The 135,786-nt window shown below is 54.4% G+C and overlaps 2 protein-coding genes across 2 annotated transcripts; one reads left to right on the plus strand and one right to left on the minus strand.

Moving 5' to 3' along the window:
* Window positions 1-39,049: 39,049 nt before the first annotated feature.
* Window positions 39,050-53,140, plus strand: METTL14 (methyltransferase 14, N6-adenosine-methyltransferase subunit). Its single transcript, XM_036450399.2, has 11 exons — window positions 39,050-39,289; window positions 42,494-42,582; window positions 43,416-43,503; window positions 44,616-44,696; window positions 44,927-45,014; window positions 45,493-45,583; window positions 46,680-46,821; window positions 48,682-48,774; window positions 49,471-49,587; window positions 50,769-50,979; window positions 52,141-53,140. The coding sequence occupies exons 1-11, from the start codon at window positions 39,224-39,226 to the stop codon at window positions 52,443-52,445; spliced, it is 1,371 nt and encodes a 456-aa protein (XP_036306292.1). The 5' UTR covers window positions 39,050-39,223; the 3' UTR covers window positions 52,446-53,140.
* Window positions 53,141-55,870: 2,730 nt separating this feature from the next.
* Window positions 55,871-120,236, minus strand: SEC24D (SEC24 homolog D, COPII coat complex component). The gene is made up of 23 exons (XM_036450177.2): window positions 120,099-120,236; window positions 118,255-118,410; window positions 108,332-108,458; window positions 105,800-105,945; window positions 104,489-104,722; window positions 104,097-104,224; window positions 100,449-100,560; window positions 97,466-97,593; window positions 85,480-85,618; window positions 83,903-84,018; window positions 77,115-77,239; window positions 71,707-71,898; window positions 71,216-71,309; window positions 68,102-68,218; window positions 67,057-67,227; window positions 65,910-66,006; window positions 65,667-65,812; window positions 64,475-64,613; window positions 63,412-63,530; window positions 62,937-63,116; window positions 62,341-62,538; window positions 59,831-59,920; window positions 55,871-57,455 (listed from the first exon to the last, which is right to left on the minus strand). The coding sequence occupies exons 2-23, from the start codon at window positions 118,370-118,372 to the stop codon at window positions 57,315-57,317; spliced, it is 3,057 nt and encodes a 1,018-aa protein (XP_036306070.1). The 5' UTR covers window positions 118,373-118,410; window positions 120,099-120,236; the 3' UTR covers window positions 55,871-57,314.
* Window positions 120,237-135,786: the final 15,550 nt, after the last annotated feature.

Consider the following 135,786-nt stretch of genomic DNA (forward strand, 5'->3'; position numbering starts at 1 on the left):
TGAAGGCTCCAAGACTGTGAGAGGGGGCAGGTTAGTTTGAGGGACACCCCCTCAGTGCAGGGATTTTTGTAGACCGGGCCTCTAGTGTATATAAAAGCCTAAGCAGCCCATTGACGGTAGCTCTGATGTGTGACACCAGGGGGCAGACGCTTAATGCAGGAGCTGCTCCCTGGTGGTCAGTGCGCTCCCACAGAGGGAGCACTGGTCAGCTGACCTACAGGCGCCGGGCTCATGGCTTCTGGCCCCGGCACTGGGAATGATCGCCGCGCGATGACGAGCAGTGGCTGTGCTCTCATGAGCATGCTGGCATTGCCCCAGGACGGGCGTGGAGACCACGGGGAGCAACAGCGAGCCTGCCACACAGCAGCAGCGACAGGTGCAACAGGCGGGATGAGCAGAGCAGCACGGCGCCCAGCCCAGGCTCGGCTCCTCCCTTCGCCCGCTGCTTCGTCATTACTTCGTGCTGTGCGGGATCAACACGGACAGCGGGCTGGAGCCCAACGAGCTGGTGGGTAAGGCTGGGCGGCAGTGGCACGGAGGTCACTGATCCCCGCAGGCCAGGCAGAGGGGCCCCCGGTGCGTGAATCCATGCACCAGACCCTCTAGTATCCTACAGCCCACACGGGGCTGCTGACCTTGTATATGGTGTCCAAGAGCAGAAGACGGCTTCTGTGGACTCATCGTCCCATGTGCTCCCGAGAAACACGTGATCTCTACTTTCCTCATTGTTTCAAGTTGAGTTTGATAAAAATCTTTTTTAATGTATATTTTTATTATTTCAGAGAAGAAGGGAGAGGGAGGGAGAGAGAAACATCAATGATGAGAGAATCGTGCATCAGCTGCCTCCTGCATGACCCCCGCTAGGGATAGAGCCCACTACCCGGTCATACGCCCTTGACTGGGAACTGAACCCTGGACCCTTCAGTCTGCAGGCCAATGATCTATCCACTGAGCCAAACCAGCCAGGGCAATAAAACTCTTTTAGTGTTGGTAATATTTTTAAAAATCCCTCTAACCTTGATAGAATCCCTATACGGGAATTAATTCTACAGATTCATCTCCAGGGCCATGCAAGGTGCACATGCTAACAGACGAGGAAGAGAGATATAGACGTGGGTTTAGAAGTACACATCACATACAGAAAGCTGCCTCAGCCTCGGAATACACCGGAGCTAAGCCTGGCTCAGCTCTTCTCCCTGGGGGTGTCTGGCAGTCCCCTCCTCCAGGACCAAGGCGTCTGAGCCGCCTTTGCCTGAGCGGTCTGAGAGCAAACTGACGTGATGCATATAAACTATGGACACGGCACTGGTAAACGCCAGTGTGGTGCAGTGGCCTCTGTGCCTGCCTGGATTTTAGCCCCTCACACCCAGTTGCCCTGTGAAAGCTGCCTGGAGGAAGCAGGAAATCTATCCCGATTCTGCTCCCCTTCACCCCACCCCCCCATCATATCCTGTCTCCTACTGCACCTCAGTAATTTCCTCTGGGACCCCAGACAGTGGGAGGCTGCCCGGCTCCGATCATGTGGGTGCTTGACCTCTCTCTCCCTCAGCAACTCTGTCCATGAACGTTAATGGAACACTAACGAGTATTTGGATTAAAACACTTTTCCTAGGAACCTGCCTGAGTGTGAGGCTGCGAGTGGGTGTGGCCACAGACAAAGGACCGACCATGGAAGAAAGGTGGGGGACTCAGTCTCACTGTTGAGGACCCATCCTGTCCACTGAGGAATCCTTCCCAGGACTTCCTGACGGGGACTTCTGCTCTTTCTTGGAAACTGCTGGTGGGGCTGCTCCTGCGTGGGCGCCAGCACCCCTCTCTACAAACCCAAATGGCTGGGCAATCTTCCCCTCCCCAGCCAGAGGGCCTCCAGGTAGAAACCCACCTCGTCCAGCTGTGGCTCTGGTTCTACCCTTGGTTGACTTCGTATCGAGTTTGAATCCAGCAGACCTGGGTTCAAATCCCTATTAAATTATTGGTTGGCCCTAAGCCTAAAACTGCTCTTAAAAAAGCCTTAATTTAAACAAAAATGGCAGCCAATTCGTAGTCATTGGAAAATGAGATCTTCAAATAAAATGCAAACCAGCTTTTTAAAATGTTTTCTAATATAATGTCTATAAGAGAATTCACAAGCTACCAGCCAGCAAGATGGTCATGCCACCCAGGTATATTTTATTTGGTACAGAATCATTTTAAAAACTGAAACTCATTATTTAAAAACAGTAGCTCATTCATGAAGTTTCCATGTAACACGAGGTCAGATGTGAGCAATGGTGTCTGAATTTTCTCACAATTGCATCTCCTACTCTACATCATGAGCTGGCTCAGTCTTGTTCTTTGTTTGGGTGCAAGAAAGCAATAGATTCTATCAATGAATTCAGGTATCCCGACTGATAAAACCTAATGTTGCCTGATAAAACCTAATGTGTCAACCATCTGGAGTTAACATTTCAACAGCGACAAAGAATGCATGGAATGGCCAAGGGATTATGGGATTCCAGGCAGCCCTGTACTGGTTTCAGGGGAGCAGGAATTTGGACAAGGAGATGCCTCCTGAAACTGTATCACTTGCAAGGCTGTCCGAGACATGCAGAACAGAGACATAAAACAAGACAAACACGCCACTCTGGTGAGATTACAAACCTTTTCAGCTACATTGTATTCATCGTCTGTAACGTGAACAACTCCCAGCTTTTTGCAATGCAACAGTTTCTTGTCCAAGAAATTATGCTACACACATTACTGTTATTTTCCTAGATACACGAACCCAAACAAAAACCCCAGAGCTTCAAAAGGCTTCTTTTCTAGTATAACATTGCTACAGCGACTAGAAACCACAGCTTCTGGTGGGGCTGAAATCAGAAAGAGTTTCTTTTTCTCCTGACACTTTCAGAAGACAGTGACACGGGAAGGACAGACGGCTTCATTGCAGGAGTGAAGATAGATGCAGTTTGAGACAGAGACACTGGCAGCATGTACAGCTGAGCTGTGTGATAAAGCAGCCCAGGGCATTGAAGATATGGCGCTGCTCTGACTCTCTGTTTTCAGGCTAGAAACCTCCACCCCCTGTGAAAAAGGCTCCACCAGCGACTGAAGCCCTCCGCATCCGGTTGCCCTCGGGGAGATGAAGTGAGGTCAGCCAGTCAACAAGAAAACAATACTCCCACACAGGATCAGTCTTGTTGAAGCTCCAGCTAGGTTTAGGCATAGGCAGCTTACGGAGCCTAAAATAAAACATATTAACCAGCAAGCTTTTGTTCCGGGAAAGGATGCCCATTGATGCAGAGCACATGTCTGTGCCATGCTTGTCTCTAACAATATTACATGTAAATTATTTCAAAGAATCAACAATGACTCTGAATGACATTAGCTTTGTTAATTAGCTCAACAGTTCATATAATGACTAAAGAGAAGGAATAAACCCGATAAAAAAAAAATCAACAGGTCTCTTGAAGAGTTTAAAATGTTTAAACACTGAAAAGCAACACAAAAATCTAAACAAAACACCAGTTTTAAGAAGATAACTGTTTGAGACCATGGTTTCATTTTTGATTGTGATACATAACAGTCTTTGAAAGCTATAGCCTCATTCCTTCAGGTCTGCCTGTTGAACCACAGCCACATTCAAAGCCACTTTAACAGCATCAGATTTATAGACGGATGGGAAGAAAGGCAGTTGGAAGAGTCCAAGTAAGGGGCTTGACAATTTATATTAAATAACAGGAGTGAACGTTAATTGAACACTTATGTTCAAGTCCCCGCACTAATCACATTTTCAACCGTCCATTTGATACATATTTACCAGTCCTTCCCCAGTTCTATAATGTAGGCATTATTACCCCACTGAAGGAAAGAAAACTGAGGCTTGGAAAGTTCAGTCGGCGTGCCTAAATCTGCACGAGCAGTGTGTGTGCCAGGTGAGATCCAGGCAGGCCCTCGCCCCCTACTCCACAGAACAACCCGTCCTCATTATCTTCAACACTCAATGTCAGCGCAGACGCTCAGGTGACCATTTCGCTAAGAAAAGACTAAGACAGAGACCGGGGAGCTCACCTGATTACCCCACACAGCCCCACAGCGCTGAAGACCAGAGCCCGGCTCTGGGAGCGGCGGCCACACAGCACGAGCTCAGAAAGCAGACTTGGGGGCCCTGGCCCTGGGGTCTAGGGCTTGAGTTTATCGGGCTGTTTCACAATCGGGCACCCGCTGACACCCAGACCTGCTGCTGAAGCCTGGGAAACCGACCGCTTCCAAACCTGGGAACCAATCTAGTTAGCGAAGCAGATAACGGAGGCACCGCCTGCCGGACTGCACGCCTCACCCGGCTCAGATGTCCTCACACGGCCGAGGTCCATGGCACAATCCGGCCGTCACCACACAGGCCCGGGGCAAGGCGGCCTGGGTTCAAACCCATCTCAGCAGCTTAGTCCTAATGTTATACAACCCCTCTGAGCCTCTAAGCCTGCTGAGAGTCATGGGATGGCTGTCTTCTGAGAAAGGAAGGAAGAGGCGGAAGGGAGGGTGAGCTGAGTTCTGGACACAGTTTGATGCAGCCACAGGGTCAGCGCCAGGTAGGCTCCGCCCAGGCTCCGGTGGACGGCAGGCTCTGCTCCCAGGTCGGTGCTGGAGAGCCAGCGTAGCGCCCTCCGCCAAGGGAAGTGCCAGTCCGGGCTCCCAGGGGTCAGAGGGAGTGCCGGCATTTCGTGCCTATTTTGTTGTTCAAAAAGGAAGAGCAGAGGCTGTTTGTCTCTGAATTTCTTAAGTGCTCACCTAGACGCCCACGTGAACCCCCAAATACTAAGAGGCCAGAGGCTGGAGGAGAACCCCTTCCTCCCCTCCAGGGCCATGTGCCCAGGAAGCCCAGGGCTGTGCTGGCTGCACACTTCCTCCCCTGTCCCGGCCTCCCGGCCATCGCTGAGCTGTATGTAGCCTGGTCCTGTGGGGCCCCAGTGGCTGACGCCCCTGCCGGAAGAGAGGCTGCCACCATCAGGTGACTCCGACAAGCTGCGCTCCGAGTTCCCCTCCGAGTTAGGAAGTAACGTGCTCTCTGCACCGACTGTGGCACCGAGAAGGGACACGCACCGCCTGGTGGGCAGCACACAGCCTGGCAGCCGAGGGCAGCAAAGCCAATCCCACTCAGCCGTTTCCAGCTCAGGCCTCGGCCGCTCCTCTAGGCGGCTGCAGGGGTGAGGCCACTCACAGCGAGCGAGCGAGCGAGGGCGGAGGGGGGCGATGCTGTGCAGGCTGCAGCACGGAGTGCACGGAGGGCGTGGGTGTGGCTCCCTGTCCCCTGGCGGAAGCTCAGTGTCTGTGCAGCATTCTGGAGGCTGACAGACCTGCTCCCTGCAGGTGTCGCGAAGCAGTTCCGCAGCCGGGCAGTGGCACTGCCAGGAGAGAAGGTACGAACCCGGGGGAACAGGGCCCCTTAGAAAACACCCGCCCAGGTGCACGTGGGCCTGGAGCCCAGTGAGTGACCTGAGGTCACTGAAATCCCCGCTTCTCTGTGGCAGTGAGCTCTGCCGTTTCCATCCACAGGCAGAGGAACCTGGAGCGCACGAGTGGTCCCAATTCGAAACACAGGTGGAATGTCACCTCTAGGGAGAGGCACGGGCGCTCTGGTCCCCGCGCAGCCGTGGTAACCATGTTTCACTTTATTAAAAACTAGAGACCCAGCGCATGAAATCGCATGGTCTCGCCCACCACTACTCGCCCGCCCTGACACCCTAACCTCTCTACCCAGAGCTCCTGGCCCTGCCCCTGACCCCTCCAGCCTTCTCCGGCCGCTTCGAGCCACACACACACACACAAACACACACACACACACACACACACACACACACACACACCTGTCCCACCTCATCCAGGTGCCTCGCCGCTGCCACCCCATCTCCATGGCAACGCGGCAGCTCTGCCCATCATGGCGCCCGAGGAGAGCGTGAAGCCTCGCCTGCTGCGGTGTTGAGCACCACTTCCTGGCGGTGCACGCACTGCACTCCTTCCCCTGCAGGTGGGCAGCGGGCTCTTCGGTGAGAGCGGTGGGCGGTGGAGGACTGGTGAAGTGGGCGCTATGGGCTCTCACCCCGCCCTCCCCCCCACGGGATGGTCCCATCTCCTATGGGTGCCTCCTGCTTCCACCCTGTCTCCGCAGCCTCCTGCTGCATGGGGGTTATAGCTGAGGGCGGCACGGCTATTAGCACATCAGCTCTTTAGGATTGTATGGGATTGTATAGGATACAAAGCACTGGGCCCAGTGAGCTGTATCTGTTGTGATGCTTTTTAATGACGAGATTGTGGCATCGCCTCCATTTTCCTCTGGACTCAAATACCAGCTGTGACAGGGCAGCCCGGGGTCTGGCTGACCTCCCGCCCCCAGTGAGCAGTGCGGCGTGCCCTTCCCTTTGCAAAGCGGGGCCTGAGGCCACTGGTGTCCCCGGGGTTCGGCTCTGGTCACTGGCTTCCGCCCGAGCTGCCCTCTTCTCTCCACACCCACACAGAAGGAGGCTGGGTGAGGGGACTCTGGCTTCTCCTGGACCTCCCCCAGGTCACAGCGCCCTTTACACTCTGCTGGCGATGAAGAGCCCTGTGTGAGCGCGCCTGCTCGTGGCCTGCCCGCGGCCTGCCTCAGACTTTGTCCTTTGTTCACTCTGGCCACACTGTCTTATTGTCCTTGCCGACTTCGTGCCTCCAGTGTATCCAGTTCACTGCTGGTTCAGGCCTCTGGCCGTGCTGTCCCTCTGCTCAGTGTCCCCCCACGGCTGTATCTTCAGGGCCACTCCTCTCTCTCGGACCTCAAGCAAACTTCACCTCCCAGGCACGTCTCTCCACACCCCTCTCTCTCCCACAGACGCGTCCCCGTCCTCCCACACCTGCCACTGCTGGAACGGCCAAGCGCCAGGAGACAGAATCTCAGCGTGCTGTCCCAGTGCCCACGGTCTTCCCTGCTCAGAACAAAGGAAAGCATCCAGTCCTCACCCTCCGCCCCTCTCTGAACCTTGCCAAGTGCCCGAGGCCCTTTCCCTGCTGTAAGTGCCTGCCAGAGGGCCCTGCCCACAGCACTGAGGACAAACGGCCCTCATTTCTGAAAATGCTGCACTGCCCGCAGCGTGCCCCGCTCTGCCCCGCGTTTGTTACCCGTCAACTGTGACGCAAATCAGTGCCCTTGAAGCGGGCCTGAGCCATCACCCCTGCTCCTAGGCAGCTCCCACGGGCTGGGCAGCGAGGACAGCACCCTAAGGCCTCAGCCCAGACTCCGCTCGGGCCCTCGAGGGCCTCCGCCTAGTCCAGGGGAGAGTCTTAGCCGGGGCTCCCGTAGCGGCTGCCGAGGACAGGGGGACCCCGGCCAGGCCCAGGCCGGTCTCAGCTGCTGACAAGCCAGCCTCCTGTGAGCGGCTGGGCTGCAACAGGCCCCGAGCGGCGGGATTTCCCACATCATTCCCGCTCGCGGTCTGGTGTCCTCTGTCTTCTCTGGAACCCCAGAGCCCGGTGCCCGGCTGTTCATACCAGAAGGTGGCTCTGTGGGGCCCAGTGCTCCTCCCTCAGGCCCTCGGGGCCAACACTTCCTGTGGACAAGACAGGCCTCAGAGTTCCCCGTGGCTCATTCATACACTCCTTGGTGCCGGAACCACAGCCCACTCCTCCCCTTCACAGGAACATCCACCTTGGGGTGCTCCCGGGGGAAGGAGCAGAGGGGACTCGAGAACAGCAAGAGGTGGAGGCGGCAGCAGGTGGAGACACTGGACAGCAGCCGGCAGCGCTCACGGCCTCTCCTGGGAATGGCCGCAGCTCAGGGCCCCAGAGCCTGGCACAACCCTCGCGAGCATGTCTTCTGGGGAAGGAAGTGTCCGCTCCAGGCCTTTGCCTCCTGGTCGTTTCTAACTGTGTGGTCTCCGGGGGTCCTCCCCCCACCCCCCTGCACGGCGTCCAGGCCTGGAACTGTCCGAGCTGTCCTCCCCTCCCCACTCTCCTTTCCTCTCTCATGTGCATCTCTATCAGCTTTTAAATCCCTCTTCTGAAGTCTGTTGCTTGCTAACGGACGTGCCAGCTCGGAACTTCCCCTCGGGAGCAGGCTGCTGGGAAGGCAGGGAGATGAAAGGCCTGTCTGTTTCTCACCGTCCTCCGTGGGGGAGGGAGGGGCCAGGAAGCAGGCCCAGGAGCTCCCCACCACCAGGTCCCTGCCTGCCCGAGGGGCTGGGTCTGTAACTAACTGTCTAAAGCCATTTGCTGCTAAAGACCGTTTGCCTTTTATTTCTGTTCTGCTCCAGGATCATCATTACTAATATTGATCATAATAAAGAAAGACAATGAATTTGCCTCCATTCTTTAACCTTCTTTCATGTTTAATCCAGCTATAACTTTTAGCTTTCATTGAAGTGCAGGGGTATAAAATATCAACACTAAGAAAATGACTGCATCTTTTAGTTCGGCATTTTCTAAGAAGATGGTTTATTACAATACTAGAGGCCCAGTGAACAAAATTCGTGTGTGTGTGTGTGTGTGTGTGTGTGTGGTTCCCTCAGCCCAGCCTGCCCCTCTCCAATTCAGGACTCCTCAGGATCAGACCTAAACTGGCAGTTGGACATCTCTCTCACAATCTGGGACTGCTGGCTCCTAACTGCTCACCTGCTTGCCTGCCTGATTGCCCCTAACTGCCCCCCCCACCAACCTGATCACCCCTAACTGCCTCTGCCTGCTGACCTGATCACTCCTAACTCCACCCCCAGCCACCCCCTGCAGACCTGGTCACTTCCAACTACCCCCCCTGCCGGCCTGGTCACCCCTAAATGCCCCCCCTTTGCTGGCCTGGTCACCCCTCCCTACCCTCCCTGCTGATTTAGTAGCCCCTCACTGCCCCACCTGGCAGCCTGGTCATCCCACGCAGCCTGCTGTTCAGTCATTACTATGAGGGTGTCCTGACCAATTTGCATTATTACCCTTTTATTAGTATAACTTTTCACACAAACTTGAAATGTAAAATTTCAGCTTCTTGAGTGGAACAAACCCCTTTGCGGTGTGCATGGCCTGGGAGACAGCGGCCTGGTGACCTCGCCCAGCACCGCCTCTGGGGGCGCAGCCTGGGAGCCGGCTCCCTTCGGAGAGCGGGCTCCTTCCTGCCTGGCAAGGCCCAGTCCGTGTGGTAACGGGGCAGCGGGAGGTTCTGGGAAGCCACAGGGGGAAGCAGAGAGCGCTGAGCTAAGATGGCCGGAGCTGTGCTCTGCACGCAGCGGGAGAGGCAGAGCCTCGGACAGTGAGCGCCAACGTGAGCTCATGCCACTCGCGTGAGCGCCAGCACAGGCCGCCCCGTGAGCAGAGGGAGCTGCTGCTTTTCCACAGAAATGCTGACTGCAGACACAGGGAGCCCAGGGCAGAGGGCACCGGAGCGGTCTGACCAGCGCTGACAGTCATTGGGACATCACAGTCCACACACGGGACTTCCTGCCACGGAGAAGAACTTACAGGCGTTCCTCCACTTAGCCCTGCAGCTCTCCCAGGGGACATGTCACGCGCAGAGCCTGAGGTTTGGGTGCCGTGTGCAGGCAGCGACGGGCAGGGCGGAGGGCCCGGGATTTTTCTCGCTTTCAGACAGACGTGCACAGGGCTCTCCAACGCCCAGCACAAACTAGACCAGAGCGAACGTGAGTGCCCTGACGGTTAGAGAACTAGCAAAGCCCAGGCTTTCCGAGCTGAGCTTCGTCTGGCTCCTCTGGTGATGAGATAGCATTGAACTTGTGAGCATCTCAGGAAGACACGTGCCTTGGAGAAAACATGCAGAACAGTCCTTCAGGTGTCCTTCTAGTAAAAGGCACCGTCTCTTTCAGACAGCAGCAGCATTGCTCACGATGTACACATTCCTGTTAAAATACATCAGAGTCCATTTAAGGTTCCAAAATGTGCTACTCGGCACGGAAATAGAGCAACAGTTGTTGGCACCACACTCAGGGCCCTCGTGGGTGTCTGGGGCAGAATGTGGGCAGGAGCCCGGCGCCTCAGACAGAGGGCTGCATTCCCAGGCCGCGGGCTCGGTGGGGAACAGCTCCTGTGATGGATGTCTCAGTCCACCTCCTCAGTTCAAACTGCAGCTCCGGCCTCAGGCTCTGTCTGAGCGGCTCCAGCTCTCGCCCGGGGCCTTGTCTGAGCTCTGCAGGAGTGGATCGCATTCCCGCGGCTGCCTGCTCCCCTCCCTCACTCACTAGACGGCAGCGAGCCAACAGGAGCAGGGCTGTCTGACCTCTCTGTGTGTCCAGGGCCTTGACAATGCCCAGTAACAAGTAGACACTGACATGTTTACTCCGTAAACACACACCCAGAATGGAGTTTCTCAGTCTCAGCACTAATGACATTTTGGGCCAGATAATTCTTCACTGAGGGCAGGGACTGGGTTGTACACTGCAGCCCGTCTAACAGCCTCCTTGACATCTACTCACTAGATGCCAGCAGTCGCAATCCACCCGCCCAAAATATCTCCAGAGATTGTTAAATGTCCCCCAGGGGCAGAAGCACCTCCAGCTGAAAACCAACGGCAGAACCATGCATGCCTTAGCATAGCTAAAAGCATGACGCGCCCCGCCCGTGTGTCTTATGGTTGAGCATAGGCCTATGAACCTGGAGGTCACGGTTCCATTACTAGACAGGGCACATGCCCTGGTTGCAGGCTTGATCCCCAGTGTGGAGCGTGCGGGAGGCAGCCCATCGATGATTCTCTCTCATCATTGATGTTTCTCTCTCCTCCCTCCCTTCCTCCCTCTCCCCTCCCTGAAATCAAAATATGTATTTAAAAAACATGATGCTTTTAATGTATTCACTTAGAGTCATAAACGGCTTGGCATTCTGGAAAATGTGTCACTAGTTGACTTCATCGCTTTGGGAACATGATAGCGTGCATCATGGTCTAGCCTACGGCACGCCTAGGCTGCCTGGCACGCCGCCACCGCAGGTGTGGTCCGTCACGGACCAGAACATCTGGGGGCACATGACTGTATGTTTACAAATGTCTTGACATAGGTACCAAGCAGTCAGAGTACAGAAGCGAAAGGTAACAGATGTCCAGCACGGGGAGCCCCCCTCCCGCTCCAGCAGTGTCCGGGAGGAAGGCACTCTGCGCATCCGCCGCCTTGGGGAGTGCCACCGGGAGGACTTTCGCGTGGACAGTGTAGCAGTAGCCGCTGAAGGGCAATGTGCACACCCCGGTGCCATGTCTGAGCGGCTCTGTGGTCCAAAGCCCTCTGCTGACACCCTGCCCCACACCAATGGCATCGGCCTCGGGAGGTGCTGAGGGTGGAGCCTCAGCAATGGGACCAGTGCTCTTGTGAGAGACCCGTCCCACGCCTCGCCCCTCCCACCAGGTGAGGACCCTGGGAGCACCTGACCCCGGACTTCCAGCCTCCTGACTGCCTGTGCTGTGGTGGCCACCCAGGCCACGGGTTTGCTCAGCAGCCCCGAAGGACTGACACGTGCTCTCATTCTTAGGGATTTCCAAACATGCACTGGTACAGAGAACTTCTCAAGGTCTTTGGGAGACAGAGAGCATGGGCAATGAAAACACTGCACTCCACTGATTTACACACCAGCATCAATTCCCTAATTCATTAAAGATTTCATTGTCTTCTAAGGTACACCAAAATGACAGACACAATCCTCTCCTCTTTCCCAAGCCGCTCTTGACAGATGGACGGCTAAACAGCCAGCAACAGTGAGACACAGCAGAAACAAAATGCTCTGTGTTCACCCAAAAGGATAGTCAGCCACTAAGTAATGAAGGTCTGTCTATGCAGTAGATGTCAATTATGCCCAGCCAGTCCCTGCTGCTCAGCCCTCATTATATCGTGCAAAATGGGCTGACAGAGGAAGTCTCTCCACAAATGGCTCACAGCAGGGGTGAGATGGAGCGTCAATGGGGACTCACAATGAATTAAATGGCCCAAATGCAGAGAGAAGGAAGACAATCAGAGAGATGTGAAATGGTTGGCCAGCACTGACGTCTCTGACACCTCTTCAGAGGCTCCCTTTATGTTATTTTTATCCCCATAACAAATCAAACTGATCAACGACATCCACAGATGGCTCTTTACAATCATACAAGTGTCCCTACATAGCAGTCCAGTGAAATGAATCAAAGCTTTTCCCTCGGTCACCACCCACGCTTTCCTTGCTGAGCAGAGCTGCCCAGGGGTCCCAGAACTAGTCGTCCTCCCACCCTCTGAAGACATGACACGAGTACGGTCAGCCCAGCGACACCGTCCACGACACTGTCGGTGTTTTTACCTTAAATAACACAAAACAAGAGCCTCGGCCCGGCCCGCACCCTCTCGCAATCCGGGACTCCGGGACTCCGGGGGGATGTGGATAGCCGGTTTCAGCCAGATCCCCGCGGCCCAATCCAGACAGGAGAGAGCCCGATCCTGTGCATTGAGCATCTGTCCCCTGGTGGACAGTGCACCTCATAGCCACCAGTTGTTCAATAAACTGGTCACTTAGGCTTTTTTTTACAGAGCGGAAGTGAGATAGAGATTTAGAAACATCGATGAGAGGGAAACATCAGTCAGCGGCCTCCTGTACACCCCTTACTGGGGATGTGCCCACAACCAAGGTATATTGTTTGAAAGTGAAGTAAATTAGAACACATTTCCTTGGAGGGATATTTTATGACCCTGAAGCTGTTCCTGTGAAGTTAGCCCAGCTTCATGCCGATGAGGAAGCAGAATCACTGGGTCACATGGCGGTTTTATTTGTGATTTGGGGGGTGGAGAGGAAACCAGACTGTGCTCCATAGCAGCTGCACCACTTAACCACCAGCTGTGTACAATGGTCCCAACTTCCCCACATTCTCATCAGCATTTCTGTTTGTTTTTCTGATAATGACCATCCTAATGGCTGTGGAGTGATATCTCACTATGGTTTTGATTTGTATTTCCTGATAACTAACGCTGTTGAGTATCTTTTCATGTACCAGTCAGCCATCTGTATGGCTTCTTTGGAAAAATGTCAACACCTCTGTCCAGTGTTTAACTAGATTGTTTGCTGTTTGCTATTGCATTAAATGAATTCTTTACATATTTTGGATGTCAGTCCCTTATCAAATATATGATATGTAAATATCTTCTCCTATTCAGTAGATAGCCTTTCATTTTGTGGATGATTTCCTTTTTTGTTTTTGTGCAGAGCTTTTTAGTTTCATAGTCCTACTTAGTTTTTTAAATTAACTTCCTCATTTAATATATTTTTATTGATGTCAGAGAGGAAGGGACAGGGAGAGATAGATACATCAATGATGACAGAGAATCATTGTTTGGCTGCCTCCTGCATGCCCCACACTGGGGATTGAGCCCACAACCCGAGCATGTGCCCTGACCGGGAATCAAACTGTGGCCTCCTGGTCCATAGGTTGACTCTCATCCACTGAGCCACGCCCACCGGGCCATAGTCTTACTTAGTTATTCTCACTTTGTTGCTTTTGTTTTTTGTGTCACTCATAAAAAAAAAAAAAAAAAAAAAAAAAAAAAATTATTGCCAAGACCTATGTCAAGAAGTTTACTACCTATGTTTTTCTTCTAGGAGTTTTATGATTTCAGTCTTATGTTCAAGTCTTTAATCCATTCTGAATTAATTTGTGTATATGGTGTAAGATAATGGTCCAGTTTCATTCTTTTGCATGAGGCTGTCAAATTTTCCTATCACCATATATTGAAGATAATATCCTTCCCTCATTGTATATTTTTGGCTCCTTTATCTTAAGTGAACTGATCATATATGCATGGACTTATTTCTGGGCTCTCTATTCTGTTTCATTGATAGATGTGTCTGCTTTTATGTCAATACCATAATGTTTAATTACTATAGCTTTGTAACAAAGTTTGAAATCATGGAATGTGATACCTCCAGGTTGGTTCTTTTTTCTCAAAATTGCTTTAGCTAATTGGGTTTTGTGTGGCACTATACAAATTTTAGGACTTGTCATCTATTTATTTGAAAAAATTCCATTGAAATTTTGACAGGGATTGCTTTAGAATCTATAGATTTTTGGGGAATGTCATGGACATTTTAACTGATTCCTCCAATCCATGGACATGGAATAATTTTTCATTTATTTGTGTCTTACACAATGTCTTTCATTAATGTCTTATAGGTGGCAACATATATGTCTTCCACTCCCTTGGTTAGATTTATTCTTAGGTATTTTATTATTTTTCATGCAATTGTTTTCTTTATTTCTCTTCTTGACAATTTGATTTTAGTGTATAGAAACACATCAGATCACTGAATATTGACTCTGTATCCTTCAATTTTATTAAATTCATTTGTTAATTTTAACAGTTTTGATGGCATCCTTAGGGTTTTCTATATCTATATCTATATCTATATCTATATCTATATCTATATCTATATCTATATGTGTGTGTGTAATATGCAAATCAACAAGTCAGCTATGACAGGCACTGATCACCTGGGGGCAGATGCTCAAAGCAGAAGCTGCCACAGCCTGCAGGCCCTGGTCACCCTGCATGTCGCCCCCACACATACACCCAGAGGGCGACCAGCGGCAGCAGGGGGTGGGGCCCGTGAGTGAGCGGAATGGCCAACCTCTAGGTTCCTTCCCCCTGCCAGCAGGGTCCGATCGCCCGATGGGGAACAAGGAACCGACGATGGATGGTGCCAGGACCTTGACTGCCCTACCAGTCACCCCATACACAGAGGGCTACTAGCCACAGGGGGCAGAGCAGCTGCTGGCAGCCAGGGAAAATCCCTGATCCCAGGTCAGGCCTAGGGATCCTACCCATGCACGAATTTTGTACACCAGGCCTCTAGAATAACATAAGGCCATCTGCAAAAAGTAAGTTTTACCTCTTTTTATTTCAGATGCTTTATTTCTTTGCCTTACCTAACTGCTCTGGCTATGTTGCGTGCTATGCTGAATTAAAATGGTGAGAGTAGGCATCCTTTTCTTGTTTCAAATCTTAGAGGAAAAGCTTTCACCTTTAGACCTTTGAGTATGATGTTAGATGTGGGCTTGTCATATATGACCTTCATTATGCTGAGGTACATTCCTTCTGTACCCACATTGTTGAAGGTTGTTGTTGTTTTTATCATAAATGGATATTGAATTTTATCAAATGCTTTTTCTCTATTAGGATGAAGATATGACTGTTATCCTTCATTTTATCTATGTGGTGTATCACATTGACTGATTTGTGGATGTTGAAACATCCTTGCATTCCTTGATGACAGGCATAAATTGTCACTTGATCATGAAATATGATCCTTTTAATATATATTTAATTTATTTTGCTAAACTTTTGTTGGAAGATTTTTGCATCTATGTTCACTAGGGATATTGGCCTATAATTTTCTTTTTTTGTGTGTTGTCCTTGTCTGGTTTGATATGAGGATCCTGGCCTCATAAAATGAATTTGGAGGAGTTCCCTCCTATTCTATTATTTGGAAGGGTTTGAAAGGATTTATATTAATTCCTCTTCATATGATGGTAAAATTCACCAGTGAGGCTGTAGGGTTCTAGAATTCTGTTTATTTGGAGGTTATTTTTCTTTTATTACTAATTCAATCTCCTTACTAATAATCATCTTGTTCAGATTTTCTATTTCATCATGATTCACTCTTGGTAGGTTGTTAAGTTTCTAGTTTATCTATTTCTTCTAGGTTATTGAATTTGTTGGTGGGTAATTCTCACGGTAGTTTCATAATCCTTTCTATTTTTGTAGTATGTTTGTGGTATCAGCTCACTTTCATTTCTCATTTTCCTTTAGTTCTCTCTCTTTCTTTTTGGATATTAAGCAGACTGGAACCAAGACAGAAAAGCAGGGGGAGCTGATTAATGCCAGTGGCAGCACACCGACAAGGAGTCTAAGAATTCTAGAGTGTGGTCACCCACCACACAGCTGTTTTAGCTCCTGTCCACCCTGAATCTATTTTACAAATGCGCCATCAATTTTGCAACCTATTCATTACTTTTCCAATAAACTCCCCTATTTGCTTAATTTTGTCAGAGTTTATTTTGTTACTTTCACCTATACTTGCACCCATACTTTTCCATATTTAGTAATATTATATTAAACTAGAGGCCTGGTGCACAAAATTCTCTCAGCCTGGCCTGCACCTCTCCAATCCAGGACTTCTCGGGGGATGTCCGAATGCCTCTCGCAATCCAGGACTGCTAGCTCCTAAACACTCATCTGTCTGCCTGCCTGATCGCCCCTAACCCCTCTGCCTGCCTGCCTGATCACCCCTAACTATCTCTGCTTGCCTGCATGATTGCCCCTAACTGCTCCCCTGCTGGCCTAATCGTCCCTAACCACCTCTGCCTCACTTCGCACCCAGGACCCAGGATTCCCTCCTCTGGCTGATCGCAGGCACCCAGGACCCAGGCCAGCTTCACCCGGGCTGGCCACAGCCACAGGGGACCGTGGGCAGGTTGCTTCACCCAGGCTGCAGCCACAGGTGCCTAGAACCACAGGGTGGGTGGCTTGTCTCTCCCGGGCCACAGGCACCCAGGACCACAGGGCGGGCAGCTTGTCCCTTTCCCGGGCTACAGCCCCAGCCACTGGCGCCTGGGACTGCAGGGCAGGCGGCTTGTCCCTCACCTGGGCTGCGGCCTGGCTGGTCCCCATTCTGCTCCTACAAGCTCATTTGTGTCTGGCTGGTCCCCATTCCTCTCACCCCAGTGTTGAATGTCTGAGCCATTAAGGCATGATGGCATGAGGGCATGATGGCCATTTGCATATTAGCTCTTTATTATATAGGAGGAGGATATTTTATTATATTAAACAAGGGCTTGACAGCATTTAGATTTTTGAGTAAAATGTATTGATTTTTCTGGCCTTTGATATACAAGCTTTTCCATGTCATTTCGGAGGGCTGAGTAAACAAAAAATCTTCCTACTCCTTCAGTCATATAAACATCCTGCGTCCGGCAGGAAATAACAGAAGTAATTGCTTTTTTTTTTTTTTTTTTTTTTTTTTTTTTTTAGAAGGTAGGCCTGTAGAACAAGAAAAAGAAATTACTTTCATATTCATATGCCCTTCTGTGGTAATGAGCAGCTATTGTAAGTGCTGTAACGAATAACTGTGACGAGGTCCTTTAGTAAAGAGATCTTGCCAACCATCAACGTAAGACAAGAGCTTTATACCAGTGACAGCCCTGTGCGTGTGCATGAGTGTGCAGTGTGACTGTGTGGGAGAGATGGGAGGCGGTCTGCAAAGGAGCGGCGAGAGCAGAAGAGAGACAGAGAGAACAAGACATAATGGAAAAGGCAGGCTTTGGTTATTAACTGGTTCACCACTTAAGAATAACTCATTCTCTGCTTGGAGGTCCAGCTACCAACAATAAATACAGCTGTAAATTTTAATAACATTTGTTTAAAATCTATTCTAATCCAGTTCCTCATTTAGTCTGTCTGGGAACTTCTGTTAACTGTGACAAACGCATTCCTGTGCCTAAGAGCTGTTGGAAAACAAAGCCGGGCTGGGTCTGACCCTGGCCATCTTACTATTTCTCTGTAGCTTTGCCCTTCCAAAAATAAGACTAAACAGTTTATCTTTGCACTGCGGAGGCTTCTTACTTTCGGGCGATTTGAATTACATATTATTCATTGTCCAGGGGTAATTTTTATGGTGGGGGAATTTTAACACACTTATCGAGAACACAGCAAATGGAATGAAAAACATATTTGTGACTTTCCATGAGGTTCAGGGCAACCACATTCTAAAATCATGAGAACGCTACTTGGTTTGGAGTTGTATCTCTTTCATATTTTTAAGGCAAAACTCATTAATTTACTTGGAAAGAAAAACACATGTCATTTTCTCTGTAGGCTTTGAGATTCATATTTCTTTCCTGTATAGATTTAGCTAAAGATTTGATACATTCACATTCAATTTTTTAAGGAATAATAAAAATATGGCACTTGCAAGTTTTTAAACTTGGACCTACAAAATTTTTCGGTATTTTGTAATATATTATTTCTATTGTATCAAATCTGGAAAACAATCTTCACTGTTCATTAACTCACTATTCATTCATTCAAATAAAACATTTATTGAACTAGGCAGTGAATAAAAAAGAGAATGTGAGAAACATGCTCTTATGGTGATTATAGCCTCGTAAAGATCAGCATACAATAACTATATGAATACAAAACTTATTACAAGCAGATGGTGGTAGATGTTAGAAATAAAGCAGGACGGCGGACAGGACAATAGAGGTGACTATGGCTTTACACAGCTCCCGGGGCCTGAACCGCCCGGCTCATCATTTCCTTTTGGAGTCACGCCAGTAATCCAGAGGCAGGTCCCTCAGAGAATCCCCGCCCAGCACCCAGTGTGCGCCCGCCCCTCAGAAGACAGCTCTGGTGTCTGACCTGACAGTGAACCGCCCGCCTGCGCCCAGTGCTGTTGGGTCTGCACACCATGCAGCTGAGGGCACCTACAACGGGGACTCCGGAGGCCCCGCTGCCGGGCGGGTTGGGCTGGGAGAAGCTGGCGTGCACACGTGTCCTTGGATCTCTGGCACATTGCCACAGGACAATACTGAGCACAAGGGTAAGTTCATTCAAGTTTATACGGTAGCTGAGATGCAACGGGTCAAAATAGTAGACAACAATATTGTCTCCAGTTGTCTATACATATAAAGAGGTCATATGCTAATTGCCATTACGGTGTCCCAGAAACGGCCAATTTGCATGCTGACAGACCGGCAGGAGGCTGCACGTGCAGCGGGGGTGGCAGCTGGAGCCAAGTTCCCTGAGGCCAGGAGAGCGCCTGATAGGAGCCCGACTGCAAAGAAGGAAAAGGAAGCGGCCACAGGGGGCTCTTCCAATGGCCCTGCACTGACTCCCTACCCCAGCCCCCACACCACCGGGGGACGGACAGACACCCTACCCCGGCCCCATACCACCAGGGGACAGATGGACACTCTACCCCAGCCCCCGGAGGGTGGACAGACACCCTACCCCAGCCCCCGGAGGGTGGACAGACACCCCACCCCAGCCCCCTGGAGGGTGGACAGACACCCTACCCCAGCCCCCTGGAGGATGGACAGACACCCTACCCCAGCCCCCTGGAGGGTGGACAGACACCCTACCCCAGCCCCCTGGAGGGTGGACAGACACCCTACCCCAGCCCCCGGAGGGTGGGCAAACACCCTACCCCAGCCCCCTGGAGGATGGACAGACACCCTACCCCAGCCCCCGGAGGATGGACAGACACCCTACCCCAGCCCCCTGGAGGATGGACAGACACCCTACCCCAGCCCCGCACTCTGGGGGACAGACAGACACCCTACCCCAGCCCCCTGGAGGATGGACAGACACCCTACCCCAGCCCCCTGGAGGATGGACAGACACCCTACCCCAGCCCCCTGGAGGATGGACAGACACCCTACCCCAGCCCCGCACTCTGGGGGACAGACAGACACCCTACCCCAGCCCCGCCCCCTGGGGGACAGACAGACACCCTACCCCAGCCCCGCCCCCTGGGGGACAGACAGACACCCTACCCCAGCCCCTCGCCCCCTGGGGGACAGACAGACACCCTATCCCAGCCCCGCCCCCTGGGGGACAGACAGACACCCTACCCCAGCCCCGCCCCCTGGGGGACAGACAGACACCCTACCCCAGCCCCTCGCCCCCTGGGGGACAGACAGACACCCTACCCCAGCCCCGCCCCCTGGGGGACAGACAGACACCCTACCCCAGCCCCGCCCCCTGGGGGACAGACAGACACCCTACCCCAGCTCCGCCCCCTGGGGGACAGACGGACACCCTTCCCCAGCCCCGCACCCTGGGGGGACAGACGGACACCCTTCCCCAGCCCCGCACCCTGGGGGGACAGACGGACACCCTTCCCCAGCCCCGCACCCTGGGGGGACAGACGGACACCTTTCCCCAGCCCCGCACCGTGGGGGATAGACGGACACCCTTCCCCAGCCCCGCCCCCTGGGGGACAGACGGACACCCTTCCCCAGCCCCGCACCCTGGGGGGACAGACGGACACCCTACCCCAGTCCCGCCCCCTGGGGGGACAGACGGACACCCTACCCCAGTCCCGCCCCCTGGGGGACCGGGAGGCTGACCAGAGAGAAGACCCAGCCCAGGGCGTAGCTGCAGCTGCACCTCCCGCTCTCTCTCTTCCCTGCCACTCGTGGCCGGGGCGCCCACAACAGCACACCAGCGAGCGCCTGCCAGCGCCCCTGGCACCCGGGCCGGCCCTCCGCTGCTGGGCCCCTCGGGGTGGAGGCAGCCTCCGGGGCCGGACCCTCCCCCCATTGCAGCAGCGCTGTCTCCGCAGAGGAAGGTGCTGAGCCTCGCTGGGGGCACCTAAACCCCCTCCTAGCCTGCCTGGCCCCGCCCTGGCCCCGCCCCCACCAGCCAAGGGGATTGGAGCCCTGCCCTGAGCAGGTACAGCTGCCCAACAGCCACTACAGTGTAAAGTAGGGGTGTCGAACTCAATCAGAGAAGGGGCCAAAATCTAAAATCCAGCCTAAATCGCGGGCCGAATGGTTTACTGAACAGTCATAAACTGTCATTGTGATGGAAACGCAGCAGAGTGCAGTGATGACAGCGGGGTGCGGGCCACATTGCAAGGCCTGGCGGGACGGATTTGGCCCGCGGGCCTTGTGTTTGACACATGTGGTGTAAAGAATGGCGCCAAGCGGGAAGGTTTGACAGTTACTCCCCCTTCGGCCTCACCGCCCCCCTAGCACCCCCTAAGTCCCTGTCCCCCACCAGCACCTCCAGGGACGACCTACAGGCTGAGCCTGCCTCCGAGGCCTGGAACCCTCTGCAAAGCTTCCGTGGCTGCAGTCCCGGGAGACAATCACGCCCTCCTCCCCCAGTCAGCACCTGCCACTGCGAGGGCACCCGTGGGCTGAAAATAACAACCCCTTCCTTTTAGACATCACTTACCGGACGGAACATTTCCAGGTTTGTCAGCTCAGAACCTCCCCGTGACAACCCAGTGAGGGAGGGAGGTGGAGGAGAGATCACAGTTCCCGTGGCGTATGTGTGTGTGTTCAGAACTGAAGCTCAGAGAGGAAAGTGTCAAGCCCAGTGGTTCCCGAGGTCAGCACACACGCACCACAGGGGGGCAGTTTGATTTTAAGTGGGGGCAATTAGAGAATGAGCTAACAGTGAATTTTTTTGCATTTTTTATGGTTCTAAGGGGCTTCATCTACAGCATATCCTACATAATAAAAGGCTAATATGCAAATGAGCAAATGGTGGAATGACCGGTCACTATGATGTGCACTGACCACCAGGGGGCAGACACTCAACGCAGGAGCTGCCCCCTGATGGTCAGTGCGCTCCCACAGGGGGAGCACTGCTCAGCCAGAAGCCAGGGTCATGGCTGGCGAGCACAGCGGCAGTGGTGGGAGCCTCCCCCACCTCCGTGGCAATGCTAAGGATGTCTGACTGACGGCTTAGGCCCCCTAAGCCCTCAGTCGGACATCCCCCCAAGGCTCCCAGACTGCGGGGGTGCAGGCTGAGGGAGCCCCCTCGCAAATGCACGTATTTCATGCACCAGGTCTCTAGTAGGACAGCATTAAGCGAGAAAGCTACACTGAGGAATGGGGATTATTTTACTTGAAGGACGACTCCAGGAGACTGAATTCACTGAGAGAAAAACAAAGAGGGGAAGAGGGTGCTGGTGACTGAGGGCCTGCAGGGGCTGCTGGCAGTGATTATAAAGATGTAATTTCCCTTTGTGACTGGTCATATTTAAGTCATAATTAGAGCTGATTCTGCCCTCTCACAAGTCTAATTAAAAAGAACCAAGAGGGTAAGACTTTCCTTAGATTTGGAAGTAATCAAAGTAGGAGGGGGAAACGTTTATGTATAAGAATATTACATTATAGCTTCATTTGAAATAACATAGCTGGAAACAAACTCGCTGTCCAGTAATCGGAAAATGGTAAAGAAAGGCAGACCTGTAAGTACCTATGTCACCAAAGGAAAAGTTTCTGAAGAGCATTCATAGAGTGGAAAGCAGACAAAATACGTTCATGGGAGGGAAGCGCTAGTAATGGGACTGTATGAGCCAATACAGGTTTGTCTACAAGCTTTCCAACCAAAAGGTGAAAGCAGTATCTCTAGGTGGTAGAATAACTGGTATTTAAAGTTTTTCTCTATATATTTTTTATTATTATAATTTAAAGCTATTTCTCAGAGTATGAGTCACATAATAGGTAAAGTGAATGAGTAAACAAACGCTTTTAGGGTAACTGTGCTAAACAAATTTCACAGAACGCACCTGGGGAGCCCTGGGGAGAGCTCTGTTGGTTAGGGCGTTCCCCAAGACGCCAATGTGTAGGTCCGATCTCCGGTCAGGACACAAGAACCAACCAATGAATACATCCATAAGTGAAACAATGAACGATTCTCATTCTCTCTCTTTCTCTCCCCCCGCCTTTCCTTCCTCTCTTTCTCTAAAATCAATGAATAAATTAAAAAGAATGCATGTGGAAAGTAATATGCCTAAGAAAGAAACAACTGAGAAAGGTCCGTGTCTACTTTATTCTTCCCTCAATGAAGGACACAGCCCGATGGCCAAGCCCTGGTGGCCCAGACCCAGGGCCTCCGTCACAGCTCCTGTGCGGCATCCCCTCTGTCCAGCAGCCTGGGCAGGTCCTCTTTTCCTATCGGTACTTTCCTTCTAAGCCTGGATAACGAAAACTAGCCGCGCACACCTCCACAACTGCAGCTCCCGTGTGTTTCTGTCTCTCCCGACGGTGCCCAGACCGCGCCTGCACCGCCTCTGCACAGGCGACAGGCCCCTTTGGGATCTGCCACCATCTTCAGCTGCAGGCAGGGCCCTGGCCAAGGGTGAAGTCTGGACCTGGGTCAAAAAAGGGTCTGAATCTATCTCAGCAAGGAGGCAGTGGAGGAAGAAGCCCCTGAAAAGTTGTCCAGAATTTCAAAGCAGAACAGTGTCTTCCAGAATGCTGCCCGCCCCTCCCGATATCCAGTGTTCCCGGAATCGGGACCCCTCATCCCCGCTGGCTCCTGCCACGCAGCAAGCATGTCCACCGTCAATGAGCGCCACTGCTAGTAAATTGCAGGAATCATAAGATAATTGTCATTTCCTTGTATTTTGAAGTTTCCTTAAATGAGCCGTAAGGAGCAGCAAACTTTTTTTAATCATGTTGGTGGTTTCTAAAAAATGTCAGACTCAATAGATTGCTTTGGTCAAAACACTGAACAGAAACACCGCTTCCCCTGTAATTTTCTCTTATTATCTCTGAATTGGAAAGAAAGGCAATACAATGGTGAGCACCAGGCGCAGTGAGGACGTGCGTCCTAGCGCGCTGTCCTTCCCGGTGCCCTGCGTCTCAGCGCACAGAGCGTGTGTGTCCCTGTGGGGCCGGGCAGACAGGGACCCAGAGCGGCTCCCACAGCTGCACCACTGCTGCCTCCGGCTGTTCCCTTTCTGCTCCTGGGGGTAGGATTCTTCTATCAACTGCACCGTCTGCGACACTGTGGAGCCAGAAAAGGCAATCTGCAGAACCCACAGCAGAAGACAGCCTTGCAACCTTGCAAATCAAAGGCACAGGAGCCCGCCTAGTCTCCAAGGACACGGCCCCGGGCGCCACCATCAGAGGCTGCACACCGTGAAAGGCAGATTGGAAAGAGGCAGGTGGCGGCTCCCTCTCACCAGGGCCGCTGTGGCTGTGTGGGAATTCTAGCTCTCCACTTCCCTCAGGCTGCCCGTGCTTTCCTTCACCGGAGATGGGACTGCTCATGTCAGTAGCAAACAATGTTCTATAAGTGTATTATCACAGACTTGGAGTCTCAGAAACTTTAGCTTTGTGCAGGCAGTCTCGTCTTTGGTGCAGCCATCCAACAGGCAGTGTTTTCCTATGTCAAGCCCGTGCGGCAGAATGCGGTTCCAGCTCACACAGGTGCTCCGGGCTGGGTCAGCGGCTGGACCAGACGCTCAGCAGGACCAGAGTCTCAGCCTCCAGGCTTTGCTGCCTCACTTTGCACGCTTCCTGTTCCTCCCCACTGCGCACCAGGGGCCTTCACCTCTTACCACACGGAACAGATCCGTGTCGGGTGGAAAGCAGCTGCCCAGCCAGCTCCTGCCCTCTGGCTGGAAGTCCCCAGTGAGCGATCCATCGCCCAGCCCCCATCTCAGGACAGAGTCAGTAACCAGCTCAGGACTACGGAGAGGAGCGTGAGTGGCCACTTGAGGCCCGGCCCATGGTGGTTGTTGGCACATCACCAAGTGGCCCTTGAGACAGGGTGTGTGAGTGTGTACTCCTTAGACGCAAGGGTTGTTATCATGTTAAGCCACTACAATTTTGAGTTTGAACTTACTTCTCTGCCTCATATGACCTCCTGAGCACAAACCCGATTCCTGACCTGCTTCTGGTTCTCAGGTTCCCAGGGAGCTGTCGAAGCCCTTCCTTCAAGGCCCACAGAGAAAGCGCCCACCTGCGGCTCCCTCGCAGCTGGAGATGACCTGCGCCGAGGGCACAGCCTGTCTGTGGCTCCATCAGTCCCCGCGCCCAGAGCCAAAAGCCGCCCATGGTCGCTGCAGTATGAGCCTGACCACAGTCACCGCTTTCCCCGGAGCAGCACTGGCAGCCTCCGAATGCTGCCCATGAAGCCAACTTCCTCGGCATTTACTGACTCAGTTACTGCACGTTTACTGAGCACCTGCTGTGTGCAGACTGTGCTGGCTGCTGGGATAGGACCGAGGCAGGCAGTCCCAGCCACCACTGTCTCAGTACATGAGCCAATTCTAGGGGAGGCAGCAGCCTCTGGAACACACAGACAGCAAATGCACTAGGATAGGGGTTCCTCCACAAGCCTGCACTATAACCCCGCTCCTCAGGCCACTCCGTCTGGAGGCAGAGTGGCAGGTTCACAGTCACAGCCCCTCCTGACTCTGGGCCTGCTGAGCCCGCCGCGAGTCCAGCGTTTCCACACGACCTGCAGGCAGCCTGTGTGTGCAGAGCGCAGACTCACGCACCAGGCCAGGCCTCTCCTGCCCCTCCTCCTGCCGTGGTGTCCCAGGAAGCCACGAGCCCTGCCTGCGGAACTCCCACGATGCGCACAGCTGAGCTTGTGGAGTCGCTCTTCGCTTACTTCAGTGAGAAACGCTAATGTGACTGGCTTTTCATTTGCTAGTCGGTTGGCTGGTTAGTGACAGGGTTTGGTTTTTACTTGCTGCCGTCTCTCCTTGACCCACCTGTGTCCTTCCTCCCGATTCTCTCTGCTGGCGGGTCTCAGCAGGACCGACAAGTGTGCCCTGTTGTCAGCCTGGGACCTTCACTCCATATGCTTATAAAACAACCACACATACCAAACTATAGGAACAATTGTACCAACTTCTTAAGTAGTCTGTGGTGGAGTACTGCTATCTATAATAAAAGCCTACGTGGCCCTTGTGCCCTCACATCATCACACAACGGCCGCCCCCATGACATCACAAGATGGCCACCCCCACATTGTCACAAGATGGCCACCACAAGATGGCTGCCAGGGGAGGGCAGTTGGGGGCAATCAGGCCAGCTGGGGAGGGCAGTTGGAAGCAACTGGGCTGGCAGGGAGGACAGTTGGAGGTGACCGGGCTGGCAGGGGAAAGCAGTTGGGGGTGACCAGGCCTGCAGGAGAGGGCAGTTGGGGGCTATTGGGACAGCAGGAAAGGGCAGTTGGAGGGTGATTAGGCCAGTAGGAGAGCAGTTAGGTGTCAATCATGCTGGCAGGGGAGTGGTTAGGGGGCAATCAGGCAGACAGGCAGGCGAGTGGTTATGAGCTAGCAGTCCCGGATTGTGAGAGGGATGTCCGACTACCCACAGGGATTGGGTCTAACACGGCAGTCAGACACCCCCTGAGAGGTCCCAGATTGGAGAGGGTGCAGGCTGGACTGAGGAACACTCCCCCCGATGCATGAATTTCGTGCACCGGCCCTCTAGTCACATATAAAATCTGTCCTTATTTTCTAAAGTTCTGTCATGTAATTATGTGGCTTTTATAAACAATCTTATTTATATATATAAAAGGCTAATATGCTAAGTGTCTGTCCAACTGGTAGCTATGATGTGCACTGACCACCAGGGGGCAGACGCTCAGCGCGGGAGCTGCTGGGCTGCAGTGATGGCAGCAGCGGTTCTGGGCGATGCACCGGAACCAGAGAGGAGCCCAATTCCTCGCGGGGCCGCGCGGGTCCACCTTCGGCCGTGGGTTATGCTGTTGCTGGGGTACTGTTGGCCCCGAATCTGGTTACTGTATGCTTGTGTTTGCGTTCCACACCCTGTACCACAGTGCCCTCTCGCACTCCGTGATCCTCAGGGGATTTCAGAGAACCAGTCTTGGCCCGATCCCCGCAGGCCAGGTTGAGGGACCCCACCTGCCGAAAAGACCCTGCTCACTCACAGACGTCCTTTGAGCCATGGTGCCCCCCCAGGTGTGGCCGGCCGGAAAGGGGCCTTGGGAGGTTGGCTCCAGGGCATGTCTGGCCCATCTCGCCCAGTCCCACCCTGCTGGCCTTCTAATGAATTTCCTTTTGATGTGCACCGGGTCACTGGTAGTCCCATCTGGGAAAGGTCTAGATCTGGAGAGTCACACCTCTGTGGATGAAGGCAGCTGCAGACAAACCTGAATCACACCCTGGGGCTGGGGCTGGCTTGGTGGTGCTGACCCGGCCCAGGGGACAGGACAAGACTTTTTTTTTTTGTAATATATTTTCATTGATTTCAGAGAGGCGGGTAGAGAGAGAGAGATCAATGATCACAGAGATAAAAATATCAATGATGAGAATCACTGATCAGCTGCCTTCTGCATGCTCCTATTGGGGATTGAGCCAGCAACCCAGTCATGTGCCCTTGGCCAGAATCGAACCCAGGACCTTTTAGTCTGCAGGCAGACTCCATCCACTGAGCCAATTCTTTCTAAATCCAGGGGATGGGAGATGTTGGAAAGGAGAACATGAATATGCTCAGAATTCCTGTGTAATGACTCATTTTTCCATAATGTGGAATAGCACATGAAATACTGATTAAAGACATCTCCAAGTTCAGAAACATTAAGTCACACACACAAACATATATAACATTATTAGGAACATTTTTGACAAGTTATAAGACATTTTAGTAGAACTATTTAACTATAAATTGGAGGATTTAGCGGATTGTATATTGCTAAATATTAATAATAAAAATACTATTATTCTTTAAATGTGAGTCATTAGAACAGGCGATTATATTGAACACTTTCTTTTTAAACCAGGAGAAACATCCATAAAAGCTTTTAAATGAGGTTGAGCTATTGAAAAGTAGTGCCCTCCAGCCGGAACCAGTTTGGCTCTGTCTGTGGACTGAAGAGTCCCAGGTTTGATTGCGGTCAAGGGCATGTACCTTGGTTGTGGGCACATTCCTAGTAGGAGGAGTGCAAGAGGCAGCTGATGTTTCTAACTCTCTATCCCTCTCCCTTCCTCTCTGTAAAAAAGAAAAGAAAAAATTTAAAGAAAAGAAAAGTAGTGCCCTCTGAATATTAGAATCATCTGGTTACACAGTCCCCATAGCTGTGGTTCATGAAGTACAGAGTGCACGGAAATGACATAATACCTAGAAGATGTTATTAAAGAGCCTCAGACTGACAGCAAGAGCACCAAAGCACTGACTCATTCAATAGACAGGCACGGAGAGCAGCACTTACCAGGAGAACTAATGACAGAGGAGATCATACTGAAGTTTATTAGGCATATTTCACTGATGTTATCCTAAAAATTCAAGGAAATTATCTAAGAGTCTTATTCTAAAACACAAAAATTATTTGAGACCATTTTCAGCCTCGCCAAATTTATCTTCAGATTTAATTGTAACACAATCCCAAAAATTAACCTGACACGTGCACCATAATCCCTCTACCATCTCCAAGAGTGTGGCCCCTCCATGGCATAAGGCACAGGTCTTAATGTCATGCAGTAAACATGCCGCCTCCAGCACAGACGCTGTGTACATGGCATCCTGATGAGGTCATCCGGTGCTGTGCCCTGTGACACCGGGCTGTGCAGATCCTGCTCAGACTCGCAGGATTAGTCAGTCTCTGGAATTTCTAGTTTGGGGGAGCTTGTGGCAATACGGTAAGGGTCCCTTACTTTGCATTCAGAATCAAGACACATTTGAGAGACCTTCTGTTCTGCAGTTTGTTCCTGCACTTCATACAGCATGAATAAAGGATATAACTTAGTAATATAAGCTGAATTTATCAGAACTCAGATCTTACTTTCCTTTGTTCCTCTAATTAATTAGTATTATTGAAAATAGTCCCTTCTGAGGACATTATGAATTCACCAGCAGGTGAACTATCAAAAGAAAATTTGCTTTTCCAAAAAGAAATGGAAAAGCTCAACATTCAGCAAATATTGATTGGTGTTTGGGTACGTTGGTGTTTGGGTACATTGAGCTGGTGTTTGGGTACGTTGACTGTGACAGGCAGGGCCACTGCTTTGACAGATCACCTTTAAGTGGGGCAAGGTAAACAAGTACCTTTAGCTAGCAAAAAATAAAAAAACTATAAGAGATTTTAGCTAGAAAAAATAAAGCAACAGAATAATGACACAAAGTGGCAAGAGAAAGGCAGTTTCTTTTAAAAAGCAGGCATCAGGCCCTGGCCTGGTGGTTCAGTTGGTTGGAGAGTTGTCCTAAGCACAGAAAGATAGCAGGTTCGATTCCCAGTGGGGGAGTGGGAAGGAGGCAGCTGATCTATGTTTCTCTCTCACATGGATATTTCTCTCTCTCTTTCTCTCTCCCCTCCCCGCTCCTCTCTCTAAAATCAATGAAAAACATCCTCAGGTGAGGATTAAAAAAAAAAAAAAAAAAGACAAAGCAGGCCATCAGTGAGGCACCCTGAGCAGCTGAGCCAGAGCCATGGAGCCATGGAGAGACTGAACGAAGAGAAGCCAGCCTTGCAAACACAGGGCCGGTACTGCACATTCAAGGATGGAGTGGGGCGGAGCTTGCTGTGCTTGAGGGGCAAACAGAATGAATGTGGCTATAGCCTAGGCAGGGGAGAAGGAGGAGGGAGTGCAGCCGAAGGAGATCAGAGAGAGTTAGGCCAAGTGGGGTGGGTTCTCATAGGCTACGGGAGAACTTTGGGGGATTTTAAATCATATCATATAAATTACAGTTTTAAAAGAGGGAGAAGGGAAACAGATTAAGTGAGCGATGATGGTGGTTTGAGCCTGGGAGAGAGCTGTAGAAATTGAGAGAATAGACATATTTGGATGATATTTTGGAGGTAGTGGTACTTCAGGACTAGCCAATGATCTGGACATGGAAGGTGAGGGAGAGGATTTTTTTTTAATAATATATTTTATTGATTTTTTTACAGAGAGGAAGGGAAAGAGATAGAGAGCTAGAAACGTTGATGAGAGAGAAACACCAACCAGTTGCCTCTTGCACATCCCCTACTGGGGATGTGCCTGCAACCAACGTACATGCCCTGACCGGAATCGAACCTGGGACCTTTCAGTCCGCAGACCAACACTCTACCACTGAGCCAAACTGGTTTCGGAGGATGTTTTTATTTACACACATAATGTTAACTATTACTATACATCCAGCCCGTGACCCATGAAAATAAAACAGACTTTATCAAATTAACACTTTCATTCTGTGCCTCTGTTAAGAAAGCAAAAAGACAGACTGCAGATTGGGAGAAAAACATTTGAAAACTGCATCTCCGACCTAGGAGTACTATCTAGAACAGGGGTTCTTCAAACTTCTCTCATGATGAGAATCACCTGGTGGAGTTGTTAAAACACAGATTCCCGGATCCCAACTATAAGAAGTGCTATCAGGAATCTGTGTTCTAACACCTCCACCAGGTGATTCTCATAACGAGAGAAGTTTGAAGACCCCCTGATCTAGAACATATAAAGAACTCTCAAAACTCAGCTGTAAGAAACAATCAAATTAGACCATGGGCAAAAGACATGAAGAGCCATTTCACCAAAAAAATAAAATAAAATATGTAAATAGCAAATAAGCATAGGAAATGATGTCCACTATCATTTGTCAGGGAAACGCAAGCTAAAACCCCACTGAGATGGTGTTAGTAACATCAGAAAGCTTTCTCCTCTCAGAGGGAGAAGCTGTCTGCAGCGGGTCACACCCCGAAGGCGCCAGTGAGCACACTGCACCCATCAGAGGGTACTACACAGAGCGGCCCTGCCGAATGCCAGCGGGAAGAGAAAATGACACAGCAGCTCTGGGAAACAGCTTGACAGTTTCCTCAAAAAGTAAACATGCAACTACCATACAACACAGTAAATAAACGCACTCCAGTCATTTATCCCAAAGAAATGAAGAATTACATTCTTACAGCAACCTGTACATGAAATTGATAGAAGCTTTATGGGAAACAGCGAACACAAAGCATTTGTCCTTCCTCAGGTGAGCCGCTAAGTCACGACATGTCCACGTCACAGAGCATGGCCCACGGATGCCACCCTGGAGGGGCCGCCAGAGCACCACGCTGAGTGTGAGAACCCTGGAGACCGCACACTGTGTACGCCCATTCATAGAACATTTGTGAATGACAGAGCCCTGGAAGTGGAGACACGGACTGCCAGGGGTCAAGGAGAAGGTGAGAGGGCGTGAGTGTGGTTATGAAGGGCAGCAGGAGGGACTGCAGTGATGGAAGCATGCGGTGTGACACTGAATTATCCTTCTGCAAGATGTCCCTCTGGGAGGCATGTGTCAAGGTCCATGTATTTTTTTCACAACTGCATGGGAATCAACTGTCTCAAAATAAGTTTAATTTTTAAAAGCGTAGTATGCAGGGTTCCCCTGAGCACAGAGGGCATCTTTTACTTAAATGTACAACTGGTCTTGCGGGAGCTTTGGCTAGAACTCCGAAAGCGCAAACACTAAGCAGGATCGTGTCTGCCCTGCAGTGTATAGACAAGAGACCCTGAAAACGACTTTGCCCACTTTAGGGTCCCAAATGGTGGAGGACGGGGATCGGGGAACATTTTCAGAGATCACTGCTGACAGTGTGATGCCCAGCCCTCCCCTCAAAAAAGCGGGGTGGGGTGGCCCCCTCCACCCTAAACCAGGAGTGTGGCTTTGAGGAGGCCCCAGGAGAACTCAGGACCTGCGGGCCACGGAGTACTGACCTCCATCTGGAGGTGGGAGAGCTGAGAATGGCTGGCTGGCTGTGCAGGGAGCCCAGACGAAGGGGTAGTGAGGCTGGGCAGAGTGGCCACTGGGTCCCAGCACTGGGTGCCCTGAGTCCCGCCTCCAGAGTCTGGGGGAATGATGTGGCTTCCCAGCAGGCCAAGGCCACTCCCTTTAACCAGCCAGCATGGGGCCTTCTTAGGTTACACCCAAGGCTGGCCCTGAAAGGTGGAAGGTCCACAGCAGGAAAAGCCAAGAGAATAAGTCAAGCCAAGGACCAGTCAGCTCCACAGGAAGGGCAGAGAGGCCGTGAAAGAGCCCGTGGACACGCTCCTGAGAGTCCATTCTGATGTCTGCACGTCCAAAGTCCCTGACGAAGACTGAGAATCCCTTCGCCACCCTCCCGGAGCCCCGAGCCGACTCAGAGGAGCTGGGCCACAGGGAAAGGTCAGGAGCAGCGGCTGCGCGCCCTGCCTCCACCTCCCCGCCTCCAGCTTCAGGCCTGTGAGCAGCCCAGAGATGGGGCAGGGAGAGGCCCTGGCTAAAAAGCAGGATTAAATGAGACCTATTTTGAGTGTTAAACTGAGACTGAACTCAAAGAACCCAATAACTGTTTCTAATATTTAAGACGACTAGAAAAAGCATGAAGACTGCCTAAATTTTCATCGAGGGACAGGGCCACCAGAAAGGGAAGTGGGGGAAATTTAAAATTTTTAAATTTTAAAATTTGCATTTTACAAATGAACACATGTCCTGCTTATTCAGTTGTCCAAATGCAATGGCTCTTCCTATGCATCTCAGTGAAATCGCTCCAAACCTCACTGTCCGGGTGCACACAGATGAGTGTGTGTACACACAAAACTCTGTGCCCCCAGCAGGACAGAGTCTAGACTGTGACGCAGATGTGGAGCTGCTTCAGAGGATCTCGTTTCCGGAGTCGGCGAGACTGCGGATGCTGCCGGAGAGCCTGCCATGAGCAAAGCTCAGCCCAGAAGAGCAGCAGAATGACTCCAGTTGGAAACAAAAGTTAGGACCCAGCTCCTATCCAGGATGAAAAATATCCAATGTTTTCCCTTCAGTGACACTTTTTATGCTTCTGTGGCCACTGGCCAATGCTGTTTTCTCTCTAACTTTCACCAAGATCAACATGCTTTGATTGATTGCACATTGGACCCAAAAGTGGATGAGAACACAGCAGAGACCATTCCAACCAGAGGGAAATCCGAGGGCTAGTGCCTGGCCAGAGAGCACACACCACATTCCTACGTCAGCTGACATGAGTGCCCAGAGGCTGGGAGTGAGAGGGAGGAACCAGTGCTTTCCTCGTATGCACTCATTCATAATCTGAAACAGATTTAGTATTTTAGCCATAATTTGCTTTTAATATTTTTTTTTATTATTTATACAAGGATTGCCTTTGTATATTCATTTTTAGAATTTAGAAATGTAATTGTAAGTACTGTAAATATTACAGTATTTGCATTGGCTACAATATGCCATGTTTTAAAGAACCATTTTTTTGGTGGTTAGGTATACTGTGACAAAAGTGATTTTTACTATTTTTCTGATTCAGATATCTAGAATAGGGACTTTTGTTACAATGGTGGTTCTTTTAAATGGCACAAAGTTCACTAGCACTTTGTAAATTCTGAGAACAAATCTTCTACCTTTACGTCATTTTGTAATATGATATATTTAAAATCACAACAGATTTTTTAAAACTAAGTAGCACTAATGATGATATTGTACCATTAGTCTCTTTGAATGTGGCTTTTCCTTTGATTCATCACAGAACGCACTTTCTTTTTCTAGTTTTTACCATTTCAAATTATTGAGAAATACTCAACTTCAAAGTGTGAATAAAGTTGTAAAAACACTTACCACCAGTATTAGAGCATTAAGGCTGTCAGTTTGAATTAGCTACACGCCAAAATGTGAGAGGCTTTCAAAAACCACAGAGTAAGCCCCTAAAACTACTTGCCCCATAAACAATCCATTTCTTACGTGAGGACTGCCACTGTCTGGAGCTCTGCGAGTGCTCTATTACCGCATCTCACTGCCTGCTAAGACTCAGCTCAGCATCTCCTGTGCCACAGAGATGGTGACTGTTAAAGACAATGAATATGACAGAGGCAAGTTAGGAATAAATTAGTTTCATTTCAAAGGGATAGTTCATTTCACTAACTCTTTCACCCCACAGATCTTTAAAATAGTTGCATTACTGGTGTTTAACAGTGGAAATTTATTTCAGAAATTGTACAGTAATAACAGAACTTTTATAGAAAGTAGTACTATGTGTGCATCTCCTCCTAATTACCTCCAAGTGTTTCAAAAACCTCTCTTCTTGATAGTTTGAATACCTTAGTGATTGCAATGCTACTTAGAGTGAACTAAAAACAAAGGCCAGGGTTATCAGTCTGCCTGTTGGGAGAGCACTTCCCTTCATCTGGTCTCTGCTACATTTACCTCTGAAACGGTTATTGTGGTCTCAAAGATAACATATAATTGGTATCAGTGACATTTACACAAATTAGAATCAAAACCCATTAGTCTTGTCTTCTTCCTGTTTCCATAAATCAATTAGGAAAAATAAATCCCATATTTTATCTCTATGTTTGCCTTTTACTTGCTGATTTTGGTCTCTCAGTCTATTAACAATACAATTTGTGAATGCCTTTCTTCTCTCTCTTTGTATTCCTTTAGCTTATGCTATCCGACTCTACATTATTTCCCCATGCTTTCTCCAGTTGGCATGGAAACTACCGTGTTTCCCCCAAAATAAGACATCCTCCGAAAATAAGACCTAGTGCATGGAAAAATAAGACATCCTCTGAAAATAAAACCTAGTGCATGGAAAGATAAGACATCCCCTGAAAATAAGACCTAGCGCAACTTTGGGAGAAAAAATTAATATAGTAAGACACTGTCTTATTTTCGGGGAAACAGGGTACCTTGATGTGGCCTACAAGGATACTGCAGGCTAAGCCATCCCAGAAGTGGTGGGACAACAGGCTCACAGGCCAAATGGAGATGCTCAAGTCCAAGTTTATTATATCACTGTAAAGCAGGAGGAAGAGACGGGGTCCGCTCCAACACTCAGGATGGGGACAAGTGCGAAGGACCACACTACATGGATCCCCAGTTATGAAATGTTTGTATGAACCTGATCTCTCTCCTGCAACAGCCTGCCCAGCTGGTGGTCAGGGGAGAGACTGACGTCTGAACAAAGAGGCCGACAGACAGAAGGGACCTGGGCCAGTGATACACACTCGCTCTGTTAGAGAGCAGAGGGCGATGCCTCGCCACAGCTGTAGCTCGCCCAGAGCCTGCCAACAGCTTATGGTCCCAGCATCCATTCCTAGGCAGAGCGCCTGTGTCCAGAATAGGACCATGGTGGCCAGGGTGAGGTGATGTGGCTGTCAGCCAGAGGTGGCGCAATCGTGATTTGGTCTTCCCCTCCACGGCGGTCTTGTTTGGTGCATCACACGTTTCCTTTCGTCTACCTAGCTTTCCATCCTCCAGGCTAGCAGGTGACTTAGTCTCTATAGTCAGCATGTCTCCTGAACTCTGCCCGTCTCACTGCTTGCTCACTGCCTGTATTTAATGCACCCTGGCCCCTTCCTGTGCTCCACAGCAGAACCGAATTCTTCATATAATGTAGCAACGGACGTTATACTAACCAGCGTCTAAATAGTTTTCTCATTTACTCAGTTAAATGTATTGCCATTACTTATGTTTTTGTATTATTTTATTCACCTTGCCCTTTCTCATTTTCCTCCCAATTCTGGTCATTTTGAAAAGGATAGTATTATGCTAAGTGAAATAAATCAGTCAGAGAATGACAAATACCATCTCACTTATATGCTGAATCTAATGAACAAAATAGACAAAATAGAAATAGACTCATAGATACAGAGAACAGCTGTCAGAGTTGGGGGGGTGAGGAGCTAGGTGAAAAAGATGAAGGGATTAAGCCACACACACAACCCACAAAAAAACCTCTTAAACACAGACAATATGGTGATTGCCAGAGGGAAAAGGGGTGGGGGAGGTGGAAGAGGCAAAGAAGGGATGAATGGAGGCAGAAAGAGACTTGCTTTGGTGATGAGTGCACACTGTAGAGTGGAGGATGTGATCTAGTCATACACCTCCGTATGGCTCTTTGACCAGTGTCATCCCACAGATCAATGTACAAGACACTAGACATGTTTTGTGCATGTTCTTCCCTAAAGTCAAACATTTTCAATTATCCTTACGTTTCTATTTGATATTAACATGTAGTATGCGGAATATAATTCTCCTTTCTTCGTCCGAATTTCTCATGTTGTCCATTTGACACAAGAGGCTTTTCTTTCTTTCTTTCTTTTTTAATATATGTTATTGATTTTTCACAGAGAGGAGGGGAGAGGGATAGAGAGCTAGAAACGTCGATGAGAGAGAAACACCGCCCAGCTGCCTCTTGCACACCCCCCACTGGGGATGTGCCCGCAACCCAGGTACATGCCCTTGACCGGAATCGAACTTGGGACCCTTCAGTCCGCAGACCGACGCTCTACCACTGAGCCAAACCCGTTTTGGCACAAGAGGCTTCTTAAACATTCCCATGAGCCACAGCTGTTCTAGACCACAGCAGCTGTCTGCTGGGCACAGTCAAATGCAAACTGGGATACTAACGGGGTGAATGCATCGCCAGGAGGATGCAGAACCGGACTGGCTGTCTCCTCCCTCCCCAACGCACTTCTCGCACCAGCCTTCCCAGCAAGCTCAGCCACACACAGCAGCGTCAGTGACATCCACTGAGCGCTGTCCTTTGCCAGCACTGGAGAAAGCAGAAGCCATCAGCAGATTCCCACTCATTTGATCTTAAGTGCTTTCCTGAAAGGTTCTGCTTAACAAACGCTGTTGTCAAAAGTCATGTTGAAACCTACTTTTTTATTTTAGGAAACTTTTCTCTTACCCAATTATATTTGTAAAAAGCACAGGAAACAAGTCATGTTTGAGGGGAAAAGACAAAAACTTTTTTTGTCTAAGCCTGGAAGATCGGTCCATAAATAGAACGAGGCTGCGCAGCCAGCGTGGCTCAGTGGTTGAGCGTGGACCTATGGACCTGGAGGTCATGGTTAGATTCCCGGTCAGGGGACAGGCTGGGGTTGCAGGCTTCATCCCCAGTAGGGGGCGTGCAGGAGGCAGCTGATCCATCATTCTCTCTCATCACTGATGCTTCTCTCTCCCTCTCCCATCAATCTAAAGTCAATTAAAAATATAAAAAACAAACAAAAATAGAACAAGACTGAGCAGGATGCAGAGAATTGCTAATAATACTTAGTGGCTAAGAAATTTACTCCCCTGAACCGAGATTTGCTGTCCAATATGGTAGCCACTGCCAATATAGTTAATTAAGTTTAACTAATTAAAATTTTAAAAGTAAGTTCCTGGGCATAGAAGCCACATTTCTAGAGCTCAGTGGCGACATATTGCTAGTGGCTACTATATTGGTTGGTGCAGACAGTGTATTTCTTATCATTATGGACAGTTCTGAAATTACAATTTCCTACAAATTTCTAGGAACAGTTTGGTAATCTGAAAGCAGTCGGCCAACTGCAATGAGTTAGGATACATGCCATCCATAGGCTGTGATAGAGAGGGAGGCAGGGAGTGTGTGTTGGCAGCAGGGAGAGGGACGTGCTCCCTATTCAGGAAACTGGGTGGATATTGACCCTATTCTCTGAAATAGGAATGCGAAAGGCGTGGAATTGATTTTACTTTTTAGAGGACGGGGGTGAAAGGTGAATTTCTGTTTTACCCATTTTAAGTTGGAGATTGTGAGGGACAGTCTAACAAGATGTACAATAGGTAGTTGGATTTATAAGTTTGGAGGAGTCACTCTTAAGTAGCTTAAAGGGAGATGCATGCATGTGGATCTCTCATCACTCCTTAAAATAAGTGCCTAGAAGAGAAACTGCTTTTTCAGGGTATGAGTAATATGTGGTCTTTCCCCGTTTCTCCTCCCCGTCCCCAGTGGCCTTTGTGCTGTGGTGATAAACAGGCATTCCCTAGTGGCCCTTGAGATGTGTGCTACAGATGTTACTGATGGGCGTGGTCGGTCAGAGCCCTTTCTTTGGGAAAACAGCCACAGCCCTCTGCGTGTTCCAGAGGCTTTGTAAACACCATTGCGCCCTTATCAGTCCAGGTCCCCGCAGGAACACAGGCATTTCCTAAGGAATTTTAAACAAGTAGCATTTACCATGAACACTGTATACAGAGGTGCTAGAAGAGATTGTCACACACTCCTGGCTGCAGCTCAGTCCTGGAGCGGGGAGAACAGTGAGGGTGTCTCCCATCCTCAGAGCTCCAGAGCAAGCTCACCGCCAGGGGCGCCCGAGGGTGGGAGAGGAAGACAGGCCGCCAAGGAGAGGCTGCAGCCCTGGCTCTGGGACTTTGTAAGGAGCACAGCCATTCCCCAGGATGCCCCCTTCTGGCTCCCTGCTGTGCCTCCTCGGGGCTGGTGAGTGGCAGTCACCTGGCCAGGAAGGCTGGGACATGTAGTCTGCAGACTCCAGCCCAACCATCACCACAGAGCAGAGTTTCGGTGAATATGCAGCTCAGAGACCGCAGGTAAATAACCTGCACTTGGTTAGGAATACAAACTTTCCTCCTTTAGTTGTGAATAAAGAAAATTGACTCATTTGATCTCTGATCTTTCGTGAACTTGGCAGACTCCAGGCAGGGTCTATCACCATGACTACCACATAAAATGGTCAGCTGATGTGGCTCAGTGGTTGACTATGGACCTATGAACCCGGAGTTCACGGTTTGACTCCCTGCTCTCAACCAGGTTGAAGACTCGTTCCCTAGTAGAGAGTGTGCAGGAGGCAGCCGATCAACGATTATCTCCCATCACTGATGTTTCTAGCTCTCTCTTCTTCTCTGAAATATATATATATATATATAAATTTTAAAAATAAAGTGCTCCTTAAATATCACTAAGTATTTGAGCAAACAAATGCCTATTCCCATCATTGATAAGTAGTTCAAATCAGTGCTCAAATTACATGATGGAGCTATAAAGTGATTTTTAAAGACACTTTCGCTCCTATGTACAATGTAGTATTTTCCATTACAGCTGAGCTGCTGCTTCGCGGCAGTTCTTGGCAGTTTGCCTTAAACTCACACAGTCTCGCAGGTGTGGCCGTGTCCGGCGCTGGCCACGGGAGGCGCACCGTCTCGGTCCGCTCTGACCCTGGGCGCTGGGAACAGGAGGGGACAACAGGGCGATGACCCTGGGCATTGGGGACAGGAGGGGACAACAGGGCGATGACCCTGGGCACTGGGGACAGGAGGGGACAACAGGGCGATGACCCCGACCGGCTGCTCCTCGGAGAGGGGCCCCACCCCCGGACCGGCCACGCGGGCCCCTCCGCGAGGACACGCACAGCGAGCGCCCCGGCCTCTGGGGCGCGTCCTGCGGCCGCCGGGGCCACGGGAAGCGACCGGGGCTCCCCGGCCACGAGGCGGGACCACAGCGCGTGCGCGGCGCGGGAGCCCCGGTCCTCCCGGCGGAGAGCCGGGGCCGCACGGCCCGAGGCGACTCCCGGCCACGGCCCCTCAGGAGCGCCGCGCCGGCTCACACCGGCCTCCGGCCCAGCCGGTTCTCCGGGAAAAGCGGACCCCCGGCAGCTTTAACCCGCCAGCCCGGCGCCGGGGACGGGCGGACGGGGGCGGACGGGGCGGACGGGGCGGAAGCGCCGGCGAACACCTTGGACGCAGGGCGGACACACTGAGGGCGGCCGTCGTCCCGGGGACCGGCTCCCGCGCCACGGCTCCGGGGGCGGGCCCCGAGGCCCCGCCCTCGCCACGGCGGCTCTCATTGGACCCCTTCCTGTGGCGTCAAATTTCGGCGTCCGGAAGTAGGCGGGACTTCCTGTCTGAAGGACCAGTTCCGGCCGCGCCGGAAGTGCCCGTTGGAGAAAGGATGAAAGGTACCCGCCGCCCGGAGTTCCGGGTAGGGCTAGCGTTGCGCGGCCTCGGAAGGAAGAGTGGGCGGGTGCCCCTCCGCTGACCGCCACGTCCCGGGCAGCGGGGCCGCGGTCCGGCATGGACAGCCGCCTGCAGGAGATCCGGGAGCGGCAGAAGCTCCGGCGGCAGCTCCTCGCCCAGCAGGTCCGCGGCCGGGAGGGGTCGCCCTGCGCGTGCGCGGCCTCCGCGTCCCGCCCGCTGTGTGTCCGCCCCGCGGCCCGGACGGCCCGAGCCCCCTCCGGCCCTCAGCCCCGCGGTGCCGAGGGGTCCCGTCCGGGGCGCGAGGCGATGCCGGACCGGGCGCCGCGGCTGGTCCCAGCGGCCTCCCGGGGTGCCCGCCGTGCTGGGCGCTGGGCGCGCGAAGCTCCCGCCTGGGGATGCGTCACCGTCCGGCACACGCCAGGCGCCTGGTCCGCTGAGCGTCTCTCCGCCGTCTGCATGCTCTTCTGTGTGTTGCCTTTCCTCGTAGTCAGCACCCACGTCTTGAGATTGTGGCTCCTTGTGAGATGGGTTTACAGAAATTGGGGGGGGGGGGGGGGTGTCTGCGATGCGGTAGCCTGAGTGTACATGTTAGGTCCTGCCTCTGGTGTACTGCAGCCCATGTGCAGTGTCCTCGTGTCCCCACGGCCCTGTGTGAGTTCATGCTCTGTCACGGCACACCCCCGATGTGAGGAGAGAGCATGATCTTCACTCAGAGGAGGCCCAGAAGCTCAGGGACCTTGGCCTAGGCGTCAGTCTGCTGGGCCAGAAACTGAACCCACTTTGTTTTTCTAAAGCTGTCTTCACTGCCTCGTGTGTAAGAATACACTTGCTGACGAGTACAGGAGGCCTGCAGAAAATGCTTACATCAGAAGCTGTGCTTCACATTTTACCATTCGGATCCGTCAGAGTGATGGAGAGGCTTTAACGAAGCATCTTAATGTTGTTTTTCAGTAATAAATCTTGGTTTTAATTAGTGGAAATCCGAAACCTCTCTTTTATGATCTGATGAAAAGATTTATGGCATAGCATTAAAATGTGGGAATTTGGGATCCTATCAGTCCCTGTCCCTGTGGCAGTACCATCTTAGACAAATCAGTTATGTTTTTCTAAGCCTGCCTTTTCCCACCTTCCCATACCATGCTTTCTTCGATAGCTTCGTGTTGCCATCAAGTAAAGTTCTTATGCTTTAATTTGAATTCAAACTGTTTGACTCTAAATACATTATAGAACAATTGTAATTCATTTATCTATGAATAATAGCCGGCCTCTACCCTCAAAGAACGTACAGTGCATGAAAATTTGATGGCTGCCGTTTGCTAAGTTCCCTCCGCGTGTCAGACTCAGCTGAGCTCTTTCCTACATTGTCTTCAGTGGCACAGACACACATTTTACAGATGAAAAAAATGAAGCTCAAAGAATTTCAATTAAGTGCTCAAATCCACACAGCTGGTGAGCTGCAGGTTTAGCCCTCCGGGGTTCTGCCCACTGCATCCGAGTGCTCCCGGCCTTCCAGCGGGATGGGAAGTCAGGAGGTCCAGTTCTATACAGACCACTTCCCCACTCCCTTCCCCGCTACTTTTCTCTATGGACGAGACAGAACGTATTTAAGTATATTTTTATTGATTTCAGAGAAGAAGCGGGGGAGAGAGAAACAGAACAGTGCTCCCGCCAGGGCGGTTACCTCTCAGTGGGGAAGAAGTAAACTGATATAAATAATTGAAATAGACAAATAATTGGAAGTTGTGATAGAGATTGTGAAGCAATTACCTTGGGAGCAAACAAAAGTAAAACAAAGTAATTGGGAGTTACTTAAGTGCTCTGGTCTGAAGGAGGGGAGGAGGAGGAGAGAGCGTGGGAGGGGCTGCTTATTCTCTGTGCAGCGTTCCCGGGACCCTCCGTTCCGGGGACCCTGCGTTCCCTGGGACCCTCTGTTCCCGGGGACCCTCCGTTCCCGGGACCCTCTGTTCCCGGGGACCCTTCGTTCCCGGGGACCCTCTGTTCCCGGGGACCCTGCGTTCCCTGGGACCCTCCGTTCCCGGGGACCCTTCGTTCCCGGGGACCCTCTGTTTCCGGGGACCCTGCGTTCCCTGGGACCCTCTGTTCCCGGGGACCCTCCGTTCCCGGGGACCCGGGGACCCTCCGTTCCCGGGGACCCTCCGTTCCCGGGGACCCTCCGTTCCCGGGGACCCTCCGTTCCGGGGACCCTCCGTTCCCGGGACCCTCCGTTCTGGGGACCCTCCGTTCCCGGGACCCTCCGTTCCCGGGGACCCTGCGTTCCCTGGGACCCTCTGTTCCCGGGACCCTCTGTTCCCGGGACCCTCCGTTCCCGGGGACCCTCCGTTCCCGGGGACCCTCCGTTCCCGGGACCCTCCGTTCCGGGGACCCTCCGTTCCCGGGGACCCTCTGTTCCCGGGGACCCTCTGTTCCCGGGGACCCTCCGTTCCCGGAACCCTCCGTTCTGGGGACCCTCCGTTCCTGGGGACCCTCCGTTCCGGGGACCCTCCGTTCCTGGGGACCCGGGGACCCTCCGTTCCGGGGACCCTCCGTTCCCGGGACCCTCCGTTCCCAGGACCCTCCGTTCCCAGGGACCCTCCGTGGAAGGAACTCGGACTGGGCGGGAGGTTAGAAAGCTTCCCGCTTCCTTCGCCGGAAGTGGCTGTACCTCCTGAGTCAGGAGAACAGGGTCTGGAGGCCTGTGGAGCAGTTAAAATCCAGGAACAGATATTTTGGAAAAGCATTGTCCCTGGAGAAACATGGAGACTAAACATTGGTGGTTATTTAAGGTAAATGCTGAGGACTGGCTTCTGACGTGTTAGCAGGCCTTCCCCTTCCCCACTTCCTGGCTACAGGGCCCATTTAATAAACACTTCCTCCTGCCCTTCTCTGCCTAACAGCAGCTGGTCCCTCTGGCCCCCGGGCCGCATCCTGCGCCCCCTGGTCTGGCTGCTGAGGATTGTGAGCTGAGCCCACGCTGCTCAGCCGGTCTTTTCCATTTGTTTATACGTGTTATTGGCAAATGTTCCCAGCTGCCGGCCAGACTTTGTGTTACCATGTTTAAGGAATTAGTAAAGTTCAGTATTGTGCCTATAGTCATTCTTTTAAGACTTGGCTCGAATAAAAGTCGGTGCGTTGTGTTAGAGCAGGGATAGATGAGGTACCGCGCGGGAGCTGATGGACGTGAAGTGTTGGACATAGTGCCGGCCACACTGGACGCTGTGTGTTGGCTCTCCTGGCGGTTGCAGCTATTACTGAGCCATATCTTACTCACGTTAAAAGAAAAGATTGGCAGATGAAGTATCTTCATTTCAAATTTCACTGAAAGGATCAGCTGCCTAGTGACCTCCTTTCTGGTTCTTGTTTCCTCAGTTGGGAGCGGAAAGTGCCGACAGCATTGGCGCCGTGTTGAACAGCAAAGAGGAGCAGAGAGAGATCGCCGAAACCAGGGAGACCTGCAGGTCTGTCAGGCAATTGTTTTACTGGCAGCTTAATGTTGTTTTACTAAAGTGATCCTCGGTATGAAGTGTTATGAAAGCACCAAAGCAAAGATTCCAGGGCCCTTGGTTTTACTGTTAGCTCACGAAGGATGAACCGCTGCTTTTCTGGCGGTAGGAAATGGAGTGTTACACTAAGGATTGGCTTATAGACCACAAATAAATAATTACTTTTTAAGTTCTTATAGAGGTAAACTGACTTTACCCTAAAAGTGATAATCATTTGATAGTTCACAAAGCATTTCAGAATTTTTCAGTATTCTAGTTACCAATTTGAGCACTAGTTTTGCTAGAGGGAGATTAGAATGATACGTAATTTAGAAGTTCTTCCTTGCCTTATATCCCTGTAACAACTGATTTTCTCAATAGTAGCCCTGCGCACAAATCAGCAAATCCATGCACCAATAGCTGTCTGCACCCTGGGCCTGCTGCCCGCCCTCCTGCAGCTCCCTGCCCCTCCATAGCTCGCTGCCTTGCCCCCTCCTGTAGCTCTCCTCCGCCTGCTTATAGCTCACTGCCCCACCCTCCTGCAGATTCGTGATCCGATCATTACGGAGTCGGTCACTACACCTCACGGCGTAATGGACAATCAGCATATTCCTCTCTTATTATGTAGGATTTGGTTGCTTACCAATCAAGTTTTGGGACTTTTTAGGTGATTTATAATCTAGGTTAATAGATACTGTTTAATCAGGAAAAACGTACTTCATTCTGTTTTTATTATGTTATTTCATGCTACTTGAAGCATTTATACATCTGTACATACTTGCGTGTGATGCGTCAGTTTTAATTTCCAGGGCATCCTATGATACCTCTGCTCCAAATGCGAAACGTAGGTCTCAGGATGAAGGAGAGACAGATGAGGACAAGATGGAAGAATATAAGGCAAGTGGAGACTTGGGCAATTTATTGGTCAAGAAAAAATAAGTTCTTCCGATAATAGATTCTTAATGAGGAGAATAAACTTGACCAAAAGCAGAATGTGACAGTGTCTAAAATAATTGTCATGCGTATAATATATGTGTAAGCATACGTATAATCAGTTAAATTAAGACTTTGTGTCACTTTCCTCATTTTTACACAAGAGTGTATGGATTAAACTAGGTGATGTACAGAAAGCACTTAACATAAAGCACTGGACAGTAATATTCTTAAATAACAGTAAGGAAGTAAGGAAGAGTGTCAGAAACTTTGGGTATTTAGATTAGATTTCTAAAAGCTACAATACTTTTTTTGTGTGATTTGTGTTACTCAATGTTAACAATATTGGCAGTACAATTAAAATATTTTGAAAATCCATGAGCTAGACAGCAGTGTAGAACCATTTCCGAAAGAGACCCAAACAAAAAAACCCAACTCGTAAATTTGTAATTGCAGTATTTACTTGAAAAGAAAGTACAGTGAAGAACCTATCTCCATTTCTGAAAGCTAATTGAACAGCTGTGTTTAGTACAGAAGAGCATGCACCGTTTCAGCCAGTCTCTAGGCCGTTCAGTGATACCAGTACCGAATCTTATTAATTCTGTCTTGTCTGTTGTGTTTTGGTGTATGTTAATATGTAGTTTAAATATTTGTGATTATTTCAGGTCAAACCATATGTATTTCCCAATATTTGGACAGTTTTGACCTGTAAAGGTAGATTCATGTAGTTCAGTGTAATAGAAATAAAATTGGCCCATTGGTGGCTATCTCTTTTGATTTAAGCTAAATTCTAATATTTATAGTATTATATTTGAGATCAAATAATTCTACACAACTTGGTCGACAAAACAAGTAACAGACTTTTATTGATGAAAGTTTTTATTTTATTATGAAAAGAATAAACTAGTTATACCCAATGATAAGAAAACAAAGATTTTAATGTTCCACTTTAACAATAATTGAGACGTTTATTATCACTAGGAAAATAAAACATGTATGTCTAGTCTTAATCAAGATCTAGTGATATTTGGACTGTTCCTTCTCTGCGTCTAATGTCTGCTGACCTCCGCTCCCAGGACGAGCCTGAGATGCAGCAGGAGGAGGAGAACCTGCCGTACGAGGAGGAGATTTACAAAGACTCCAGCACATTCCTCAAGGTCAGCCAGCGATTGAGACCATATAGTCCTTCACATTTCAGCTCTGTGCCTGCGAAGATTTTAAATACCTATTTGCTTTCGAGACTTTTTTTAGATATTAAGGAATCATTGTTATAAAATAAAGGTCATGTCAATCAACTTACATTTTATATGGCATCATAATAAAAAAACAAAGTGCAGAATTAGTATATCAGAGTGCATACTATTAATTTAATTTTGATTTTTCTTAGGGAACACAGAGTTTAAATCCTCATAACGATTACTGCCAGCATTTTGTAGACACTGGACATCGACCTCAGAATTTCATCAGGGATGTAGGTATGTCAGATGTGTTGGACTATTTAATTTATTTAACTTGCGGATTATTTCTAATTCGGGACTAATTCTAACTGGACTTGTTTACAAGGCATAGTCCATTAATTTAAGATCAGCAGCAGCATTTCATCTCTACTATTTCGTCTCTTCTTTACTTAATGATAAAAATGAAAGAATACTAATTTTTACTAGATTCTGTGAGATTTTTTTTTTCTCCAAAAGAGAGGGGAAAATGAGAGAGGCAGTTGTTTCCCCCTTTCTCAAGAAGAGACTGATTAAACTTGCTGTTACTAGCAGATTATTTAACTTAACAAGTAGGAGATATTGAATGGTTGGGGACTTGACCTTGGCTTCGGACATCTGGGCTCTATCTGCCTGTGGAGGGAGGGTCGTTAGAGATGAAATGGGTGCTGTTTTCCTGGGAGGCTCAGCACCTCTGCTCTGCATTAGCCTCAGTGTGACCTGTGCTTGCTGCCCACAGGCCTGGCGGACCGGTTTGAGGAGTACCCCAAGCTGCGGGAGCTCATCCGGCTGAAGGACGAGCTGATAGCCAAGTCCAACACTCCGCCCATGTAAGCATTTCCGGCCCTCCCTGTCCGCTCAGCGTCACGTCCGGCTTCCCGCCGGTGCGTTCCGGTCAGGATTACTCAGCACCACGTAAGCTTAACACCATTGTCCCTTCCTTATGGGAAAGGCATTCCTGTGAGACTCGGTGCTGAACACACAGTAGGTTCTCATTTAACTTGTTTTCAGTTTTTCAATAACTTTATTTTTTTCTTAGAAAATCATTCACGTTTATTGTGTTCTTAAGTTTGCTTAAAATGTTTTAAAATAGCTTTTCTTCTCAAAAAGTTTTTATTAAAGAAAATTTAGATGGGGGAAAGAAGAAAATTAAAATTAATAAAAACTTAGCATCCAGGGCTACTATGGACATTTTTGGGATATGGTAATTCATTTTAACCTTTGCTAAACAGAATAATGCTTTCCTTAAAAACGTGTATAAGGCCTTTGAAATTGGAGACTGTTTATTTCACACTTAGTTTACTTTGAACGTTTTATCAGTTTGCTGACATGAGCCTATGCATTAAAACAGTCACCAAGAAGTTTGAAGTTTGAGTATTGGGGGAAATGTTAGCAGACTTTAGTATTTATCCTATTTAAAAAGACTACAAATAAATAAATAAAACAAAAAGACTCTATATTTAAAGTATTTTATATTTAAATAGTTTATATACAAAATACTTCCACACTATGGAAATAACTTTTCCGTGAAGGCTAGTGCTAAATCACACTAAGTGGCCAGAGAATTTAGAAGCGCTTTTAGAGGGAGGAATCTAAGATGTACAGGGAATGGTGTTTCCAGACTAACTCACCCGCTAGACGGAAGCAGTGTGGCCTTCCCCAGAGTCTCAACTGGTGCTGGAGAGGGCGGGGTCTCACAGCTGAGCGTGGGTTTTAGGGTGGAAACGAGGCTGCGTGGGGAGTGGACTGCTTGGTGGCATGCATGTCCCAGGAAGGTGCTGTACACGCTGTGCGCACTGACGAGAGGCGAGGCCGCAGTGCTTCGCTCTTGACTGCTTGGGAATGGCGTCTAGTAACACTGGCGAACCTCTCACCTCCACCTGCAAGGTGCTCGAAGTCTCTCCTCACTCTGCTTTCCTCACGTAGGTACTTACAAGCAGACATTGAAGCCTTTGACATCAGAGAGCTCACCCCCAAATTCGATGTGATTCTTCTGGAACCCCCTCTGGAAGAGTATTACAGAGAGACCGGCATCACTGCCAATGAGAAGTGCTGGACGTGGGACGATGTACGTGAAATGCCGCCTTGTGCACGTCACCCTCCTGGCGTGGGTCACAGTGCAGATGGACCAGTACAGCTGTGGTGGCTGCAGCCTGAGGGACATTAACACGTATGACAAGGCCTTTAAGGCAGCAGTTGTGCAGGCAGTGAGTAGCTGGTCCGCAGGAGACCCAGCCTTAGGTGTGAGGCTGGAGGATGTGAAACGGTCCAAACAACCGGGAGCTGTCCCGCATGGGCCTTTGGTTCTGTGCGGTGAACACCAGAGAATAGATGTCTGTGTCAACATAGTGTCCACTCTGAGGAACTGACAGTGTAATGGATAAAAGGGATGAGTAATTTCAGTATAAAGTGTGATAAAGTATATTTTCCTAAAGAAAATTAAGCAAACTGATAACTTCTACTACAAAAGTTACGTGTTTGTTATCAATAACAAAAAAAACAGGTACTTCTTAAGTGCCACTGTGTTCAATGCAGTGCTGTGTTGGAGAGTCTTATAATAAGACTCAGTACTGAGATGTCCTTTTTCATTTTAATTTTGCCACCAATTTTGAGGTTAATTTAACCTGTTTTCATCTGTTCATTTTTCTGTAAATGTTAAAGGCTTGTTCTTAAGCTACAGCTTATGGAATTTTATAACTACTAGAGGCCCAGTGCACGAAATTCATGCACGGGGGAGGGTGTCCCTCAGCCCAGCCTGCACCCTCCCACTCTGGGACCCCTTGAGGGATGTCCGACTGCCCGTTTGGGCCCTATCCCTGAGCAGTGCATCGTATTGCAGGGATGGGGCCCAAACGGGCATTCGGACATCACTCTCACAATCCAGGACTGCTGTCTCCCAACTGCTTGCCTGCCTGCCTTCCTGATTGCTCCTAACCACTTCAGTCTGCCATCCTGATCACCCCTAACCACTCCCCTGCCAGCCTGATTGATGTCTGACTCCCCTGCCAGCCTATTTGCCCATAACTTCCCTCCTCTGCCAGCCTGGTCACCCCTAACTGCCTTCCCCTGCAGGGTTGATCGCCCCCAACTGCCCTCCCTTACCGGCCTGGTCCCTTCCAACTGCCCTTCCCTATGGCCATCTTGTGTCCACATGGAGGCAGGATCTTTGGCCACAGGGGGGCAGCCATCTTGTGTGTTGGAGTGATGATCAATCTGCATATTACTCTTTTATTAGATAGGATAGAGGCCTGGTGCACAGGTGGGGTTCAGCTGGTTTGTCCCGGATCAGGGTGGGGGTGCCCTTGGGGTGTGGGTGGCCTGGGTGAGGGGCCTGTGGTGGTCTGCAGGCCAGCCACACACCCGGGCGACCCAGTGGAGGCCCTGGTATCTGGAATTTATTTACCTTCTACAATTGAAACTTAGTAGCCTGGAGCAGAGCCAAGCCTCTGGTCACTCAGTGGCTGCCTCCATTTCTGTTGAAATTTATTTATCTTCTATAATTGAAACTTAGTAGCATTGAGTGGAGGCCTGGGCTGGCCAGGTTGTGAGGAAAGCTTGGCTTCCTCCATCACTAGGGAAACCCAAGCCTCCCTCCTGCTCTCTGTGGCTACAGCCATCTTGGTTGGGTTAATTTGCAAACTCACGTCTGACTGTATGGTGGGCATGGCTTGTCGGTATAGTGAAGTGGTGGTTAATTTGCATATTGCTCTTTTATTAGCTAGGGTGGCTTCCTGTAGCCTCTCCACATGAGTAGGTGTGCCTTTGTGCGTGTGCGTGTGTAGTCTTCTAAGGAGGGAACGGCGTGGAACAAGAGGCGATGGGTGAATGTTTCCCGTCATGCCCCTCGTTAAACGGAGCACCTCCAGCGGAAGTGCTCCTGGGACGAAGGGAAGCAGAGTTCTCAGCCCCTTGCTTCCATTTCTTCCAGATCATGAAGCTGGAGATCGATGAGATTGCCGCGCCGCGGTCGTTCATTTTCCTCTGGTGTGGCTCCGGGGAAGGGCTGGACCTCGGGAGAGTGGTAAGCCGTGCTTCCTAAGGCGGATCTTTAGGTTCACGAGAGAAAATGCAATACGATGCACTGCTCAAGGTCTTCGAAGACCGGTGTTTTGTCTTTTGTTTCTTGAATGGCAATGAAGTATTAAAAAGAAAAAACCATTCCGGAAAGAATGTGCGAAAGGCTGTACCTACCCTTACTTAGTTGACTGCAGTGGTCACCAACGGGTGGTCCGAGGTTCCGAAAGGTTGGTGACTGCTGGACCAGTACCAGGGTGACTGGAAACGGGGTTTATTCCGACTGCAGGAAGAGAGCAGGTTAGAGAATCAAAAACACGCCTGGTGTCCCTCACCACTCAGGAGTAGCCAAAAGGTGTTCTGAATTCCGCTAACTCCTCAGTTCCAAACAGAGTCAGATGGGATGGGGAAGGAGCACCGTGCCTGGGACCTGGTTTGAAGTGAACGGGAATGAACGGAGGTTCTAGCACCTCTGGATGTTTAGTGCCTTGTGTGCAGTTGCGGCTCATGTGTGGTGGGAGTATCCTGTCCAGTGGCTGTGTAATACAGACTAGAGTTCTTTTCCCCACGTCTGCACCAAAGCAGTCACACACACCTTGGAATTGGGCATTTCAGGCCGCTGGGAAGTGTTTAATGCTGGTTGGTTATTCTAAGTATGGTTTATTTCTTTAAGCTAAGGGTTTATTTAAATGTTCATTTCTAGTGTTTGCGCAAGTGGGGCTACAGAAGGTGTGAAGATATTTGTTGGATTAAAACCAATAAGAACAACCCTGGGAAGACTAAGACGTTGGATCCAAAGGCTGTCTTCCAGAGAACAAAGGTATGTTCTCTGCGATCTAGCCATCTTTACTTTTATGTTCTCACAATCATTTTTTTAATTTGTCATTATTTTCCAAATGTCTGCATATTGTTTAGTTAATTTTGGTGGAAAGGTCCTCTTCTTAGACTTGTACAAATGGCATTGAGCATTATAGGCAGACACCGAGTAAGTGTTTGCAGCCTAGCTGCTTACAGCGCCATACTGACTCAGGTGTGGAAATGGGGACTCGAGATTTACATTTGTTGCGCAGTGATCACAGGGAGGCATCGAGGATCAGTGACTGCGTCTCCATGTTGTTCGTCACTTTCCCGGACACACTCGTTGTACAGCTGGAAGGTTGTGCTCCCAGCCCCTCCCCTACTCCTCACCCCCCCCCCCCCCTCCACTGTCCCTCTGGCAACCACCAGTGTGCTCTGTGTCTGCATCTGTTTCTGTTTTGCTGAATTATTTTGGTCTTTAGATTCCACATACTGTGTAAGGGATGTTGTGGCATTTCTCTCTGAGTCCTTGCACTTAGTACTTTATGCTCCCTCTGGCTGCAGTGCCAGTGTGTGTTCCGTGCAGCTGTCTTCAGTCAGCCTGCCCCCCTCATCGGAGCCATTGAGGCAGGTGTTTCTTACTAAATAGATTTCCTTGGACTGGAGCATTCTTTCGAGGGAACCTCGGCCACCCATCCACTGTTGGTTCGTGGAACCACGTGAGAGGCTAGGTCTGTTCCACCCACACTCCTGCCATCAGCTGAAACAGAGGGTCTAACATAGTCTATGTTAGTAAATAACATGCCTCTGTCAAGTATTTGGAAGACTCTCCAGGCTTAAAGCCTCTTCTCCGTGTTCAGAGGCTTATGTCTTGTGTGTGGTTTTTATCTTGGACCATAGTAAGCCCAGTATAACATCATTTTATAGTTCAGAGGTCAAGTTTCATGTTTCCCTTCCTGTTGAAAACAGGTTCTGGTTAAGTTAGAGGGGAGAGACTCCGTGGTCGTTGACCCTGATCTGCAGTGTGGTGCCCCAGTCCAGTACTCTTGTCCCTCCCTGGCAGTCAGCCTCCCCGCACCAGGACCCAGGTTTCCTTGCTGTGTCGCCCACACGCCGGAGGACGAGCGTTGGTCAGGCAGAGGGACGTGGGGCGGGCGGCTGAGCGGGGTCAGCGGTGAGGAACGCGGCTCTCCTCGCTGCCAGGAGCACTGCCTCATGGGCATCAAAGGGACCGTGAAGCGCAGCACCGACGGGGACTTCATTCACGCCAACGTGGACATCGACCTGATCATCACGGAGGAGCCGGAGATCGGGAACATAGAGAAGCCCGTGGAGATCTTCCACATCATCGAGCACTTCTGTCTGGGGAGGAGGCGCCTGCACCTGTTCGGAAGAGACAGCACAATCCGGCCGGGTAAGACCTCAGGAGGAGAAAGGAGCCTGGCCGCCTGGGAGGCAGGCGGCAGGACCCGCCTGCAGGGCTGGGGCGGGGAGGGCTGCCAGGCGGTGCCTCCCTGGCTGCTCAGGTCTGCCGGCTCTCCCGGCCTCTCCTGCTGCAGCCTTCTGACCCAGCAGCCTCCTCCACTCCCCCTCAGCCCTGGGCCCGCCTGTGTTCTGTCTCCTCCGTCACTCACATCACTGAACTGTAGATGCAGTTAACTGGCCGCACGCTGGGCCAGTCCCGGGAGGCTCCCTCCTCCCCGGCGCAGGGCCCTCGGTGTCTGTGAATGGAGACGCACAGTAAACGGCTGGGTGTCCTGCAGGAGACCCCGTACCTCTGTGCGATCCGGGCGTGGCTTTATTAGAGACTGACACCGCTGTCTCCTTACGTGGGTGGTGGTGGCATCTTTTCAGAACCTGACTAATTCACTGCAGGGAATTCACTGTTTAAAAACGAGACTGGAAAACAATTCGGCATTAGGGACGCTCAGGTTCGGCTGCAAATGGGACCACACAGGCCTCATGCCCAGAAGGGGCACAGCTTTCCCTGCTGTTCTTCTCTTCCAATCTTTACACTTCCATGCGGATGATGTTGTTCACACGTGAACGGGATTGCACGGAAATGGCGGCTGCGTTGTGGAATGTGATCCCGGTAAACCCTGCATTCTGCAGCATTTAGGATGGTCTGCTATCCTGAGAAATGAGCGTGAGGGGGATGGGGCAGGCTGCTGTGACGAGCGTCCCAGCTGGGACCTGATTCATGGGGATCACCTGCCCTGCGCTGGGGACCCCAGGCCGGAGCCCTCAGAGCAGATTCCAGTCTCTTCCCAGAAACGCGTCCTGGAAGCCAGCCCCACAGCGTGCGCCCGCCCGCTGGGCAGCACAGTCTGTGGCCTCCGCTCAGTGCTCCCCCGGGAGGCAGCCACCGGGCTGGGCACAGCGGTCCTGCGGGGCCGGCGGGGCCTTGGACCGGGGGCTGAGGGGGGGGTGAGGGAAGCGGCTGAGCGCTCCTCTCCTCTGAAGGGGCTGTGGGCTCATGGGCGGGAAGAGGTGTGATGGGAAGGAGGTGCGGGTGAGAGGGCTGGGCAGTGAGAGGGCTGGGCCGGGGTGAGTGAGGCTGCCCTGTCCTCCGCAGGCTGGCTCACGGTGGGGCCCACGCTGACCAACAGCAACTACAACGCGGAGACGTACGCGTCCTACTTCAGCGCCCCCAACTCCTGCCTGACGGGCTGCACCGAGGACATCGAGCGGCTGCGGCCCAAGTCACCCCCGCCCAAGTCCAAGGCCGACCGGGGCGGCGGGGCCCCCCGGGGCGGGGGCCGAGGAGGAGCCGCCGCGGGCCGCGGGCGGGAGCGGAACCGGTCCAACTTCCGCGGGGAGCGAGGCGGCTTCCGGGGAGGGCGAGGCGGGGCGCACCGCGGGGGCTTCCCGCCCCGGTAACCGGCCTCCCGCCCCAGAACCGGGCCGCTCCAGCCTTTGTCTCCCGCGCTGTGGCCGGGCTCTGTGGGGGCAGCTCTGAGCAGCAGTCACTCCCGTGGCCGCCACGCACTGTCTAGCTCTGCAGGCGGCGCCCCCCCCCCCCCCAGTCCAGTCCTGGACCCCGGGACGAGCAGCACAGCGCCTTCCGCCCAGGCGTGGGCTGGGCCCTCTGCGGTGGACGTGGGAATGGACGCGCCTGGGCGCCGTCTGCAGCCTCCGCAGCAGTGGCAGGTGAGCTGCTACACACAACAGACATTTTTCTTTTTTAAAAACCTTAGACTCCGATAGAATCCACCTGCAGAAGCAACGGAAAGACAATAAAATGGCCTCCCACAGCGGAATCTGCTCCCGCGGAGCTGACGCGGACCCGGACCCGGGACCCGGCCTCCGGGCGCAGACAGGCCCGGCCGGTGCGGTGGGCGGCCCGCGACCTCCCGGCCCGCCGCTCGGACCCGGGAGGCCGCCTCCTGCCGGGGCCAGGGCACCAGGCGCTTCGTGTGGAGGAAGCAGCTGGACCGCTGACGCCGGCAGGAAGGAGCCACTCTGGCTGCGCTGGCGTTCCCACAGCCTGACGGCTTTAACGAACTTCATGAATGAAATGTTCTTACAAATGCCTTTTATTTTGTTAGGTTTTCTAATAAAAGCTGAAACCTCCGGTGCCGACGTTTATCTCCCTGTCTGTGCCCGTCTCCCGGCGGTGGGCTCTTCCCCGCACACTCGCTCCCGGCCCCCTCCTGTGCAGCCCGGCAGGGCCGAGCTGGGGCACCGGCTGGACCGCGGGGGAGGACACCACACCCATCTCTGCTGAAATGGCCCGTGGAGACAGCGGTGCAGAGCGGTCAGGGCGGGTCACGTGGGCGATCGGGTCCGCAGTGAACGGAGCGAGCCGCTCGCCTGTGAGCAGAAGCTCCTCCGGCCGCGAGTGCGCGTGGGGAGGGACCCACCGGCGGAGGTGTGTGTGTGGGGGCGCCGTGCCTGCGCCTCCCCTCCTCCTGCCGCGGACCACGTCCTCCCTGCCTGCTGGTCGGTTACCGCAGCCGTTAGCACTGGAGACCGGCATGTGCTCCTGGGTTTAGGAACGTGGTCTTCCAAGTTATAGGTCCAGATTTTACTGGTTTGTCTAACAGTCGTATTGACAAAGTGATGGCGGGCGGGACGCATTGTTAGAGCTTTAATCTGAGTCACGTTTGTGTGGCTGCTTAGCACCTGGCGCACAGCCGGCCTCAGAGCCGCCCCGCAGGCCGGGCTCTGGTGCCCGGTGCCGGCACCGGCCTCAGCGGAGAGCTGTGCACCGGCCTCCCCACAACGCCGTCCACTTCCCCTCTGGGACCCTCCCTTGGGCTCACGGTCCCTCGGAAACGCTGCCTCCCGGAGCTCGGACAGCCCCAAGCCGTCCCGGTGCCCACACTCGGGCAGGTGGCGGGTCTGGCTAGAGGCGCTGGCACCGTGAGGTCAGATTCGGTAGGTTTTTCCAAAGACGACGTGACTGAGAAGGTGGGCACAGGAGCACCCATGGGCAGAGAGCGTGAGGTGGGCCGGGGGGAGTGTGATAGGGTCACAGAAGGAGCATTCACTGCTCTCCCCGTTCTCCCGTTTGTCCTGTCTGTGTTGTCCCCACAAGGGGTGTTCTCGCTCCTCTAGGAGAGGGGAACGCCTAGCACCTCAGTCAACGGCGATGGCCCCGGGGCTGGAGCCCGGCCTGAGGCGGGTGCAGACGGAGCACTCACCCTCCTGCTCAAGTCCCCCTCCCACTGGGTCCCCCTCCCGCTGGGGTGGGTCCCCCTCCCCTCCCGCTGGGGTCCCTCCCGCTGGGGTCCCCCTCCCTTCCTGCTGGAGTCCCCCTCCCCTCCCGCTGGGGTCCCCCTCCCGCTGGGGTCCCCCTCCCGCTGGGGTCGCCCTCCCGCTGGGGTCCCCCTCCCACTGGGGTCCCCCTCCCGCTGGGGTCCCCCTCCCGCTGGGGTTGCCCTCCTGCTGGGGTCCCCCTCCCCTCCCGCTGGGGTCGCCCTCGCGCTGGGGTACCCCTCCCGCTGGGGTCGCCCTCCTGCTGGGGTCCCCCTCCCGCTGGGGTCCCCGCGGGAGGTGAGGTCTGAGATGTTCATGGAAATCCGTGCATTTGCCTCATGGAACTGCACTGATGAAAACTACTTTTGCTGAAGGCTGCTCGCACTTTGTACGTTCTGCCCTGTAAACACCACGTGACCAGGTTTGCGAGGAGAGGGAGCAGCGGTCGCTGGGGCAGGACCGTCCCCTGTGCGCACACGGTGGCAGCCGCGGGCGCACCTCTCCTGCCCCGCAGGGGGTTCCCGCCGTCTGAGCAGAGGAGGAGTCGGGACAGTTGTGCTCAGAGACGCCCACAGCAGTTCCTGTTCCTGTGGTGATGCCGCCGAGCTCGCGCTCCCGTCCGGCGCTGGCTCCTCTGACAGGCGTGCAGAGGCACACTGGGGCAGGCAGCACACTTCACCGCGAGGGGCACGGAGCTGCAGTGGGCGGAGGGGAGGGCTGTCCGAAGCGGGGCTCCTGTGCGTGCTCACGGAGCCCAGATCAGAGCTCTCGCCCTGGCCAGTAGCTGGGTTGGAGAGCATCGTCCCGACGCACCAGCGTGCCGGGTTCCATCCCCGTCAGGGCACACACAGGAAGCAACCCACGAATGGGTAACGGACAACACATCAGTTCAAAAAGGTGAGAGCTTACTTCTCTACTGTTCTGTTTTATTGAAATAGGATTTCTAAAGCACTGGGAATGGCTAAAATATTGTCTTTAAAGCAACTTTACGTATAAAAATAATTCTAAAGCAAAATTTTAAGAAATATAAGCTCAAATGCCAGCTTTTCAGCCAACTAAATCCCTGAATTTTAAGTCCCGCAGCTCCTGGGCTGGTGCTGACAGGAAGGGGGTGGCCTCAGGGCTGGGGGGTCACTCCCGGGGAAGGCCGCCAGCACAGCCAGTGCTGCCCGCCGCCTCCTGGGGCCTGAGGGTGACCGGCCCGCGGACTGGGCAGTTCCTGGGGGTGACTGTAACGCGGGGCTTTTTGCACACTAGAGTTTAATGTTGTGAAGTCAGTCTATGGGCGAAGTCTCATTTCCCCTCATTCATAAACGTAGTCTTTTTGTCAAACAGGCATTAAACCCCACAGAGTATCCTAAAGCTGATTTCTTCAAACAGGGTACTGGCTTTGTTTTTAAAAATACATTTTTATTTTATTGATTTCAGAGAAAGGGAGGGGGAGAGAGAGAGAAACATCAATAGAGTGTCACTGATCAGCTGCCTCCTGCCCGCCCCTTACTAGGGACTGAGGCCTTAACCTGGGCCTGCGCCCTGACCAGGAATCAAACCTGACCTCCTGGCTCATGGGTCAGTGAGCAACCACAGAGCCATACTGTTTTTTAAAGAAAGCTTTTCATGGCCCAAAGAATACCAAGATTTGAAAAATTACATAAAAAAGACTGGCTTAATAAACTAAAGCCTTAGTCTATAAAAGGTATTACAATGGAAAATTCTTATTTGTAAAAGTTTTATATTGGTGGCTAAACTGGTAACACCTTCAAAAATATTGTCAAGAGAAACCTGTGCAGCTCACCCTGCAGCCGCGCTGCAAGGACAGGGCCTGGGCTCGGCTCTCCCCCACATCGCCGTTTCCTGTGACTGACCCGGGGCCGGTGTGCTCGGCGTGGGCGCGGGCGCTGGGAGCGTGCCGAGGACACGCTTCGGGCCGGCATTCCCGGCCAGACAAGACGCCACGGCGGTGGTGTCCTCTGAACCATCTGAAGCTGCCATCGAGTGGAGGTAGACTCACCTGTGGGCTCCGCACACACAGGAGACGCGGCTGGTAGAACCTTCTAGCACAGCTGGTCTGCATGGCTGCTCAGCCTGCCTTCAGCGGGCCGAGCGCCCTGGAGGTGGCGCTGGGGATCCCAGCCTCTCGTGTCCGGTGTCAGCCTAGCCAGCATCCCCGCCTGTGTTTGCAGCAACCCAAGTGCAGGTGCCAGCTCTCCCCAAGCACTGCCTTTTCTCCCACCCGCTTTGGGGGCGGGTTCAGACACGGCAGCCGCAGTGCCTCCTCTTGGGCACAAGTTCCGGTCCAGATTATCTTTCCGCCTTCAGACACACCATCTAAATGCTTCCTTTGCTCTTTATTGCTTCAGGAATGGAGAAACATGTTTCCATCTGACCAGACAGTAAACAAATGAACATTGATTCCTAGCGATTCTGTCTGTCACTGGGCTCTTCCAGACGCAGGCGGTGCGGGAGCGGCCCCCGCACACGTGCACTGCCTGGCCCGCGGCCCCCGAGCCCCTACGGGGGCCTCTGCCGAGCAGGGCACAGGCCTGGCTGAGTCACCGCTGCTCAGAGGCGCTCAGCACCGCACGGGACCCACGAGGACTGCGGACGCCTGTGCAGAACAGACGCGGGGACGGTGGTACCGTATACGATACGTAATCTTGAAAAAATGAAGAACACAGGTGGTTCTAATAGATCCCAAGGTCATTAAAAGTCTGCTATGCAAACCTCAAGTTGAAAAATGTGTTCAGTGGGGTTACATGATTCTAAAAAATATAATGTAAAAATTAAGTTTTCCCCCTTGTTACAAATGGGAGAGGAGCCAGGACAAGTTTTACCCCAATCTGTACACGTGGAAAATAATTTATGTGTGCAGCAGAGGGAGCGGGTGTGGGCAGCCCGGTGACAGCGGCCGTGGCGCGGGCCCGCGGCGGGCGGCCGGGCAGACGGTCCTCGGGGGCGAGCGGCCTCCTCGCTCCCCGCTGAGCACCGCGCCGACTCAGGGCGCCCGAAACCGCGGGGAGTCGGCGGAGGCGCGGGCCAGCGCCGGCCTCAGTTGAGCAGCTGGCAGACGGCCTTGTGCAGGCAGCACAGGAAGTCCATGTAGGACGGCGCCCCGTCCAGCCCCTTGTCCTCCACCAGCAGCTGCCGGAACGCCATCTCCGGCTGCTCCCGCTGCTTCACGATCACCAGCTGGGAGACAGACAAGGCAGGTTACCCTCTCTCTGGGCTCAGTTCCTGTGTCCCCTCTATGTCCCCTCCCCCAAACCCCCGTGTCCCTGAGGCCTGGGGGTGAGGGCAGTGCCAGGTCCACACCAGGCGGGAAGTACAGCAGAGAGCCATCTGCCGGGCTTCCCCGCCGCCCTGCCCGCAGCCCGCGGCCCATCCCCGAGCGTGGGGAGGGCTGACGGGGGGGCTGAGGGGGGCTGTGTGGGGAGGGCTGTGTGGAGGGCTGAGGGGAGGGCTGAGGGGGCTGTGTGGGGAGGGCTGAGGGGAGGGCTGACGGGAGGGCTGAGGGGGCTGTGTGGGGAGGGCTGACGGGGGGGCTGAGGGGGGCTGTGTGGGGAGGGCTGACGGGGGGGCTGAGGGGGGCTGTGTGGGGAGGGCTGTGTGGAGGGCTGAGGGGGGGGCTGAGGGGGGCTGTGTGGGGAGGGCTGAGGGGGGCTGTGTGGGGAGGGCTGAGGGGGCTGTGTGTGGAGGGCTGAGGGGGCTGTGTGGGGAGGGCTGAGGGGGGCCGGGTGTATGGGGAGGGCTGAGGGGAGCTGTGTGGAGGGAAGGGCTGAGGGGAGCTGTGTGGGGAGGGCTGAGGGGGGCTGTGTGGGGAGGGCTGAGGGGGGCTGTGTGGGGAGGGCTGAGGGGGGCCGTGTGTATGGGGAGGGCTGAGGGGGGCTGTGTGGGGAGGGCTGAGGGGGCTGTGTGGGGAGGGCTGAGGAGGCTGTGTGGGGAGGGCTGAGGGGGCTGTGTGGGGAGGGCTGAGGGGGCTGTGTGGGGAGGGCTGAGGGGGGCCGGGTGTATGGGGAGGACTGAGGGGGCTGTGTGGGGAGGGCTGAGGGGGCTGTGTGGGGAGGGCTGAGGGAGGCTGTGTGGGGAGGGCTGAGGGGGCTGTGTGGGGAGGACTGAGGGGGCTGTGTGGGGAGGGCTGAGGGGGGCCGGGTGTATGGGGAGGACTGAGGGGGCTGTGTGTGGAGGGCTGAGGGGGCTGTGTGGGGAGGACTGAGGGGGCTGTGTGGGGAGGGCTGAGGGGGGCCGGGTGTATGGGGAGGACTGAGGGGGCTGTGTGGGGAGGGCTGAGGGGGCTGTGTGGGGAGGGCTGAGGGGGCTGTGTGGGGAGGGCTGAGGGGGGCCGGGTGTATGGGGAGGACTGAGGGGGGCTGGGTGTATGGGGAGGACTGAGGGGGCTGTGTGGGGAGGACTGAGGGGGCTGTGTGGGGAGGGCTGAGGGGGGCCGGGTGTATGGGGAGGGCTGAGGGGGCTGTGTGGGGAGGGCTGAGGGGGCTGTGTGGGGAGGGCTGAGGGGGGCCGGGTGTATGGGGACTGAGGGGGCTGTGTGTGGAGGGCTGAGGGGGCTGTGTGGGGAGGGCTGAGGGGGGCTGTGTGGGGAGGGCTGAGGGGGGCTGTGTGGGGAGGGCTGAGGGGGCTGTGTGGGGAGGGCTGAGGGGGCTGTGTGGGGAGGGCTGAGGGGGCTGTGTGGGGAGGGCTGAGGGGGCTGTCTGTGGCTCCATAGGGGAGCACGGAGGGCGGAGGAGGCTCGCTCCGGGCGGTGGGCTGCTGGCACCGGAAGGCCCTCTCTGCGGAAGGCGGGCGGCGGGGATGCGGCTGTGCAGCTGGGACGGGTGTCCCCGCCGTGCCCTCTGACCCCAGCCCTCCCCCTGTGACAGGAGACCCCCTTTGTCCGCGTCTCCTGGGGGTCAGGGTCCGGGGAGCAGCGTGCTCAGGGCGGGGCTCCCCTGCCATCACTGGGTCTTGTCCTAAACTGAACCCAGCAGAGCTGTGTGGAGCGACACTGTTCTGGAAAGTTCTGTGTTCACCTGCAGCTCTCCCTGCGTTTACTGGTGCGAGGCACCTGGCCCAGGGGACAGCCTGAGCGCGGGCTGGGCCGGGAGCTGCCGCCGGCGAGCTGTCCGGCGGGCCGGCCTGTCACCGGGCGAGCCGCAGGGGCCTGGGCTGGAGGGCCGGGTGCTGGCACTCGGCAGCACATCTCCCGGAGCAGAGCCCGTGCAGCCCTTCGCTCGTTCTCAGAAGGCCGAGAGCTCAGGGGCCGGACAGACGCGGCAGAGGTCAGGACTGAAGTCAGAGAAGGAACTCTGCCCGTGTCCTGACGAGGCTCTGACTGGCCTCCGAATGCCCCGGCGCTGAGGACAGCATCGCAGACTGACCAAGCGCCCGCCGCCCAGGCGTCGGTGAGGGCTTGTCCTCTCAGGGCGGGCCAGGCGGCGGCCGTCCATGCCACGCGTGGCGGCTGGTGGGCAGGCGGACGTCCTGAGAGGAGAGCTGCCTGTCCTGACCCCGCAGCACGCGCGTTGGAGTCTGTGCGTTAACTCGGAGCCTGGGAGGCGCGGCCTGCTCACCTTCATGGAGTGCGGCCTCCTCCGCTGGAGCGCACCCACGACGGCCCGGAGCGCCTGCGAGTGCGGGCTCCCCACCTCGGGCAGCACCGTCTGGGGGAAGGACATCGGTCAGACAGTCAGGTACTTGGTAACACTGGTGCAGAGGCAGCAGGGAGAGCTTTAGGATCTAACGTTAAAACACCCGCTAACCCAGGCAGTTCACACTGACTTCGTTCATTTACCCAAACATCACAAATGTGAACAGTGCTGAACAGCCTCACCCTGCGGCTCACCTCCCAGCGGCTGTGCTCGGCCTCACTGACCCCCGACCTCACTGACCCCCAGAGGCTGTGCTCGGCCTCACTGACCCCTGGGGGCTGTGCTCGGCCTCACTGACCCCCGGCCTCACTGACCCCCGGAGGCTGTGCTCCGGCCTCACTGACCCCCGGCCTCACTGACCCCCAGAGGCTGTGCTCGGCCTCACTGACCCCTGGGGGCTGTGCTCGGCCTCACTGACCCCCGGCCTCACTGACCCCTGGGGGCTGTGCTCGGCCTCACTGACCCCCAGCTGTGCTCCGGCCTCACTGACCCCTGGGGGCTGTGCTCGGCCTCACTGACCCCCGGCTGTGCTCCGGCCTCACTGACCCCCGGGGGCTGTGCTCGGCCTCACTGACCCCCGGCTGTGCTCGGCCTCACTGACCCCCGGGGGCTGTGCTTCGGCCTCACTGACCCCCGGCTGTGCTTCGGCCTCACTGACCCCCGGCTGTGCTCGGCCTCACTGACCCCCAGCTGTGCTCCGGCCTCACTGACCCCCGGGGACTGTGCTCCGCCTCACTGACCCCCGGCTGTGCTCCGGCCTCACTGACCCCCGGCTGTGCTCCGGCCTCACTGACCCCCGGCTGTGCTCCGGCCTCACTGACAGTTTATGAAGAGGACGCAGGACCCTGTGGCTCTCCCAAGTCTGGAAACGACCATGGGGGCGCCACGGCTCCACATGACACCCAAACACTTTCTCTGGGGAGGGTGGCCTCCCAGAACCCCTCCGCGGGTGGATGTCACAGAACGCATTGTGTGGGCTGGAGCTCTGTCCGGGACAGAGAAGCTGCCTGCTCACCAGCCAGAGCCCGGAGTGCAGCCGTCCTGTGAGCGTGCCGCAGTCACACACGCCAACCCACGGGACTGTAAACGGCAGAAACTCGCCTGTCAGTCACAGGCCACCTCCCACATGTATCATGGATGTTAAGGTGGAGCCTTATTCACCAGGTTACACGTGGTGAGGGTACCCGTGTGCATGGCTCGAGGCGTCAGCTGCCCTACGGAGAGCGGCAGGTGTGCTGTGTGCACTTCTGACCAGGCTGAGAGGAGGCAGGTGGACACGAGCAGGCCCGCCAGGCGTGCTCTCCGTGGGGGCTGGCGACTCATGCACGCTCATCAGCAGGTGCCCTGACAGTCACTGCTTCAGCGCACTGCGGAAGGGGAGGTGCTTCCACCCTGGCCTGTTGGCTCAGTGGATAGAGCGTTGGCCTGCAGACCAAAGGGTCCCGGGTTCGATTCTGGTCTAGGGCACATACCAAGGTTGCAGGCTCCTCCCCCTCCCGGGCCCTAGCTGGTAGCATGCAGGAGGCAACCAATCAAACACATCCATGTTTCCCTCGGTTCCTCTCTCTTCCACTCTCGCTAAAAATCAATGGAAAAATATACTCGGGTGAGGATTAAAATAAATAAATAAAGACTTAAAAAAAAGTAGAGGCACTTCCTCTGTTTCATAGAAACATTCTTGAGATTCATAGAGTTGTCTACCTACTGAATTTTTTTAAAATTTTACTTTTTTGGAAATAGCATTTCTAATCATTCCTTAATTTCAACCCCACGCAGATACCTTTCCATTTTTCTAAATCTTCACCTTTATCTTAGAACTGGCCTCTGAAGGGGATACAGCCCTTTGACTCCCTTAAAGCTCTGCTGCCTCCTCCCAGCCTCCGCCCGGGGCGGGCGCTGCCCTCAGACAGCAGGTGGGCGCAGACCCTGGCTCGCAGGAGCCGCCAGGAGCGCACGGGCAGCGGAGCGCCTGAGGTTCCTGGTAAATGGCCTCAGTCAAGGTGCACCTCACAGCCCCGTGCTCCCTCCGCGGGGACCTGCCCAGGGGCCGTTTGGGGAGTGTTGCTTGCAATGCGTGGACCTGCGATGCCTGCAGCTGAGCGGGAGGAAGATTTCTGCCCGTTAGACGTGCGGTTTGCTCCAGGTGAGCCCGCAGCCAAGAAGGACCCGCCCTGGGAGCCGAGCCCGGCCCAGCGGAGCCTTCACTGAGGTGCTGCTCGGGCAGCGACGGCCACGGTGAGCGCTCGGGCCGCTGGCAGCTCGGCTCACGGCACGTGTTCTGTTCGCTTGTCTAACACTTGCCACGAACGACTGTACAGCAGCTAAGAGTTATCCGCCAAACACGCGATGCCCTCGTCCTCACGCAGAACCACCTGCCCGTGCTCTGTACACGGGCTGCACGTGAACAAAGCACCTAACGGAAGGACGCTCACCAAGTCCGCGCTGACGTGCGCCAGGGACGGCACGCTGAACAGCCCCTGGATGAGCTCGGGCGGGCAGCTGGCGCCCAGCCACAGGAACAGGCGCAGCCCGTCCGCCAGCAGGAACACGCCCTCTTCGGAGAGACGGGCCTCCGAGCAGCGGACGGCGGCAGGCACCGCGGGGCTGGGGCTCTGGGCGGCCGCCGTGTGCTGGGCAGACAGAGGCGAGAGCTAGAAACACGTCCTCCTCCCTGCCTCTCCCCGCCCTCCTCCTCTGCCTCCTTCTCTCCCCCTCCCCCTCCCATCCTGGGGTGCTCTCCCAGCTGGAACTGGCCTTCACAGGACAGTGCAGGGGCAGCCCAGACGATAGGGCCGGCTGCAGAGAAGCAGAAGGCACCGCCACACACGCAGGCCCCTCACACCCTGGCCTCCGGGCAGGCCGCTCAGTGCGTGCTGACGGGGTGCGGTGACTGAGCCCACGGACACACGTGTGTGAGGCCCCACGGCACAGCAGGAGTCGAATGCTCTCGGGTCTCAGCACCGCCTTTCCAACCTCCTCCCCCCCCCCCCCCCCCCGGGCGGGGCCCCGCCCGCCCGCAGGCGCTCACGATGGGCAGGAGCTGCGGGTAGAAGAAGAGCTGCGAGTCAGCCACGCCCATGGTCATGACCAGCTGCTGCTGGAATGCCCGCTCGTCCGTGGGGGTGTCGGGCCGGCCGAGCAGCACGCAGCTCTTGAGCAGGGAGTTCACGTACACCGGCAGCACCTTCATGGAGTCCGGCAGGATGAGCTGGAAGAGAGGCACTGTCAGAGTCCACCCTCGCCCAGCCCACTGCATACGCGGCGGGAACGGAGCCGTCCGGGCCCCTCCCGCACGGCCTCGCATCAGGAGAGACAGCGTGCCGAGTGACAGCCAGCGCCAGCGCTGTCTGGCTGTGAACTCCTGAGCTTCCCTTCCCACCTTAACCATGAACACGGTCCACCCAATGGCACACTCTCTGGCACTAAGGTCTGACGTTGGCATAAAACACCGCACCCCCATCCTCAGCTTGCTGGTCCCCCGAGTCCTGCACCTGCGGGCTCACCTGGCTGGCGGCGGACGGGCTGGCGCAGTGCTTGCGGTAGCAGGCCAGCATGTGCGAGGTCTGGTTGACCAGGATCTCCCGGATGAGCTTCAGGGGCTGGTGCAGAACCGCCTTGAAAGCTGCGGCACAAGCAGAGCAAGGTGCGTTTCCGCTCAGAAACGGATCCTTCACACAGAACAGAAACAAAACTGCTCCCCGTGGCCACACAGCGACGGCAGCCTGTGAAGCGGCAGCTCCTTGGCCAGCACCGCCTGACCCAGCAGGACGCACCGCCCAGAGCACACCGGCCCACAGAGGCCGGGACGGTCCGACCGCCCCAGAAAGTCCACACCCAGAGAGCGCTCCGCTGCCGGCACCCTGGTTCCTATGCTGGACGCGGTTTCTCCTAAACCCTCGTTAGACTCTCCTCTGGGATTGGGGGCAGGGGTGGGGGTGGGGGAGGAGGAGGGACACAGGGAGCTCCACCCGGGCCTCTGCCGTTTCGCAACCCCGTGGTGTGCAAGCCCGTCGGTGCGGTCAGGGGCCATCTGCACTGTCCCGAGAGCCAGGGGGACACGCACTCAAGGAGGCCGAGCACCATGTCCACACGTTCAACTCAGAGCAGGAGGGAAACGGAGGCTGCCCCGGGGCTGCCCCTCGGCCCCGGAGTCCTGCCTTAGAGATGCTGGCTGCCTCCTTCCCCTTTGTGCGCGTGGATCCCGAGTTTACCCACAAGCCGCTGCACCAGCACAGCTGTGCCTACTGCTACGAACTTGACAGCCGGGATGGAAACTTAAACAAGGGATGCCGTTGTGGCGTGTCCTGTGTAGCCAGGCCCGAGGTGGTGCCAGGACGGTCCCGTCCTCGTTCCCTGGCGCGGCAGCAGAGCTGCCCGCGGCTCAGCACCCGTCAGGGCATCGGACAGTCGCAGGTGGTTCAAGCCCCGGGGAGGGCGCGGGGAGGTATGCAAACACTCTGCGTCTGTGTGTTTGCACGCCGCCTGGAGCAGCCTGGGCTTGGTAGCCGGGAACCTGAACCGCCCGTGCGGGGCCCTGGCCTGGGCGGGCAGGCCGAGCTCGCTCACCAGACTTGGCGAAGAAGTTGACCAGGGCGTCCGTCTCGCAGCTCTTGTAGACGTCGGCCAGCTGCGCGCTGCAGCTCAGGGCCAGGTTGTGGATGCGCAGCCTCCGCTGCCCCCCGATGGTGGTGTAGAGCACGGCGCACTGCGGGGCACAGGGAGGTCACAACACGACCCCCCAGCCCGCCCTGGCAGTCTCGGGTCCTGGCTGAAAGGCCCCCTCCCCCCCAGCTGCGTCTATGACAGCCGAGGGAGAGGAAGCGGCCATGCCCGGGCTTCCCGCAGGGTTCCGGGAGAAGCCACATTGTAATCAGGCTTCCCAGCAGCCCACACCTCCACTCATCCCCACGGCTCAGACCCCATCGCAGGGACGGGAGAGCTCACCTCCTGTCCTGTGGCCTCCGCACCCTCCCTAGGAGCGTGCCGCGGTGGAGCTCAGGTTCACGCCCAGCGAGCAGCAGAAGCACCCTCCCCAGAGGCCGGCACCCTCCCCAGAGGCCAGCACCCTCCCCAGAGGCCGGCACCCTCTCCCCAGAGGCCGGCACCCTCCCCAGAGGCCGGCACCCTCTCCCCAGAGGCCGGCACCCTCTCCGCAGAGGCCGGCACCCTCTCCCCAGAGGCCGGCACCCTCCGCAGAGGCCGGCACCCTCCGCAGAGGCCGGCACCCTCCCCAGAGGCCGGCACCCTCCGCAGAGGCCGGCACCCTCCCCAGAGGCCGGCACCCTCCCCAGAGGCTGGCACCCTCTCCCCAGAGGCCGGCACCCTCTCCCCAGAGGCCGGCACCCTCCCCAGAGGCCGGCACCCTCCCCAGAGGCCGGCACCCTCTCCGCAGAGGCCGTGGTTCAGCCTGAGCGTCAGGGAGCTTCTCCTCCGGAAGGCCGGCCTCGCTCCACGGTGACGCTGGTGTGGAAGCGGGGACCCTGAGACTCATGTCTCTGTTTTAATTCCCTGTCTCCGGCTCCAAGCCAGTCTTCCTGACCACCATGCCCAGTCCCACTGGCGCTTGCTCGGAACACCCGGGCGGGCAGCGGTGCTGACCCGGCCTGCCGATGCGGCTCTCGGGCAGCGACGTGATCGCTGCGGATAGACAACGGGAGCACGGGGAGCAGAGCCTCTGGGGAAGGAGCGGTCCCTGAGACCGCCCGAGGGCAGCGTCCCCGCCGTCAGGCGCTAACAGCAGGCGGGAAGGGAGCCGCACCTGGATCAAGGCCCCGCTGTCTTCGCCCAGCTTGTCGTCGTGCTTGAACTCCACGGTCACCGCCTTGTCGCAGTCGATGGCCGCCATCTCCACGTCGGTCGTATTGTTCATGACGATCCCTCCAAAGAAGTCAGTGGCCCGGAAACCTGAGGAGGGGGGAGGGCGCGGCGTCTGTCACCGTCTCCCCGGCCGCCGTGACCTCGAGGGGGACGCACAGGCCCGGAGGCCGCGAGGGGCGAGTACCTGTGCTCGTGCGGACCCGCATGATGGCGTCGAAGCCGATCTTCTTCTCCACGTCGTTGCAGAGGTCGGTGAGGAACTGCTGGCTGTCCGCGTGCAGCTGCGGAGGGAGGTGTGAGCCATGCCCACCAGAGGGCAGGGACACACAGCAACTGGTTTTACAATCTTAGCTCACACCTGCTTTACCCAGAAATCTTAGAAAGGATTCCTAAAGCTTTTTCAAAACTATATTTTCATTGATTTCAGAGAGGAAGGAAGAGGGAGAGGCAGAAATATCAGTGATGATGAGGGAGAATCTGTGATTGGCTGCCTCCTGCATGCTCCCTATTGGGGATCGAGCCTGCAACCTGGGCATGTGCCCCTTGACCAGAATCGAACTCGAGACCCTTCAGCCCACAGGCTCTATCTATTGAGCCAAACTGACTAGGGCTCTTAAGACGTTCTCAACTTTCTTATAGGTGCAGCCTTCGGTCTTATCGAGTGCTTTGACTAGTCTATGGTACTGACATGGGTAGGCGATTTAAGGTAATTGTCGACGGCAAATAAAACAGACAATGACTAACACCTGTCGTCATTTTGGGGAACGCGGGTGCCCACTCCATGTCCCCAGGGGCAGGGACATAAACCAGAGGCCCTGACCCTCTGCCAGGTGAGGGCAGGGGGGCTGATCTGATCAGTAAGGTTGGGGGAGGAACCGAGGGCATAGCTGAGCCTCTTCTGCTCAGGCGGCCGGTACATTCTGCCCTCAGTGTGGTAGGTTTCCGAGGTCCCGTGTCTCCAGAAGCCGTGGCTGTGCCAGCCTGCGCCTGGCGCCCGTCCGTGGCACCAGCAGACCGGCCTGTTACAGGCCAACACTCGCTCCTCTCCGTTCTCCCCGCCCGGGCTCTCAGGAGGGACGGGACTACGAGCTGACCCCAATCGTAGCATTTAAAACAACTACATTGTCGCTTTTAAAACAGCGTCTAAATGCATAGACAGGTTTCCCGCCGCGGGTATTCAGCGCCCGGTTGCCTGAGCTCAGCGCCTCACAGGCCCGCAGTTAGGGAGGGGGGCCGGGGAGGGGGGCCCCCCGGCTCTGAGCTCCCGTCACCTGCTCACGGGCGCAGCCTGGCCAGGGCTGAGAGCCAGAACCCGGGCCAGAGCTGCTTACCTGGAAGTTGTTGTACTTGTAAAGGGTCCCTCCCGTGAGCTGCGGCACGAGCCCCAAGGAGGCCACGTCCACGTACTGGCTGGGGAAGAGGAAGAGCGTCACGCAGCAGCCGTGGGCCACGCAGTCCCGGGCCAGCGCCTCGTAGACCCCGCTCTGGGGTTGGAAGAGGACCTGTGGGAAGGGCGTGGGAGGACGTGAGACGGACGGCGGGTCTCAGTGTGGAGTCCCCCCGCGCTCACGGCAGGAAGTGCTGTGTGCGGCGAGCCCTGAAGGTGCATACAACCATCAGCACAGCAGCGGCGGGCCACTGGGAGACACGTGTGTCTGCACATGATCTGACCCTTTGACCTTCTGACCCGACCTGAGAAGCTGCTCCGCGCCCTCCCTCTCGTCCTGGACGAGGCCACAGGTCTCAGGTGACGTCCTGCCCACAGACCAACCCTTCCCCAGGCTGCACAGCCCCGGTGTGAGCAGAGCAACTGAGGGACGTCTGCATAGGAGCGGCCCATCCCTCTGCCCGCCTCCACCTCCCCCAGCTCCCCGCCCTATACCGCCTGGTCCTATACCGCCTGGTCCTACACCGCCTAGTCACCGCCTCGCCCGACACTGCCTGGTCCTATACCGCCTCGCCCTACACTGCCTGGTCTTATACCTCCTCAACCTACACCACCTGGTCCTATACCGCCTCGCCCTACACCGCCTGGTCCTATACCGCCTCGCCCTACACCGCCTGGTCCTATACTGCCTCTACACCGCCTGGTCCTATACCGCCTCGCCCTACACCGCCTGGTCCTATACTGCCTCTACACCGCCTGGTCCTATACCACCTCGCCCTACACCGCCTGGTCACCGCCTCGTTCACGGTTCCCATGAAGACGGTCGGACCTCGCTCTGTGGGGCCGCAGCTCACACAGCCTTGTTTCTAGGACAGGAGGCTTCCTAGTCGCCATGATTCCCCGCCCTCTGCATCCCATGTCCTGGCTACGCCGGCCCCTCCCTTCCCTGCATGGCACCGGGCCTCCTGCACCCCGAGAGCGGCACCCACCTTCTCCTTGTCCGTGTTGATCAGCTTCCTGTCGTCCCGGTTCCGCAGCTTGCCGGGGGCCTCGGCCGTGGGCAGGGAGGCGTGGAAGACGAGCAGCTTCCCGGGGCACTCGGCGGCCTGCAACGGGCACGGGGCCTCGCTTAGGGACAGTCCATTAGACAGAAGTGCTTCCGTGAGCCGGACAGAGGCCTCAGCAACGCCCCCCCCCCGCCCCCTGCAGCCTGCGTCCCGGCGGGTCCGGGCCCCTGCGCAGCCATGGGAAGCTGCGGCTTTGGGAAATGCGTGGTGAATCTAAATGCAGGTCTGTGTCCCGGTGCTGTGACAGCGGGCTGTGTCTTACAGCGCTGAGCATACAGCCGGGGTTCCCGGACCAGGACTCCGGGGCCAAAGGAAGTGACAGGCTTCCGGCCGTGATGCTGCAGACACTCTTGAGAAACTGGGAAACACGACTTAAACCTGAAGCGCACTTCAAGGAAGGAAGCACAGGAATGCCGCAGGGCAGCCCGGCCGGCCTGGCTCAGGGGCTGGGCAGCACCTGTAAACCAGGAGGTCTCGGTTCGATTCCTGGTCAGGCACAGGCCCAGGTTGCAGGCTCCATCCCCAGTGGGGGCATGGAGGAGACTGCCGGTCAATGATTCTGTCACTGATGTTTCTCTCGCTCCCTCCCCCTTCCTCTAGAATATGGAGGTGTTGCAGCAACAGCCCACACAGGAGCCGCCGCCAGGAGGAGGAGAGGGGAAACGTGCTCAGACTGTCCTAGAACCGGAGACGGCAGGATGACTCCGAGTGCTCCGTGGGAGCGATCCGCAGGACAGGCATCTGAACCTGCTCCCGGAGCGGGGAGGCACTGACCGGGCACACTGAGTGTTGAGGGTTCCAGTGCCTCCCGCGCCCCCTCCGCCGCCCGGCACGCAGCCCAGAGCGTGTCTCCGAACAACAGCTCTGGCCATGCCTGGGCTCTTCTGGGAACGCTGGAGCCTCCCCGCACACAGTCTGGTCCTTTAGGGGGCGGGCAGGCGGAGCGGGAGGGAGGGAGGGAGGGAGCGGGGGGAGCTGCCCCTCCCCGGCTGCACACACTGGCTCCGTCTGACTCTCTGCCTGCGGAGAAGGTGCTGCCTCTGAGGACAGAGCAGAGCGTGGCGTCTGCCGGGCCTGGGCCCCACGGCCAGTGCCGGGCGCTGCCGGCCTCTGCGGTTCCGACGAACGCCGCTGTCCAGCCGGATCGCCAGCGCCCGCCCTGTGTCCCGCACTGGGGTCTCCCGTCTCGGGAACTGACCAGGCGCCTCGCACGTTTGTCCCTCAGCCGGGACCCGTGGCCCCTGGCCTGGCCTGGAGCGGGGCTGGGGGCACACCAAGGGCCGGCTCAGCTGGGAGGTTTCCAGAAGTCACCTGCTGCTTGGGTTTGAGAACAACTTCCTTCAAAGACAAGCAGAGAGAAGCCCTGTGAGCCTGCACTCGTGGCACTGAGGGTGTCTGCTGTGCTTGGCGAGCGTCCCAGCGTGGACTCCGGCTGACACACAGCGACGGCCCGGTGGTGGTGATAGTGAGTGGGGACTCCATGGCTGCCAGCACAGTGAGGAGGAGGAGGAGGAGGAGGAGGAGGAGGAGGAGGAGGAGGACGACGACAAGGTAGGGGTGGAGGGGAGGAGGAGAAGAAGGAGAAGGGGGAGGAGGGGAGGGAAGGAAGAGGAGGAGAAGGAAGGGGAAGAGGGGGAGGAGGATAAGGAGGAGGAGGAGGAGGACCAAGAGGATGAGATGAGGAGGGGAGGAAGAGAAGGAAGAGAAGGAAGGGGAAGAGGGGGAGGAGGATAGGGAGGAGGATGAGGACAAGAGGATGAGGAGAAGGAGGAGAGGGATGAGAAGGGGAGAAGAGGAGGATGAGGAGGGAGGGTAGGGGGGAGGATGAGGAGGGGAGGGGAAGGAGGGAGGGAGGGAGAGGAGGAGGAGCAGGGACGAAGCGCAGGCTGCACCACCTGTCCATGCACGGGAGGGACACCCCGCACTGCCTGGTGAGGCACATTGTCCAATGCCCAAATCCAAGCACAATGCTGGTAATACATGTCAAAAATGTGGAATTCTAAGACTACTTTTTCATTCCTATCACTTCTATTATAGAAGTATTTTTTGTTTGTTGTAATTCAAATAGGAGAAAAAGTAAAAACTTTAAAATCTCCACCTCCCCCTTTCCTGGCGGCCCACCAACTCCAAGCCGTGGCTGGGCAAGCTCTGTCCCCCAGCGCCCTCGCGCACAGCGTCCTGCAGCCCGGGCCTGTGCTGCGGAGCGTGAGAGTCCCCGCCCACTCAGCTGAGTGACGTCTTTAAGCCTCAGGTACACAGTTTGTGACAGAGGTAACATGCATCCTGTGAGAAAACTCAGTGAGCATGCCTGCGCTCAGCATGGCAAACACACATCACTGCCCGTTAACACCTCCAAGTGCAAAACTCTGAAGGGAAAACTCAGGGCCCGTTAAAAAAATAAGGTTCAATATAAACAATTTTAAAGTTCGATATTTTTAAAAAGCCATGTCTATTTCTTGGCCATACGGTTATGAGCTTTAGATTTACAGTTTCACTATTCACATGCTTATGAATAAGAGAATACGCTCCTGTGCCTACAGCTCTGTGTCTGATTGGGCTGCATGACTGTGCTTGAGCACGAGATGAGTGACACCTGTCACTCTCACTGTGATGGACAGCGGCGAGCACGGTCCCGGGAAGGACACCGGGTTCCCAGGCCAGCCTTACAAAGCGGGGCCCTGCCTGCACCTGCTGGGCTCTAGGAAAGGCCCTGGGTCACCGACAGGCGCAGGCCCCAGGGGAGATGGGGCGAGGGGCGTCCTGCAGGTCTGGAAGTGCAGATCCTGTGGAATGTGTTATGTTAATAGTATAATAATAAGGGGACTGAATGAGGTTCCTTAGAGCCAAAGGGGGGCTACGCTGGGAGCCCTGGCAGACCGGAGGCGGGCACGCTGGGGAACGTGGCCGAGGCCTGTGGGGAGTCCGGACCAGCTGCTAGCAGCCCAGGGCTAGCACAGGCGCCTCTCTTCCTTGGGGGAATTCCGTGGTGTGTGTCTGGCTGTAAACTGCACTGACAGCCACTGAGAGGCTCCTCACCTTCAGGGCCTCCATGCCGGCCTGGATGACGGGCGCGAAGACGGTCTCGTTCTCGGTGGAGTTGGCGAACATCTCGGGGATCTGGTCCAGCAGACTGCGGGAGCGCCAAGCAAAGGCAGGTGGGCGTGTGCTTCCCCGGACACCGAGGGGCTCAGAGGTCGCTCCCCAGGGAATCACAGCCAGTGTGGTTTGGCCCCAACATGTGGATTTGTTTGGAACAGTTACAGAATCATTCCCTTTGCAGATGTTTTTTCTATCCCACATTTCCGATGGTTTAGCTGCAATTCCTGAGTAATTATTCCATTATTGCCGTTGTCACAGGACACACTCACCCACAGAGGCCACGCCGCCTCCTGGGCCTCCCCACAGAGCAGGTGCGGGTGAGCGCGCGTTGACGGCGGCGACGGGGTCAGAGCCCCGTCCGCCACGGGCTCCCCATGCGATGGGACCGAGGCAGACAGCCCGCCACACGGGCAGGACGCAGCACTTACTTGTGGATCACGGCCTGGGACTCGTGGTAGTTGACCAAAAAACCGTCCAGCAAGGGCACGAAGACCTCAGCCACGTCGGTCACCACCATCATCTGCGGCTGCGCCAGGTTGCTCTTGACGTTGAAGAAGTGCAGCACCTTGTTGTAGGTGACGAAGCCCACGCGGACGGCAGACGGCGCCTCCGGCTCTTCCCTGGGGGAGACAGGCCAGCCCCCTGAGCCTGGAGAGGCCCCCTGAGCCCCAGAGGCCCCCTTAGCCCGGAGAGGCCCCCTGAGCCCCAGAGGCCCCCTTAGCCCGGAGAGGCCCCCCTGAGCCCCGAGAGGCCCCCCCTTAGCCCCGAGAGGCCCCCCTTAGTCCCAAGAGGCCCCCCCCCTTAGCCCGGAGAGGTCCCCTTAGAGAGGCCCCCTTAGCCCCGAGAGGCCCCCTCAGCCCGGAGAGGCCCCCTCAGCCCGGAGAGGCCCCCCTTAGGCCGGAGAGGCCCCCCTTAGCCTGGAGAGGCCCCCCTTAGCCCCGAGAGGCCCCCCTTAGCCCCGAGAGGCCCCCTTAGAGAGGCCCCCTTAGCCCCGAGAGGCCCCCTTAGCCCGGAGAGGCCCCCCCTTAGTCCCGAGAGGCCCCCTTAGCCCGGAGAGGCCCCCCTTAGCCCCGAGAGGCCCCCCTTAGCCCCGAGAGGCCCCCCTTAGCCCCGAGAGGCCCCCCTTAGCCCCGAGAGGCCCCCCTTAGCCCCGAGAGGCCCCCTTAGCCCGGAGAGGCCCCCCCTTAGTCCCGAGAGGCCCCCTTAGCCCGGAGAGGCCCTCGGGCAGCAGCGCGCTCCCAGGGCAGAGTGAGTCCGGGTCTCGCCGGGGCCACATGCAACAGACACCCACGTGGGGAGTCATGGCGGGTGGTGGGGGAGCACAGACACAGGAACTGGCAGAGAATTTGACTCAGAGTAAATACCCAATAGATGTTACTAAAAATGCTCACGTTCCGTCAGTCCCACACTCTGACACCTGTTCTCAATCCACAGCTGTTTTATAACCAAGCGAGGCCCTCCTTCCTCATACGCAAAGCCCCCCGGAGCCTGTCTGGCCCGACCGGGAGCATCGGAAGCCAGAGGAGGGCGTGCTGCACCAGGACAGCTCTTCCCGGGCAGAGGGCCCTGCCCTCGTGTGGCCCCTGCCCTCCTGTGACCCCTGCCCTCCTGTGGCCCCTGCCCTCGTGTGGCCCCTGCCCTCCTATGACCCCTGCCCTCCTATGACCCCTGCCCTCCTGTGACCCCTGCCCTCCTATGACCCCTGCCCTCGTGGGGCCCCTGCCCTCGTGTGGCCCCTGCCCTCCTGTGGCCCCTGCCCTCCTGTGACCCCTGCCCTCGTGTGGCCCCTGCCCTCCTGTGACCCCTGCCCTCCTGTGACCCCTGCCCTCCTGTGGCCCCTGCCCTCCTGTGGCCCCTGCCCTCGTGTGGCCCCTGCCCTCGTGTGGCTCCCGCCCCTCAAGAACCTCACGGCCAGTGGGGGTCTGAGAGCCACATGCCACACAGTCTAAGTTAGGGGTGTCGAACTCAATCAGAGAGGGGGCCAAAATCTAAAATCCAGCCTAAATCGAGGGCCGAATGGTTTACTGAACAGTCATAAACTGTCATTGTGATGGAAACGCAGCGGAGTGCAGTGATGGCAGCGCAGTGCGGGCCACATTGCAAGGCCTGGAGGGATGGATTTGGCCCGCGGGCCTTGTGTTTGACACATGTGGTCTAAGTGGTGAAGTAGGTCACACACAGCTCACAGGTGGCCTCGGTGCGACCCAGCACCATAAAGCTCAGTGCTCAGCACACAGTGACGCTTATGAGGCATTCCAGACAAGGCCTTCGTCTCGCCCGGAGGAGAAGGTGTGAATGTCCTCACTCAATCCCTGCCAAGCGTGTTCAGACTGTGTGACCTGGACTCAGTCCCATGTTCACTGAAGGCGTGTCTGTCTGTGAGTCCCCCAGGCGCCCTCCAGCCCTCAGAGCGGCTCTGGCAGAGCCCGGCTCCCACAGCCTCAGGCCTCGTGCAGCTCTGCCGCAGCCGATGCTGGCCAGCTCAGTGCGGCCTGCACGGGGCACAGGGCGCACAGGCGGGGGCGGGAGCGCGGACGGGAGGGTCAGCTCGTCTGGCCTCTCGCCCCTCTGACGCCTCAGCGGTGACACTCTATGACCTCCGCCTTCGCTCCTGAGGGGTGTGTTCCTCATCGAGGCCTCGACCATGGTGGGCAGTTAAGCAGAGCCTCATGATCCTCCAAAAGCACCGGGGGCTTACATTCTGGGTCTACACGCGCGCGCCACACACACACACACACACACACACACAATCACACACGCATGCTCACACCCCTGGTGCCCCACACGGAGCTCCACGTGCGAACCACTGTCCACGTTCCCTTCCCGCCTGCTGCAGACGCTCCTCTTCCAGGCCAAGCACAGACCCCTCCCCTCTGGGTGTCCCTGTGGCACCACTGGGCGCGGTTCCGTGTGAACTCCCACGCCTCGTTCCCGGGCTCTCCAGTTCCCAGCACGAACCCTGAGGTACACCGTGCGGCTGCGGAAGCCCGCGCGCTCCGCCCTGCGGGTGCAGGGCGAGTTAGGGCTCTGGGGGTGTCCCCGAAGGCGAGGCACCGGGCCGCCGTAAGCATCCCGCTCAGTGCGTGATGGCGCCTCACTCAGCCCGGCGGAGGGGTTTACACCACGGGCCTGGCACACGGCCGTCAGGGCTTCGTCCGGGCAGTTCCCCATCAGTGTCCCACGCCTGTTCCCAGCAAGCCTGCCGTTACGTCAGGCAGAGAGTGTCCCGCAGATCACAAAGGGCATTTATTTTCTTTTAATGGCTAATCTGGAGTCAACGAAGACAAAGCAGAAAAGAAAACGGACACACAAGAACCAGGGAAAGGTTTTCCCACTGGATTAGGACATTTGCAAGTGATGGGAAAGGAGCATCTGGGTTCGTGGCCTCCCTTAAATCAAGTTAACATTGTAAAAACGTCTAATGAGAGCATCTCACGTTATTGCAAAGTGTTAGCACGTATTTCCACGGGGACATGATTTTATTTTTTTAACTTATTTATTTTTTTCCCATGCTCTTTTTTTTTTTTTTTTTAATATATTTTATTGATTTTTCACAGAAAGGAAGAGAGAGAGAGTTAGAAACATCGATGAGAAAGAATCATCGATCAGCTGCCTCTTGCACACCCCCTACTGGGGATGTGCCCGCAACCAAGGTACATGCCCTTGCCCGGAATCGAACCCGGGACCTTTCAGTCTGCAGGCCGACGCTCTATCCACTGAGCCAAACCGGTCCCGGCGGGACATGTTTTTTTAATTTGAGAACAGGAAACTGTCTTAAATGTTCCTGTAACAGCATAACTGCCTGGTTACATCCTATGGAGAGAACACTAACCCGGCCTGTCCTTTACAGCAATGCCGCCCGCAGAATGAGGGACTCAGGCGAACACCACGTTCTGCTCAGCGTGTCCGCTCCCAGCTCCCTCGGCGCTCGCCCTGTCAGTGGGAGGACTGACAGCAACACTGAGGATGCTAGGAACCACGCAAACCAGAATGTTCCAGACCAAGCAGCTGGAGATCTCAGCTCAGCAGCATTACACACGGTCAGAAAAAATGAGAGTTTGGTGGGCACAACAGGTGGGAAACTTCAAACCGTGTCTTTCCTCTTCCAAAGAGTCAGACAGAAAAGCCAGGTGGCCTGGCAGTTTCAGAGATATGAATGCAGAGTTAAACGTAAAAAAACAGGTGCCCAGCAGGAGTGGCTCAGGGGCTGAGCATCGACCTATGAACCAGGAGGTCATGGTTCAGTTCCCCATCAGCGGACATGCCTGGATTGGGACTCAATCCCCAATGTGGGGCGTGCAAGAGGCAGCAGATCCATGATTCTCTCATCATTGATGCTTCTCTCTCTTTCCCTCTCCTTTCCTCTCTGAAATCAACACAAATGTGTTTTTTAAGAAGCGGGCCTTCCCTTTTCTAAAGATCAGCTAAGCGACTGACACACCTGACAGTGATCAAGACGTGCCGCGCTGTCTACGGCTGTCTGCACATCGCCTGCTCGGCTCAGAGAAGCCAGCAACACTGATGGCCATGTTACACAGACAAGATAAAGCTACCACACATACTCACACACACACACACACACACACACACACACTCACACTCACACACAGACACACACATACACACACACTCATAGACACACACTCACACAGACACACACTCACACACAGACACACACTCACACACACACAGACACACACACAGACACACTCACACACAGACACACTCACACACAGACACACACACACAGACACACTCACACACAGACACACACATACACACACACTCATAGACACACACTCACACAGACACACACTCACACACAGACACACACTCACACACACACAGACACACACACACACACACACACAGCACGGAGTAAACCCGGGGGAGAAGGAGCACAGATCTGCTTGGAAAGGTCAAGAAGAGAGGTATCTGGTTTGAATGACAACTCTTAAGAGGAATCTGTCCCAAAGCACAGGGACCCTGCGGCCTGGGACTGTCTCGGCCTTCTGCCAGGTCACCGATGGGTGCCAACAGCTGTGCGCCGCCTGTGGAGGGAGGGCCACACTGCGAGATGTGTGAGCTCACACCATGTGGAAGGGAAGGCGGCGCAGTGATGAGGAGGATGCCCAGCTCAGGGGACAGGGCAGAGGGAAGGAGCGAGGCCGTTTCCAGGAGTCAGTGCCCTTCCTTTCTCGCCCCAGCTGGCAGCGCAGACCAGACGGCAGCGGGGGGGGGGGGGGGGGGGGGGGGGGGACCCGGGGAGGGCAGGCACCCGGGGAGGGCGGGGACCTGGGGAGGGCGGGGACCTGGGGGGGGCGGGGACCCGGGGAGGGCGAGGATCTGGGGGAGGGGGGGGGACTGGGGACCCGGGGAGGGCGGAGACCTGGGGGAGTGGGGGGAACTGGGGACCCGGGGAGGGCAGGCACCTGGGGAGGGCGGGCACCCGGGGAGGGCGGGGACCCGGGGAGGGCGGGCACCATGTCCTGCTCAGCGAGCCCTCCCTCCGAGGCTGCGCACTGGCCCAGCCATGCCTCTCATGCCCTCCTCCACGCGCTCAGCACCCTTCCCTTTAGGGTTCTGCTGAAAGCACCTCACTGTTTCTAAACAGCCTCCCCTTCCCCCCCAACCCAGCCCCACTTCTCCAAACCATCCTCAGGAATGTATGGTTTCCTTGTCACAGATACAAACAACCCTGCTCCTTCCGGTCCACCCACTCAACTGCCCGCCCTCGGACCTGGGCCCTGAGGCGGCGGGCACCCACCCCAAGCACCGCTCTCCAGACGGGGTGCTCCTGCCCGGGTGGGGCAGTGCTGAGGCGGCGGGCACCTACCTGGGCAGCCGCTCCAGCACGGCCTTCAGCTCCTCGCAGATGAGCCGCACCAGCCCGCTGCGGATGTTGCTGTAGGACACGTCAATCATGAAGATGAAGGCGGGAGGGCTGGGCGGCTTGTTCTTCTGCGGGAAGCACACAAAGGACAAGCCGGTTACACACTGAGAGTGCACAGTCAACCACACAGCACTCCCAGTCACACACTAAGACAGCCAGTCACAGCACTCCCGGTCACACACTGTGAGAGCGCACAGTCAGTCACAGCACTCCCGGTCACACACTGTGAGAGTGCACAGTCAGTCACAGCACTCCCGGTCACACACTGTGAGAGCGCACAGTCAGTCACAGCACTCCCGGTCATACACTAAGACAGCCAGTCACAGCACTCCCGGTCACACACTGAGAGCGAGCAGTCAGTCACAGCACTCCCGGTCACACACTGTGAGACGCACAGTCAACCACACAGCACTCCCACTCACACACTAAGACAGCCAGTCACAGCACTCCCGGTCACACACTGTGAGAGCGCACAGTCAGCCACACAGCACTCCCAGTCACACACTAAGACAGCCAGTCACAGCACTCCTGGTCACACACTGTGAGAGCGCGCAGTCAGTCACAGCACTGCCGGTCACACACTGTGAGAGCGCACAGTCAGTCACAGCACTCCCGGTCACACACTGTGAGAGCGCACAGTCAGCCACACAGCACTCCCGGTCACACACTGTGAGAGCGCACCATCAGTCACAGCACTCCCGGTCACACATTGTGAGAGCACACCATCAGTCACAGCACTCCCGGTCACACATTGTGAGAGCACACCATCAGTCACAGCACTCCCGGTCACACACTGTGAGAGCGCACAGTCAGTCACAGCACTCCCGGTCACACACTGAGAGTGCACAGTCAGCCACACAGCACTCCCGGTCACACACTGAGAGCGCACCATCAGTCACAGCACTCCCGGTCACACACTGTGAGAGCGCACAGTCAGTCACAGCACTCCCGCAGGCACCCGGTGTTGTGCTTACACTCGAGGGGAATCAGCACCCAGCACAGTCCTAAGGCTGTCAAAGGCAAAGGCTGCAGTCTGCAGGCCCGCCCCGTCAGCCCCAGGGGAGCAGGCGGGGGCTCCCTCACAACCCGCCTCAGGGAAGGGAACCCGCAAATGGTGCCAGAAAAGAGGACACATAGTTCTTGTCTTTGAAAGGGCAGTAAACGGCATTAGCCTCCAATCGCTAATCTCAACTTTCTTCCTTGATAAGCATTTCAATGTTAAAGTCAGGAAATCACATACTAAAATACAACTATACTGAAAAAATGAAACTACATTGTTAAATACTTCCCACTTCTAACGTCCTCAGGATAAAGCATGGACCACATGGCCTTTTCTCTCTCTGTTTAAAATAATCTCCTTAACACAGAGCAGCTGCCACTGGAGCGCTGCTGGCCACGGTCACACATGCGGGAGGGATCACCAGCGGACCTCACACAAACATTTAGAAAAGAGAGCCACAGGCCAACGGCTTTAGTGTCTCACACTAATAGAGAAAGCAAAGAGGGAAGACCTAGTTCATTTTAACTTTATAATAATAAATAATAGAAATGTCTAGAAACTGTACTTAGCTACAATTACAAAATTAATGATAGTATCTCCAAACTAGAGGCCCGATGCATGCAATTCTTTAAGAGCAGGCCTGCCTTCCTCCCCCCGCTGCTGCACCGCTTCCCGCTGGCCCCCGGGACCGGGCTTCCCTTGAAGCCCAGCTTCGTCCAGAAGGACGCCCAGTCTAATTAGCATATTATGCTTTTATCATTATAGATTATCCTACAAATTCATTCTATAAGCACTATGAGGCTAGCTATCACATTCTAGTAAAAGTTCTTCATTTGAAGTAAGAGAAGCAGGCCTGGAGAGGGAGCTCTGCGGTGAGAGCAGCGTCCAGAATCCCCCAGGTCGGGGCACATAGAAGAATCGGCCAGCGAATACAGAAATATGTGGAACAACAAATCATCGTTTCTCTCTCTTCTTTCCTCTCTAAAACCAATCAATAAATAAGAAAACAGTGACAGGACTTAAAAATCATCAACCCGAAAGCCTCGATCCTCTGGCATCTCCAAAACCAGACCAACAAGCGGTGAATGGAATCTGCTGCTCTTCACATGAGCAATCTGTTGCACTCACTCCTGGCTCCACCTCCTCTGACTCGGACACAGACTTAGGCTGATGGACATGGAATGAAAACAGCCATTCCCGTCAATTACACTAAAATGCATTCGTGGTCAACCCACAGGTGCCTTCCCATTCTGTGTGCTCCCCCTCACCCTGGCCCGGCCTGCCCCAGCCTCTCCGTGGCGCCACCGTACGCATCCCTACAGAAGCTTCCTGCAGCTCACTCCCCGTGTGTGCAAGGCTAGTCCATCGTCCCTCTCAACGACGGCTCTTCCCGCGCCTCTGTCCATGGCATCACCACACGCCAACCCAAAGGCTTCAGACATGGGGTCAGATCTGACCATTCCCTCTCTTTCAAAATTTCCTTTCACCTTTCACCCCATCCCCGCCCTTCCCCGCCCAGCTCTGTCATCTCAAGCCCGGAAGCTGTAAGGACCTCAGCGTTGGCTTCCAACCCATCGCTCTACCCACTCGATCCGGCTGCTTCGCCCAGCCAAGCTCACGTCTGACCTCGGTACAAACTGGCTCTGAGTGACACCATGCTCCGTGACACCGCATTCCACGCCGCTGCCCTCGACGACTCTGCACCCCTGACACCTCACTCCATAACACCCCCCTGTGACGCCCCCCCGTGACGCCTCCCCCCGTGACGCCCCCCCGTGACGCCCCCCCCGTGATGCCTCCCCGTGACGCCACCCCTAGTGACGCCTCCCTGTGACACCTCCCAGTGATGCCCCCCCGTGACGCCCCCCCGTGACGCCTCCCCGTGACGCCTCCCCCGTGACGCCCCCCCGTGACGCCTCCCCGTGACGCCCTCCCCCCGTGACACCCCCCCGTGACGCCTCCCTGTGACGCCCCCCCATGATGCCTCCCCGTGATGCCCCCCCCCGTGACACCTCCCCCCGTGACGCCACATTCTGTGACTCCGCACTCTGTGACGCCGCACTCTGACACGGCACGCATGACACGGCACTGACCGGCTCTCAGAGGTCACTGCTTCCCAACAGCCTTGGAGCAGATCCAGCTCCTCCCCGCCAGCATCTGCACCTGTAGGCTCACAGGCGGCTCACGTTGTGGCGACCAAAGCGCCATGCCCTCCTTCCTCTCCTGCTCGCCTGACCGTGCTCCTGTCTCACTCCCTTCTCTTTCTCTAAGAAGCCTCTCCTCCCTTCCCACCGCCCAACCACAGACACCACTTCACTCGCTCCGCTGGAACCGGCACCTCCATAGAGGCGACTCCCCATATTCGCTCGCCAGGGGCTCCTCTGAGCTCAGACCAGCATCCGACCGACCAAAGCACAGCGCCACGGGCCGTCCGAGCACCTGATACTCGGACTGCAGCCGTCTGCACACGTCTCCCGCTCTCCTGTCCTTTCTGTGAGAACCTACAGAACCCGATCGTCTGGAACCATCTTGCAATCTCTCTCGCGGAGCTGTCACCTCCCTGCCACCTCACCGCCCACTGGGAGTCCTCTGTGCCCCAGTCCAGTGCCCACGCACAGATCCTCACCCTCTCTCTTCCATGTGACCTTGGTGGAGGGGCGTCACGGGGGGAGGTGTCACAGGGAGGCCTCACCCCCCAGACAGCCTGCACCATCCACAGTCACTCCCATCGCCCTCCCTCCCGCCCTGCAGGCTGCCTCGGTGAACTAAGTCCCCCAGTGCTGCGCATCGGTAGAATCGCACAGGGTCTGTCTTCAATGTGATGGCTTACTTCACTTCGTGCAAAGCCCTTAACGTTCTCCGATGCTGTAGCTGCGTCAGAGTTTTCTCTTTTTTAAAAAAATATATTTTATTGATTTTACACAGAGAGGAACTGAGAGGGACAGAGATTTAGAAACATCGATGAGAGAAACATCGACCAGCTGCCTCTTGCACACCCCCCACAGGGGATGTGCCCGTAACCAAGGTACATGCCCTTGCCCGGAATCGAACCCGGGACCTTTCAGGCCGCAGGCTGACACTCTATCCACTGAGCCACACCAGTCCCGGCGAGTTTCCTCTTTTTTAAGGAGAATGATATGCCATTGCATGGGCGGCACATGCTGTGCATCCATTCGCCACGACGGACACTGGGCCTCTACCGCCTGTGAACGGGTGCACTGCCTCCTGCAGACCCTGCTCTCATGGGGCTCCCCAGAGAGCAAGTGCGGGCCACACAGCTGCTCTCCTTTGCGCTTTTTGAGGACTTGCTCTGCAGCCTCCTTCCTCTCGCTTAGACTACCCCGTTGACTTCTAACCCCCCCGCTCCCACCCGCGCCTCGCTGTGGAGGCTGCTGCCAGCACCCCCTGCGGAGGCCCAGAGCAGGTGGCAGTGCCCGGCTGGGGGGGGCACAGCCCGCTCCACCCACTCCTTCACGGCCCTCCCTGGCCACCCACCCTGAGCCCTGCCTGCGTGTTCCTAGGTGCCTGGCTCTGTGCCTGCCGCACTCCCACCGGGTGGACCAGGCCTTCGCTGGCGAGCACCTGGAGATCAGGTTCGTTATCTGCTAGTTCTGTCTCTCACAGCATAGAGCCGAGTGCCGTGGCGTGCTAGGCATCCAAAAGAGTGTCAAACCGAAGTAAAACCAAGAGGAAAAGCGATCTTTTCACTTAAATATAAAGGGAGGTCACACAGAACAGAGAGCCCTGAGCACAGCGTCACATGTAGTAAATGTTAAATAACTGCACACATTGGCATTAACTAAACTAAAATGAATAGGAAAATGTGAGTCTGCAATTCACCTTAAGTTCTACATGTTAAAAAAAATACACATATAAATAAAATAAGATCTTTCTCATCATCCAAATCTGTAAAGCAACTCAGCGTGATACTTATGTCCATTGAAGCTATAGTTAAGCGTGAAGACACTCACACATCCTTTATCACGAGCCTCACATGGGATAACAAAGGGAAGACGAAGCTCACAAAACCGCTTCGAAGCGCACCGCTCTCATTTGGTCCCGGCCTCGGCGGAGTTCCCACCGTCAGACATCGGGACATTTCCCAGCGCCTCTCCGGATAAGACGGCCAAGCACTGAGGCTTGTGTTCCCAGAGAGAGCTGGCTCTCTGCTTCGGTTTCTACTAAAAAAGCAGAAAGTCAAGACACTGCGGCCTCGTTGGCAGAGAGCTGGGAACTCAGTCAGATTTATGCTCCGGTCCCAAAGGTCAGCGAGTACATTCTGCACTCGGACCTGACGGCTTTATCACTTTAATTGGGACGTTTATATTCGCCTGACATTCTCCCGTCAACAGCGACCCAACAAGCAAATGCCCCAAAGCAGTTGACACTTGAGGACATATTATCTCCCTGAAATAAAGCATTTGTACCAAGAATGTCCTTCTACTCCCCAAACTATGTTCAAGTGTTACATTTTAAACTAACAAAGCATTAACCCTTTATAGCTATGTGCTGTAAAAAAATAACCGCATGCAAAACACTAAAACAAATGCAAAAGTTAAGTTAAAAACACGCTGAAGTCCGAGCAACGGAGAAGCTTCCAGCTGGAACCGGTTCTGTCTGCACGGAGCGGGCAGGCCTCGCCCTCTGCAGCTCGGTCAGGGCTCCTTCTCAGCCCGCTGCGCGCGGCCTCTCTGCAGGGGGAGGGCGCTGCTCAGGCCTGCTTCCTCAGGTGCCACACGGCACTCCAGCCATAAGCTGACATCTGACTTTAAGTCACCGAGAACTCTCAAGCCCTGGAGGCACCCTGTGATGCCACCAGCCCTGTGCCTGGAGAAGGGACACAGCGAGTCCTGGACTAGGCACACGCCTGCAGACTCCCACACTCACTGCTCACTCACCCCACACCCCGATCCACTGCCTGCCTGTGCCACAGTTAGCTGGGACAAGACTCCTGCCCCAGGGAGATCAGAACCATGAAGAGGGAAGACACAGATTTAAAGTCCACAGGATCACTGCTAAATGTATGGACCAAGTTCTATGAAAACAACAGCAACAACGGAAGATTAGTGAACGGCCACCACAGTGACATCAGACAAAGGTGTGCACGCGCGCGCGCACACACATAAACCAAAGCCCGGCCAGGTGCTCGGGAGTAAGCAGGAGTCTGCTGCGGGGAGGGGGGGGGGGGGCGGGGGGCGGGTCAGAGCAGGGGTGGAGGTCCGTATTGAGCACAGCGCTGGGTGCCGGTCTGGGCCCAGCGGTCAGTGGTCTCATAAGGAAGCTCACATCCCTCAGCTAACGCTTCAGCTAAGGAGGTGGGGGAGCGCTTGGCCACATTTCAAGGGCAAGTTCCCCAGCTGCTGGGCACTGGGGGATCTGAGGGTGTCGCTCTTGTGGCGACAACAGACGGGAACACAGAAACAGGCCCCTGGCCTGCAGCCCGTCCTGCCGAGCTTTTGCCAGAAGTGAGGCAATGGCGTGAGAAGACAAAGCCAGTAAGAAGGAGGCGGCACTGCGGACCCGCACGTCCTGCCTGGAGGGACACGGCGTTAGGCCACTGCTCTCCGTGCCGCGCGTTTATAAAACGGCACTGCCATGTGTGCTGCTGTCTCCTCGGTGCCAGCGCCGAGGCCCCCGCGCCCCTGGCCCCGGCACGCTCTGTCAGATCCTCGCACACGCGGTCATTCACGTGGACTGACGCCGTGTGCGACACCGACTGCGGGACACTCACCCTGCAGTAGTCCAGAGTGGCCACATACTCGTAGGAGCCCAGGGACAGCTCCGGCCTCTCGCCGTGGTCCAGCCGGCGGCCCATGTGGTCCAGGTGCTGGAAGTAGGACGGCGGGACTGACAAAACAAAACGGGAAAGGAAGTCTTCTGTTTTTACCACACAGACAACGCAATAAGTCCTCAAAATCTATGGCGGGCGGAACCGAGTGAGGAGCGGAAACAAGTATTTTGAGCTAGAATGTAATATACTCTGAAGACCCACCATCTAAAAGCCTGCCTTGGAAAGAATGAGGGTTTTCTAAAAATAAAAAAAATAAAAACACCCTCCTGACTGCCTACAAGTTGCTGATGACAAGGAGCACTTGGGCCTGGGATCCTGGAGAGAAGCAGGACGCAGCCACTGTGCCCGCAGGGGTCACGGCAGAGGTCTCACTGTCCCTACCTCATTGCCTTCGAAAAGCAAGGCTGGCTTTCCTCAGCATTCCCGTTTCAGTCCACCTCACAGAAGCATGTGATCGCATGGACTAGCTGTGAACTGGTATCTGTCACCCGGCAGCTGGGTGCCCCCGCAGGCGCGGGGAGTGTGCCCGGCCGCCCTCCCTGTGGCCACCGAGGGGAGGATGACTGTATTAGGGAAAGGCTCACGTTCCCTCAGTGGCGCTGACTTTGGTTCCCGTGGCTACGGGGCTCGCTTTGCCGAGGGCTGGAGGCCATCCAGCAGCCGGAGCAGCTGGAGCAGCCGGAGCCACCCCAGCGAGCGCCTGCACAAATATGGCCTGGCATCTGGGACGCCAGCCTGCTGCCAGGACGGCGGGCTGGCTGAACGCTGGCCAGAGGCGCCCAGGACCCCCCGATGCCCGGCCGACTCCTCTGTGAACCCATGGGTGACGGTGCCTTTTGTTTCAGAACCAGCAGCTCAGCACTCTCGCACATGTGACTGTGCGTGTGAACTACCACATAGACTGCATGTGTGACTACCATGTGGACTACATGTGTGACTACCACGTGGGCTGCATGTGAACTACCACATAGACTGCATGTGTGACTACCATGTGGACTGCATGTGTGAACTACCACGTGAGCTGCACGTGTGACTACCACGTGGACTGCATTGTGAACTACCACATAGACTGCATGTGTGACTACCACGTGGGCTGCATGTGTGACTACCATGTGGACTGCATGTGTGACTACCACGTGGACTGCATGTGAACTACCACATAGACTGCATGTGTGACTACCACGTGGACTGCATGTGTGACTACCATGTGGACTGCATGTGTGACTACCATGTGGACTGCATGTGAACTGCCATGTGGACTGAACGGGACTGCACGGCTTGGATGTAAATAACCACCGAGGTGCGACTGTTCTCCGCCCTGCTATCCGGTGACGGTCTCTCTAAGCGAGTGTGCAGGGCTCCATCACACAGGGATCTCGGGATGTGGAAGGTCAATGTCTGGAAAGGTTCGGGACAAGCTGAGCCCAGCGAGCAGGAGGCTCTGGGCCGGGGGACTCGGGGAGGGGGGGTGTGTGTGTGTGGATGGTGAGGAGTTCTCCCGCCCGCACGGCACTGACCTTCGTTGACGCAGCTGCAGAAGCCGCACTGGAAGCGCCGGCCGCCCTCGGTGAACTGCATGAAGGGGCACATGTAGGCTTTGCAGCGGTTGCAGCGCACGGGCCCCGCCTCGCCGTGGTCCACCAAGTAGAGGGGCGTCTGCGGGGCAAGTGGGAGAGCACACGTGGGTGAGCCGCTCCGGACGCCACAGAGGAGTGGGGACAGGCAGGGCCTCTCCACACACCTCGTGTTCAAGGCAGCACCCCAACAGAAATTAGATGAATGCCTTTTATAAGCATGCATGCACATGCATGCATCTGTGTGTATGTGGGTGTATGATTACCTGTGCGGAGACAGAAATGAAAGAGGGTACTAATGCTACTAACTGTCACAAACATCCTCACCCTCTGTGCCCTGATCTCCTGCTGATGTACACACAGGAGGGACGCACCCTGGAGGGATGCACCCAGGAGGGACACACCCAGGAGGGACAGACACCGGAGGGACGCACACCGCAGGGTCACAGACAGCAGGGTCGGTGGCCCCGGGGCCCCTGCTGCGCTGTGCGCTGCTGAGATGCCCGCCCGCCCCGCACACAGCGCCGGGCACATGCACTCTGCAGGGCTCTGCGTGTGCTCATCAGCCTGGCCAGGGCCGCTGCTGCCACTCAGGCCACACACCTCACTCCGGCTGTGCGCGCTCTGCCAGAGCCGAAAAATAAACTCTCCAGTGGCTTCTTCCTCGTAAACACGCATGAAACCGCTGCACGTCTGCTATTTACAGCTCAAGTGGAAGGCTCAGCATTGGGAGTCTGCCCGCTTCCCAGCTCTTCCGGCTTCAGGCCAAAACCACAGACTGCTCTTGTTAGAAATCCCCTATCGATGACATTTCTGGAAAAGCTTGAGAACTGCAGGATTTGGCACGTCATACGAGTTGTGTGTGTGTGTGTGTGTTAAAGAAGAAGTGTAGGAAGCAGACTGCTCTTAGTGGAGACGGGAAGAGCAGGAGGCAGGTGGGGATGGGGCGGGTGGGGTCAGCAGGCCATTTCTGCTCCTCACAGAAAACAGAGAGCTATTTGCCCTGCCCAGATGTTCAGTGTGAAACCAACCCACTGCTGAGCGTTCGTTCAAAAATAGGTTGCGAGGTCTCAGAGCAAGAAAATAAAGACTAAAACAGATTTAGTAAAATACATGAAAGATCAAGGGAAAATGTTCCTAAGTTCAGAACATTCCCTCTGCCTCTCATGCCCCTCCCCCACAGCTGCTGAGGAACGAGAAGTGGGTTGGACTTTCTCCTTTATCTCTTCTATCCCTGCGTGGGCAGACGGGGTGCCGCTGTAGGGCTGTGCCGCTGTGGGGCTGGGATGGGGATGGAAGGAAACGCACGTGCAGTGTAGAACACTAGGCCTGGCCCGGACCGTTAGGTAAGCGGCAATGTTATCCCCCATACAGACCTTCCCTCCCGCAGACCATCAGCCAGGAGAGAGTATTTACTGACAGGTGAGAGGCACTTATTCATACAAATTCTGAAGTTAGCTGACATTACTGTAAAATGTTACTGAAAAAATGATCTGGAAGGAAGGAATCTATCTTTCAGATTTTTTATGAAATCTACTGGTTAAAAGCGTAGATTTTTAAAACACTCTAGGAATCAGACTTAAGTACACTCATACATTAAAGTAGTGACTTACACAACGCTTCCCTGTGTACACTTTGGTGTGACAGCCTGAAGTGGTGACTGCCTGTCCTCTGAGGCAGGCAGTGAGAAGGTGCTGGGGGACGAAGGGGAGCAGACAGGCTTAGGCACCAGAGCGCCTCCCCAGCGGAGGGAGGGAGAGCAGGTCAGAGCCAGTCCTTCAGCTGCCCTCGGCTGCTGCCTGCCTGCAGCCCACCTCCAGCACCAGACACGCCTTCCGGGTTCCGTTGGGAAAGAAGTCTGCAAGCTGCACGCATTCCCGTCAAGCCTACTTCTCATCCTTTCCCCCAAGGCTTGAAGGCCATCGTCAGTGCCTGAGAGGCTTCAGGGACCGCACAGGATGACAAAGCAGAAGCAATGCGAGCAAAATTACCCTTATTTTTGCCGCTAGGATTTACTCAAAGGCAGCTGTCTGGAGCTGACACGGAGCACCAGTGCCGGCAGGTGCGGCCATGGGCCTGGAGGTGAGTCCCGGAGGGAGCAAGGCCATGCGACCTCTGCTGTAGGCACAGGCAGGCTCCGGGCCCTCTCTGGGAGACGAGGCGCTGGGAGGTAAGGACGGTCTCCAGACGCTGCGGTGACAGCCAGGAATGCTAAAAGCTCTTCACGCGCCTGTTTCTGGGGCCCAGGCCAGCGCCGCGCCTGCTTGTGCCAAGCTCTCTCCGTCTCCAGATGCTGCAGACCCCGCAGTGGGCAGAGCTCACTCAGCCAGTCCACGTCTCCTGAGTCCCACTCCCGTGAGCACCCTTTTTGTAAAGCATCACGCCTCCCCCAAAGCTGGTCTTTTCCTTTCCAAGGACATTAGGTCAGATTTGCTTCCAGAATGTTTTCAGATTTTATAATTTTAAAAAAATAAATGTGCTTAAAACTTTTGGCCTCCAGTGCCTTCCTGCCTGCTCCTTCTCTTCTGCTCTTCACTTCACTGGAAGGAGCGGACACTGGACCCACCCCCTTGGCGATCACCCCCCAGCGAGGACAGGCGGGAGCTGGGCAGGCCTGGGCTTGTTTTTACATTACCAGGGCTGCCAACTGTGTGTGGGCACTAATTTTAATTAAGATGCTCTAATTGGGTAAGTGTCTTCTTTCCTTTTGTGCATGTATCATAAAATCATAGTGGATGTGAGGCCACCAGAGAGAACATAATTCACTGAGAAATGAGCTCTGTGTGAAGAGGAAATAAGTGATTTCAAAACAAAACAGAACAGAACACTTTTGGCTACTTTTCCTTGTGAAAGAGCAAACAATGCGCATCAATCAGTAACTTCTTGGAATACTAATGCAATTTTGAAAGTTTCCTTATTTTAATTTAGAGGCCCAGTGCACAAAATCTGTGCAAGAGGCTCCACCCTCACAGCCCCAACTGCGTCTGGAAGGTCGTTCGGCTGTCCGGTCTAATTAGCGTATTGAGCTTTTATCATTATTGATAGTATCAGTTTTCTAAATCTTCCTGCCATTCTCCCAGGCAACCTTCCATGTGTACAGTCAGTACAGGGTCTATTGCCTGGGACATTAAACAAGCCAGCAGGTGAGAATGCAATCAGAAGCACAGCTCGGAGGAGAGAGGGCACTGAGAAATTGTCACGAGTCAAGTTCTCTCTGGCGTAGAGCCAATGCCCACAGACAGACGCAGAGCTAGCATCGTGCCCCGAGTGGGTGAGCAAACCCTGCAAGGACCCCACGGGGCGGGTGTAACCTCTGTGTTCTGTCTGAGCAGCTGCGTACACACAGTCTGTGTGTTAGAGAAGTGATGAGCAGCAAAGATGTCAGATCTGGACAGCTGGTGATCACAGATCCACTAGGTGGCGCTGTACAACTAACAATGAAAGCCTTACAATTTCCTCAGTAAGAAAACACTCAAGGTAATGAAACCCTAGCCGGTTTGGCTCAGTGGATTGAGCATAGGCCTGTGAACTAAAGAGTCCCGGGTTCGATTCCAGCCAAGGGCACATGCCTTAGTTGTGGGCTTGATCCCCAGTTGGGGGCATGCAGGAGTAGCTGATCAATGATTCTCATCAATGATGTTTCTCTCTCCTCTTCCCTTCCTCTCTAAAAAAAAAAAAGAAACCTCAAAAGATGTTTAAATATTAGTTACAATTTTTAAATGAAGCTTCAGGCTCACTACTGAGCCCAGAGGAAACTGAGTAAGAATTTGTTGAATGCAGGACAAGAGGAGGAGGAGGGGGAAGGGAGGGAGGAGGGAGGGTGGACATTATAAAAGAGGAGGCTCTGGGGGATTCACCTGGGGAAGGGGGACAGCCATGGACGGAAAGTCAATGAGAAGAAAGAAAACACAGAAGTCACGTTGGGCTGAGGGTCCCTGCCAGTTCCTTCATCAGAGCAGATGCCATCTGGGCGGATGAACCCCAATACACTAAGTTCACCCCCAAACACGGATGAAGGCGATGTGGAGCTTCCTCTCATGAAGGAAGAGCACGTGTGCGGAGGGAGCTGAGCTGGGCAGACTCAGGGGGAGCTGAGCCCAAGGAAGGGGTGCCTGGGTGACCCCCGCTCCCTGCTCTGGAGTGACACCCCTGCTCACGCCCACAGGATCAGGGACCTTCCGCCAGGACCGGCCTGCTTGGAGGGGCCGGCTGACCAGCTCTCCCAGGAGAGGGAGCTCACAGGGACCAGCCAGCACCCCCTTCCTGCCAGGTGGCAGAACCAGTCCACAGCCCCCAGGGATTCTGTGCGGGGACACCGCCCCACATTTCCTCCAGCCTCGACCAGGAGAGCTGACCTCCGCCCCTGAGAGCACTCTCTCCTGCTGTGCGGTCCCAGGCACAGCTAATGCCGTGAGAAGGCCAAGCGTCCGCAGAGGATGAAAATGCACCTCACGCTCACACACCCTGAGAGCCCAGCCCCTCCTCCCATAACACGGTGACTGGTGGTCTTCTGTTACTGGGGAAGCTGGGAAATGCTTCAGGATGGAGGTTACAAAGAACAAGCTGGAGGCCGACCCTTTTCACTCTCAGCCACATCTCCTTCCCCATCTCCCTCTGCACTGGCTGTGAAACACCTGGGACACGTCCTGCAGGCATTGCCTGCACCTAGAGCAACTTCTCTGCTGACAGCGGCTGCTCGGTCTCACTGTTGTCAGTGGTGCTGCTGTGAGCACAGGGGTCACGTCTGTCTGATGGGCGCCTCCGGTTTCTGAGGACACATTCCTAGGAGTGGGATAGCTGGCCAGATGGCAGTTCCATTTTCAGTTTTCTGAGGATACTCCATACTGTTCTCCATAGTGGCTGCCCAGCCTGCACTCCCACCAGCAGTGCAGGAGGGTTCCTTTTTCTCCGCATCCTCACTAGTACTTGTCATTTGTTGATTTGTTGATGGCAGCCATTCTAACAGGTGTGAGATGATACCTCATTGCGGTTTTAATTTGCATCTCTCGGATGATCAGTGACTGTGAGCATGTTTTCATACGTCTCTTGGCCTTCTGTATGTCCTCTTTAGAGAAGTATCTATTTAGGTCCTTTGTCCATTTTTTTTTTTCCATAACATTATTTTATTTTATTTTTCCGCATTTCATAATATTATTTTATTTTATTTTATTTTTTTAAATCAATCTTTATTGTTCATATTCTTACAAAGGTTCCTCATTTCTTCCCCCCTCCACCCCACCCCTCATTGTCCTTATCCATAGGTGCACAGTTTATGTTCAGTCTCTTCCTCCCTCCCTTCCCGCCCCCCCCCCCCCCCCCCCCCATATCACGACTCTACTACAATGAACAGCTATTATTGTTCATCAGGTGTTTCAATCTCCTTTTTTTGTTGTTGGTTTTTTTTTTTTTAATTAATAAACTTTTACACTTCTAAGAATAAATTTTAAAATCTAATAATTTTAAACATTGTTGTCTTTTTTCTGCCCTGGGAATTGAGAGCAAACTTGTTTACATGTAAACTTGCCCTTAGGCTATCAAAAGGTGTAGCCATTCAAGTGTAAATGGACACATTGTTTAAACATAGCTGCTGGTTGGAATTGGATTACCTGTTCTGGGTGGGAAGGGCTTGTCCTCCCCTTTCTCCATTGAAATTAAGTGTTAGCTTTAAAACCTCTTTTTGGCAAGAGACCTTAAACTTTCAGAACTTTAAATTTTTCAGATAGTAAATCAGTTACTTAGCATTTTCTCAAATCAATAATACCTCCACATGCCCAAGGATATACTTCACACAAAAGACATTTCCAAATAGATCAACCAACCTCATCCAGGCCCCACACAAGGCACTCACAGATCAACACCCCATCGCTATACTAACTCAACACATCCAGATCTAAGCCTTCATCACTTGATTCAGCAGACCCTCAAGTTCCCCCAAAAGTTTCCAGCCATGTCTGAGAGGCAGCCGTGGGGCAGGGGCAGGCGAGGAGCGAGCTGTTCCGGGCCTGGCTGCTCCGGGCCTGGTCTCTGTTGCTCTGGTCCGTTCCACAACCAGCTGCTCCGGGTCTGGCCGTTGCTGCTCCCAACCTGGCTGCTCCGGGCTTGGCTGCTGCTGCTTCGGCCTGGCCGCACCTGACCCTGCTGCTCTGGGCCCAGCTGCTCCGGGCCCGGCTGCTCCCGGCCTGCCAGCTGCTCTTTTGCCATTTTTTAATTGGAATGTCTGTCTTCCTTTTGTTGAGTTGTATGAGTTCCTTCTCTATTTTGGATATTAACCCTTTATCAGATGTGTCATTGCCAAATATGCTCTCCCCTCAGCGGACTCCCTGTTCACTGTGTTGGCTTCCTTTGCTGTGCAGAAGCTCTTATTTTGATGTGGTCCATTTGTTTATTGTCTCTTTGTTCCCCTTCCCTAAGAGAGGCATTCACAGACATACTGCTACGAGAGATGTCTGTGGTTCTGCTGCCCACAGTTTCTTCTAAGATTTTAATGAGTGGAAAAAGCTGTGGTACACTTACACCATGGAATACTATGTGGCTGTAAAAAATAAGGATCTCTTACCCTTTGGGACAGCATGGAGGAAACTGGAGTGCATTATATTAAGTGAAATAAGCCAGTCAGAGAAAGACAAGTATCACATGATCTCACTCACGTGGAAGCCAATGAACAAAATAAACTGAAGAACCAGACAGACCCTGAGACATACTAGTAGAAGCATGAAACACTGTCCAATCTCAGAGGAAAGACAGGTGGGTGGGAAGAGATCCACCAAAGACCTTGTATGCATATAGGCATCACCCATGGACACAGACAATAGGGCTGGGGCAGAGGGCAAGGGTGCGCTAGAATGGGTGGAGGTGGGGGGGGGCATATGTAAAACTTTCAACAATAAAGATTAAAAAAATAAATTAAAAAAAAGGGGAAAAATAAGATGGTTACCTTGTTAAGTGAATAAATAAGTAAAGGACACCTTTGCCATCGGGCTACCCCCACCCTGTCTAACCTGGGACCTGCGCACCCTCCCTGCCACTCACAGCCCACCGCACCCTCTCCTGCTCCTCCCTTAGATCATCCTCTCGTGGCCAGGCTCGCTGTCCTGCCTCTTCCTGTTAGCATGCTAGCTTGGAGGGAGGAGGGAGGGAGGAGGGAGGGAGGAGGGAGGGAGCTCATCTTTGCTCACTGACACGTCTCGGTACCTGGGCTGTAAGTACTTGCTGAAGTAAGTCCCTGTTGGAGACGACAGAATACATAATTGGCAGTCCCTTATGGCATTGGCATTGCCCAAGTGATGGTGTGTGATATGACTTCAAACATTCCTAAGTGCAGGTGTGAGTACACAATTACAGCCTGATTCTATCTATAAGTCCGCGGAACAGAAACCCCCACCACCATTCCCCCCGGAGCTGATGCCTGGGGAAGCTCCACATTCATACAATGGTCTGGGGGGAGGCCGCCTCTGACTGCCGGCCTGCTGGCCCTGGGCCGCTGGCCGGCCGCCTGCCCTGGGCTGGCCTCTCCAAGTGACAGCACACCACCTTCTGCGATTTAATTTGCTTTGAGCAAATCACCAAAAGCCGTTTGGAGGAAAGACTCAAAATTAGGGTAAAAAAAGTGGAAGAAAGAAATTTAATAAAAAAAGAAGTGTACCCAGTGCAACAGCATCTGGGGAAATGAAGACATTTACATGTCACTGTGTATCGCAGTGAGCTAGAAGGGAAGATGAGCAAATACACATTTCCTATCCTTTTTCTTTAAGAAAGGAGAAATGTTGACAAGATTATGTTTGAAGTAAACAGAGCTTTTTGGAACTTTTTAAAGCATATAAGACAACAGAGGGTGGAACTTAAAATCTCGTTCCCATGTTCCAGTGTGTGATATACTCCAACACACCAACGACACGCTCCATGCAGGCTAAGGGGCGTGACTTCTGTGTGGACAAGTTCCCTGAGCTGCACACGTTAGATTTCATCATGATGACTCCTGTTTCACCTGCATTCTGCAGAAATACTCTTCAAGAAAGCCAATGATGATGATCTTATTTTTCAAAATAATGAATAACATTTCAAAGATTTTAATCTTGTTTTATATCTATGTTACCCTCTCCCCCTTTCTCTCTTATAACATGCATATATCTTCACATTTATAGTGTGATGATACTGGAAGAAACAAACATATGCAGAATCTGACTGTCCAGGAAATTCTTTAAGTAACTTGTGCCCTGGTCACAGCTGTCTGTCTGGCAGTGAGGCCCCCAAGGCTATTTTCCGTAAGAGCCTACATGCAGGAAATGAAATATTTTATTTGGTTACAACCTGGACATTGGAATAAGTGACCGAGCCTGAGTGGAGGTGACTCAGAAAAGCAGGCCCCGGCTCAGCGTGGCTCTGGGTGGCCAGCACCCGTGCTGACGGTGTAACTCATCAGAGAGCATCCGTACAAAGCAGACGCTCCGTAATGTTTGCGCATAGATCCCCATGGTGAGGATCTCATCCCACTACTTGTCCTCAAAACCCTGTTCGCTTCCGCACATGAATGGCATTGTGCCGTGAAAGTATCAAATGTGCATCTGCCGCAGAAACGCCAAGAGCTGATAAAGGTCTTGGGAAGCAATAGGTGTCCTCCCCACACAGGATGTAGCGGGATAAAGACACAATCACCTGCACAAACACAAAACTGCCACTGTGGTGGGGTGTCCGGGGGCTGAGAGGGTGCTGTGAGGTGCGGGCAAAGCTCTCCAAGGACGTGACCTTGGGCTAAAATCTAAAGGTTGAATATGAACCAAGTAGGTAACAGGACAGGACAGGATGTGGGAGGTTCTTCCACCAAGGCCCATGAAGACCGAGTGAAACCACACAGTGGTACAATCTCTACACATAAAAGGCTAAGTGACCGACCATCCGTCCATCTATCCGATCAACCAACCAGTACGTATGGCACACACAGGGTGTGATACATGTAAAGCTCTTGCAGGTGCCAGTCACGTGGGTATTTCAATTTGTCATTGTCAATCGTGAATTTGGTTGCTTTTGTTGACATTCAATATGAACCACATTGCAATTTATTCATCCCACTGACCGGTCGATAAATATGGCATGCACTGGTAATTTAAAAATAAGCGTTGACTCACACATGCGTGATACATATATAGTGCTCCACGGTGCCAATCACACACGTGTTTTAATTTAATACTGCTCCTAGGGAAATCGTCGCATTTTGGACACGTTTACTTGAGATACGTGCCTTTCACGGTCAGTGAACTGTGCCTCAGAAGAAGAGGAGCCCTCTGGTGCCTGCAGAGCGGAGGAAGGGACCAGATACCCAGGGAGACTGAAGTCCCGGGTGGAGTGCGTCGGCACTGGCCTGTTCCACGTGAGAGGAAACCAACTGGACAGTGATGTTCACACACAGGCATCCCAAACCCCGCCACAGTGCAGCGCTGCCGGCTGGTTTACTGGTGGCATCACTCAATTCCACGTACAGTTAGATGGATGCAATTGTCCAAAATCCCACCATTTCCCATCTCTTTTTTTAGATCATATATTTATTTTTTAAAAATATATTTTATTGATTTTTCACAGAGAGGAAGGAAGAAGGATAGAGAGCTAGAAAACATCGATGAGAGAAAAAATCGATCAGCTGCCTCCTGCACATCTCCGTCTGGGGATGTGCCCACAACCAATGTACCTGCCCTTGACCGGAATTGAACCCAGGACTTTTCAGTCTACAGGCTGATGCTCTATCCACTGAGCCAAACAGGTTTCGGCCATTTCCCATCTTAAAGAAAATGTAAATCTAATGAAGTACAATCTTCACTCCTCCGCACTGGCAATCTATACCATTTCTACTCGGTTCTTAAAACAGAGCCTCGGAAATAAAGTCAAGGTTACAAAACACAAGAGCTCCTCAGCTAGCAGTTAGTGACAGGAGTGAGTATTTCATAGGTAATTATACTGAACGTGGGCACGGCTTTCACTTAAAACACACACCAGAAAATTAACATTTCCGGAAAATGGAACATTAAGCCACGAAGACACAGGATGCGCTCAGCGATAGCACACGCCTCCAAAGCAATGCTCCAGGGCGTGTTCCCGGGTCATCACCATTGGGGGAGGCTGTTTCTATGGGCTAGCACAGCGGCATGCTTTAAAAGGTTCCTTAAACAGAACCGAGACTTTTAAAAAGTGTAACGTTCTAAGTAAATCCTTTAGATCAATGCCAATCAGGAAGTCTTGAAGGATGTCTCTTTCTAAATTGCCGTAATGATGGCAATATTAGTCCGATAAGGAGTGAAGTCCTAACATTTCACTAGACATAAAAACAAGCGAGTCATGTGCTGCAGAGAACAACGAATTAAAATGCTATTTGAACTGTAAGTGGTGCAGCCACTTTGGAAAATGCTGGAAGGGAATAATCATGTACATGAGCCAGCAATCTGCCCACAGGCACCGACCGGAGAGGCGGCGTCCACGGGAAGACTGCCCTGAAGAGAGACAGAAGCTTCCTTCCCAAGGCCCGGTGTCCCCGTGAGCTGGAACGGCCGGCGGCCACCCGGTGAAACACTCGCCCCCGCGCCCTCCTCCGCGGCTGCCTGGAGACGTCCGTGGGTGCCCGCTCTGGAGAACCGTCCCGGGACACACCCCACGGCCCGAGGGGGCAGTGCCGTCATAACGGGCTGGGCGCGCAGTGCATGCCTCTGCCGACGTTCAGGGACCGTGCCTTTCACGGTCAGTGAGCTGTGCCTCAGAGGGAAGAGGACTCTGAGAGCACACGTTACCTCTGGCTGTGGGGTGCTGCGGAGGACCTGGAGGAAGGACCGAGTCTGCAGTCGACAGTGAAACACATTGCAGAGAGGGGCCGGGGGCAAAGGGGCGGCATGTGCACAGGAGCCTCGGGAGCAGCTCTCCCCACCCGGCTCAGTGACTCTAAAGGGCCAGGAGTATTGCATTATGTCCTGGGGCCGTCAGTCCTGAGTGTCCTTCTACATGCAGACTGATTGCTAGGAGTGCCTCCTCTCTGCCCTGCGCACGCCCATTCCCCTCCACTCCCAAAGGAGAGGGCAGCGCTCCCGCACTCACAGGAGAAGAAAGCCATGTCCCATGAGCCCCGTCTCGCTTCTTTCTTCACCAAAGTGATGTAAGCAGGCCCTCCTCCCTTCCCTGTGCCTCACCCTTCCCCCCCCCCCCGCTGGCACGGCCCCAAGTCAGGTGCCAGTCTTCTCTCAGATGCCCGCCCCTTGCTCAGGTGCTGCTGCGTGCACGTTAGATCAGCCGGCCTCCAAGGACCAGCACGGCAAGCGCAGGGTTACGCTGGGAAGAGAATCCGAGGCTCCTGCCTTGGGCGCAGCAAAAGGAGCCTGGTTGAGGGGCCACTGCTCCAGCCGGAAGTACGGTTCTTCTCAACCCCCACTCCTCGCCCCGCCTCCCACACCAGCTCTGCTCCAGGGGCGCCTCTGTGTGCAGGCGGGCGTCCCCCGGGCACAGCAGGAGGAACGGTGGCCGAGGAGAGGATGTGCGGACCACAAGGCCCACTAACAGAGCCCCCTTCTGCCTCCCCACCTGCCCAGGTACTGAGGACACCCTTCCAAGGCGAAGCACGCAGATGCATGTGCTCCTGCTTCCCAATCACGCGGACTGAGCAGCACTGTGGCATCTGGCCCGGGGACTGGCAAAGCAGGTGCAGGGAGACCGGACCTTGGGCTCTGTCATCTCCTCCCAGAACACCCAGAGACGCCCTGAACTGGGACGAAGGTCTCACAGCGGGTGTGGCATTCGCTTGTCCGATTTTTGTTTTCCTAACGAATAACGGATCGAATGGCGACGTGTCTCTGCTCTATACATGTCCCTGTGTTCTGTTCCCACACACACTGCTGTCCGAGAAAACAGGCTCCGGCAGAACGCCGAGCTGGCAGGCCACTGCGCTGCTCAGCACGCTTACCTCGTTGGCAGGCACGGTGGCAAAGGGCGTGATGACGGCGGCCAGGGGGATCTGCGTCTGCTTGGCCATGTCTGCTGTGCACGGGAAGCAGTAGGTGGTGCAGCGGATGTAGCGAGGACTGGCATTGCCTGGAACAGTCAGAGGCACACTCAGATCAGCATGAAACGGGCACACATGAGCGCTGTGAAGAGGCTTCTGGGTAATGCGTGGCCTGTGTGTAAGACCTGCCTCAGGGTTTCTAAAAAAGGAGGACTGTGCAATTCCACCATCCAGCAGCCAGGGGCACTGCGACTGCTTGCACAACAACCCTCTGAGCAGACAGGTGCTCCCACTGCTCCCACCGCAGGGGTTAACACACCCACTGCAGCCCAGGGCGCTCAGGCCAAGGCCAAGCGGAAACGGAGCAAAGGCTCAGAGCAGGCGCCCTCCCGCCTCCCAGCGACCCCTGCCGGCTGTGGAGAGCTGAGCTTCTGGGCCACGTGTGTCCGCAGGGGACACTTCCTCAGTGCGATTCCATTTGATTACGTCAGTTTTAAACTGAAAATCAAATCTAGAAATGAAAGTTCTACTTGTAATAGAAATGTGTTTTAGCACTTCAATCTATTTTTAATATACATTGTTTCCTAAGCAATTGTATCTATTTCATGGCATGACAAATACTTTGAATCTCTAGAATAACTTTCTTAAAATAAAACTTGAAATTAAATTATGATTAAAACCTGTAACATTTTATGGTGAAGAGAATGCAAACCTCAGCCCTTTGCTACGGGTGAGACGCTGTCCCCAGGAGGACACACACATATTATCCCCCAGGGGCGGCGTGTGGCCTCGGAAGACGGAAGTGGATGGGAACGCACACCTGGCTAAGGGAGGCGCCTGCATTGTAAACAGACGCAGGGGGCCTCAGTGAAAAGTACAGTGAGCAAAGCCTCCAAAGAGACGCGGGGTTTCCCAGGCAGGCAGCTGGGGCAGCTGTGAGTTCTCACTTGTCACTGAGGGTAGGCAATGCTGAGGCGCAGAGGTGAGAGGAGCAAAACTCAGGGGGCAGAAGGAAGGAGCCTGGATTCATGTGCAGGTGTGCGAGACGTGCAGGTGTGTAGGTGTGCAGGTGTGCGAGATGTGGTGTGTGAGATGTGCAGGTGTGCAGGTGTGTAGGTGTACAGGTGTGCAGGTGTGCGAGACATGCAGGTGTGTAGATGTGCAGGTGTACGAGACGTGCAGGTGTGTGTGTAGGTGTGTGAGGTGTGAAGGTGTGCAGATGTGTAGGTGTGCAGGTGTGCGAGACGTGCAGGTGTGTAGGTGTGCAGGTGTGTGAGGTGTGAAGATGTGCAGGTGTGTAGGTGTGTGAGGTGTGAAGGTGTGCAGGTGTGCAGGTGTGCGAGACGTGCAGATGTGCAGGTGTGCGAGACGTGCAGGTGTGTAGGTGTGCAGGTGTGCAAGATGTGCAGGTGTGTAGGTGTGCAGGTGTGCGAGATGTGAAGGTGTGTAGGTGTGCAGGTGTGCGAGACGTGCAGGTGTGCAGATGTGCAAGTGTGCGAGATGAGCAGGTGTGTAGGTGTGCAGGTGTGCGAGACGTGCAGGTGTGTGAGATGTGAAGGTATGTAGGTGTGCAAGTGTGCGAGGCCCAGGAGGCTCCCACAAAGTCCCTCTGCCCAGCTGCTGCCTGGACAGTGCTGAGGCCAGCTCAGACGACAGACCTGGGAGGAGGGGAGACCCCCAATGAGAACCTGGCTGGCTCCACAACTCTGAGGTGACACAAAATGTGTGTTCACACACAGACACTGTACTTCCAGGGCCAAGGACGTGACCCAGCAAACAGCATCTCGTGGGCTAGGTGTCCGCCTTATGAAGGTGGACTTTAGCTGCCATAACAACAGGACACTCTGATCCGGGAGATGAACCCTGCTCGAGGCTGACAGTGGACTAAGTGACCTTGGCCAGGGTGCGGCCAGGGACAGCTCAGTGCTCCTTGTCTTGGCGGCAAAGAGGGCACACAGATCAGAGTCTTAAAGGAGCTGCTGTCAGGACGCGGCTGGCAGGGACATCTCCCACCTTCAATGCCCTGGGTTCTGCCCATGCCGTCTGCCAGGTCCCATGCAGCGAGTAAGGTGACAGAGGAGGGCATGAGCTAATACACCATCGTGAGCGTAAAGAGCCCCCCAGACTGTGATGGTGCATGCCCTCACCGAAACGAGACTGCGGCTGCCAGCCCGCCTGTGCTGGTGACTTGACGCTGTGCTCAGGGCTCTCTGTTCTGTGTGACCTCAGTCTCACACTGCATCCTGCGGCGAGCACAGCGCTGCAGGGGAAACTGAGGCTTGGAGAGCTTAAGTACCAACGTGGGTCCCACGTACAGAGAGTGACGTGGCTGGACCTCAGAGCCCTGTCCCCGCTCAGGCTCTGCAGACACACAGACGGGTCTTCACAGAATCACCTGTAAAACGTTCCCATCAGCGAAGGCGCGATTGAGGGATCAGTGCACGAGCTGAAAAATAATGCTTCGAGCCGGCCAGCATAGCTCAGTGGTTGAGTGTCAACCTATGAACCAGGACAGTGGTCGGCAAACTGCGGCTCTCGAGCCATATGCGGCTTTTTGGCCCCTTGACTGTGGCTCTGCCACAAAATACCACGGCCTGTGTGAGTCTCTTTTGAAGAAGTGGTATTAGAAGAAGTTTAAAAAATTTGGCTCTCAAAAGAAATTTCAATCGTTGTCCTGTTGATATTTTGCTGTGCTGTGTTGACTAATAAGTTTGCTGACCACTGAACCAGGAGATCTCAGTTTGATTCCCCGTTAGGGCACATACCCAGGTTGCAGGATCAATCCTCAGTTTGGGGCATACAGGAGGCAGCCAATCAATGATTCTCTCATCATTGATGTTTCTCTCTCTCTCCTTCTCCCTTCTTTTCTGAAATCAATAAAAATATATTAACAAATAATAAAAATTATAAAACCTCAATCAAAACTCTTGTTGCGAGTAAATACCTTGGTCTTGCACCACGCAGTCCGTGGTGACCAGGGGCGGGACCTGGCCTCTGGTGCTGGTGGCATACACCTGTCCCCCTCGGGCGGCTCGGTCGCTCTCAATCACCTGAATCTGGTGGGGAAGACAGAGAGCAAGTCAGTCCCGTCGTCTCCATGCTCATCTCCTCCCTGAGCACACAACATGGCTCACTGCGGAGCCAGCTCCTGAGCAGCCAATGCTGACTGTGACAGCGTTAGGTCAGTCCTTCCCAATTCTACTTATACTCCGAGCTCTGACCCAACCCTTCAGAGAACTTTATTTTTATTCAATTTGTTTATTGGGACTTAAACATTTTTTAAAAATCTGGTAGAAAGCTGGAACCGGTTTGGCTCAGTGGCAGAGCGTCGCTCTGGGGACTGAAAGATCCCAGGTTCGATTCCTGTCAAGGGCATGTACCTTGGTTGCGGGCACCTCCCCAGTAGGGGGCATGTAAGAGGCAGCTGATCGATGATTCTCTCTCATCGATGTTTCTAACTCTCTATCCCTCTCTCTTCCTCTCTGTAAAAAAATCAATAAAAATATATTTTTTAAAAATCTGGTAGAAAAATAAATTGAAAATAACTTTTTAAAGAAAATAATTTTTGCAATTGAAGAAAAGTCTAGAAGCCTCAAAATGAGATTTACAACATAAGACCCAAACAAGCCTTAAGGTCCTCCTCAAATCCCGTTTGGCCTTCAGCGCGCTCTGCCCCCCTCCCCGCCCCCCGTGACTTGAGACGAACAGCCCGGTGGGCTCCCACGGGGCACACGTCAGAAGAGAACGCTTCGCTCGGAAACCCCAGGAATGTCTGAGAAAACCCCTTGTGATGAAAACTGGAGGGACCGGCAGTCTCTCTGTTGTACGTGCTTTGGGGTGACAGCAAGGAGCAGGAGCTGCGGTGTGGAACCAGAGAAACAAGAGGGAACCCTACAATTCTCTCCTCCCTCCGTGCGCCTCCTCTCTTCATGGGGATGAACGAGCCTGGGGTCGGACAGAGAGGAAAGATGGGAAACTGGAGAAAGGAGGCAAGTGTCAAACTGAAGTGCTGGCTTTGGATGATACATAGTTGTTTATGTTCCAAAAGAAGTTACTCCAGTAACAAACTGTCTTCCTCAAACTCTGAAATGGTGCCCTGCCCACCCCCCAACTCACCCCTCCCGCTGGCTGGCTGGCGCTAACCCGGGGTCTGAGGGCATGCCAGACTCCTCCGGCTCCGCCTGCCTGTAAGTACACATCCTGCCTCCCTCATTCAAATCACTGGACTGGGGTTCTAACTGGATTAAAGATATAGAATATGCTCCAAACACAATTACTGTGGAGCATAGATGAGACTCAAGTTCGCACGGGCAGACACAGGAGGCAAACACTATAATCAAAGCAATAATTACATTCCGTATTCCAACATAGCCTGTTCATTCAAAACTGGGATAGATTTTATATTATCAACATTCACTGTAATGGTTTCACCAATGAAGTGTCAAATATGACAGTGAAATAAAAATTATCTAACCTATATATTGAACGTAGATGGTTCTTAGTTTTCAAATAGATTATTTCCAAAAAGTTTGTTTTTAAATTCGCCATTTGCGATTTACAAGCACTGGCTCCAAAGAAAGGATGTCACACATGGTAATTAATTTCTAAACTAACCTACACATTGGCTGGAGTGCTACGAAGAGAGTGAGAAATGCTCTAACAGTTCTAGTAATTTTAAAAACTATATTATCGCTTTTTACATTGACCTCGAATGTGTGTGCTCAGAAAACAGGCCCAGAGGTGAGACTTATCACGAGAAATCCCAGCAGAGGCCCTGAGTGGTGACTGTGCTTCCGGGCTTTGACTCGGGACAAAGCCAAATTGCCTCCCGCAGAGGAGCTGGGAACCGCTCACACTATGGGCCATGGCGCTTAGGGCCATGGAACAGGACCAGGAGGAGAGCGTTCTCTGGGATGATGAGTAGGATGGGTGGGGGTGGGGGCGGGGGGGGGGATGTGCCGTGCCACAAAGGGGTGTCTCGGGGCTGCCAAGGGCAGGGATGTGACCTGGGGAGCAGGGGCAGGAGAACTGGCTCCTGCAGGCACAGAGGGAGAAAGGGAGTCCTGAGGGGAGACCAGGGCCTCATTTCCGGGGCCTGGGCAGGGCCTGGGCAGGGAGCACTAGCTCAGACTGCTATGCAGCAGGCGTTCAGTGAGCAGGATGTTATCCTTTCCTTCCAGAAGCGAGGATGCCGTTAGCAGCAAAAGCATCTGCTGTGGTGATAGGAGCATAACCCCCTAGCGTTGCTCTTCCGTTCCTTTTAGGTACAACACACCGGACTGCTCTTCCTGTGCGCATTCCAGCGTCAGGATGAGCCCGGCACAGGCTGCTCTGGCTTTGTTGTTATGTTCACTCATTCACTCCACAGCATGAGAATGCCCACCTACCACCCTGGCCACCGGAGGCTCTGCCGGGACCCAGGGGGGAGGAGGTGGACATGGGCACCAGGACAGGACCAGGACCAGAGAGGCAGCCAAAGGGCTAGCCGGGAGGCGGGTGGGAAAGAGAATCGAGTATTTTGGCCAAAGAGCTAGGAGAGGGGGTTGGAATCCGGGTTCAGGGAAAGATCTTGACCAGGACTATCCGCACCTCGATACAGCCCTGAGACAGGAACCACTGAGGGAGCTGCTTCCCGAATGCCCGAGGATCACCGGAGAGCTCGCGAGAACAGATCCAGCCCCCAGAGGTCTGGCTCAGGGGGGCTGGTGCAGCTGAGCACGGATCGCTAACAGCACCAGCTGACGCTGAGAGGCCATCCCGGGGCACAGGGGGACTGGAAGCTCCCGAGCTGCCCTCCACAGCCCTCCTCCTCTTCTCCCTTTGCCCTCACCCTGGAATGTGGAACAAGGACAGGGGCCAAACTGCAGCTGCTGAGCCTGCAGGCCATTTAGGTGGCAGCAAATCCCTGCAGTTGTGAGCAGAGCTGGGGGTTATTTGTTACACAGAGCAACTTAGTGAAAGCTGACTGATATAGTTCCTAGAGCAATCCTCTTCTTGGATGGAAAAGTTACAGCTCTAAGTCTACATTAAACAATTTTAAAAATTTATCTTTATTGTTGAAATTATTACATATGACCCCCCTTTTTTCCTATTGACCCCCCCATCCCACACCCACATCACCACCCCCAGGCCTTCACTACACTATTGGCTGTGTCCGTGGGTTAAATATATATGTATGTATGTTCTTTGGTTCAAAAATAATTTTGTTTTTTAATATGCAAACTACACTTTGCTTTCACTCTCCATGGAAATCTTACTCTGGTTAAAAAGGGTCCCTTAGTTATTTAGACAGTATGTGCATACAGGACACACTCTTACTACTAAGGACTCATTGCACATAATAAATACTGCCAATATAGTAACTACATCAGCAGATACTGCAAGTTCACAGAATAGCAAAGAGGAATCTACACGGGCTGCTTCTCAGGGAGCCCGGTGCGTGACCCCTCTGCCCACACACACGGGAAGGAGCCTTCCCTGCGCGGGAGTGCCTGCCAGCGAAGGGACAGGGTGGCCACCCTGGAGAGCGCTGGGAAGGAGGAGCAGAGAGCGGCCCTTTGTGGGGGAGAGGAGGAGCGGGAGGGGTGCTTACAGGGCTGGGCACGGCGTCGGGGTCCAGCTTCCTCTGGGGCGGGGCCGGGCCCGCCATCTGCGCAGGCCCTCCGGGGAAGCCTCCCGGGTACGCCAGCTGCGCGCCTGGCATCTGGGCGCCGTAGTTGCCTGTTTGGAACAATTTTACAAAGAAATTACTAGAATCCAAACGCAGAGGCGGCCCATGGCACAGCCCTGCTGGTCAGCGGGCACACTGCGCCATCGCCTGGCACAGGCAGGGGCTGCATGGGGTCGTCCAGAGTCCTCTCTTCCCGGGGGCCATACTGTCAGAGTCCCTCCCTGGGCGGTGACAGGGGCCCCGGTGCAGGAGCAGTGATTTCCCGGAAGGGCAGCCCCGACACCCAGGCCCTGCCCTGGCCTTGCCCGTCTCACCTTGCTGCGGGGGGTACCCACTGCCCAGGGTCTGTCCTGGAAGCGGCGGGGGCTGCAGCTGGGCACTCGGAGGCGCCGGGCCGGGCGGAGGCATGGGTGGCGCCCCCAGGCCGTTCAGTGCGGTGGGCGGTGGAGGGAGCACCTGAGACCCAGGCTGCAGAATGGACGGCTGCAGAGGCGGCGGCGGAGCACCCTGGCCAGAGGGTGCCTGGCCAGGGGGTGCCGTGCCCGAACCTGTGGGGAAGACGAGCCGTCAGGGACACCGCGTCTCCATCTGCCCCGCCAAGGACACACGCACCTTCCCGACAGGAAGCAAGAAGCACCCACAAACCCACGGCCTTCTCCCCACAAGAGACACTTCACTCAGCACGCGACACAGATGCCATCTCACAACGACAGCATCATGATTTTAGTGAGAAGATAGCAGGTTAAGTTTAACTCCGCTGCACTGACTTCGTTTGACATACGCCTTAACTAGGGAATGGCATCCGGGACAAAATCGACAGTCACACAGGAGACGGACACACGAACAGTGGTTACGCAACAGGCGTCAGTGAGGTCACCACACAGCCAGTCCGTGTTTGCACCCTGAGCTGTTCCCGATCCAGCGGGTTCAGAACCAGGGACGCTGACACGCCCTCCAATCACACTGGACCATTTCCCTTCCTGAGTGTGAACGTGGGTGCTTCACGGAGACAGAGACGGACCCATTGGAATCAGTGAGAGATAAGAAATATCTGAGGGTTTTCCCACTGATGCTTCTGACACTCACTCTCAGTGATGGAAACGTTCGGAAGATGCAGGGCTGGCTGTGCTATTAGGCAGCAGCCCCTGGCCCGAGCACCCAGCACCTCGGGGCGATCAGCACCGGCCTGCCTGCTCGCCGTTCCCTGCTCTGCTGCCCCGCACCGGGGCCACCCGACCCCGTGCCATGGAGCACTGCTCACCGAGGCCCGTACACAGGGAACGGGCGGCTGAGCAGTTTGCAGGTGACAGGCTAAGCTGCCTCGCGCTTCCCAGAGGAAGGTCGTGTCCTCAGGCTCACTGTAACCACAGCGTTTTGTGTTTTCTGTCGTGTACTGACGTAAGGTACCCTAGGGTCCTTCAATTACCGTAAATGACTGGCAGCACGGTCAGGGGCAGTTAATTACAGCCATTCACAGTACAGATGAGCGAAGTCAAAACGTCCGAACACAACGTGGGCGCGCTGCGCCAGGGCCAGAGCATTTGGAAGAGAGAACCTTTCGCGTTCACGCTCTCCTGACGCGGGCGGCCCGGGCACAGACAGGGGCACAGACAGGGGCACGTTACCGTAGCTGATGTGCATGGTGTCGAGCTGGCTGCCCAGCTGGGAGACAGATGCAGTGGGCATGGCACTGGGATACGATGACTGTGTCGCGGGTGGATAGGGGGCATAGGAGGATGCCGCGCTGTTGGCAGGAGGAGGGCCTGGGAATCTGAGAGAGAAGAGGATGTTAAGTTAGACCATAGAGTTCCATAGGCACATGACATACACGAACACCAATAACTTGTAAAATTAAGTGCGCCTCTCTGGGCACCAGGGAAAGGACATGTCCACCTGTCTTCCATGTTCCGGAGCTGAGCTCAGGTGAGTCATGCAGCAGCGTCCCGGCAGCCCCAGGGCTGAGCCTGCACACGGGACTCCCCTGGCCTCTGCGTGTTTCACCCCACCCTGACCTTCAGTCACAGCCCACGTGGGAGCAGGGGAATGGGGAGGAGGGGGCAAGGCCTGCGGGTGCTGGCTGGGATCCTAGGTGCAGCTGTCAGAGCGGGGCCACAGAGGCAGGGGTCTCCCGTGGATGTGGCACTGACCGGTTCAGAGCCCGGTGCCCCTCCATGGCTCAGCCACCCTCACGCCACCTGACGTCCAGGGGGATGAGGATCCAAGGCTCAGGGTGGTGCCTGCTCCGGTCAGCCGTGCCTGAGCCGGGAGAGCGAGCTCACCGGACCTGGAGCCAGAGCCCGCTGAGCGCCACCCACAGCAGGGGACGGCCGCGGCTCACGGAGCCAAGGAGCCTCATCAGGACAAAGGGACAGAACCAAAGCTGACACCGGAGACCACACCTTCCCTGTGCTTCAAAGCAGCTGCTCAGCTTTTACATTTCTTCCCTAAAACACCTGCGATGCCGGCAGTTCACAGAGCGGTCTGCCCAGGTCTGCTCCCTCCCCTCCCCTGTCCCGCTTGTGACACCATTTCCACAGTTACAAGCAGGACAGGCACAGGGAGCAGCACCAGCACCACAGCATTCGGCTTCACCCAGAAGAGCGGCTGGGTCTGCCCTCTGACCCTCCCCAGACCTGTCACATGCAAACTGCTCAGCCGCCCGTTCCCTGCATCTGCCCGCTCCTCCTCTCACAGCCGCCCCTCCGTGCAGAGGGTCAGGACAAACCAGAGCCAGCACCGGGAGCCTCCCCAGCGCAGGGCAGGAGATTCACCGCTGCGGGACTGGAGCTCTCTACGGGGCCAGATTCACACTGGGGTCCCGACCTCGCAGCCTGACCCCCTGGGGAAGGAAGCTGGGAGACAGCAGCCTCGGGTGATCCTTGGAGAAGTTCCCATGCAAACAGTGCTCCTGGGCACAGCTTCTCCACATCTCCGTGGACACACAAGCAGGGCTCCAGCGGGCGGGTGACGGTCCCTCCCAGGGACAGTCTGGAGGGTGCAGGCTGGGAGCACCACCTCCCAGGGCCCTTCCTTCCTTATGATAAACATGGCCTGGGCTCCCTCCTGGGCTGCTCTCACTCCCGCCAGCCCATCAAGGACCCTCACCGGACGGCAAATCCACTCTCTCCCTGGGCTGCCTCTGATTTGTTTTTAAATATTTATCAAGCCCCTGCAGGCACTGTGCTCAGTTCCGTGAAAAAATTGAGAGAGGAGGGGGTTTAAAATTGCATTGGGAATACGGGCCATTGACATCTGAGAAATGAGAGATTAATACAAAACTCTAAAATAAGATGCCTAAAACCAAACAGTAAAAAGCCTGGTACAAACACAGTAACTTTTATATATTTCTAGTATGTACCGATGCTGCAGGCAGTGAGACCAGTCAAGCAAGGACCTTGGGCAGGTAAGGCCACCAGGATGGAAAGCCCCGGAGCCTAGCAATGGAGAAGCAATGGTGGGTGAGACCCCCGCCCCCGCCACTCCCACCCCCAGGGTGACCTTTCCTTCCCAGCATGTTGCTGCTCATTGGTTTGGACCCCCTGACCTTTCCTCCTTGGAGACAACATCGAGGCCTCAGTTGTGTGTCAGCTCCAGGCCCAGAAGAGCAATAAAACCAGCCATGCTGACCTCAGGGCCAGTTGCAGGGGACAATGACTCCTGCCCTGGTGCTGCCAGTCAATCAGTGGAGACCACACCCTAAAAGCTGCTGAATATTCTAAGCACACTTTCTCCTGGGACCTCCCCTACAATGCCGTCCTTACCCCTCAGGACAGAGGGCCCCCTGCCTCCCCCTCCCCCCACTCCCAGCACCCAGGCGAAGACCCTTAGCTCATCACTCCGCCGCTCCCAGGCCCTCCCTTTACTCCACAGCTCGCTTCCTCAGCCCGTTCTTCCAGGACCTGCTTCCCCGCCCTCCGCGATTTACCCAGGAAGTGTCTCTCACAGGCTGGGTCTGCTCTGAGCTCTTTCCCAGCAGACTGCACCAGGCTGCAGCTCCAGGCGTGGGCGGCACCGGGAGGGCTCCCGCCACACCAGTGCTGAGCTGTCCCTCCTGACTTCCTAAGAGCCTGTGTGCTGGGGCGCTTGAGGATGAGGCCAGACCAGGAGGTCAGACGCTCCGTGGACAAACACGTGGGTGTGGAATCCGTCCCACTCACCTCTGGGGAGGACGGCCCTGGGCATGAGCTCCGTTCTGGCCAAACTGATGTGGTCCAGGCGGCGGGGGGCCCGGAGGCAGCACCCCCCCAGGAGCAGCCCCCATGGGCCCTGCTGGCTTCATCGCACCTGCAAGGGAAGGCATAGATTCAGAGGAGGCTGGACGTGCAGAGCCCGGACGCAAAGACCTCGGTGGGAGGGAAGGAGCACGTTAGGACCAGTTGTCTGAACTATCCAGGCCCATCAGTGTCACTTGACCGTGGCCGTGACAGAGCAGAGCAGAAAGGAAGCGTGTTCACACTGCACAGGCACCGACGTTGGTGCCTGTGCAGTGTGAACATGCTTTTTTTCTGCGTCTGATGGCGGTGCCCTCACCGACCACTGCCTTTCACACATGCTTCCTTTCTGCGTCTGATGGCGGTGCCCTCACCAACCACTGCCTTTCACACATGCTTCCTTTCTGTGTCTGATGGCGGTGCCCTCACCGACCACTGCCTTTCACACACAGCTCTGGCACGGGGAGGTGCCGACTGGTCATCAGGAAGTCAGCTGAAGGAAAGAAACAAATATCAGAGAATCCAAGATGGCGGCATTGGTAAACACCTACCGCAGCCGCACACAACAATGTCAATAAAATACAACTAAATACAAAATGGACATTACCCAGAACTACAGGAAAGTCGACTGATTGGAAATTCTACAACGAGAAGGAAAGAGAAAACCAGAAGGAAAAGCAGAGGAGCTGTAAAAGCCAAAGGTATGGAGACATGTTGCATGCGAGGAGAGGACAAAGCTGGAGAGGAGGGGGAGGCTGAGTGCCTGGCTGGCATTCCCTAGCAGGAAGGAGATAAAAGCTCCGGACTGTGCTGAATCCCAGAAACAACAGCACTGAACCCCAGTTCTAGGCCAGGCCCTGGGGACCCAGGCTCATACAGAGGGAGCCTGGGCTGTAAGGCGGAAACCCAGGGGAGCAGTGAAAGAAAGTCCCGGAGGTGCGCACATTGCGCGCAGAGAACGGACGATTGACTGTGCCACTGGATTGCCCTAGCGGAAAGGAGACAAAAGCTCCAGACTGCTCTGAACCCCACTTCCAACTCCACTTCCAATTGAACTGAACCCCAGTTCCAGACTCATTGAAGAAGAGCCTAGACTGTTTGGTAGCGGGCGAAACTCGAGGGCACCTTTCTCTCAGAGGTGCTTGCAGTGAGTACCGAAGGACACTGAGGAATTCTGAGACTCAGGAGCCTTATAGGACAGGGCTGACAGAAGCCAAGGCTGTAGGCTCCACCCTGAAACTCCGCCCCATCCAAGCTGAGCACAGAGACTTTTAAGGCTACCAACTCAGGAAAGCTGGGAAAATGCAGAGACAAGGAAACAAATCACAAACAAAAGAAATGGAGGACAAAAAGCGACTGGATATAGAGTTCAAAACCACACTTATAAGGTTTTTCAAGAATTTCCTAGAAAAGGCCGATAAAATAAACTAGACCTATGAGGATATGAAAAGGGATCAACTAAAATAATAAGGGATCAACAAGAAATAATAAGGGATCAACAAGAAATAAAGAATACATTGTTTGAAATAAAAAATATTATACAGAGTCCTAAAAACAGAATGGAAGATCGCAAGAATCAAGTCAAAGATTTGGAATATAAAGAGCCAGAAGACAACTCCTCCGCAGAAGGGAGAAGATAAGAGAATCTAGAAAGTTGAAGATAATGTAAGAAACCTCTGGGACAACTTCAAGCGAACCAACATCAGAATTATGGGGGTCCCAGAAGAAGAGAGAGAGCAAGATATTGAAAACATACTGAAAGAAATAGTGACAGAAAACTTGCCCCACCTGGTGAAAGAATTAGACCTACTAGTCCAGGAAGCACACAGAACTCCAAACAAAAGGAATCCAAAGAAGACCACACCAAGACACATCATAATTAAAATTCCAAGAGCAAAAGACAAAGAGAAAATATTAAAAGCAGCAAGAGAAAAGCAGGTAGTTACCTATAAAGGAGCACCCATACGACTGTCAGCTGATTTCTCAACAGAAACCATGCAGGCCAGATGGGAATGGCAAGAAATATTCAAGGTGATGAATAGCAAGAACCTACAGCCAAAAATACTCTACCCAGCAAAGCTATCACTCAGAATCGAAGGCCAGATAAAGAGCTTCACTAATAAAAAAAACTAAAGGAGTTCATCACTGCCAAACCAGAATTATATAAATTGCTGAAGGGGGTTCTTTCGGAAGAGAAAAAAAATAAAGATAAAAATTATGAACAACAAATACATAACTATCAACAAGTGAATCTAAAAACCAAGGGAATAAAAATTTGATGAAGAATATTAACTGGTGAATATAGTAGAATCAGAGGTATGGAAGGAGAGTGAACTGACGATTCTCGGGGGAAAAGGAGTGGGGGATGTGGGAAGAGACTGAACATAAACTATGCATCTATGGATGAGGACAATGGGGAGTGGGGAAAGGGCAGAGGGTGGGGTGGGAACCTGGTGGAGGGGAACAATGGAGGGGGCAGAAATGAGGAACATTTGTAATAATATGAACAATAAAGATTTATTTAAAATTAAAAAAATCAGTCTGACAAAAACAGTGCAAGCCTGAAACATCCAGATCCCATGTGCAGAGAGCCCCAGGAGGCCAGGAGTTCTCACCCCAAATCCAGCTCATGTGTGAGCTACAGCAGAAGGAAGGCGGGGGGCACAGCCTGTGTCCCCGGCGTCGCTCCGGACCCCACACCTGGTGGCAACCGCCAAGGCCCAGCTGCTCAGGGCCCAGTCACTCACATATGACGCTAGGTGCTGGGGCTCAGTATTCACATATGACACTAGGTCCTGGGGCCTCAGTACTCACTTATGACGCTAGGTGCTGGGGCCTCAGTACTCACTTATGACGCTAGGTGCTGGGGCCTCAGTACTCACTTATGACGCTAGGTGCTGGAGCCCAGTCACTTACATGACGCTAGGTGCTGGAGCCTCAGTACTCACATATGATGCTAGGTGCTGGGGCCCAGTCACTCACATATGATGCTAGGTGCTGGGGCCTCAGTACTCACATATGATGCTAGGTGCTGGGGCCTCAGTACTCACATATGATGCTGGGTGCTGGGGCCTCAGTACTCACATATAATGCTAGGTGCTGGGGCCTCAGTACTCACTTATGACGCTAGGTGCTGGGGCCTCAGTACTCACTTATGACGCTAGGTGCTGGGATGGGGACTGATTTTTATTTACAAACCACTCTTCCCCTTGCGGTCTTTAAAGGTTTCTCTTTGACCTGTCCTCAGACACTTGCCTCTCTTCTTCTCGGAAGAGCTGGCACAGGAGGGAAGTGGGGCTGGCTAGCAGACGGTGGGCTGCACAAGAACTGTCTTTGAGGACTGTTTGCCCTCTCACTCTAGAGCACCTGGGACACCCCGCACCGCCCCCTGCATTCTGAAAGGACTGGGAGAGAAGGTGCACGTCTGTGCTCCCCACTCCGCCTGCTGGTTTTGGCCATAGCCGGCTCGGCTCCCAGGGGCCCGCCCGCCCTCCGGCATGCCCTCAGCGGCCTCCCAGTGGTCCTGCCCGCCAATGCCCTCAAAATGGGGCTGCACACGCAGCATCTGCTTCCTCCGTGTCCCTCTAGGAAGTTAGTCCCCAGATCCCGCAGCCCAGGAAGAGTTTCTGACAAAGCACATCCGTGTGCACGCGTTCCACTGCTGGGTGACCTCGAAGGGAACACGGCGGGGAGGGGCAGCGTTCCCGAGCAATACCCCACGTTCACAAGTTTCTCCCCGGAAACGGGATTCCTCAAGCTGAAGAAAAAGCTCCTATTAACTTTACAGTCCGTTTTATTTAGCAGTTTTTCATCTACCGAGAGTAAAACCAAGTACGTGATTCTTATAGCAACATACATTGTGATATGAAGGTTTTTCTAAACCCAAACCCAGCCCACGAGAAGGACAAGAGGCTTACAGGCACGGAGGTCTGAGCTCGCCAGCACTGACCAGCGGAGGCCCTGAGCAGACACCATAACCCTCAAAGCCTGGCCCCACCACCACCAGGGTGACACTGCCCCCTCTGAGGGCAGCTCTGAGGGCATCTGGAACAAGGCCTGTGTACAAGGTAACCCCCAGCAAGTCCCAAGGCCTTCTCCCCTGGCCATGCCCTACCCTCCTTTTCTCAAGAATTTATATTCTAACAACACGTATGCACACTTGCATTTTTTAAATTTCTTTATTGATTAAGGTATCACTTATTTGTCCTCAACCCCTCATTCCAATCCCCCACCCCTCCCTACTCATGCGTCCACCCCCTACCCCCCACTGTCCTTGACCAGGCTAGTCTCATATGTATGCACACAAGTCCTTTGGTTGATTTCTCCCTTTTATCCCCACCCTCCCTACCTTCCCTCTGAGGTCCAGCAGTCTGAGGCACTTGCATTTTCATTTTAAACACTCTTTTGGACAAAAGCAGAAAATTCACGACACTAAAATAGTAACTAATTACATGATTACAAGAAACCAAAGATAGTCTCATGTCTTAAATAAGCAAGGAAGTAGAAATTTCATCAGCACCCCTCACACACGTGTCCGAGAATCAAAACCAGTTCTCGGAGTTACTCATGTTGGGGTGCTCCTGTGTGGATGTGCTGCGCATGTTAATCAACTTTTGTTTCTAAAAACGAAGTCATAACAAAGACCAAAACAAGATGCCAGGCCTTGCCGCCTTCCTCCCAGACTCACAGGCCTGAGCCCATGCACCCACCCTGGAGTCCGGGCAGCCCCAGCCTGAATCCGCTAGCCCACCGACAAAACGTATATGTGCGTAAAAAAGAATATTTCCTAGACAAGATTTTAAGAACAACTTGTTCTAGTGGAACTCCACAGTAAATTTGCATATATGTAAATAATGCTAGATGGGGCGGAGAGGGGGAGGGAGAGAATGATATTCAAGAAGAAAAAGGAGTAACTTAAAATTTTCTTCCACTTATATGTTCTGACAATGAGACTGCTATATACAAGATAAGCTGGAAATTTTTATTCAAATACTGAAACTAGCCACTGTCAGTGTAATAGAAGTTGCTTATATCTAAGGGATGCGGCACAAGGTTGGTAGGCATTTCTCTCCTGTTTTTTGTTTTTTTTTTGGGGGGGGGAGGAACAATTTTCGGTGGCCTTGGTCCTGAAGGCTCCCCATGGCGCTGGTTAAAGGAAGAAGAAGCAAATGCACAACTCTGCACCGTTAGGTGGTCACTGACTCTCATCATTGATGCTCTTATCTCTACCTTACCTCTGGGTTATAGTGTGTGTATACATTTTCCTGTTTTGTTTTTTTTTTTTAACATGAGCATTCCTTACAATATACTTATATGGACAGGGCCAGTAGGTTAGCGAAGACCTAAAGGGAGGGAGAGGGGAGTGGAGGGGTGTAAAGGGGGCAGGGAGAGTGAGTGAGAGATATATGTGATGTTATCAACAATAAAAAATAAAAAGTTCTCTCCCCGAAAGCGGCCTGTGCTGTACCCCAATCTTACTAAGACGCTCGTTCCCCTTTATTTTAGAAATCGCCTCCATAGCAGGCTCACTCTGTGCCTGAGGACTGAGCTAGCAGAGCTGCCCACACACGCACAGGCGGGCAGGAGGGTCTCCTGCACAGACGGGAAGGTCAGAGGAAGGACCAGGGTCTTCTCAGGTGGGGACAGAGGGGAAGCCAGGGAGGAGAGCTGGGCAGAGGCGGAGAGCACGGACATGGGACCCAGGGGCTCCCGTGCAGACGGGAAGAGCCGAGCAGAGGCTGTCTTGTTGGCTGAGGTGAGACTGCAAAGTCCTGCCTGCCATCTGGACTTTATCCGGGGCAAAGGGAGGGAGGATCCGCATTATCTACAAAGACCCAGTCCCTGGCCAGTGATTGAGATGAAGAGAAATCAGGTTCTTTAGAGAGCGGCGTGAGGATTTTAAAAGGAAAGGAAAACCAAACCATGGGAAAGAACTACAGATGCTTGTGCCAAAAGGAAATATCAAAACCACGAACCGCCTTCCATATAGAGGCAGTATGGCAGCCTGGCGCCCCTGCCGACTCCACTTCCTCCCTGCTGGCCTCTCCGGATGGTCCTGGGTGGGAGAGTCTCCATTTCCTAGACCCTGCAAACCGCTGCCAGAGGTTCCAAGCTCAGCAAAGCCGCCAGCGAGGGGCCCTGGCCAGGCAGGGGTGCGGTTCTGGGGAGAGGCAGTGGCTCTGAGGGACTAGCCGGGTGGGGGTGTCTGGCCTGGCTCTCTGGCTCCCTCTAATATTCTCTAAGCATCCTAATGCCAGTTAACAAATCCCTTCTGTGAGAGTGGTTTGTTATCAGCAAAGAAACCCAACCAAAATATCACAGAGACACATGCCTTGGATGTGGCCCTGGATCTGACAAACTGAAGCCGAGGTTAGGAACGGCCGCGGGAAACGTGTCTCCAGACAAAGAGAAGCCCCATGCGGGCTATTCAGACTCGGCATGACCGCCGCTCCCAGCCTGCGCGGTGGCGTCCCCGGAGCCCGCCCCTCCCCAGCCTCCCCACCAGCCCCGCCACCCCAGCACGCCACATCTGCCTCTCAGCTGCCAGACCAGTGGTCCCCAACCAGGTGGCACGGTAGACAAGCCCAGGGTTTGGTGCCACAGCTGGGGGTGCGTGGCGGGCAAGCACCAGGTCAGAGGGGCAGGCTCAGGATGCTGTGAACAGCCTCCACAGCACCACCTCCCACGGCAGAGAGCTGGGCCCCAACCCCGAGGGTGCAAGAGCCGCTCCTCAAAGTGGCGCCCTAGCCGCCGCCGCCTCCTCCTCCTCCTCCTCCTCCTCCTCCTCCTCCTCCTCCTCCTCCTCTCGTGGAGGGTGACTCTTCCTGACACGCACACAGGACCTGATCCGCCAGCTTAGAATGCTCTCAGTCCCCCTGCCCTTACCATAGACCGCCTAGGAGTCTTCAGATGCCACTTCCACCGCTGGCGCCTCTCACTGCTCCACCGCCACCGCCACCGCCACCCCTCTGCTGCTCCTGCAACGTGCCACCCACAAGCCTCCCCACTGGCCAACTCTCATCTTCCAGAACATTCCCTCCAGGTTCCCTTCAGCCCTAAGTCTTGGTTGGGTGCCCTGCCTTGTGCCCTCCCCTCCCGCCGGGTAGCAGTGCTCCCTGCGCGGTTGCTGTCCACCCCGAACGCCCGTCCACCCATAAGCAGACAGGCAAGGGCAGGTGTGTGTCTTCATGGCAACATCGCCCAGCCCCCTGTGCGCCCAGCAAGCCTGTGCCCCGGGTGCCGAGCACCAGCATTCCCGGGCACAGGCCGGAGCACGTGTGCGAGGAAGCACACCAAGGTGGCACTCCAGACCTGCGGGAGAGATTCTCTGAGGAGCCACCACCGCCTGTGTGGTGGGCCGGAAAGCCAACGGCACCCCCAGAGACCAGGAAAGAAGGCACGTGCGGCCGGAGACAGAGCACCCAGAGGGACGAGGCCAGTTCAGTGCCGAGTTCTCCGACGGGTGTGGGCAGGGTCTGCACTCGGTGCCCTGAGGACTGAGTGAGGAGAGCAGGAAGCAGGAAGGAGGTGGCACAGAGACAACACATGCTGGGAGAGTGCTGGCTGATGAGCGCACCATACCGCTGGCCACTCGCCGCTGCGCTCCCCGCGCCAGGCTCTGTCACCACCGCACCGCACGGCAGGCACAGGCGGCAGGAACGGGAGTGGCAGTGGATCCTAAGCCGGAGGAGGGGCCGTGGCAGAAACACCTGCAAGCACCCCCGGAACCGGCTGAAGGAGGACGCGGGGAGACCCTGCTGGGATGAGGTGGCCTGGATGGCTTCCGGGAGGGGGGGTGCAGGTCAGGGCCAGTGCGACCGGCCTCCCGGTGGCAGCGCCCGGCCACTCGGTGCGGTGCGGTGCGGCGCGGTGCGGTGCAGTGCGGTGCGGGGGGGCCGGGGGAGCTGGAGAGAAAACGGGGATGAAGGCCGGGAGCTCACGCAGGGGAGTGGGAAGCCTGAAGGTTCGAAGCCCACGGAGTCGGAATGGGTCTGGAATGAAGCCTGCGGCCAGGCCGGGGCTGGGATGGCAGAGTGGAGAGATGGGGGACTGTGAGGCCATTTTAGTGGCCAGTGAGCAGCAGGAGGACAGGGAAGAGGAAGCAGGTGGGAAGATGCTGACGATTTCCAGCAGACTCCGGGGACCCACGGGCTGGAGAAGGTGACCGTTTCTCATTTGGAAGAACGAAGGATGCTGCAGTGAGTGAGAGCCGGAACGCCGGGAACGTGGCTTTTGTAACAACAAACCGTGGACGGTTTGGCCACGATGGGTGTGATGTGCCGGCCACCAGCGAGCCCCTGAGGCGGTGCGGGGCGCAGGAGACCTGGGACAGCTCCTCACACGGACAAGGCAGTGCGGGCACCCGCCGCAGAGGAAAGGGGGCTGGAACAGGAAGGAGAAGCAGCAGCCGTAACAGCCACGCAGAAGGGGCTCCTCAGAAAGACGTGGCCAGAAAGCCACCAAGAGTCACAAAGGACAGACAGGTCACAGACACCAGGCGAGGCTGGGAGGACAAACGTGATAAACAGAGTCACAGTGGACAGGACGGCGCCTGCCGTGTCCCGGAACCGGAGGCCCCGATGGCCTGGTGGGAGGAGGGACCTTGGATGAGGCCCCGGCTACAGAGTGGGGGGGAGGCGGAGCCACGGGGCTGAGAGGCAGGGTGAGAGTCCCTGAGCGAGGAAACAGCTGCGGGGAGAGGAGAGGGTGGGCAATGCTGAGTGTGCCCCTGGTGTGAGCCTGGCCACACGGCCTGCTGCTGACCGTGGACTAGCCTCAGTGTACCGGACACTCTGCTCTCTTAACTGCGAACGAGCTGATCTTGGCTCTGCGGGGGCATTAGAGAGGATAACGCACAGGACGTTTCTGATTCTCAGTGGGCACCAAAAAGAGTAACTTATGTAATTATCCTGATGCCTAAGCCTGAGGGAAACGAACAACCGGACAGAGAAAAACACACTCCACCCCTGTCAGCCGCACTCCGCCCCCGCCACCCACACTCTGCCCCTGCCACCTGCACCTGCTACCCGCACCCTGTCCCTGCCACCCACACCCCATCCCCGCCACCCGCACTCCGCTCCCACCACCCGCTAACCCTGTGCCCTGCATGCCTGAGCCAGGCCTCTGAGCCCGAGGCTCAGTGTTGAACACAAGCACAGCCCCTCCTACCGAACGCTCCACATGAATTGCTCAGCATCCTCTCCGCAGCTGAGAGAGCTGTCTGACACAAACATTCCCAAGCAATGTAGGCCCATCAGCCTGAAACAGGCTAGTGCTCACCTCGCTCCTGACTGGAACCTGCTCTCACAGCAGCCCCTGATAAAGGGGGCTCATGTGTTAACTGGCACCAGAGCTGTGGGAGTCCCATCTGTTACTCCTTTCCCCCACTTTTGCCCCTAAAGCCAAGATTCCCTGCTGGGTCTCATATTCCGAAGCAACCGATATTGTTCAATAATCATCTCAAGGCCACGTTTCCCGTGTTGTTAACACGAGCAATCTTCATGTGCAGATCCAATGACACTTTCCCAAAATCAAAACTGATTTTAGAATATATTGCCAAACCCACTTTAGCCTATGGATACAGATAGTTTTTTATTGAGTGTTTCCAATAACACCACAGCACTGATCAAAAGTAAGAGCAAGTCTGAAATTAACACTCAGGAAGCTTCTGTTTCCATGTGAACTTAGAAGCCACACCCGCTGTATTCCACGCAGCAGCCACGCTGAGGACGCAGGCTCCTTCTGAGCCTTTCCCCGGTGGCAGGTGACCCTAAGTCCCAAGCACTGCTCTCACGGCGGCCCCAGACTCCCCGGCCGCTCTCTGAGCCGGAGGGGACCGCGCACCCCGGGCGGGCAGGCCGTGCCTTTACCTGGTGGAGCCCCTGCGTGCGAGGGGTCCCCGTAGTGGCCGTAGAGCGGAGGGGAGAGGCCCATCGCAGACTGCGACTGGGAGTAGGGGGGCGTCGCCACGTAGCCTTGCTGACTCATTGTGAAAAGACGGTCCAGGAGGCAGCTCCACACCGAACCTGCAACAGAGGGAAACTGTCACCGAGCGGCCCAGCGCCCGCCCGGTGCATGACAGGGAAACAGTTAGCGTTCTCTGGTTGGCAGGGAGGGGCAGGCACCGGGCACAGCAGACAGCCTGGACACCATCTAACCACTGCTCCTCAGAGCTCAGAGCTCACCTCTGAAGTCCCGGGCAAACGCCCAGGCATGAACCCCAGCAGCTGCCCACCGCCTTCTCACCGGAAGGCCAAATGTTTCACCCACAGCCTGGTGAGTGCACCTGCTAGTTCTGCGCCTTGGTTCCGGGGCCAGGTCAGCACAGAGCACACCGCGGGCCAGAACCGGTGCCAGTCAGCTGACCGACCAGCACGACTGCCCGCACTCTGAAACCAGATGTCCTATCGCTTGTGCTTTTAGTGCCATCCTCATTAGTAACTGCAACCAGGCAGCCAGGACAGGGAGCAATCAATAGTCCAACGAACACAGCGTGAGATAAAGAAGTCGATCGTGGACTTATGAGTCATACTCGGACCAAGCCAGGTGGCAGCCCACAACCACCTGAGAGTGTCAGTGGTTTCTTGGTGAAGATGACAGACTCTCTGGTTTGATGTCACACCTCTAGGAACATATGCACATGCATTTCAGGAACTGAGGAAAAAGTGCAATTTCCTGTGAGTTTAGGCGGGCACCACACACACACACACACACACACAAGCAGGGTCGCAAACACACAATATCCCTCTTGATTCTACTCGGAAACCAACATCAAGTTGTTGAATTTTTCCACTTTTCCAGGTTTCACAAAATAAGAGGCATCTGATAGAATGGAGTGTTCTTAACAGTTTTTACAGACGGAGGAAGCTCTGGGTGATGGTGACAGGTGGCTCCTCGGGCGGCCAGCGCGGGCTGTGTCCGGAGCAAGCCGAGGACCCTCTCTGGCTGCTCCTCCCCTCCCCACGGTGAGGCCAGGGCGCTCTTCCTCCTGCCGGCCTACCAGGATGCCTGCCTTCTAAAGGAAAGGGGAGGGTGCCCCTCCCGATCTCCACTGGATTCTGGAGCTGGCATCTTCCTTCAGCTTCCTTCTCACCTCAAACTGTAAGTTTCCAGAATTAAACCAGCGCGTAGAAACATCCTAAAACCCGCTCCTCCCGCGGCGGCGGCGGGGAGGGGGGAGGAGAAGGGAGAGGGAGGCCGGGGCGGAGGCCTGCCCATCCCTGTCCCCCTGCCCCCCGCCCCGCGCCCAGCAGACGTGGCAGCGGCCGCGGGCTCCCCCGCGCCCGTCGCCGAGCGGCCCGGAGGCGTCGCCTGTTCGCGCACCGGCCGCCACGTCAAACTTCCTCAGGAGCCCAGTCAGCTCCGGAACGGCTCCCGGGACCCGAGGCCCCGGGCAGGGCGGCCGGCATCCCCCCGACAGCGCGGCCCCGGGGCCCGGGCCGGCCCGGAGCCCGCAGCCGCAGCCCGCGGTGCACCCTCCGCGCTCGGAGCCCACAGGCCGGCGGTGCCCGGTGTGTGTGGGGGGCGGGGGCCGCAGACCGCACCAGAGCGGCCGGGCTGGAGGGCGGGCGGGAGGCGCTCCCGCCGCAGCCGGTCCCGAACCCGCGGCCGCGCCGGGACCGGAGGGAGGGTCCCCGCCAGGCCGCCCGCCCCCGCGCCCGCTGCGCCCGCTGCGCCCGCCCGGCTTGGAGGGGCGACCCCGGCCCCGCGCTACCTGCCGCCGCCCCGCGCTGCCGCCGCTCCGCTCCGCTCGGTCCGCGCTCCCGGGCTCCTGGGCTCGCGGCGCGGACTTCAGCCCGGCCCGCAACTGCCACGTCAAAACTCCGGCCGCGTCCCGCCGCCGCGCCCCCGCCCCCGCCGCGCACGCGCAGCCGCCGAGGGGGCGGGGCCGGGCCGGGCGGGGGCGGGGCGAGAGCGGGGCCGGGCCCGGAGTGGGCGTGGCCTGGTCTGGGGCGTGGTCAGGCGGGGCGGGGCGGGGCGGGGCTGGCACTCAGCCGGTCCTGGCTCCGGCCAGGGTCCTCCCTCTTTCCTTGTCGCCTCTCCTGTCCGGTTTGTGCGCTCCAGTCCGGCCAGAGCTTTCCTCCGGTGCTCAGCCAGCGCGGCGTGTCCTTCGCGAGCCTGCCGGGAGGGAGGGCGGCTGGGGCTCATTCACTCTCACTCCAGGCTGCGGGCTCATTCATTCATTTGTTCATTCACTCTTCCCCTTTCCGGAGTCTGTGACGTGGCCGGCTGCAGGCCCTGCCGGAGGCACCGACTCCGCCCTCCGGAGACAGCTTACGGGGCTGGTCTGCCTGCGCGGTGCCAGGCAGCCTGCAGCGGGGCCGGGAGGAAAGGGTGTCCCGCTGGAAAGTAAGCGGAGCTGGCTTCCCTGGAGCTGGACCTGCGGGGCTTCTGTGGGCCCTTCAAGGGGTGTCCACGTGCTCCAGGTCGCTGCGGTGGGAGGCCTGACCCCACCCCATAACAGGGACTGGCACGTAAGGTTTGAGGCACAGGAGCGACACTGAGCCCAGGCGATTAAAAGAGGGAGGTTTTAATCTGCGCTCCCTCCAGGGCGAAGCTCGCTGGGCCGAGGCTGGGTGGGCCAGGGAAGATCTCGCCAAAAGGCGGCCCAGGTACTTCTTTCATACAGCTGTTTCTGAGGGGAGGGCGAGGGCATGAGAGGGGTGGAATTCCCGCCTCGGCCAGGGGTCTAGGAAGGCGCCAGCTATCTTTGTCACCATCTACCTTGCAGATGCTTGCATGGGCTCTGGGCTTCCCCCCTGCCTTCACCTAACAGCACGTGATTAGCTCACTGTATTCTGTGAGACAGCTGAGAAAGAAAGGCCACCTGTGTGCGACCCCTAACCCCCTAGATCCGCCTGTGCGCGCGCGCTCTCTCTCTCTCTCTCTCTCTCTCTCTCTCTCTCTCTCTCTCTCTCTCTCATACACACACATACACACACACACGCACACACACATATATACACGCACACACACATATACACACACGCACACACACATACACGCACGCACACACACACACGCACACACACACACATACACACACACACACACACACACACACACCACTCCTACAAAGAAAAGGCCTTCAGCCGGCTCTAGCTTTGCTATAGCTACCACTCTGATCAAACTTACAAAAGTAAAACCAGAGCAGTATTTTGTTTTCAAAATATCCTTTTTTTTTAATATATATTTTTATTGATTTTGTACAGAGAGGAAGGGAGATAGTTAGAAACATCAATGAGAGAGAGTCATCGATCAGCTGCCTCTTGCACACCCCCTACTGGGGATATGCCCGCAACCAAGGTACATGCCCTTGACTGGAATCGAACCCGGGACCCTTCAGTCCCCAAGCCGACGCTCTATCCATTGAGCCAAACCGGTCTCGGCTCAAAATATACTTTCTTCTGGGCTACCAGAAAACACAAGCTACTTGACATGTCCCCTTGCGGGTGAAACGCCTCGGGAAATGCTACGCGGGACGATGCTCATGCTGGAATACTGCTGATGCTGAAATGTGCAGGCCTTTCAGGCGCCGGAGTGGTGAAGACTACGGATTCCTGCTCCCCCCTCCCCCGCTCCTTTGCCAGGAGTCCAAGGTGTGTGCCCTGCCTACATCACGTCCAGTACTGGTCAGTTCGAAAATCCCCAAGGAAAGTTCTGTTTGAAGTGTTTCTTATATGCTCAGTAGGGGGAAGACGTTTCGTGGCGTTCGGAAGCTCTGGCCTGTGCTGAAGCTGTGCCGCCGGTCAGAGCAATAACGCGGGCGGCCACCTCCCAGCCATGTCGCAGTGCAGGAGAGCAGCCACTTGGAAATAGGAACATCGTGTGAGGACTGGCTGGCCTGCTGTCCCGATAAAACCACTACATTTGAATTTGTAAATTCATCCTCACCCCTTGCTCAGGGTCACCAGGACAATTTCAGAGGGCAGTTTTGAATTCCTAAATGTTTGAAGCTCCAAGGGATTTTAGAGATGTGGATATTCAATTCAATATTCAATTTATAGAAAATTTCACCCCAAAGCTGCAGAATATACATTCCTCTGAAGTACACCTGGGCCATTCTCAAAGATAAACCACATGTTAGGACACAAAACAAGTCTATAAGTTCAAGAAGACTGAAATCATATCCAGCATCTTCGCAGATCACAGTGGAATGAAATTAGAAATCAACTACAATAAAAACACCCAAAAGCATTCCAACACATGGAGGCTAAGTAGCATGTTACTGAATGATGAATGGGTTACCAATGAGATCAAGAAAGAAATAAAAACAAAAACAAAAAACAAAAAAACACTTCCTGGAAATATACAGTGAGGGCTGAGTTCAACCCAGTCATTGTGTAGATCAATGCATTGAGGCTCAGAACATGAGTGACTAGTCTCTGTGTTACTTGGAAGGTATACCTTCCGATTCTAATTCTAAATGTCTTTTCACCTATTACATTGTTTTGCCTTTGATAGAGCTCTGACTTGCTATTTCCTATGAACCGGCTGTGCCTTTTTCTCCTGTGACTGCCTTAGCATCAAGATTTCAAACAACGAAAATAAAGGACCCCACAGTTCACGGTGATGGGAGGGATGAGTGGCGGGGAGGGTCATATGGTTAGGATCAGCTCTGTGGGCCTGAGGGGCACCATGCACATCTCCCTTCAAGGTCCCCTGCTCCACGGAGGGTACTGGCCCGAGAGCCTTCAGCCGCTTGCCTTTGTCCTCGCCACAGCCTTGACCCTGAGGGCACACTCTCAGGAGCTCAATGCCAATGACTAAGCCTGACGGTAGGACTGTCGGTGGCGGTTTCCGCCGGCCCTGGGACGCCCAGTGGGAAATGGGCCCAGGTAGGACCTTCTCAGAGCTGCACTCAATGGAGGTGCATCCAGGCACACTGCCCCTCTGTCCCAGGTGTGGGCTCCACAGGGCGCCTGAGGCCTGTCTCCTGCTCCTCTTCCCTCGCTCTCTATTCTACACAGGCATGCCCTCACTTACTCTTTTTTAAAAAAATATATTTTATTGATTTTTTACAGAAAGGAAGAGAGAAGGATAGAGAGCTAGAAACATTGATGAGAGAGAATCATCGATCAGCTGCTTCCTGCACACCTCCTACTGGGGATGTGCCCGCAACCCAGGTACATGCCCCTGGCCAGAATCAAACCTGGGACCTTTCAGTCTGCAGGCTGAAGCTCTATCCACTGAGCCAAACCAGTTTCGGCCTCACTTACTCTTGTATGTCCAACTCCACAGAGCTCTCTCTTCTCCACAGGTGCGGCTCACTCTTGTATGCCTAATCCCATATTGCCAACAACTTTCCAGGGACCTGCCTGACAGCCTCAGGGGAGGTTGAAACAAAGCCTGGAAGGAGCAATTGAGTCAGCCCCATAAGCCCCAGGCAGCAAGGGGAGCCCCCCAAACCCAGACATCAGAAAGGAGGGCTTCTGGAACATTCCAGGAGCAGAAGGCAGCCAAAGGCAATGAGGGAAAACTGAAGAGAAGAGCCAAGGGGAGAGCCAAGGAGGGGCAGTGGGCTTTGGGTCCAGGCAGCCATTGTACAGAGTCTGGTTTTCCCTCTGAGCAGAAAAGAAGTCATCTCGGGTTTTGAATTGAAAAATAACATACTCTGAGTTACTTTCAATGTTTTTTATTTACATGGGAGACAGCATCCTATATAATAAAGATGTAATATGCAAATTGACCCCCACACATCACAAGATGGCTGCCTCCATGTCATCACAAAATTGCTGCCACAAGATGGCTGCCCCCACATTGTCATAGATGGCCAGCAGGGGAGGTCATTTAGGGGCAACCAGGCCTGCAGGGGAGGGCAGTTGGGGGTGACTGGGCCAGCAGGGGAACAGTGAGGTGTCAATCAGGCCAGCAGGGGAGCGGTTAGGGGGTGATCAGGCTGGCAGGTAGAGTGGTTTGGGCAATCAGGCAGCCAGGCATGCAAATGGTTAGGAGCCAGCAGTCCCGGATTGTGAGAGGATGTCTGACTGCAAGTTTCAGTCCTAGACAGGCAGTCGGACATCCCCCAAGGGGTGCCAGGTTGGAGAGGGTGCAGGCTGGGCTGAGGGACACCCCCACCCCCCAGTGCATGAATTTCATGCACCAGGCCTCTAGTTTCTTCATAAAGAGTGTGTTCAGAAACAGCTTGGGAGGACCTGGAGAGCATCACGCTAAGTGAAATAAGCCAGTCAGAAGAAGACAAGTAGCAAATGACCTCACTCATATGTGGAATCTAAGTAAAAAAATAAACTGAGAAGGGAGTGGATCCAGAGACATGGAGGCATGGAACAGAGTGCAGAACCTCAGAGGGAAGGCTGGGGAGAGTGGGTGGGTGGAAGGTAATCAACAAAAGAACATGTATGCACATATGCATATCCCATGGACACAGACAACAGGCTGGTGAAGACCGGGCTGGAGGGGGTCCATGAAGGAAAGAAGGGGACATAGGACATACCTTCAACAATAAAGAGTTTTTAAAAAGAATGCAGTGTTCGGAAAACATTTATTTTTCAAAGTCTCTGTGTCTATGAGATTTTAGAATCAGAAATCCACCCTTCAGTCATCTGGTTGCACATTACCCTGTTTCCCCGAAAATAAGACAGTGTCTTATATTAATTTTTGCTCTCAAAGATGTGCTAGGTCTTATTTTCAGGGGATGTCTTATTTTTCCATGAAGAAGAATACAGTACACATTTATTGTTAAATGAAAATAAAGGAAATTTATTACCTGTATACGGTACGGTAGTACGGTAGTTGTCAACACAAACCAGACAAACTGTGAATCCTACAGTATCAAGAATTTACTCATTTATTCAATGACAATCATGTCATCATCTTCTGGAACATCATCATAACAATCCAATGCCCGAATTTCCTGGTGAATTTCTTGTGACTCCATTTCTTTCAGAATCAGTGGACCAAATCTCTCATGTTTAGCCTAGGGGGGCCTTATTTTCGGGGGATGCCTTATATTTCACTCAGAAGGGAACCTGTAAGTAGGTCTTATTTTCGGAGGATGTCTTATTTTCGGGGAAACACGGTAGCTTCCTTGGGCTCAGCCTGGAGGGGGGAGGGGGGAAGTGAGACTAGAGGGGGAAAGCAGGGGGAAGTGAGCCTGCCCCCGCCCTGCGCAGCTCTGCCCGCCCAGCTCATCCCCCCTCATGTGTACTGCTGTGGACTCAGAAGGTTTTCCGGGCGATGGCGAGGAGGCGCTGTGACTGCTCTCACCGCTCGGGTTCGCTGGTCCACGGAAAGAAGGCAGGGGAGCAGGCCCTTCAGGGTGAAAGAAACCCAGCTTTTCCGCAACAAACTGCTGGTGAGGAGGGAGCTCTCACCTTCCTAATATGAAAGCTTATTGTTGGAAATCCCACGGCAAGTATTTCCCCTTTGCCGCTGGGATTGGGCTGAGAAATAAGCAGCAGCTGGTGACTCCCTCAGACAAAGGCGGGTGAAGGAGAGCAGGTGCCAGCAATCTGCTGAAGTCTGAGCTACAGGCGTGGGGAGGCTCACACTCCGTGTCCTAGGCGGGTGTGGGCAGGTGGGACCTCGCTGACCGCTGACCCAGAGCCCACCCACAGGTGCCGGACTATATCCCCACTGAGGAGAAGAAATGATTCTTCTTGGATTCCTCCCGCTAATCCATTTATGTGATTCACTGGACAAATAACGCAGTTCTCTGCTGTTGCTGTAAGTGACGGCAGGCGTTTAGGTTTGGCAATATTGGAGTTGTGGCCGTGATGACTCATTTTTTCTGGAACACGCCGGCTGCTGCATGTCGGCAGGTGTGGCTCAGCCCGGCCTCCTTCCCGGAGGGGGATGATCGTGCACCTTCTTTGTCTCTTCTTGATACACTTTCCATCCCGACTCTCCAGCTGCCTGCAGGCTGGAATGGAGATGTGGTGGGCAAGCCGAAGTCACCGTCTGGGTGAAGGCAGGCCTGTAGGATCGATGATAAGAAATACGATGACAAGAGCTCCTGATTCCTCCATGTGCGAGAACCACCTCCTGTCCAGGCGAACCTCCCACAGACAAGCTGAGAAGTGTACCTACTGGACGGACAGGGCGGGGCTGAGCCGAGCACCTGGCGGGAACGTGTGGCTGGTTAGTGAGTCTGGTTCCCATTGGCCGCGTGGACCACAGACCTGGCGGCCCTGCTGGAATGCCTTCTGCAGGAGGGACGTTCCTGTTTGGTCCAAGGGGTGAGGGCGTCGCTGGCCGGGACCTCAGGCGACGTCTGAATGAGAAAGCCGAGGCGCCCCTTCCCTGTCCCCCTAGACTAGGGGTGTCGAACTCACTCAGAGAAGGGGCCAAAATCTAAAATCCAGCCTAAATCGCGGGCCGAATGGTTTACTGAACAGTCATAAACTGTCATTGTGATGGAAACGCAGCGGAGTGCAGTAATGACAGCGCGGTGCGGGCCACATTGCAAGGCCTGGCGGGACGGATTTGGCCCTCGGGCCTTGTGTTTGACACATGTGCCCTAGACCAAGAGCTGAGTCCAGACTCAGGAGGTCTGGGGTCTCGGCCACTGCGGGTCCGTGCAGGTGGCCCACAGAGCAGGTCAGGATGAGGGGGGAGGGTCACCTGGGGAGCCTGTGGCAGGGCCCTTGGTGGGTCTGCAGCGTCGAACGGGGAGGGCTCTGCGAGCTGGCGCCCGCCGGTCCCTAGTTTTCTGGGTCATTTCCCAAAGTGGAACTTTGCTTTGTAATCACAGGCGTGGGAGAGGCTCATGCACACTCTGTGTCCCAGGAGATCATGGCCAGGAGGTGACCCCGCTGACCCCGCTGACCCCACTGACCCCGAACCCGACCACCATCCTGGGGACACGCTCTGCCCGCTGCCGGAAGCCTTGCCAGGCCACACCTGCCGCAGCTGCCAGATCCTGCTGGGCCTCCGCCTGGCGGCCAGGGTCTGGGGCCTGATGAGTAATTCTCCCCGGGCCTGGGGTTGTCCAGAGCATTGCAGGATGTGTGGCCGCATCCCAGCCTCTGCTCACTAATAGCCAGTACCAAGCCGTCCCCTCCCACAGTCCTGACAATCAGAAACGTCCCCAGACATTGTCCAATGTCCCTGGAGGCAAAATCACCTATTCCGGGGACAGCCCCATGGGCTCAGGCTGCCTGCGCTGGGCCCAGTAACGAAGGCCAGGTTGAATCCTATGAGGCGTTTACTGAGAAGGCCCACCAAGAAGACTTGCAAACATCCAGTTCTGTCGTGTAGCAAGGTGCAGGGGACATGGTTATAAAGGGGAAGGGGCTGGGGTGCTATGTGCAGGTCTGGGGTCTGCAGACATCAGTCATCAGGCGATGAGACGATGATGATGATGATGATGAGATGATGTTTTGACTCCTGGTGGGTCAGTCTGACCATGCTTGCTGGTTCTGCTTGCTGGATTCACAGCTGAGTCACCTCCCCAATCACTCACACAGGCCTCGAAGAGGAAACTTAAGGAAAACTGAACCCCCTGTCCTGTATAACAAAGAAGTAATATGCAAATTGACCCTCACAGCTGTTAGTGAGGGATGACCAAATGACTAACCAGCAGGCTGCGTGGGGCGACCAGGCCAGCAGGGGGGGCAGCTGGGTGCAACCAGGCAGGCAGGCAGGTGAGTGATTCGGAGCCAGCAGTCCAGGATTGTGGGAGGGATGTCTGACTAGCAGTTTAGGCCCGATCCCCGGATTGGGCCTAAAATGGCAGTCTGACATCCCCTGAGGAATCCCAGATTGGAGAGGGTGCAGGCTGGGCTGAGGGGACCCCTCCCCATGCACGAATTTCGTGCACCGGGCCTCTATTGTATAAAAAACGTAACCTCCTATTCATATAAGTATATATGTTCTAAGATTTAAAATAACATGATTATATTTTTGGATTAGTTAAGGTGCTCTGTCAGCTTATAGGTCCCCCATCCATCCCACTGCTCTAGTTCCGTGGGATCAGCAACCGCCCTGCTGTCCCCTGGCCCCACAGCTGCCCTCGCCAGGCCGAGCCCCTGCTCTCACTGCTTGTCCCCCGGGATCCTGACCCCCCTGCTCCCAGCATTTCTGACATCTTTGAACAGATGCTGGGAAATGTCCTTGGCTCTCCTGGAAGTCCTCTGGCATTTTGTTCTGCTGGATGGCACCCCCTACCGTCCCCACACAGTCTCCAAAGTTCTAGCTTTTGTTGTTGCTGTTGTGAGTCATTGGTTTCATTGTTTTTCCTTCATTCTAACCGGCTGATCAGCACGAGTCAGCCCACAGGATACAGCCAGCTCCTGCCGGTCTTAGAAATCGACTTTCTTTGTTTGTTTTTGTTTTAATATATTTTTATTGATTTTAGAGAGAAACAAGAGGGAGAGAGAGAAACATCAATGATGAGAGAGAATCACTGATCAGCTGCCTCACATAGGGGACCAAGCCTGCCACCTGGGCATATCCCCCCACACTGGGAGTCAGACCTTGACCTCCTGGTTCAAAGGTTGATGCCCAACCACCGAGCCACGCCATGTGGGCAGAGATAAAGTTTTATGACAACAGCCACACCATCACGTGCCTATTGTGTGAGGCTGAAGAGTGGCTGCCGTGGCGATTCTCGGGCCACAGTTCACCAGCCTGCTCCAGATCCACCCCTTCGAAGGCAGCAACCGGGAGCCTGTATCTCTGGCGTCCAGTAGACTGCAGCTGAGAATATACGTTGCATTCAGTGCTTCCTTTGAAATGGCCAAAGGCAATAAAAGATGCTGCTGTATTTGTCTGTGTTATTATGTATTAAGTCAAAGGGCATGGCTGGTTAAAGAATCATGTATTTGTAAAGGGTCTAGCTGTACCTATCAGTTTTGATTTGTTCAGTCATGGACCCTTTTCACAACCCATGTTCCCCCCAAAGTATAGTTTCCTCATGGAGAAGAGGACAGCGAGAATGAGTGCAGCCGTGCCCACCAGCCGTTCCTAAAGGTTTAAAGCCCCGGTCTGTTTACTGAAGGTGGTTTCTTACTTCATCTTCCTGTTAAGAAAACTGCGCCGGGGACGTTGTTTTGTGTGACACATGGACATACTCTTTCGGAAATCCAGCTGAAGAACATAATGACTTGTATTTCATATACCCGGTAATGCATTCGTTGATAACAGGACTGGATGGAGTTTCCTTCAACAGTAGACAGTCCTTGAAATAGTTGCCCTTCCTTTCCACCTCCTTCTCGGGCAAACGTGCAGAAGAAGAAGTTAGCACTGGCCCACGGCACAGAGGGCCTCAGACAACAAAGAAAGGACGTTTTTGTGAGGTCAGGGTTGTTGAGGCTAGTTGTCCTTGGGCTAAAATAATACTTGTCTACCTTGTCTATCAAGACAGTGTCACTTCCAAACCTTACAGTTCTTATTCCTGATTTGTTCTACTAACCCTTAGTGATGCTGTGCTGGACTCACTGCATCCTGAGTATGACTGTATTCCTGTCATTGAACTAATTCTGTGACAAAGGCATGCTGACTGTCCTATACATCTGACCAGTCTTGGAAAAAGGCTCCTCAGAAGGCTGAAACTCTCCCTGCATGATTGTGAGCTGTACCTGGGCGGCATCTAGTGTCTGTCTGTCCACTGCGGGATCGCGGCAGCTTTAATGATTTGCACCCCTGGGTTTCCTCAGCCAAAACCATTTTGTAAAGAAACTAAAGAGCTTGTTTTTCAAACCAATGGTTACACTAACTGGAAAGCATGTCTCCGCTTCGCTGGACTTCAAACAAAGTGTCTCACATCCTTCCAACATCTGGATCTCATTTACGGAGAAGGCAGGATAAGATGGACTTGGAAAGAACGAAGGGAAATCGGTTTTAATGATCATTATCTGATTCTTCTCTGAACCGAAGACTCGCCCTCCCCCAGGCAGGTTCCGTCATGTTTCGCTTGGAGTGTAGGAACAAAAGTTGCAGTGACCTAATCCTCTCCTCCTCTCCCTCTGACTTAAAACAACCCAAAACATTGCTTAACAGAAAATGGCGGGAAAAACAGACATAATTTTACTTGAAACTTCTGTGCAGTGGTTCTAATCGAGTTCACCTACATGGCTTTTAAAAATTATCTAATATATTTTTATTGATTTCAGAGAGGAAAGGAGAGGGAGAAAGAGAAACATCAATGATGAGAAACAATCATTGATTGGCTGCCTCCTGCACACCCCCCACTGGGGATTAAGTCTGCAACCCAAGCTTGTACCATTGACTGGAATCAAACCAGGGACCCCCAATCTGCAGGCAGACTCTCTATCCACTGAGCCAAACCAGCTAGGGCTACAAACATGCTTTTTAATTGTCTGCAGTTGCTAAAACACTATGTTTCTGGAAAAACACAACACAATTGCACTAGATTTTATAGTTTTTTAAACTGATGATCTAAATTTGGGTGATTCTTGGTTTTTTAAATGCATTAATAAATGAGATCCATTGGAAACAATGTATTGCAATCACATGTCCATTAGATTCTCCTATAACGATACCATAACATTGCATTTTAAAATGGTCCGTTGGTGCGGACATCCATGCATGCTTAGGCACGTCGTTCAAACATGACTTCATACATTTTCTTGACATTGTATAGATAACGGGCAGAACAGATGACGTTCTCAAACATTTCTTCTCTGTTTTGATTTTTTTTTTAAACCATCCTATCTTTTCATCAAAGCGGGAAAGGTTCTTTGAAGACATTTTAAATGATTGCAGAGAAGAGGTTTTTCATGTCTGATGGCCAGGTTCCCGGTATGGTAATCATTCCCAGTCTCACACTCAGGCAGGAGAAAAGAGGAGGCGGGAGAGCCCATCTAGCAATGTGAAGAGAGACAGGAAGTGCTGTCTAAGTGACAGACAAACCCCGCCCGGGCAGCGTGCTGGGATGCTGTGTTCTTGCCCAGGACGGAAAAATAGAAATGGGTCAGGCGGGTGTGGCTCAGGGGTTGAGCATTGACCTATGAACCAGGAGGTCACAGTTGGATTCGAGATCAGGGCACAAGCCCAAGTTGAGGGCTCGTCCCCGGTGGGGGGTGTGCAAGAGGCAGCTCATCAACGATTCTCTCTCATCATGGATGTTTCTATCTCTCTCTGCCTCTGAAATCAATAATAATAATTACCAACAAATTTTAAAAGACGGGAAATGGAAGGAAACACTGTCCCTAGGGCTAGTTCAGGCCCGTCGTGGGAAAGGCTGGGAAGACCACGTGCAGGAAACCCTGACTGTCTTCAGGGGAACGGCCTCGGGCCCGGGGCGCCTCTGGGTGCTCGCACCGCGCTGGACCCTGGGCCGCACCCACGGTGGTGGCTCCATGCTCGGGCCTCAGCACAGCACGATGTGTCGCACAGACTTCATGGCTTTGCGTCTCCGGAGCTTATCATTGCCTTTCCTCCCACTCGTCCTGCTTCTCAGACCCCTGTCTCCGCGCAGGGAGGCTGGCCCGTCTCCTGGGCATCCCTCCCACCTCTCTCTGCCACCCCCGTCTCTCTCTGAAGCCCGTTAGTTTACTTGTGTGTTGTCCAGCTTCCCCAGCGAAATGTGGGCCCCAGGAGAGCGGGGATTGGGCTGCGGCTCCTAGTTGCCCGCCTGGGCCTCCACGAGCACCTGGCACTCATCCCAATGCCTTCCAAACAAATGAGTTATAAACGCAAATGTGCACAAATATCTTCTTAATCAGCTCAGGAATATTGTGTTATCATTTAATCCATTTCCTGCCAGCCTCGCCCCCCTCTTCCTGGGCTGGTGGAGGGCCAGTGTCAGCTCTGGGGCCCCGCTGGTGGTCTCAGTCACTGGTCCTCACTGGTCACCAGGCTGTCTGGGACACACGCGCGGCTGAGGGTGTCGAGCGGGTCTGGGCGCTCTGCTCCTGGAACCCAGCCTCCCTCTGAGGCCTCGCATTGCTCCTGCTGGCAGCTCGGGGGTCTGTGCTACTGGGGGACCCCCAGATGCCAGACCCTCCTCGCCAGGACTACATGCCTCTCTGCTTCCCGCCCCTCGGGCACACCCTTTATGGGGCGTGGGCCTCACAGAGCCGTGAATATGCGCCCCTTCCCTTCATGCTCAGCTGAAGCCTGAGCCAGGGAACCTATAAGGTCCTGACCACTTTCTTGGGACAGGAACAGGGGAGCCTGAGGAATGGACAGGCACCAGGGTCTGCCATTCTGCCACTCGGTCACTGGGCTTTTATTATATAGGATATATTTTTATGGATTTCAGAGAGGAACTGGGGATGGAGCCTCCAACCTGTGCATCAAATGTGTAACCCAGGCATGTGCCCTTTCCAGGAAACAAAGCATGACCTCCTGGTTCACAGGTTGATGCTCAACCCCTGACCCACGCTGGCTGGGCCATCTTGACCTAGACTTGAGGCTTCCAGACTTGAGAGAAGATGCGTTTCCGCTCCTGCAGTCACCAGCGGGCGGCCCTTGGCTGTGCAGCCCTGGCAAAGGACTGCAGGCCCGTGCAGTGAGGCCCACAAGGCAGCATCTCGGCTCTGAGGCCTCCACCGCGAACCCCAAGACACTGTAATCACAAAGGTCATTTCTCCCCAGACCCTCTCAGCCTCAAAGCAGGTGGGGGCCCGGGCTGAGCAGGACATTGCCCTCTGGGGGGCGGGGTCTTTTTTCCCATGCCCCCTCCTCACTGGGATGCCCAGCACCACCTGCTCAGAGGGCGTGGCGCTCAGGAGCCAGGGAACACCTGAGTGGCACAGGCCCTGGGGTCAGCAGAGGGTGAGCTTCTGGTTCCCCAGGCGCCCGAGGTGCATCACTGTAACTGGAGTCATCGACGCTCATCCCTCGCGTTGAGATCCCTTCCTGTGTGTTTCACCGCTCACGGCTCTGTGACCGGCGCCCATTCCTCCAGAGCTGAGGGCGAGTTTTAGGGAGAGCTGTCTTTTCCTGGGATGTTCATGTCTTCCCTCCTACATAATCTCATGTCTTACCATTGTCAATCACCGTGTGCAGGGGAAATAAAACAATAATAACAAAATATAATGTTTCAAAGCTGCAGTTTTTAACATGGACTTTGGAGGGCATAGTTTAGTAACAATTCCAAATAATGGTTGTAACCCACGGGGGAATGGTTTTATTTGTTTAAAAAGATAGAAGCTATCGTGTAAACCTCATGTTTAATAATTTATTGATGTTACCTTACAGTTTCCTTTAAAAATTGTAATTAAATTTTAGATAACCCAGTACTGAGGGTTCCATATATACAAATCAATCAATGTAATACACTCCATTGACGAAATACATGATGAAAATCATATGATCTTATCAATAGATGCAGCAAAAGCATTTGATAAGATACAACATTCATTTATGATTAAAACACTTAGATAATCCAGTACTATCTGAAATGAAAAGCATGCAATATATATTAGTAAAAACTAAAGTAGCAAAATGAGATAGTGGGTAGAGCAATAATATTGTTATTTAATTCAGTGACTTTAGAGAAAAATGTCCTCTGGTCTTAGAAAAACTGAATGTCAAAACTGTGTTTTCTTTTTAAAAAAAACACACATTTTCATTTATTTCAGAGAGGGAGAGAAAGATAGAAACATCAATGATGAGAGAGAATCATGAATCTGCCCCCTCCCGCAACCCAGGCATGTAGCTAATGTTTTAAGGTGCCTGTTGATTTTATTTTTTTTTTAAATTACAGATTACATTCAATATTACTTTGTTTTTGTTTCATGTATACATCCTATTGGCTAGACCCGTGGTCGGCAAACTGCGGCTCGCAAGCCACATGTGGCTCTTTGGCTCTTTGAGTGTGGCTCTTCCACAAAATACCACGGCCTGGGCGAGTCTGTTTTGAAGAACTAGCAGTAAAAGAAGTTTAAGTTTAAAAAATTTGGCTCTCAAAAGAGATTTCAATCCTTGTCCTGCTGATATTTGACTCTGTTGACTGATGAGTCGGCTGACCACTGGCCCAGAGTTAAGGAGAGGGACCTGGGATTGGGGGGGTTAAAGTCTGTGAGCGAACGTGAGCCCACGGAAAGGGTGGTGTGAGGAGAGGGGAGGAGTAGCTGACCCAGAGCAGCTGGTGGAGGTGAGCCCCGCTGAGGCCGATGCCCCGCCAGCGGCGAGCAGCTGTGCCTCGGCCCCGAGCAGCGGCTTTGGGCCACTCAGAGGCGAGGCGGCGGGGAGCCCATGCCCTGCAGAGCCTTCCCCGCGGTGGGGCGCCTGGGCTGAGGAGCAGGGGGACAGGGAACAGTGGAAAGACAGATGTAACACGTGCTTTTTCTCTCCTTTGTTCTGATAGCAGAGTTTGTGTTAGGATGGCACTTGCAACAGGCTTTTCCTTTGTTGTCAGGAGAGATTGGGAGAAAGCCCGCCCACCTTCCTGGTGAGAATCCAGTGCCCCGGGGCCCCCTGACCCTCCGGTCTCTCCGGTGCCTGCAGTGGTTTGGGGGCCCCCTCACTCGGGCAGGCACGGACCCTGGCTCGGAGCGGGCGGCATGCTGTTCACTGTGGATCCTCCTCCTGTGGACACAGCAGTGTGGACAGCGAGGTGGCGGCTGCCACAGGGGCACACGCAGATTCCCAGGCTCCGTACCTGTGTGTGTCTCCGTGCAGAGGGATGTGATGGGAAATGAAATGCTCCGTTTGAATAATCTCGGTAGATTCAAAGCACTAACTGCCTCGGAGCACATGTGAAACCAACGCGTATGCTGGGCCACCCGGACCCAGAACCCGCGGCGAGAGGCTGTGGAGGAGGCCAGTGCAGGAGACGGTGTGTGTGCGTGGGGCTGGCTGTTCCCTCAGGTCCCCCAGGTCCCTCCGCCCAGGAAGGAGGAGGGAAACACTGAAGCGGAGACACTCCACGCTGCCTCAGGGTGCGTGGTGGGGGGACGGTGGAGCTCGGGCTGCTTTTCAGAAAAAAAATTATTTATTTTATTTTTTAATATATTTTATTGATTTTTTTACAGAGAGGAAGGGAGAGGGACAGAGAGTCAGAAACATTGATAAGAGAGAGACATCAACCAGTTGCCTCCTGCACACCCCCCCACCTGGGATATGCCCGCAACCAAGGTACATGCCCTTGACCAGAATCGAACCCGGGACCCTTAAGTCTGCAGGCCTACGCTCCATCCACTGAGCCAAACCGGTTTCGGCCAGAAAAGATTTTAAAAGCAGTCTTGTGTTCCTTTACTCCCTCTTCTTAGGGGGTTAATGGCACGGGCTGCAGACAGGAAAGCGAAGGAGGAGGAGGAGGAGGAGGAGGAGGGGGAGAAAGGGAGGAGGAGGAGGAGGAGGAGGAGGAGGAGGAGGAGGAGGAAGAAGAAGAAGAAGAAGAAGAAGAAGAAGAAGAAGAAGAAGAAGAAGAAGAAGAAGAAGAAAAGAGGAAAGAGAAGAAGAAGGAGGAGGAGGAGGAGGAGGAGGAGGAGGAGGAGGAGGAGGGGAGGAGGAAAAGGAGGAGGAGG

The sequence above is a fragment of the Pipistrellus kuhlii genome, unplaced genomic scaffold, assembly GCF_014108245.1.
Source record: "Pipistrellus kuhlii isolate mPipKuh1 unplaced genomic scaffold, mPipKuh1.p scaffold_m20_p_21, whole genome shotgun sequence".
Classification (NCBI taxonomy): Eukaryota; Metazoa; Chordata; class Mammalia; order Chiroptera; family Vespertilionidae; genus Pipistrellus; species Pipistrellus kuhlii.

Bases quoted from the DNA above. Each gene is read 5' to 3' on its own strand.
- METTL14 (XM_036450399.2), top strand. From the start codon at position 39,224: ATGGACAGCCGCCTGCAGGAGATCCGGGAGCGGCAGAAGCTCCGGCGG. The intron at 45,015-45,492 runs GTATGTCAGATG...TGCTGCCCACAG, and splicing joins GAATTTCATCAGGGATGTAG to GCCTGGCGGACCGGTTTGAG. The intron at 45,584-46,679 runs GTAAGCATTTCC...TTCCTCACGTAG, and splicing joins AAGTCCAACACTCCGCCCAT to GTACTTACAAGCAGACATTG.
- SEC24D (XM_036450177.2), bottom strand. From the start codon at position 118,372: ATGAGTCAGCAAGGCTACGTGGCGACGCCCCCCTACTCCCAGTCGCAG. The intron at 104,723-105,799 runs GTAACGTGCCCC...TCTTCCCCACAG, and splicing joins CACCATGCACATCAGCTACG to GTTCGGGCACGGCACCCCCT. The intron at 97,594-100,448 runs GTATTTACTCGC...TGACTGTTCCAG, and splicing joins CTGCGTGGTGCAAGACCAAG to GCAATGCCAGTCCTCGCTAC.